The sequence below is a fragment of the Cupressus sempervirens genome, chromosome 1, assembly GCF_028749045.1.
Source record: "Cupressus sempervirens isolate cs-2001-9-10 chromosome 1, ASM2874904v1, whole genome shotgun sequence".
Taxonomy (NCBI): Eukaryota; Viridiplantae; Streptophyta; class Pinopsida; order Cupressales; family Cupressaceae; genus Cupressus; species Cupressus sempervirens.
The window spans coordinates 52115031-52259209 of record NC_143118.1 but is presented as its reverse complement, the minus strand read 5'-3'; the positions used below and the strand labels follow the sequence as shown (position 1 = coordinate 52259209).

Here is a 144179-nt window from a genome sequence, read left to right as displayed (position 1 = left end):
CCAACATACCCTTAAAGCCTTTATTCCTCTCTTTTGTGCAAGTTGGAGACCTTAGATCATAGCTTCATACTCTGCTACATTATTGGTGCAGTTGAATTGGAGCCTATAAGAGAAATAGTATTTCCCCAATTCAGGTAAAATGAGCATGACACCAGCCCCTAAACCATCAAAAAACATGCTACACAATCCATCAATATTCTCTTCCTTCTTTATGAGGTTAGGAATAGGAGCATCCTTCTCTAATATGCAATATGTGGGAAGGCCTATCTCTAGGGCTTCTTGTACTAGATCAAATTGATATGCAATGGCCTACTCATCCAAGAGATAATTAGGCACCTTTACTAAAGAATTAGAAGTCTCCTTTGCAATGTATCCATCTTCCTCTTCAAAAATAGTGCAATTCATGTTTATGGGACTAGGGGTGTAGGTTTCTATATGATTAAGGGCTAGAGGCTCTGCCCTTATGGAAGCTTTTGTTTCATATCTTGTTCTAAAAAACATGTAAGACCAGTCAGAAGAAGTATAGCCACCTATTTGTGTAGTAAAATCCAATGATAGGCAGATGGAAAATTGGGGTTTGACCTCAGCTACTGATATATCTTGTGTAACTATGCAATCAGGGAAAGCATGCAATGCCATCTCGACATTTTTAAGGATCCCTATAGTCTTGATAGAACTACCATCCAACTAAAGCACATCCCTAACCATTGGTTCATACTTAATACCCATGAGGTCAACCATACACCTAGGCATTACAAAACTACTGGCCCCTGAATCTATCATACAATTATGGACAAGATTGTCTCCTATGATCAAGGAAACATAAAAGGGAGGAGGCTTGATTTTACTAATTGTTTCTCCCCCTTTTATTGGCTACATCAAGCTTGTTACATTCTCTTCTCTAAGTGGTTGATCTTTCACTTCCATGCTCTCTAACTCTTGTGACTACTAAATTTGGGCCTAAATTATGACAACATGATGTTGGAATGGTGATGGCCACTCATCACCCAAGTGACTCTGATAGGAATTGGCTCCCATCAAATAGGTGTTAGACTTTTTCCATTGGAAGTTGTGATGAAAAGGTCTCCCATCACAATTATGATGCCTCAAGCTATTGTAAATTGAATCCATAGGGGGAAATACACCGTCAAAGGCCTGTCTCATGTGCGATATCCAGGAAATGAAAATTTTGTGGATTTGATGACTATTTGTAGTACCTGTCCATCGTAATAGTGACATATATGTGGTAGCAACACCATGGAACTGATAGCTAGCCATCGAAGTTATGAAAACTATGTGGTAAGAAAAAAATATAGAATGTGTGATGTTGGAGAGTGTGCTTTCCTAATAAATCTATTTCTAAAATTAATATTTGGTTATGAATATTATCAAGACACTACAATGCTCTTACCCCTATAACTAGTTTTCCTATTATTTTTATCTTTTAGGAGAGACAAAATGATTCTTGTATTTGATAGTCACAAGAATCATCTAGTCTCTCCCAGAAGATAACAGTAACAGTAAAACTAGTTATAGGGGTAAGAGCATTGTAGTGTCTTGAAAATGTTCATAACCAAAGTTGAATTTTAGAAATAGATTTTTTAGAAAAGAACTCTCTCCAATGTCACACATTCTATATTTTTTTTCTATTACAATTGCAAAATAGGTTAATATTGAGCTTCACTTGTTTTCAAGAATAATTTAATATTCTCTACTAATTAGGGCCAACCATGTGAAGGTGGAAGCTCATTTGCCCCCCCCCCCCCCCCCCCAACCGTCCCCCCCCCCCCCCCCCCCCCCCAACATGATGAAGGGTTCTCCCATTTATACCATAAACCATAATAGAAACAAAGAAACAACAACAAATGTAGGAACAAAATATGGACTTCTTATTTGTACCACAAATGCAAAATTACAGAATTCACAAGTACAATATGCTAACCCACATGAGCGTCTTCATTATAGTAACATGCAAGACTAAGCTGTGAACTAACACCCAGAGTTGTTCTAGACAATGTTTGGGTCTTTATTAAATTTAGGCAATTTTATGCCACCCAGGAAGGTTCTAGATGCTGAAATTTAATACCTAGAGCTGACAGACCCTAACAATACATATAGAGTCTTCTAAATACATCTTTGACAACTTATTTTAGAAATCTCAGGTAGCCCAACTTTGGAAGGCCATAACTCTTGAATTGTTCCTCTGATTGGCTATTATAACCACTTTTCAATAATGTTAGCTCATGATCTACAAGCTTGAATATACACAAGCGCCCTTTCATAGGCCTCCACTAGTGAGCCTAAAGATTTTTCCACTGAAAATATGCAATAAATTCTCTGATACTTAAGTTGGAGCAATGAGATTTTTATAGCAGGCTTATAATTCTAAAATGAACCTTCATATAGAAAATGAGAATATTCTGTCCTTGTATGAAAAACTTACTAAAAATAGCAAGTTCCCATAAATAGTAACCACCCTATCTACTAGTCCATATTAAAATAGAAAAGACTGAAAAGAAAATATGTTTGGGTGATGCAAGATTTCTCTTACACCTAGGATGTTCTTACATTAGACATTTTGGGTAATTTGAGAAGTGACCCTATCATGTCTCAGGTGTTTAGAGGAAAACTAAGATGGTGAACCTCCTCCCTCACTAGCCATGATGAATCCTCTACTAGTCTCTCTTTCCGTTTCACCAGGTGTTCCCCATAAGTTTTTTTCCTTGTACTTTTTCCAACATGACTGTCCAATATCTCCTCAATCTCCTTTGTGTCGAACTAGCTGCTAGAATGTTCCATTGCGCTTCTACAACTTCATCTTCATCACCTCCTTCATAATACTCTATCAAATCTAAAATGTTAAATACTAGTGAAATATTAAATTTAGTAGGCAACTCCACTACATAAGCATTTCTAGAATCATGCCTTTTCATTATCTTGCACGGTCCAAACTTCTTCATCTTCAACTTATTATATGTACCCACTAGAAAATGATCCTTTCTCAAATGAACCATGACTTCATCTCTAATATGTAATTTCTTATACCTCCTTTTTACATATACCTTAGCCTTGTAGTGAGTATTCATCTTTATGGTGTGCTTCCTCACCTCCTCATGGATGTTCTTCAAACGTTTAGCAAAATCATCCAATTCAGCACTACTTATCTCTCCTTTATCCAACTGCCTCAATTCAGAAGCATTTTTAGGACTACTCCCATATACAATTTGGAATGGTGATTTACCAATACTTCTATTTAAAAAATTATTATATGAAAATTCTACCTGTGGAAAAATCAGATCCCATCCTTTTGACTTATCTCCAACCAAACATCTCAAAGAGTTTTCCAAACTGCAATTCACAACTTTTGTCTATCCATTAGTCTATAGATGATATGATGAACTAAACTTCAAATCTATCTTCAACTTCTTCCATAATGTGCACCAAAAATACCCAACAAATTTGGTATCTCGATTTGAAGCTATACTCTTTGGCAGACCATGTAGTCTTACCACTTATCTGAAAAACAACTTTGCTACATGAACACCATCACTAGTCTTCTTACAAGGAATAAAATGTGTCATCTTTGAAAACCTGTCAACCACCACAAAATTAGAATCATGTCCTCATTGTGTCCTCAAAAATCCATATTACAATCATCCCACAACTTCTCTGGTATAGGTAATGGTTAATACAACCCTGTATTCTTCTTCATGCCTTTTTCCATCTGACATACTCTGCAACTCTGTACAAACTTCTTCACATCTTGCTGCAACTATAGCTAGTAATAATTCTCAGCAACCAAAGCTATAGTTTTATCTCTACTAAAATGTCCAGCCAATCCTCCACTATGCTTCTCCTTGAAAAGATTCTCTCTCATTGAAATTTTTGGAATGCACAATTGGCTTCCTTTGAACAACATACTGTCTTGGATCATGAAATCCAACCATTTTGTCCTATCAATTGTAACAAGTTCTGTACAAGTCTTCCATGCTTTACCAAAATTAGGATCATTTGGATACAAAGTATTGCGTTCCTCAAACCCAACCACCTCTATTTGAATTTTTGTCAACAAAATTTGTCTTCTACTAAGAGCATCTACAACTTTGTTAGAATTCCCACTCCAATATTTTTAAAAAAAATGTATAACTCTGCAAAAACTCAACCCACTTCAAATGCCTTTGGTTTAATTTTTCTTGGCTATTCAAATATTGCAAAACTTGATGATTAGTATACAAAATGAAGTCCTTAGGAAGAAGATAATGTCTCCATTTCTTCAATGCTTGAACTATACCATAAATTTCTTGATCATAAACAAAATAGTTTTTTTTTGCATCATTCAACTTCTCACTAAAATAAGCAACAGGTATACCTTCTTGGCTCAAAATAACTCCTATTGCAGTACTACTAGCATCACAGTCTACTTGAAACACCTTGTTAAAATTTGGAAGTGTTAAAACAAGTTGCTTAATAAATTTCTATTTCAACATATTAAAACTCTTATTTGCTCCTACAATCCACTTGAATTCTTTCCTATCCCCTCTTATTGTTTCAATCAGGAGTCCACAAATACTACTAAAACCTCTTGTGAACTTTCTGTAAAACTAACCATTCCATGAAAAGATCTTACTTTAGTTGCACTCTTTGGAGTAGGCCATTCAAGGATAGCCTTCACTTTTTCTGTGTCCATTTTTAGACCTTCTATTGAGACTACAAACCCTAGGTACATAAACTCCTTCTTTACAAAACTACACTTCTTCAGGTTTATCAACAACTTTTCTTCTCTCAACTTATCAAACACCTTATGAATATGAATCAAATGCTCCTACAATGTCTTACAAAAGATCAATATATCATCTAGGTAAACAATGACAAACTTACCCAGAAACTCCTTTAGTGCCCCATTCATGAGCTGCATGAAAGTTCTCAGTGCATTGGTTAGCCAAAAGGCATGACAAACCACTCATACAGTTGTTCTTTTGTCTTGAAAGAAGTCTTCCACACATCACCTTCTCTGATATGAATCTGATGGTACCCACTCTTCAGATCTATCTTAGTGAAATACTCAACCCCACTCAAACAATCCATAATATCATCCATCCTTGGCAATGGAAATCAATACATGTTTGTGATCTTGTTGATAGCATGAGAATCTATGAAAATCCTCCATTCTCCATTCTTCTTTAGTTCTAGTACAATAGGTATAACACATGGACTCAGACTCTCTTGAATCAACCCCTTCTGCAACAACCCATGAAATTGTCTGTTCAACTCTTCACTTTTTGTAGGTGTCATTCTATGTGCTTCCTTGTTTGAAAAACTAGTTCCAGGAATAAAATCTATCTAGTGACTAATTTTCCTCATTGGGGGAATCTATTAGGTACATTCTCTGATACAATATTAGAAAACTCTCCCAACATATCTGCAACTTTTGTAGGTACCTCCTCTACTTCTTCTTTACTATCTTTTAGAATTATAGCAAACACATATGCTCACACATCATACCTTTGAGAAACTCTTTTCCATTGACAAAACATATTCTAGAAGCACTACATATCATTTATTCTTTCTCTTTCAATGAATTCAACTTTTGTTTCACTCCATCCTTGGTCAGAGTGTAGGTATTTTCTCACCCATTGTGTATAGCATGCCTATAAAACTGTCATGGCCTACACAACAACATATGACATATATCCATGGGTATTATATCACAAAGTACCTCATCCTAGTAGCTTCCAATCTTGAACTTTATTGAGCACTACTCATTGGCCATGACCTTGTGGTCATCTTGAGCCCAAGCAATATATGGTATGGACGCAGGTGTTTCTATCTCTTCAACTTCAACTTGGTACCATCATTACAATAATCTACAAGACTAAGCTACAAACTACCACTCAGATTTGTTCTAGACAATGTTTAGGCCTTTCTTAAATAGGCAATTTTATGCCACCTGAAAAAGTTATAGATGCTCAAACTTAATACCTAGGGCTGATAGACCCTAATAATGCATATAGAGTTGGTTAAATACATCTTTGACAAATTATTTTAGAAATTTTGGGTAGCCAAACTTTGGAAGGCCATAACTCTCGAACCATTGCTCCAATTGGCTATCATAACCACTTTTTGGAAATTTCGGCTCCTAATCTACAAGCTCATGATCACACAACTGCCCTTTTTTCGATTTGTTAGACCTCATTCGGGCACTCTAAGGCCTCCAATAGTGAGCTTGAAGATTTTTCTTCAAATTTTTCCACCGAAAGTCTGCAATAACTTCTCTGATGTTTAAGTTGGAGCAATAAGATTTTTATGGTAGGCTTATAATTCTAAAATGAACCTTCATGTAGAAAATGAGAACATTTTGAGCTTGTATGTCAAACTTACTAAAAATAGCAAGTTTCCATAAATAGTAACCACCCCGTCTACTAGTCCTTATTAAAAGAGAAAAGACTAAAAGAAAATATTTTTGGGTGATGCAAGACTGCTCTTACACTTAGGATGCTCCTACATCATAACATCTAAATTCCCTGTTAATATCTAAATTCTTTAAGAAAGGATCAATGTTTAAAGTACAAAAAGAGTTCCATACTTACAAAAGTGACATCATTTTCCCATCTTCTGGTGCATGTCATTTTTCCATCACATCCAAAATTAGATTCTGTCACTCTGAATTGAGAAGGCATATTTCATTCAAATGCATGGACAACAAGCGAAGCTGATAAAACATAACACAATTACATTTATTTAATACCTAATTAAAATCTCAAACAAAAATGCAAACTTCTTGTGCTTTTTAGCTCCACCTATTGTCCATGCATTTAAACATCTTAATTGCTCACGAATAATTCATCACATGGGTACATCCAAGAATTTTCTCATCCCCTCTTACATAAAATGAATCCAATATTAGAAAATGCTCCCTAATAAATAATAGTTCAAGTGAAATACACACATGAAAAATGAGAGAGAAAAAGAGGAATCTAATTACCAATAGGTGTTGCCATCACATCTATGGCCATGCTACCTATTGAGTGAGTTTTATTATTTTCTCATTGTGCCAAGATATCTCTATTTATATACATACATACATACATATACACACATATCACAACAATGAAATGGGGCAATCACAAGGGCATAGAAATAAACTCCTAGATCTCCACATGATACATACATACATACATACATGCATGCATATATACATACATACATATATGTATGTATATACAAAGAGATATTTTTTAAGGTGGTAAGTGACTTACCTCAAGATTCTCCACAAAAATAATGTAGACCAGGAAAAATGGGAAAAATTTACAAGAAATTTTACAACACATATCATAGTAGATATTTTTAGAAAGAAACAAGCCATTCCAATAGTGGGAATAGCTGCTACAAATTCTTTGGAGGCAAGGGACCCTAAACCTATGCTACATTTTCTAGAGACATACTACTGGCTTTAGTACTTCATAACATTCTAGATCATATAGTGATGCCCAAATTAATAGCAACAATAGATACTTGGGATGCAAAGATCACAATGGCATGACAACAAATTCCTATAGAAATGTCACCATATTAGGTACAATAAAATGAACGAGATGTAGAGATCAAAAGGGCATGAAAATGAGATGCAGAGATCACAAGGGCATGACAATGAAATCCTAGATCTCCACATGATATATACCTACATACATAAATACACATACATACATATATATTCATACATATACATACATACATACATAAACATGCATGTATGTATGTATGTATATAAAGAGATATTTTTTTAAGTGCTTATTACATCTTAGCACAATAGAAAATTGATCTAGTTGCATACATATTCCTGAATCCAAATAATTAAACAATAAAACTCACTCAACCCATGCTAAGTGACTTAGCTCAAGATCCTGCACAAAAATAATGCAAAGTTAATGGGCTATATATATATATAGGGGAAATATAATGCCCATTAACAATGACATTAACTCTGCCAATACATGCATGGTTACATTCTTGGCTTCCATTGGTAGGCTAGTGTATGGAGCCTTTATATCCAACCATTCGTTATAAATTGGGGAATGTGCTTCATGCCCGACATTCAAGTGATGCATATGTATATGCAATTTTATCACCTTCAAAAATTGTATTTGATCTTGCTAGCTAGGAACAATTGATTATTCATTTTATTGTACCTAATCTGATGATAGTTTTGTACATGGTATATTTGCGTATTCATGAAACTTTAATGTAGAGTCTAGATAAAATGTCAATGAACTAGACTAAACCCAAGAAATCATTGTCAAAATAAAAACTCTATGAATGTCCCATGTTTCCCTAACTACAACCGCTAAGAATGCTCTCAGACAAACATCTCAATGATAGTTCTAGAATGAGAAGTATGGTTAAAATGCAGATCTACCAATATGTATGCAAGATCTAAGATGAAAATGCAGATTACATCCGATTAAAAACTTTTAGAATACTATCAAAATGAATGTGCAATGATCTAAATGTGTGTTAAGATGATACTAAATAACATGAAAACAAAGCTAAAATGCTATGAAAATGACATAAACTTGCTAGAATAACAATGCTAATATGCTCAATATGACAACTCTGAATATGCCTATAATGCAGATGCCTAAAACTTGGGTCCTTTTGCTCTTGAATTCTCCTTCTATTTATAAGATTTTACAAGGGTTGGGTAAGAATCTAGGTTTTACCTTTAATGGATGGATAAAGTGAAATTGAAAATGTCTCATAAGAGACAAGAGGAGGAGACCAAAAGTCTTGATTTTGAGGATAAATGTGGATTTTTCTTCAACTAAAATGTCTCATAAGAGACAAGAGGAGCAGTCCAAAAGTCTTGATTTTAAGGATAAATGTGGATTTTTTTTAATTCTTTGTAATATAAAAGGAGGATTTTCATTTTGTGAGGATAAATGGATTTATTGATTTAATAAAAGTTCCATTTATTTTCGAAAGTTTTTTTTTCCCCTCTCCCTTTTGAATTTCATTTTATGATTTTGAATTGTTTTTCTCCTCTTTTGAAGTTGGTTGAGGTCTTATTAATTTGATAGATGATTTAATTGATTAATGACTTGATGTAATCCTTAATTTGAAAGTTTGTTGTTTTCTTCTAATTTCCTCCTTAATTTGCATTGATTGGTTGAAGTTGTGGTGTTTTAAGTCTTTGCCAATTTTTGGGTGTCTACAAATGCTCCTTTTTGAACTGATATGGGAAGCATATCAATTCAAAGACTGTTTGATTTTCTACTTTTAGGTCCAATTTTCATAACTAAATGTCTAGTCAATAATATTTTGATGTTTCATAGGTTGATATGATGTCTGGTTGTCGTTGATGGCTTGTTATATGAATGTCATTTATTTGATTGATGTAGCAATTTTTTTTTTGCTTGGATGCTTTGGTTTTATTTGATGTTTGAAATTTTGGGCTGAGGTAGAAAGTTTTTTATTTTTCAAAAAATTTGATGCCTTGATTTGATATGGATATACTACCCCCTCAGAAATGAAATTGGAAAAAAATGAATGGACAAAAATTAGAGAGGTTCCAATTTTATTTCTGAAACATTCGATACATGGTGGATAAAGAGGATCAAGTTGGTTCAAATAAAATACCCAATTCATGAAAATGAGCAAAAAAGGTTCTAATGTTGGGTAAAATAGAGTGAAAAAGCAATATAAATGCCCCCAAGGAGGGCTAAATAGATCAAAAGGCCATATATCCTTGCCATTTTCACACTCTCCTTTGACAATTGGGCATTTTGGAGCTTTGAGTTTGCAAGGATGGTGGTTCCTCTATGAGATCATAGATTCAAGTGGGGTCACAGGTACGAGTGACCAATAGACTAGGTTGCCTCAGTAAGTCCTCAGATCCTCCATTATGAAGATTTGTGCATGTGTACTAATTATGTGTGAATTTCACACAAATTTTTGTGGTAAATGTGATAGTTTAGGTAGTGTAGCACATTTAGGGTTTCTTTTAGGACATATGCATTCTTTTAGTGCATTCGAACACTCTTTTAGCACATACGTATAGTGAAATAGTGCATTAAAACCCCAGGTTAGGAAAAAATAGCGCATTCATTAGGGAAATAGTGTATTTGTAGCTTTAAATAGAACATCTAAGTGTTTAGGTTCATTTGAATGATCTCATAGCGCATATGCATTGTGTGTTAGCACTTTTGGTTATAATAATGCTTATGAATGATCAAAGAGCACATATGAGCATTTTGATAGTGCTTACATATGTTATAGCGCATTCAATCTAGGAAATAGTGCACTCAAATGTTATAATAATGCATATGGATGTCCTAGCACATTTGATGGATTTTATAGTGCATATGTCCTAGGAAATAGTGCAAATGAACTTTGAAAGGGGGAAATAGATTGTAAAGTTGTAATTTGAGTGTAAGATAATGCAAAAGGCTAGATTCTAGGTTTGTCAACCAGGGATGCATCATAACGAATAAATAATAGAAATTAGGTAGTCATGAAGTGATGTCTTAGGATCAATTTGATGATAGATAGGGAAACAATGATGCCCCAGCTTAGGATACAGAGTAGGGAAAACAAACAAGTCTGGCTCAAGATAGAAAAGGACAGGTAATAGGTCCAAGATAGAACCAGTAGTGAATTAGCTAGATATAGACAGTAGACTGATATATGATGATCACTTGGGATGAAAATTGACTTTGTAATGTGTTTGTTTGATGCAAACAAGTACATGGGCACAAGCTCATGCTACAAGGATTGTATCCATGGCCTCTAGTTGCAATTGGTAGATTGTTGATCGTAGATCGCTAGGTGATAGACAAATGTGGGTTCACTTATTTACTAGAGATGCCCTAGTTCTGAGTGAATAGAGGGCTACTAATAGCTATGGCTGAGTAATAGCACTGGGACCACAACACCTTTCATTTTCCTATGGGTGAGATGACTATGATGCTAGAGGATGTATATAAATTATTGCAGATTCCAATAGTGGGAGATTTGGTGTACTATGGTTAGACTAAAAATGGTACTACATTTAGAGATTTATTTGGACATGACAGCATTGGGGATGATAGTGTATCATGGTTCCAGATGCTATAGTATGAGCCATTGTTGGTAGTGTTGGTGAGATTGATTGGAGGGATTGTGTTGCCAGACTGATGAGGGTGGGGATGTCCAATTGAATGGGGCCAGTTGATATAGGATATGATAGATCAGCCATAGAGATTTGTATGGGGCAACTATATTTTGGCCCACTTATATCATGAATTGCATCAGGTTGTATATTTTGGAGCTTCATCACTATCAATAGGTGTGATATTTTTATAGCTATGGACATGGGAGCATCTACCCACTACTTGGCCTATATGTGTGCGACAATGTCCACAGTTTATGCCTTACATATATACTTATTTTGGTGTGATCATGCAACCCCATTTGGGCAAGATGGAGTATTGGCGATAGATTTTGGATGACATTAATGAGGTTGTATGGAGACCATACAGGTTTACTAAGCCATGCGCCAAGGATGATGAGAAGATGATATATTTCTTTGGTTTGAGATATTTACTTGGTCAAGTGCCTATAGTGATAGAGAGATTTTGTTTCAGGCGGGTTGTGAGATAGTTTGGTCAGCAATAGGGCATTCCCCAAGGGTCAACATATTATGCATGGGTTTAGTCAGAGAGAGTAGTGTGGAGGTTGACATTGGAGTATGAGGCATACCTGCAGGCATTTCTATAGATGATAGATATGTCATAGCCATGGACATCGTGAGACAGAGAGGTAGATGCAAGGATGGAGGGGGATTATGCATGATGGTTTCATGAGAATCCATTCCCAAGGTACATAGATCCAGTAGAGCCTATTCTAGGCATTGATGAGTTGTTGAGTGGAGGAGAGGATGGAGATGATGAGGGTGGTCTGGGGAGAGGTAGAGGGAGATAGTGGGCCAGAGGGAGAGTGAGAGGTATAGAGAGAGTATGGGGGAGATATGGAGGGAGAGGCCAAGTAGCCATAGTACTACCACAGAGGGGTGTGGCATAAGGTCCAGTGTAGAGACTAGGAGATGTAGATGCTCAGATAGGTGGAGGGATCTAGGGTTGAAGAGGTGTGAGGGTGAGGGGTGGTGGTCAGCAGGAAATAGATGTTGGGCAGGGTATGGTGGAGTAGGTGAGGGCTAGGTTACCTAATGATGTATAGTTTATACAGTGATAGAGGCCATGGGTACATGCTCTGATCAAAGTTTCATAGGATTTACAGCCACAAGGGTAGTAGCTAGTGCCAATAGATGTGTAGCCACCATGAGAGAGGCCATGGGGATCAATAGATATGGAGACCTAGATGAGTGCTATGGAGGCTTGAATGGGTGAGTTAGCAAGTACACTATAGGCTTTTATGGCCGTGTTGACACCTAGGCCACCACCACCACCACTGAGGATAGATGGGGCATCAACTAGTCAAATGGTCATAGCCAGAGGTGTTACATTGATGAAAAATGTAACAAAGCAAGTGCCATGAGAGGATACGAGTGCTCCCATGGAGCAAGGACATTCGGGTCAACCACCTATGCATGGATGACCATATATTATATGTTATGGCATTACTCATCATTATGAATTATTATTCATGTGATGTTCAATTAATATTCATGTAGATGTACTTGTTGATCTTTGGATGTTTGTGTGGATAAACATTGTGATCTTTTGATGTGCATGTTATTTGATCATTTTGATGTTCTTGTTGATGCAATCCATCTTATATTCATGTTGATTTGATCCTTTTGATATATCATGCGATCTTTTGCTTTATGATATATCTAAGCTTATCGATGTGTAAACATATATGATTTTTATATCATGGACTCATGTATGCATGTGATGGTTTGATTTGATAGATACAATAGTAGTAGATAATGATATAAAAGGGAATGATTAATGTAGCATGAAATGCAAATAATGATTGAAATAATTAAATGGCAATAATGATGTAATGAATAAAAATGTGATGGGATGGTATGAATGTAATGTAATGAAATAAAATGTGGTAAAATGAAATGTGATATAATGCAATTAGATGTAATGGAATATAGTGAATTGTGAAATGTGATGTATTAAAATGTGATGAAATAAGAGTGAATGAAATGTAAATGTGGTAAGATAAAATTTAATGTAAGGTTATTGTAATAAGATGAAGTGTGATGTAATAATATGAAATATAATGAAATAAAATTGTAAATAAATGGAAATGTTAAGTAACGTGATGCATGAATGAATAAAAATGTAGTAAAGATGTGAATGTAATGAAATATGTGGATGTAATGAAATACATGTAGATGAAATGTAATGTGGTGAAATGAAATTGTTTGTGATTTGAAAGCCACATAATGCGAGATGATGTATTGTAATGAGGAATGAAATTTGATAAAAGGGAATAGTGACTAGAATTGTTTGAGATTCAAAAGCCACATAATGCAATAGGTGGAATAGATGATAGATGAGAATGGAGTGTGATGCAAGGTGGTAGTGTTGTGATGAGATTGAGTCCACAATAATAGTGTTAACCATGGAGTAGTATGTTGGGCGGTGACTTGTTGTTGAATAACCTTACTCGTTGTTTGTAGCCTTGTTGTTAAGCACTATTGATGAGATTTGTGTGTGTGTTATCCTGATTTATGTAGCAACTGTGTGTTTGCAAGAGACCCAAGATGAAAATGCAAACTAAATGAATGCAAGTAACTATCATTTTTATTGTAAAGAGATGCAAATTAACTATCATCATAGAGCATTTAATAAAAAGTGACCAAGTACAACCACCACTAGCTTAGCTATGGCGATATGAATACTATGTCACATCGAGAAGTACCACCAATCACAGATAATGTACATGAAAAGTATGACAATTTATTGAAAAAAAAATGTTATAGCCAAAATAAATAAAAATAGGCATGCAAACAATCAAATGTCTGATAAATTTCTCACCTAAGATATCATACAAAATCAGTCGAGGTACACATGGCTTTCCAAATGAGAGGAGGTGCTTACAAGTGAACACCAATAATGCATCAAATTAGAGGATCGCTAGAATTGAATAGTGAAAAATAAAAGGCAAATAAAGTATCATGACTTCATCCTGGTACCTCTAGTCAAGTACATCATCGAGCTACTAGAAGTGCATAACAATAGAAAAACTCGCAATTGCAGACCAATAGTGCTGACAGTTGTGTGTAGTAGAGTAAAATTTATTCAAAACATGGATAAAGTGGTTGTAATGGTTGGGAAACAAATCATGAGATGTGTCAGTAGAAATTGGTAGCAGAATGCATGGACTGTGTATTGGTAGAGATTTTTTATTGGTGGTATTTATGGTGTGGGAATGGCAGAAGTGTACCTAGTATGGGTGCGGTAGGAAGTGGAGGCGTTAGTAAAGAATGAGTTGAGGTGAGTGATGGCCATAAAAAGGTGGATAGCATGAGAATGAAATGAAGCAAGGTGAAGAGTAAAACATGGTTGTTAGATTGATTGAGAAGTTTGAGGTAGTGTGTAAGTGAAAGCATGTCAGACTCACTAGATCAATCATAGAAGGTTGGTGATGCTAGCCAAGGAAGGTGGATTATGCAAGGGGGAAGAGAAAAGCGCATTCGGTGAACCTCTGAGGAGCTAGTGTATCAACTCAAACTACAAGGTGAATCAATTCAAGTGGGACAGGGGTTGGCACAACTAGAAGATGCAAGGATCAAGGTAGAAAAAATGCTCTTGTCAATGTTAATGATGTTGTCAAGGATTGCAGTGCAACATACATTATAGGTGGTATTGGATGAAGATAAGTTGATGATGCACGTAGAGAATAGTCCACCTGATATGATGAAGAGTATGTCTAGAGTGGAGGAGGAGGTAGGGGAGATAAAATCTCTTGAAAAGTCTATGGAAAATGATCCAAGGGATGTAGGAGACGTTAGTGTGGGTGAAGGGATGAGTGGAGCATGTCAGTTCATTAGCCTTAGAATTCCAAGACAAGGATCAATGGAAGGGGAAGTGAGCGGTGTAAATTTGGAGGAGTCATGGCTAGAGGTCTGGGTGGAGATCAATCATCAAGTGACGTGGAAGAATTATGGAGAAAGTTGACTATAAAGAGAATCCAAGAAGAAAATGTTGAATAGGAAGTCAATTTTCTACTAGGGTTAATAGAAAAGGTCTGGGAAGATGGAGTGCAAGCATAGGCAAGATGGCTCCAAGCGTGGTGAATATAGAGCGGGCATGGGTGTAACCACTAGAAGTTGAACTATGTGTGGAGCAATTATGGTTGGAATGGAATGACACATGGATGTAGGCAGAGCAGTCATGAGCTTAGAGATTGCAAGAATCCCTAAAGATGGCACAAATGGGATTGGAAAGCATGCAAAATGAGTTGGTGTCGGTGCTGCTGCAGTCTAAGTCATTCAGGGAGGCAATTGCAAAATTAAACTCCCTGTCATTGAAACTATAGGAGCAATTAACATTGAGTGAGTTGAAGGTGAGATAGATGCAGCAATAGTTGGGTGAGACAAAAGCAGACATGGAGCATTGGTGAATGGTAACTAATCAAATGCAGCAGGAGTGGGATGTGGCCCAATGAGAAATCATTGTACAGGAATAAAAAAGCTAGTGGAGAATGTGTTCATGGACATGCAACGGATGATGAAGATACACTGGGAAGCTACCTATTATATGGGAATTTATCATCAGGTGTTCACAAATGAGAATCAGCGGAGATGCAATTTGTGGATAGGGAATTTGTACAATTGTTAAATGTGTATTTGCATGGTGGTAGGTTTTTGAATCCCATGGATGTGGTGTGGGTACGTAGAGGATAAATGCTAGGGACTTCTTCTTTAGGAGCAGGGTCTGAAGAAATGCCAATTATTGGACACCCTGCCTTGCCACCTCCCCTAGGGAGGCAAGAATAAGTGATCTGCCAAAGGATATTTGAATGTAATATTGTCGTTGTTGTCATAATAGAATAAAATTTGTGTTTGCTTTTGATAATTTTGGAATGTATTTGGATGTTTTTAGCATTTTTAGGAATTTGTAGATGTTTATGGAATTTTTAGGAATATTCAAATGTTTATGGAATTTTTGGGAATATTTAAATGTTTTTGGAATTTTTGGGAATATTCAAATGTTCTTGAATTTTTTAGAAAAAGTGCCAATCTTCGTAAAAGTGGAGAAAATATGACCTGGAAGACAAACCTTCACTTGTATGTGGGGAACTGAATGTCTGTGTGGGCTTCCAATGAAAGATGAGTACAAATTTCTGTGATGGTTGGAGAGTCGCGACATTTAACGGTGGAAAAAGTAGGAAGTGCTAAACCACAAATTGTGAGGCATAAGACTATATATATTGATAGCCTTTACAGACATGCATAAGGCCAAAGTTAGGATTTTCACTAGGTGTGCGCTAAGACAGATGTTCACGAGTCCTATAAAAAGGCGTTGGGACCTACGGGAGGCTTTGATGGCCAAAAGAGGCCAAGAAGGGCCTTGAAAAAGGCACTCAAGTGTCCACAAAGGATGTGTGGACTCTAAAAAAGGCATTTGGGGCCTAAAAAGGCACTTGAGGGCCTAAGAAGTTGCTCTAGGAGCTTGAAAAGCCAAAATAGGGTCTTGAAAAATGCATTTGGGCCTAAAGGGGCACTTTGGGGGCCTAAAAAATGTGTTTGGGCCTAAAAGGTGTCTTGAGGGCCTGAAAAGGTGTTTATGCCTAAAAAGGCATCTCGAGGACCTAAAAAGGTCAAAATAGGGCCTTGAAAAAAGCATTTGCGCCTAAAAAGGCACTTCGGGGGCTTGAAAAAAGGTCAAAACAAGGTCTTGAAAAAGGCATTTGGGCCTAAAAAGGCACTTCGATGGCCTAGAAAAGGCATTTAGACCTAAGGGCATCTTAGGGGCTTGAAAAGGCCAAAATAGGGCCTTGAAAAAGGCATTTGGGCCTAGAAAGGCAAGGAGACCCCTACAATCTCTCAAACTTACGCTTACTTATTCTATGCCCCCTATTAGGGGATGATGAAAGAATCTGATGGATATCTGGGCCTTTTGGGATAGAATTGATATATTTATTGGAGGGGTCTAGATCAATCATGGCCATTGCAACATAAATTAGACTAATAATCTATCGGGAATTGTTGTTCTTGGCCAGAGGAAAGATAAGGGACTCTACCAGATCCTCTTTCGTTATTCGCATTGTGCTAGATTTTCCAAAGCCTAGCAAGATCTTTTAGGACATAACTACACTACTTCTTAATGTCATTGATGAACTTCTTTTTGCTGGTTTTGCCTGAGGTAATGGAGCCATAAAATATTTTTAAAAATGTCAATGTAGTGGGCCTCACCATTGATTTCATATAAAATTGGTCGAGGTACGCAAACCTATCCTGAAGGAGCAACAATTATAGGACACCAATTCGACATGAAATCAATGGATCATTGGTTTGAAAAATACATCAATAATTTATGTATAGTTGAATAGCTTATTCGAGTTGCAATGAGCCATGCCTGACTAGAATTTTGGGGTGTTGTTAATTTTTTTTGGGTTTTTTAGCTATTTTTGGCAATTATTGCCCCTTTAGAATGTTTTCGGTAATTTTTGACAATTTTTTAATGTTTTTGATAATTTTTGAAAATTTTTGAATTTTTCTGATAATTTTTGACAATTTTTGAAATTTTTGATAATTTTTGATAGTTTTTGAATTTTTTTGATAATTTTTGACAATTTTTGACAATTTTTGAGTTTTTTAAATAATTTTTGACAAAATTTATATTTTTAAAATTACTTTATACAATTTTTGAGTTTTTTTTAATAATTTTTGACAATTTTTTGGATTTTTAAAAATAATTTTTGACAATTTTCGAACTGGTGGGGGTGAAGTGAGGATGTGAGTGAGATTTGTTGGACTATGGAGATAGCTAGGACCATGTGGATGCACCTAAAGAGTCAAGGAGACCAAACTGTTCGGAAAAGGGCTAAGAGTGGGATGAGGAGCTATATTGGAGACGATGAAGGCAAAATGGATCTTCAAAACTGCAAAAGGATCAAATAAAAAGCTAAAATGGATATTGGGAATTATTGGCCATGGCAAATAACTAAGAGGTGCACTAATTCTCCTACAATTCATGTCTATGGTATCTCGATACATAATCTGGCTCCATGTTTCTCCTAAATTATTGTGCTTCCCTTTGGTGTTGTTATATTAAATGTCTCTACTGTTGTGAACTGTGTCTAATGCCAAGAAACCACTAAACTGGAACCTACAAGTATTTCTCAATTAGGTATGTGTGAAATTAACTCAATTGTGCTAGGTAATCCACAAACAAGCAAAATTTGTCCAAAGGTGTTATCTCTCACTCTTTTTGAAACCAAAGGTAGTATTTCTAGCTAATTTTCTTTTCTTTTCTTTTTTTGGTATTTTCTGGCGGTTTAAGATTATTTTGGTATTTTTGGTGATGATATATTTCCTCAAAGTCTTAGACATAGAACCATTTGAGATGGATGTTATTGATGGGTTTTGCTAGATCTACACCATCACAATTCACAAGTTTGTAAGTACTAGTCCCAAAATACTCTATGATAATGTAAGGATCAATCTAATTGGCCTCCCATTTCCTTTCTTTTCCCTAGCAGCATGCTTTTTAGGGTTTTCTCAGAGCACTACGTCACCATCCTGAAAGATACGGGGTTTGACCTTTTTTTTGTAATGTCTTGATAATCTATTATGATACACTTTGAGGTGTTCATGTGTCATACACTAATGTTCTTCTAATAACTCCAGCTACTCTAGATGGGCCACTCTATAGTTGTCATCTGATAGGATATTACGAAGAGTAACTCTCAAGGATGGAATCTCAACCTCTAACTAAAGAATGGCTTCATAAACATAAACCAAAGAGAAGGGTGTTGTGCCTATAGGTGTCCTAATACTCATCCTATAGGCCCAGCGGGTGAGATTCAGCTATAAATGCCAATCTCTACAGCCAATATCATTGACAATTCTCTTGAGAATGTTGATAATGGTCTCGTTGGTGGCCTCTGCTTGGCCATTGCCTTGGGGGTAATAAATTGACAAAGAGTGGTGTATAATGTGAAATTTCTCACATAATTCATCAATTATTTGATTCTTAAAGTACAAGTCATTGTTAGTAAGAATGGCATGAGGTATTCCAAATTGAAAAATGATATGGTTTAGGATGAAGGAAGGGATTTGTTTTCCCATAGAGTCAACAAGTGGTGCCACTTCAACTGACCAACCCACTTGGTGAAGTATTCGATGGTAGTAATAATCCATTTATGTCCACTGGAAGAAGGCAGGTTGATGGTTCCAATTAAATCAAAACCCCACTAATAAAAAGGCCATGGTGTGGCCAAAGGGTTGAGTTCTTGGGCTTATGCATGAACAAGGCTACCATGGATTTGACATTTTTTGCAAGTCTTAACATAGTCAATAGAATCCTTTTCCATGGTTGGCCAAAAATAACCCATCCTAAGAATATTCTTTGCTAATGTAAAACCACTGGAGTGTGAACCACAAATCCTTGCATGGACTTCTTGCGAAGAAACTCTCGACTCATCCTTCTCAAGACATCTAAACAAAGTACCATCAAGACCCTTCCTATACAATGTATCAGCCAACAAAATGTAGCATGAGGTCTATCGAATGAAATTACATTTTTAGTTGCATGAAAGGTCAGAGGGGATGGTGTTATCACAAAGGTAAGTGATGATGGGTTTATACCAGAGAGAATTGGGAGCATCTAAATGACAAATGATAAGGGAATCAAGTTGAGTAAATGTAGGTTGAATCACTTCTTCTATTAAGAACTCATACCGCTCATGTTGCTTCAGTAACTAAAGTGAGGCCAAGGTGGCCATAGCATCTGCTACTTTATTCTTGTCTCTAGGAATTTGTTCAAAAGTAATATGAACAAAACTTGCCTTAAGTGTGTCAACCATATATTTGTAAGGCAATAAATTTTCATCCTTGGTCTGATATTTGTTGGTGACTTGATTGATGATCAACTAGGAATCTCTATAAACTTCTAGTGTTGTTAGTTTCCACTCTAAAGATAGTTTGAGGCCTAAGACCAAGGCTTCATATTCTGCCATGTTTTTGGTATAGGGGAAAATTAGTTTGTAGGATTTGGGGATGGTAACACCTAGTGGCGTAATGAACAAAATACTGACGCCTAAACCATGGTGTGTGCAAGAACCATCAAAATAGAACCTCCAAGTTACCGGCTCTATTTGAAGAATGTGCATCTCTATAAAATCAGCTAAGATAGGATTTGAGCTATCTATAGGCACATGTACCAATTGGTCAGTGATGGCCTATCCTTTTATTGCTTTCCTATTGACATACTTGATATCAAATTCACTTAGGATCATCACCACTTGGCCAATTTTCCTATTAATATTGTTTTTATAAGAAAATATTTGAGGGGATCAATCTTGGAAATGAGCTTGACCTTATGTGTCAAAAGATAATAGCTTAGCTTTTGGGAAGCAAAATCTACATCTAAACATACGTTTTCAATAAAGGAGTAATTTAGCTCATAGTTGACCAGGGTGTCACTGATGTAATAAATGGCCCTTTCCTTTCATTGGGCATTTTCTTTTCCTAAGAGGGATCCAATTGATCTGTTAGTTAGGGAAATATACAATAATAATGGTTTATGCGACATTGGTGGATTCATCAAGTAGGTTTTGAGTAAATCAAAAGCTTTCTGACACTGATCATCCCATTTGAAAATTATGTCTTTGTGTAATAAGTGGGTGAAAGGCACAAACTTCTTTGCTAACTGGGAAATGAAACAATAGACTAATTGGACCCTTCCTTGAAGAGAATGTAGCTGACTTAGATTCTGCAATGGTTGCATGGTAACTATGGCATGTACCTTTTAAGGATCAACTTCTATCCCTTTGGTCAAGATAATGTATCCGAGAAGCTCTCCAAATTTGATGCCAAAAGCACATTTCTTTGAATTTAGCCTAACTTTGAATGCTTTTAAGTGGGTAGATATCTTGTCCAAGCTGGGGAGATGTTCTTCTTGAGTATGGGATTTGACAAGGATATCATCTACATAGTCTTCCATAAAGATGTGCATCATGTCATGAAAGATAGTGGTCATGGCCTGCTAACAAGTAGCCCCTATGTTCTTCAACCCAAAGAGCATCACATTCCAACGGAATGTTCCCCATGCATAAGTAAAGGTTGTTTTCTCTTAGTCTTCAGAGCTACCCTAATTTGATTATACCCTAAAAATCCATCCATAAGTGAAAACATGGAATGGCCCACTGTCAAATTTATAATAGTGTCAATGTTGGGAAGGGGGAAATCATCTTTAGAACATGCTTTCTTTACATCTCAAAAATCAATGCAAATTCATATTTTTCCATCCTTATTTGATATAGGTACAATGTTTGATATCCATGATGCATACATTAGGGGTCGAATGAAGTTGGTACTGATCAATTTTTCAAATTCTACTTTGACTAGTAGAGCTATGTGGGGATGCATTTTCCTTACTTTTGGTTTGACTAGTTTGACCACTGGAGAAATGTTGAGGTGATGGAGGATTAAAGTTGGGTCTAATCCTAGCATATCTATGTAAGACCATGAAAAGTTTATTTGCTTCTCTTCAAAGAAGTGAATGAATGTGGTTCTTTCCTCTGTGCTTAAAGACTATGCCAAATAGATAATCCTTGGTTCCTATTTTGTATCAATGTTGAGTTTTTTGGTTGGTTCAATTATAATGGATGATCTTTCCTTTGAGTGCATAGGTAAGGTATCAAACATCTCATCCATGGGTGCCATAGTTGGGTTTTCACCATTTGATGTGTCACTTCTATTTTTTTCTATTTTTTTCTCAAGATCGACTGCAACTTGGTAGTGATCCTCAAGGCTATGAACAACTTGGCCTATAGTAGTATGATTGAGATAATTAATATCAAACCCGACTGTATGCATTTCTTAGGTTCTTTATGAATGAGATGGTTCAGCTACATTAAGATAGATGAAGACATCACGATCAATGTCAAAATGGGGAATATGGTGAGGCTCAGCTGAATCCCAGCTAATGAGTTTGAGATGGACTAGGGAGAGTGATTCATAATATGGAAAGGGTTTCATAGGGTTCAAATACATGATTTTGTTAGATGACTTATACATTGTATTAGTTAGGTCTATGGCATGTGTGTCCTCTAAAGTGTTAGGAAAAGTAGAGCTTGCGAGTGGCTCATAGTAGTCATTTTTGGCTTCTATTGGAAACAAGTTAGGAAATAGGGTTTGAAACTGGAACCCATCAATATGTTCATCATCCTCATATGATGCAATGTGATGTCATTGTTCTATAGTAGTGCCTAAGTTGTTCTGTTGCATTCTGACTCTTGGTGAAGTAAGATCCAGATGAGAGGTTGATCCTTGTCTAGTGAAATCATTGCATATAGGAATGTGAACAACATCACATTCTTAGTCATGGATGGACTCTTTAGATAATGATTCAAACTCCCACTTAGTGGAGTCATCATCATCTTCATTATTGGAGGTCTCCATGAGTGGTTCTCTTGTGTGGCATAAACTAGGGAGGGATAGATTTACATTTATTATATCAGTTGTCTTCTTGTTGTTATCACCTCTTTCTTTTGATACCATGCCAGAATGGAAGAGGCAAAATCATTGTGCTTGGAAAAAGACTTAGGGGTGCTCTATGTCTTTCCTTGTTTGCTATACCCTACCCCTATTTTGGGTTTGTTGGACTTGAACTGTGCTACAAGAGGTTCGATAATGCCTTTCCCTTTTCCTAAGGGACCTTCTCCCATATATCCCATCTTTTTCATTAGATCAAAACCTTTTTTGCATAGATGGGGGGAGATGTCAATATTTTTTTTACTAGTTTTGTCTACTGTGCTTAGGGGTACTCCACTTACCTTAACAAAATACTGGTGGATGATGTTTTGCCATGAGATCTTGGAGAAAGTGGGGGATCGAATAAGGAAATTGAGTACTTACCTACCCCTCTGTGTTGTAGCTTACACCTCCTATGAAACTCCTTCATCAACCTATCCATTTCTTCATAATTTTTCTATTTAGGGTCATTTGACGATGATGGTGAAGGAAGGTAAGAATTGGAACAACCAGTTTTCTCTTTACCCTTAGTCGATGTAGATGAGTGGTCGTTATTTTGGCTGGTAGAACATGAAGTATCTGTCGATGTGGATTGGTTGATGTCATCTGTCGGGGTGCCAGTGTCTTCCTTGTTATGAGGAACAAGGGAATTACAATATTGTTCAAAGTTTTGGTCCATAGGTATGATCACCTCTTGACCCATGTATAGAAATTTAAGACATTGATGGTAAGTGGAGGGAACAACTTGCATGTCATGAATCTGTGGTCTTCCTAACAAGATGTTATAAGTTAATTGCAAGTCTAAGACTTCACAAATAGTTTCTTTCACAAGTGGTCCTACCTTAATTGGAAAAATAACCATGCCTTTGGAGGATCTCTCCTCATCATCATAAGCTTTGATGGTGATTTTTTTCCTTAGATCAATAGCATCTTCCATATATCCTAGTGCTTTCACTAAATTTAGTGTGAAAATGTTGAGACCTATGCCACCATCAACCAATTCTCTCTTAACTTTGTTTTTGTGGATAAAGACTTTAATATGTAGAGGGGAATTTTGTGGCTGGATGATGAACATGTCATCCTGGGCTGAAAAGGAGACGCAATGAGGAGCCACTAGATTGCTGACCATTTTTTGGAACCTATTCACATCCAGGTCATTTGGCACTAAGACTTTGGTGAGGATTTCTTTATGCTTTGACAAGATTTGCAACAACTCAAAAATGGAGATATGAGCGAGAGTCTTATGTAACTGGTTGACCAGGTTGTATTTAGGAAAGGAGGAACTATAAGAATTTTCTTAAGGGAAAAATTCACCCAAGAACTAAGAACTCAAACACAAGCACACAGTAGACCAAAAATGGATATGATCAATTAATTAGAGTATGTCCAAATACATTGCTCTGTTCAGAATGTGATATCAACACACTAGGAGTGCCTGTATATAAAGGCCTCGGGAGAGCTTCTAGAATGCATAGAAGTTAGCATCATGATGTGTCATACAACCAAGCACATGTCCACCAGATATGGATTATCCTCCATTAAGCACGAAAGTAAGTGCGATGATGAGAGGATAAGCCTACAAGGGTGGGACACGCAAAACAATGTTGTAGACACCATGTGCTCAAATAAAGCTGCATACTCCTGTGTTGTCAACATGACAACTAACAAGGTGTGTAAACTCCTAAGTGTCTCACAAATAAAAATAATAAAATAATGAAAAATAATTAAATAATGCATTAACCTAAGTAAACTTAAGTAAGTGTAATAAGTGGATACTTATTTACACCAACACCCCCCTTAAGTGCAACTTGGGGGAATGCCCTTAAGCTTACGAACTAGGATGAAGATGCATAATGGGTCCCGACTACTAGGCCATGTTAGGTACCCATGTACATAATGAAAATGCAAATCTCCCATAAAGCAGGGAAAGAGGGAAAACCTCATGGGAAAAACCCTTCCCCAAAAAGAGAGATAGAGAAGGATGCATCGATGGATGGAGTAATCAAGACCCCCCCATTATGACATACATCCAATATATACAAAAGAGAATGGAGAAGGACAAAACTTCCTATGAGGAAAAAGTCCCCCCCAAAAAGGAGAAGAAAGAGATGAGGTAGTCCCCCCCCCCCTTAAAAGTAGTGTTTCGATTAGTGAGAAGTGCTCCGATGAAGAAGCCGATCCATGACCTCTTGATGACGTTCCTCCCCTTTGGAAGAAACAATGGCAAGGGTTCCTTTGAGAAGCGTCCCCTGGATGTAGAAGGAATCTCAATGATGACTGATATCTCTAAAACCTGTGTCAGAACACCAATAGTCTTCTCGAATGTGAGAGAGATCACCTGCAGATGTTGGACATAAGTATCCACAATCACACCAACCTGAAATGATTGATCATGTAGAGAATGTACAATAACTGTAGAAGAATCATTCTCAGCAAAGAGAAGCAAAAGTTCATCATAAAAGTCTCCCATATCAACTGTTTGTGACTCCAAGAACAGAGCTGAAATGTTTGGCAAGAAATCAGCACCTGGAAGACCATGTTTACCCTGCAATGTTGAAGTGCATGAATCTATCACTATGGAAAAAGATGAAGTGTCCGCCTCAAAAAGTAGACGGATGTCATCAAGAATGTCTCTGACATCTTCAATGTAAGACTCCACAAACAACTGTGCAATGTCTGAAAGGAAGTCTTCACATGAAGGTAGAGTAGGAAGACATAAAGTATCCTGCTACATTGATTTCGAAGCATCTATGGCTGAAATAGAATCAATAGGAGCAACAGGAGCTGGAGGTGTGATCTCATCTGAAGAGGTCTCAGCTACAACTAGAGGAATGAGTTCCTTTGGGAAGGGAGGAATAGCTGGATCTCCATATGTCTCCCAAAGAAACATCCAAACATCATAGGGATAAGTGGACTTAACTTCATCCGTGGTGAAGTCAATAACATCATAATCCATATGTAACCAAAGAGTATGCAAAAGGATGTCAATTGTATCAACTTGATACTCAAGATCGGGTGCATACGGTAGTAAATTTTGTTGACTAAGATATCTAATAGAAAGTTGACTCCATTCTTGATAGTTGTGTGTAGTCAATTGAATCAAATTGTCCTCTTCCATGATGGACCAATCAAAGAAACCTCCAAAAAATCAAATAACCCCCCCTAAAAAGATACTTTTGGCATGTGAAATGTGGTGTGTCCACTAGTCAAAAAAGAACAAAGTAGACTATTGATTTTGCTAGATGCAACTGCCGCTTGAGGCCAAAGACTCAAATGAAGCACTGTAGCTAAATGCTTGAAGCAAAATAATGCAAATATGGTCCTAATTCTGAAAGTGACAAATATGTCCACACAACTCTAGAATCTGAATGTAGATGAAAAAATATGCACTTTAAAAAAAAATAGAACCTGAAAAGGAGTCCAAATGTGCCCGTACAGAGCATTTCAAGTTGCAAAATGCAGGATGAAGCAGGTACAGTCACCAAAAGATGCGAATTTTGACCAATCCATGCACCAAAAATAGAGAATAATACCACCACTACAAAATTTAGGAAATACTACCTGATTTCAAAAAAAATTGCACTTGAATCGGAGTTCGGATGTCCAAGTTATGAGCTCGCACAGTCAGGCTGCCAAACTGAAAAGCAATCTGGAGAGGGGTATGGAAGAAGAACTACAAAGTTAAATTTGGTGGTCAAACGACTGTCAAAGCAGTTCTACAATGTCCTAGAATGACGTCCAGATGAGTATCAATTTTCACCCTGCGAAATGATGACATCAGCTACAATCAGTGCCCTGTGGGTCACACGGCACGCTGATGTGGAGAGTCCGTACTATACGGATCTTTTGGATGCTGACGTGGCACTTCGTTCAGTTCCACATGACACGTGGCAATTTGGGACTACATGGCAAGATGTGGTTGTCCACTGGTGCGCTTACTGCGATGATGACTCAGCAATCTGCTGACTGGGACGGGCAAGAGTTGCGGAGTTGATGAGTCAGCAATTTCCTCGTGGGCGCAGGCGAGAGAATGGAACTGCTAGAAACCTCCAAATGCGTTGTCGAGATTTTCAAATGCTAGCCGAAATCATGGAAATGCGTCACAAAACAGGCTGTGAGCGAGCGGGTTGGAGAAACAAAACACGCACCAAGACCTCAGATCACGGGAGTCAGATCGTTCTCAGAAAAGCAGTGCCGGTAAAACTGAAAGCACATGTCGCCAAAGTCTACAGCGATGTCGGAAGCTAAACGCTGCGTGGACGGGGTAAAAACCTTCGCCGAAACATGGGAACCCGTGACAAAAAAGGAAAGCAGCTGTCGGATCTGAGACAGCGTTGTCGGATGCAGTTTTAGGTCGCCGGAGACAATGACGCCACCGGATCGAAGCTAGGTCTGCCAGAGTTTTAGTCCCACATTTGATGGAAGTTTGCTAACTGCGCTGTTTATAAACAACCTTCCACACAGTGCATAGCAAATGAAGAGGTCTTGGTGCTTGAATCCACGCAAGCTAAACGCTGCGTGGAAATTGCAATGGAGATTTCACCGATTTAGCGTTTCAGACGCAATGGAGATATCAGATCTAATGTTGATCGCTCTCAATTTTTGTAGCATTCTAGATTCAAGCTGAGGTGATGAAGCATGCAAGAAGTCTCGAACGATTTGTGATGAGAAAGTTTCCAAGCTCTGATACCATGTAAGAATTTTCCTAAAGACAAAATTCACCCAAGAACTAAGAACTCAAACACAAGCACACAGTACACCAAAAATGGATATGATATGTCCGAATACATTGCTCTGTTCATAATGTGATATGAACACACTAGGAGTGCATGTATATAAAGGCCTCAGGAGAGCTTATAGAATGCATAGAAGATACGGATTTCGAAAAAAATAATTCCAAAAATAGGAGACAGAAAATAAATTCAATAGATCCGAAAAATCATACCCAAATTTGCAAATCGGTGCCTTTGGGTGTCGGTTTGCAAAAAAAAATTTTGCCTCACGATCGACTATGGGCCAAAGTAGGTGTACTTATAGTCAATTTTCACCGATTTAGCGTTTCAGACGCAATGGAGAGATCAGATCTGATGTTGAACGCTCCCAATTTTTGTAGCATTCTGGATTCAAGCTGAGGTGATGAAGCATGCAAGAGGTCTCGAACGATTTGTGATGAGAAAGTTTTCAAGCTCTGATACCATGTAAGAATTTTCCTAAAGACAAAATTCACCCAAGAACTAAGAACTCAAACACAAGCACACAGTAGACCAAAAATGGATATGATATGTCCGAATACATTGCTCTGTTCATAATGTGATATAAACACACTAGGAGTGCCTGTATATAAAGGCCTCAGGAGAGCTTATAGAATGCATAGAAGTTAGCATCATGATGTGTCATACAACCAAGCACATGTCCACCAGATATGGATTATCCTCCATTAAGCACGAAAATAAGTGTGATGATGAGAGGATAAGCCTACAAGGGTAGGACATGCAAAACAATGTTATAGACACCATGTGCTCAAATAAAGTTGCATACTCATGTGTTGTCAACATGAAAACTAATAAGGTGTGCAAACTCCTAAGTGTCTCACAAATAAAAATAATAAAATAATGCAAAATAATGAAATAATGCATTAACTTAAGTAAACTTAAGTAAGTGTAATAAGTGAATACTTATTTACACCAACAGGAACTCGTAGTTGCATGATCAGAATTTTTCACGAGTCCTAGTAAAATGACTTTAGAGGCCTGGCCTCAGGTAATAGCATCTGATGATTATTTCTTATTTTTATCTTTAATTATGATGACATTTATGGTGTCATCAAATTTGGAGATCATGCCAATGGTGTTATCGTAGTGATATGCGTAATTAACCTTATCATAAGGAGGTTCCATCTGATTAACTAAAGATGATTCACTCTTTAAATGAATCATGAAAGGATTCTTGAAGGTTGTATGGTCTTCATTGTTGCTAAGGTTATTCACTTCGATAAATCCATCATTGATTAATTTTTGTACGGCCCCCTTAAGGTTGAAACAATTGTTTGTTAAGTGTCCCCTATTTCGGTGATAGGCACAAATGTGCTTGTCATTCCACCACTTAGGTTTTACTTAGGGCTCATAGGGTTTGGCCTCGAGTAGTATAATGAGTTCATTGGCCAAGAGGGTTTGTAAAGCACTCTCATAAGACATCTTGATGGGTGTATACTCCTTGGGTATATCAGAAGACTAATATCTTTATGGAAGAGGAGCTTGATAATAAGAAACTTGTTGATTAGATGTCAAGGGAGTTGTCATATTACGTCAGTAAAATGGATGGGCATTATCTTGTCAAGGTGTGTTTGGATTGGTGTTATTGACAATAGGGCCCAATTGATTTAGAGGAGGTTGAGTTTGAGGTTTGACATGGTTGGCTTCAACCACCCCATCATTGGCAGTGTTTTTTTTATTGTTTCTCCACCATAATTTTTGTTTATTAGTGGACCAATAAGAGGAATTGTGATTCTTTGTGGAATTGTTGGAGAAACCCTTACCATCTTTAGATAATTTAATAATGTCACCATTTATCAAGGTTTCTACCTTAGCAATATTTTCTAAGGTAGTCTTAGAATCTTTAGGCCCTTGGAGTTGGAGCTAGTAATTCATGGGTTTTGAGAGACTATTGATGAAGATGTTTGTCTTCTCTTTGTTTGGCATGTCTTTATGATACTTGGCAGACATTCGTCTCCACTATTGTAGGAATACCTTGAATGATTTTCCAAGAAGTTGTTTTGTGTTACACAAATCAATCAGTATAACTTCCCTTTCAACGTTATAGGAATATTGGGTGATAAAAATAGAAGCTAATTGGTCAAAGGTTTTAATGTGGGAGGGTAGCTTGGAGAACCACTCCATGGCTTATCCCCCATGGCTTTTGAGAAACTGATGCATTAGGTAAGTTGTCTCATGGAAAAACTCCATAATTAGCACATAGAATTGTCTAAGATGATCTTGTGGATTTGATGTACCAAAATATTTATCATATTTTGGTATCTACACATTTTGAGGGAAAGGTGTGAAGGTAATGCTTTTATTGAATGGTAGAGAACACACCTTTTCAAGGCTAAACTCTACAAGTTGTATTTTCCCTTGCTTCATTTTTTCTATTTCCAATTGTATGTCTTGTAATTTTTGTGTGACAACATCTAAGGGTGACTCTTCTTTGTCTCATTTCAGATTGGTCACATCAAAGTTAGACGACAATTTCGCACCTTGCTGTGCTAATGCTAGTATGTAGCATTCTTTGTGTTTCTCAAGTATCTTGTCCATGATATTGACAAGTTTGGGATTTTTCTTAAAGTCTTCAATTTTAGTTTCAATGCTCTTTTCACCCCATATGTTAGATCACTAGTACATTTGAGGTCATTTTTCGACCATTATTGGTCAAAATTTTGACCCAAATTTTGAAATTTTTCTCATCAAAATTTTAACCAATCTATTGGTCAAAAACCTTCCAGAGCCATGGTGCAAGTTGTACTATGCATTGGTCAAAATTTTGACCAATGATGGCAGAAAACACCTAGGCATTGGTCAAAATTTTGACCAATGAAGGTAGAAATTTTGATCAATAAAGGTAGAAAATTTGACCAATGAAGGTAAAAATTTTGGCCAATATAGGTAGAAAATTTGACCAATGAAGGTAGAAAACTCGACCAATGAAGGTAGAAATCTTGACCAATGAAGGTAGAAAACACCCAGGCTAAATTCAACCAATGAAGGTAGAAATTTTGACCAATGAGGGAAAGGTGTGAAGGTAAGGCTTTTATCGAATGGTAGAGGACACACCTTTTCAAGGCTAAACTCTACAAGTTGTATTTTCCCTCGCTTCATTTTTCCATTTTCAATTGTAAGTTTTGTAATTTTTGTGTGACAACATCTAAGGGTGACTCTCTTCTTTGTCTCATTTTAGATTGGTCACATCAAAGTCAGACGGCAATTTCATGCCTTGTTGTGCTAATGCTAGTATTTAGCATTCTTTCTGTTTCTCAAGTATCTTGTCCATGATATCGACAAGTTTGGGATTTTGCTGAAAGTCTTCAATTTTAGTTTCAATGCTCTTTTCATCCAATATGTTAGATCACTAGTACATTTGAGGTCATTTTTTGACCATTATTGATTGAAATTTTGACCCAATTTTTTACCAACTTCGACCAACCCATTGGTCAATTTTTTTCTCATCAAATTTTTGACCAACCTATTGGTTGGTCAATTTTGACCAATCTATTGGTTGAAAACCTTCAAGAACCATGGTGCAAGTTCTACCAGGCAGTGGTCAAAATTTTGACCAATGATGGTAGAAAACACCCAAGTGTTGGTCAAAATTTTGACCAATGAATGTAGAAATTTCAACCAATAAAGGTAGAAAATTCAACCAATGAAGGTAGAAATTTTGACCAATAAAAGTAGAAAATTTGACCAATGAAGGTAGAAATTTTGACCAATGAAGGTAGAAATTTTGACGAACGCTTGAGTGTAAAATTTTTTTTAGGCATTTTATAAAATAGTTCACATGCCTTGTGTATGATATAACATTTTGCATGCATCCTGCACTCTCTCATCTGGCTGATGATGGATTACAGAGAGTGATCTAAAACCATGATGCTAAAAAACACACAATCAAATCCAAAATGAACTTGCATTACAAATGGATTGTGGAAATCTAATATTGTTAATTTTGCATGTGATTGTCCTAGTAGACATGCATGAAAAATTAACAATATTAGATTTCCACAATCCATTTGTAATGCAAGTTCATTTTGGATTTTATTTTGTGTTTTTTTAGCATCATGGTTTCAGATCGATCTCCATAATCCATCATCAGTCAGATGAGAGAGTGCAGGATGTATGCAAAATTTCAAATCATATGCAAGGCATGTGAACTATTTTATAGAATGCCTAAAAAACACTGACAATAACTAATCAAACTATCTTAAACACTGACAGTAACTAATATGCTTCTTCATTAATATGTCCAATACAATAAGCGAACTTGGCAACTATGCATAGCAAGTTATATGCTAAAAGGAAATAATTTAGGAGATACCGAATATGGGGAGAGTGGGACAATCCCTATCTAACACTTGCTTCAGAGTAGGAAGCTGCAAATATTGAAGTATTTGGGCAAATGTTTTTTTCAGAACCACATTTATAGAGGCTGGAAATTGATTCATTTGAGTCCCTCATTTGGCATGGCTTTGACTAAGGCTGAGTTGGAGTATCTAGAGGGACATATATCAAGAAGTGTTGTGGGTGGAGATTACATAATGACACAATCTAGAATAGGGCTGGTTCATATTGCTCTAGGCCATAGCCAAGAAGATTTTTTGACTAGCATGAAATATAAGCTTCCAATGTTGTCTCCTGTAGATGGTAATGGCAAGTTTACTAAAGAAACTGAGCATTTTTCTGGTTTGGATGTCTTGGCTGATGGAAATGTGACAATTTTCAAGAGCTTAGATTAGTCTTTGAAATAGATGACATCTTTTCCCCATGCTGATTCTCGATTTTGATACTAAACTGATCAATTGGGAATGAATCATTAGTATGTCTCTTGGTCATTGCATCTACTGCAACTCTATACAAAACATAAGATATATATGTTTTTCAAGCAAAGCAATGAGAAAAATTGAATCCTAAATAAACTTGTACAATCTAGCACTTACAAATCTAAGGTTTTGGCTTCATAAACTTTAAGACATTTGAACTCGAGGATGCTAAGGCTCCAACACAATTGCAATACCCCAATACAACACTCTCTCAAATTGTTCCAACAATCCAATTCTTTGCCCTTTAGGCCTATTGCATACTTGAAATGGGGATGACTTTAGCTATTCCCAAGATATGTGACAATGTAATGATGCCCTATTTGGTGTATTATAGTATATCATGGATTTCCTTATGTTTGTTTTTTATTAGCACAACTACCCTCGACTAGTACCCTATTTTTATGCATAAAAATGACTACTTTTTCAAAGGAAGTATCATAAAATGACATCCAATCAACCCCAACTCCTAGATAGTGATTTATTACCTCTTCAATTGCTTGATCCCAAAAGGAATTGCTCTCCAATACCTTGCAACATCAAAACCCTCAAATTAGCACTCTCAAACCCTTGAACTAGGGCTTCCTCAATCCCCCAATTACACACACTTCCAATCCCAATTAACAATGGGTTCACCTTCACATGAACATTGTTCAATGTCTCCAATCATCAAATAGACCCCTTGTTTAGGTAGAATGTCTACTGCTACACCCAATCATGCATTTTAATGTACTATCATGCTATTGTTTAACTAAGACCTTATAACCAAACAAATGGCTCTATTGGCTTTATTACATCAATCCAATGAACAAAATGGTCACTATTGGACCTTATTACATTTATGGGCATCATAAGATATCTTTTATCATTCTTAGGTGCCCTACACCACATGCTAATCCACTAAAACTATTTCTAGTCTTCTATGCTAGTATGAAGACAATGGACACATGACCTTTATAACAAGGCTTTCACTAGACCTCTAGAGTAGAAAACAAAAGTATGCAAGTAGAACTTAATCACAATGCTACATGTCTAAAAAGAGTATCTGGAATTATTATTTTTTGTATGCCTTAAGGTTATGTTCTTGGGCTTCATTATGTTTTATATATGCTTGGGTTGACTATGAATCTCTATGCATTTAGCCACCTGCAAATAACATTATAAAATGAATAGGAGACTTAATCTAACTTCAACATATGGAAGTGTTAACATAAATAAAATCATGAAATTCAACATGGTTTCTCAATATTGTCTTCTTGTTTGTAAGATTCAAATAAACTTAAAGAAATGGAGGATCATGAAGATCTCAAGAAAAACTCGATTTACTATCCATATATTTCCAAGTCTAGCCAATAGAAATAGTAAACATTTATCAACTTTCTATTTAAATGGAAAGTTACACAAGGTTCCCTAGAATGTAATCATTCCATCTCTAAACTTTGAGACAAATAAGAACATTCTGATAATCAGACATCTGAAACTTATGGTGTAAATATAGAAAAGAAATTTAGCACCTTAAATGAGTACTAAGCTAACCGAGTAAGTGTGTTCTCTTGTGGCACTCAATAGAATGGGTCGCTGAGTGGGGAACCTCTAAGACACACTATTATTCTCCATTCCATGCTACAAAATCTTCCCTTGATTTTGCTATGTTTTTGCTATAAATGCTCCCATCCCATATGTCAACTCATCCCATACATGCTCATTCATCAACAAGTGGAAATCCATAGAGAAATTTAAATTTATTACTATCACATTTGGAAAATAAATTGGAAATTAAACCTGTGAATATTTTGATGTGTGGGGCTCAATTGCCAAATATTATTGTAACTAATACTAGAACTTTTACACTATTTAAACATATCTCTATATAATTAATGTCCAGTGGGGCTCAATATTGAAAGAGCTCATTATAAGTAGCAATTATCCTATGAGTTATTTAATAATAACTGGCAAAGTAAAACAAGAAGAAATATATAATAAGAAACAACAATGATATATTAATGATTATGTATAAATCAGCAAACTTGTGTATAAATCAAATAGAAAACTAATGTTAACATGGGTAGTTAAGCATCAATTAAGATGAGGCACATAATAAACTAAACAACAAGCACAATTGTATCAATTGGAGGAATGTGATGGTACAAAAAACAACATACCATACACACAGTCCTCATATCCCTAAAAGTATTGGATTACATCTAATATCATATCATAACAAAATAGTTTCAGGTATCTTCATATATAAGAGGAATTATGTATGGACATTACCTATTCTTAATCAGAAATAGTCATCAGCTAGTTGTGATGCATTCCCATACAAGAATTTTATAACTTAATCATGCAATTAACACTGTCAGCCATGAAGAGTGTGATTACCATGTTATATCCCAAATGATGCATACCAATTAGTCTCCAAAGGGGTATGCTAACTAAGGAGGAGGAGATCTAACTTAATTGAAAGATTGTGACTACCCAAAAAGAGGTATCTCTAAGGGGATGTAAAAAAGTGAGCTCGAAACATCATGGAGGGGATGAATAAGAGATTATTAATTTAAAAGAAGAATTCAAATTGCATACATAGACCTGTGAGTGATTATTCATCAGCTGGAAGTAAAAGTGTAACAGCAAGAGTACACTTCAGTATTGCTTTACAAAATGTAGTAATTGAAAGCTAATAAGACTAAGAGCCAATACATGGTCTAGTTAATAAGATATACTATTGATCTTAGTTTATATTGATAAATCATAAATATATAAACATATACATAAATACACACATATATGGATGCATTCAGAATCTATTTGAAGTTGATATATTCATATCCTATTCCTTAGTGTCTTCTTATAGCCCCTTTTAATTAGGGGTAGGTTGTCGGGTATGGCTGGAGTAATTCCTTGCAAGGTGGGTCAATTCCAAGAGAGGCTAAGGCATGGATTTCGGAAACCCTAAGAGCGTAGTTTCAAGGTGGCTATGAATATGTGTCAAGTACTTTGTATCAATGTAGCTTGTGACAAGTACTTTGTATATCACGTTGTGGAATATATCTCCTACTTATCGACAAAAAATAGTTGGAAGGCGATGAAATCCAAACTAGTGACATGTACATCAATGAGTTAAATCCTGATAGCAATATAATGTTGTGGAAAATATCTCCTACTTATCAACAAAAGCTAGTTGGAAGGTGATGAAAGCTAAACTACATGCATGTACATCAATGTGTTTCAACGTGTTCATCCAAAGGTTTTTGTTGTTGTTCCTTTTTTTTTTTGTTAATTTAACTTGATGAATGAGTTAGTTTTAGTACTTGAAGTCTTGGATCAATGGCTCCTCATCAAGACACAATCACAGAATTGCAACAATCAACGGTTACATTGTTTTGCAACTTTAGCAAGTTTTGAAAAGCTATATTTTACAACTTTTTGGGTAGCTTTTATATTCTTGACACAATGGATTTAAATTGTTGTAAGAACCTTCAAAACACATTAAAAATGGACTATAAATGACTTTTAGAGTTACCCTTCTATGGCTCTTTTATACAAATATGGCCTTCTAATCAAAATCAAGACCTATTAGGAGAACTTTACAACTTTGACTTGTGTATCCTTACATTTGGATTTAAAAGGATTTATGACTAAAATAATCTTATCACATCATGAATAACCTCTTTGGACTTAAAATATCATAATGTTTCATATTGACTTCCTATAGCTTAGGTGCTCCAACACCATTAAGCGTTTTCAACAAGCTGTATAATACTACCAGTGATGAAAAAGCTAACAAAAAAGTGCATTGAATATTTGATGAAAGAAAAGATATGTACAAAATCAAAATCAAAAGAAACTCAAGTATGAAGTAGGTCAAATAAATACATTTTATATTTAATAAAAGATAGTTTGCAAACATAGATCAAATCAAAAGTAAGGCAAGTATGAAGCCCATCAACAGACACAATGTAGAAATCTAAAATACAAAAAATGGCATACTTGTATGAGTATCTTGGAATCCCAGAGGCTGAAGAAACAAAATCTTTCTCATGTTTTCCCCACCAAGTTGAATGGTCATTTTGTTTGGATGCTAGAGTTGCTCCATGATCAATTACAGACTCTAACAGTATTGTACTTGAATCAATGTTGTTAACATGGATGGGAAGTGATATACCACTTTAAATATTCCTGCTTAGTTGGTCTTTATAACACTTTCTATGCCATATAATACAACAAAGGAAATAGCCTACTAATATCACACCAATAGTCACACCAATGGAAATCCCCATAATCACCTACTTTGATTGGGTACTCATTTCCTTGATAAGATCTAGGCTGTAGGAGACATAGAACTTTGGCAAACCTTAAATCTTCTTTTGACCTGTAATAAGAAGAAAAACCAATAACATGACCACGATAAATATATAGCATTTCACAATATTTGAAATAATTAGGACTCAGTGCATGTACAATTACTTGACAATCAATAATTGCTAACTCAGATAGCTAAGAGGATGTCATGAAAGTGACTATTTCCTTTCCATCAAACAAGCTAAAACAAATTGAAACTATCTAAATAATATTAGATTTCTATAATCCATTGAAGATTATGAAGTTCCTTCTCAATTCAATTGTGTGTATTTTTTAGCATCATAACTATCTAAATATACACACAATTGAATCCAGAAGTGAACTTCATAACTATCTAAATAATTAAAGGTAACTTAATTGAGAATACTTAGTTCAATAATAGAAAAATGCCTTATAGAAGTAAGCCATTATACCTAGTGAGCTACAAAGGTACCTTGTTGACCAGGCCAAATGACTCTTCTACCAGACAACCTATTAACAAAAGTTTCCCCAATTATAGAAAAAAGTGACTTTCTCTAGGCAAAGAGCAAATAAGAAAACTTGCTTTGGTCTCAGTAACTTGGAAAAGTTGTAGTGACATCTATAGTTGATCTCAAAAATGCATGAAGCTGAAATGTTTGTGTATGCGCATATTAGCATATTATAAATTATACAAATATAAGCCTCACTTGTCAGTCTCCTTTATGACTAGTTGTGCATACAAGTTTGTATACTCCCTACCTAATATTTTGATTGGCATAAAATTTATTCTGAAGTGGGTTTCTAAGTTCTCACAATAAAATGCAACACCATTTTTATACTAATTCAAAGGATATTAATCTTAACATGTAATGCCAATTTGATAAAAAATTTCAAATCAGAAAATATCAAACTTGTAATCTTTTCAAATGGTTCAACCATATTGAAACATTTAACAAAACATTGCAAAACAGACATGTTTTCACCATGCAATCAATTTATTTGCATGAACCTTAAGCTTCAAAAAAGAAAATCAATTAGACACCATTTTGATTCATGTAAAAAATTTTGCAAAATAAAATTGAGAACCAAGCCAAATAAAAAAATGAATGTAATGGATAGGAAAAGCACCCTAAAAAAGAGCTATCCTCATCATCATACTCCTTTTAAAGACAAATCTATCATCATCATGATCCCTAATTCTTGCAAAGTCATCATCTTCATATTTATCTATACTTTTGTTGCGAAGAGCATCACCATCTTGACCATTGAGATTTTGGTCTCTGTACTTGTAAGCATAATCATCTTTTCTTTGACTAGGACTACCATCAGATTTGCCACCATTCTAACTTCCATAGCAATCATCATCACATCGATCACCATGGTATCCACCACCAAACCCTGAGTATGAAATAGGCTTGTATCCTATAGATGAAGATAGACCACCATACCTAATAGAATTATATATTATGTTTGCATTACATGTAAATAAATATAAGAATAAGCTCATCAAGCAATTATTTTATTCCACGGTCAATTATGAAAGAAGCCAATAACTACTTAGCACTTACTTGTCTCTATTGGCTACCACCTTTTGTCTCACTTCTCATATTTTATCTTTATCGTTGATAAGAGAGAGAATATTCTAAGCCTTCTTTCTCAAATTGATTATGTGATCCTAACCGTTTGGTTCAACAAACTCAAAATATGAAAGTGTCTAATCAATGAAAATTCCAACTATCAATCTCATAGCTAAAGCATCAATCTCAAATATTTTAATAGAAAAACCTAGAAATATTCAATATATACTAGAGAATAGAGCAAGAATCAAACATATAAGTAAATTAATTTTAGTTGGCCGATGTAAGTTTCCTAGCCAACAAAAATATAGTCTCGGGAGGTCTTATACTGAAATTTGGAAGGTGTGTTCCAATAGTTCGTCAACAACACATTCAGATCCATTTGCCACAAGATATTCTAGAATAGTCAATGCCTTAAAATGACAAAAGATGAGTTTCTTAATAGAATGTTTTACAACTCCAAAGGTGCCATAAGATGAGAACAAAATCAATTTTGTAGTTTTGACAGAAGATAAAAAAGGAACACTTCCATTGCAACAAAAAAATCATGTTTTTAAAAATTACAAATGTTAGCTTAGGCAAGTCATATACTATTGTACACTTTTGGCATGAACCAAGTATATGTAGCTTGAAATTACTAACTACCAAAGAAGGATCAGAACAATCTACCCTATAAACATGACACCAATTTCTATTGGTGTCACTAACCCTTTTCCAGAGAACACCCATAACCAACTGGCTTTTATTGCTGCATCAAACACAAATTGCTTTATCCATTATTTGGTGGATGACTGCCAAAAAGAAATGTAAATCTGTGTGAGAGCTTTGATGCAAAACTCTAAAGATTGTCTTACAAATTTCTTGTAGCCCAAGCAATCTCAACCATAACTATCCCATGTGGACCCCAAGGTTCATCACTTGTTGCATTGAGTACCTACAAAATAAAGAAAGTGATCTATGAGTCTTCACTTTGAAATGCCAGACAAAATCTATCATAAGAAATTTATCTAAAAATGCACAAGCTTCTCTCTAAACTAAAAAGTGTTCTTAAACCCATGTAGTCAAGATATCCCATTTCAACTTCAATTGTTGTAGACTATTCTTTTCCATTTAAAATTTCTGTTTCTTTCAAAATGGTACTAGATCATTTGTCATAGCCAACCCTCAGGCTGAAAAAGGAGTTGCACATAAGAGTGAACTCTATTTCTTTTTAGTTAAAACTTTATTTGTGTAGCTAAATTAGAAAAATCCATATAATGTTCTTAAGAATCCATATGACAGGTATTTATTATATCATTACTAGGAAAATTCTATTGATTAGGATTATGTTGTAATTAAATCAAAAAAAAAAATTATATGTATTTTGCATCTTTCGTCCTTAGTTTTAACCAATGATAGGGAAAAGTCATGAAAATGCTGTCAATAAATGATGGGGAAAAATCATAAATAAATTATAGAAAATAGTCATATTAAATGTAGTCCAGCTATTACTTCATTTCTTTATTAAAATTTGACAAATACAATTGATTATTAACTTTTCACTTAATCCAACAAAGTACATCAACAAGAAGTTTGTTGACTTGTGTGTTGAACTGAAATTGTACAAAACAATAAATAGAATAGACTATCTATGTTGACATCACAATATACATTAGATTTTTTTGTACAAAGAGAGAAAATGTCAATTCAACTTAACTTGTAATACATGCAATATGCCTAAAATCCAAGGTGCAACTCAAATCTGATCTAGTATTTATTTTGCAAGATTAACATCTATTGCTGGAACAATATTGATGAGAAACTGCGTAGGGTTGTCCAATTTTGTGAATACAAAATTCAGGACAATAATGGGTAAGCCTTTTTTATCCTTATGAAAGCAAAGGGAGATTGGAGAGATTAGAACCTTAACAATCTAGCCTTCCCTAGTGTAACTTGTGGGGCATGTATACACCTCCCATCTTATCAATCATTCATTCATGTTCCTTTTTTTTTCAATTTAATATAGACTAATTATGTTCTTAGGTTTTATTGGCACTCCTACATACAAGTGTCTACTCTTCAATGATTCACTATGTCCAAGGAAAACTTAATACTACCAATATCTGAGATATGTTCAAAAGAAGGTGCATAACACATTAGCATGCATATTTTGCAATACCCTACTTCTTGAAGTAATGACCTCAAAAATCGTAAGAGTCAAACACCTCTACCCATGATAATCAAAGAAGATGGATGGCACATAGTCTGATTCTTCATGCAAACAAGAGTACCTCCCATGGATCTCAAACAAGATGGTACTACTGAAAATAAAGATCTCATTTTCCACCTTGTTTTTAATAATATTATGTATATGTAATCATAAAAAGAAGCATTCAAACTAAAAACTAAGGCATATCCTACATAAATTAAAGCTTCGAAATAATTGAAATCTTGTGTGATTGTCAAAGTTGGAATGCATCTGCACTGAGCAGAAAAAGTCTTTGATCATATGAAAAGAAACATTAATTGCACACAAACAAAAAAGTTGCTAAGTTATAGCATACCAATTATCTTGTAATATGCTCTATATACTACATGTGTCCCATCTATTAGCATTAATTGAGCACTTGAAGTAGACCTTGCACCATTTGAGTGTACTTTTGAAGCATCCAGATTGTTATTGATCTTGCTTGTCTCAATAACTATAGGAATTGTGGATTTCTTATTTTTTGATAGTTCATAGGTCCATGGAGGATTTTCATTGTCTAGTAGCTTGAATCTTTCCTATTAAATATAAAAAGAATAAGTTGACATGTTTAATATATGTTTCATCTATATCATCACAATGAACTGCTAGCTATTCTAGATGATAAAGGTTAGAGTTCCAACCTTCTCAACTAAAAACATTATTGGTTACCTTGAGGTTCAAATAGCTAAGAAATATTACTCTTGAACATATACAGAAATATGATTTTGGGCATTGGAATCTTGCCTTCCATTGACTTGGGGGAAAATGCCTTCCAAATTTAACAATGGCTCCATAGTGTGTGGAAGTGCTGGTGTGAAACCTAGCAACATGCCATTCATCAATATTAGCAGTGAATGATGTTTTAGATTATCTGATGACCAAAATGCAACACTCACTAGAGAGAGACATATATATAGAACCAAAACACAAAACAAAAGCATTGGCAATTATTTGTAAAACACACTAAGAAATGGCATAAACTACTTTACCAAATGCCAAATTATAATGTTCCTCCTTTTAAACCTAAAAACAAAAAAGTCACTCGAATCAATTTTTTTACTAAGTTGTTTATTATATCAAAATATGAATAGGAAGGTTTTGTGTTGTACTGTCAGATATAATTATTATAAAAAAACACTATGCAATGGACACTAAATAGTTTTCATCTCAAGATAAAATAAATGAAATTGGTCATTCACTTTCTCCTCTGCAAATCCAGAATAATTAGCCAAGAGAAATTTAATTAACTTTTTTCCATTATCATTAATGAGGCTTGGATATCGAATAGCTTTCCAAGCTTATTAGGACAAGTTCAAGGCTTGTTTGCATAGAAATCCTTCAATGAGGGAAAGACTCATCACAGAGAAACCAATCCTGCAACTCTAGAATTAGACCTTCAACATCCTACTTCTAAAACCAATAATTGTTTCAACACCATATTCACTTCTTTTCTATTAGCATATACATTATATAATATTAACCAAAATGAAATTAAAAAATAATTGTTTATAGAAATAACTAAAAGAAGAAAAATCATATTGTCACAATCTTTCTAAGAGTCTAAAAGAGAACTCAAAATCAAAACAAGCTTTGTTTATTGTGATATTGCTATTAAGATACAACTATGTAGTTTTCTAGTCAAATTTATTGACCAATGTTTCACCCTTGTGAGTGTTACATATATATAATGAGTGTTGGTTGTTTCATTCATTTCATGAGAAATGGGTTCTTTTGAGCCACTACTCATGAAACAAAGATCAACAAGTTTTGACTCAAAAACACACAATTGAATCCTAATAGTAAGATCACAATTTGACTTCTTGTATAAAATATCTCCTACTTATCAAGCTTCAAATATCTTAATCTTTTTCTACTTCACCTCATCCAGTAATGCTTGAGAATTTAATGGGACTTAGATGTTTCAATTTGAAACAAGTATAAATTTCCTGATATCTAAGTGTCCAAGTCATTTACTACAATCTACACTAATGCAATGTCTTTGTTCCTCATATATTTTGCCTAAGAAATTAATTAAACTAACTAATTAAATATCAAATTTTCTTGATATTACTAATATTCTTTCATTCCATTACTGAGTTTCTTTCATTCCATCCATCCCATATGATGGTTATCAAGAGAAGTTTCCAATAGAATTTAAAGGTTTTCATTCAATTTTCAATGTCTATCCTTCTATAAGAGACTTAGTAAATTTGGACAAGGTCCTTTCTAGGTCCAATTATTTTCACAAAGAGGAACAAGAGAAAATTTTGGTCATTAAGGGTGGATTCCAGATACTTCTACGCTATGAAAATAGTATTAACTATTTAAGTTATTACAAGCTCAACACAGTAACCACAAGTACACTTAGCTAGTTTGCTAAAGTCTTGATTCCCAATTAATGGGTCACATTAAATGCAATCATGCCACAATTCATCATAATATTAGCATTAGTAATGATTTGTTTTATTGAAATCATAGATTGGTGAAACCAATGGCAAGAGTTGTTTATTAACAATTTTTGATTGAAATCATGTATCACTAAAACCCATGGTAAAAGCATTCAAGTTACTAGATGAAGCTTATTCTGTGAGCCCATATATTTGAGTTGCATATTTTTGCCACACAATCTTTTTCCATCATCATATATTGACCATATCAACTTCATGCAAAATTTGTATAGTTGTGGTGCTCAATAAATAACATTCATTCCTTTGCATTTTCTTCATCTTCTGCTTCATTCACATTGACTATGAAAGTGTACTCTTGATCACACCCAAGGTATGAATTGGACATGAAATACAATGTATATTTCTTCTCTCCAAGATCTAAAGGTGCAATAAACTCAAGCTTGACTTTAGTCTTCCTCTGGAGCGATACCCTCTTAATGGCCAGCAATTGATTACTTTTGAAATCCCCAATTACTAGCCACCATCCTTCTTCCTTTGCTTTGGGATACCTTGGTGCATCAACTGCACCCAACTCCTGTCTATCTTCAAGATCTCTTTCTAGAGTGACCTGCACTATTACATTCTCTCCAACCCTCACATCATCACTATCAACTATGTCATATGCCAGATCAATGTTTGGGAAGCGATTACAAAAATGAGCAATGTCTAATAGCTAAGAATCTAATAAGTAGGAGATAATTTCCATTGCAAGTCCAACTATGATATTGCTATCAGGATTTAACTGTGTGATTTTTGAGTCAAACTCATTGACCCATGTTTCGAGTGTAGTGATTAAACATGAATCCATCTATCATGAGAATAAATGGAACACTTAGCACTCATTGGATCTAGGTGATGCTCACAAGGTGAAAATGGGGTTGCAAGCTTTTGGTTTAACCATGGAGGAAATTTTTTAGTTAAGCGCACTCAAGCTAGAGTAGTACTAGGATGGGTGACCTCCTAGGAAGTCTCAGTGCTTCACCCCTATGAGCATCACCTAGATCCAATGAGCACTAAGTGTTCCATTTATTCTCATGAGAGATGGATTCATGTTGAATCACTACTCATGAAACATGGGTCAATGAGTTTGACTAAAAAATCACACAGTTAAATCTTGATAGCAATATCATAGCTGTGAATCTGTCAGTTGTAACAATTCATGCCTTTCATCATCCTCCATCTCAACTAAATAAAAAATAATTTCAATGCTTTTCCCTAGATTTTCATGGCACTTCTTAGCAAGTTCCTTGGTGAAATGTGGAAGCTATAATAGGAAAGAATCATGGTCCCAAAGACCTTGTGTAACCATTTGGCTCAATTTCATTGCTGCAAGAGCTAGATTCAACCAGCCATTACTAGAAATAACATCCACCATAGCCTAAAGAAGTTGGTTAGTAGAAAGAAGCACTTCTTTCTAATCTAGTGCTAGTTTGCCAACTATGGCATGCCTTGAAAAGTGACCTTGCAACAATGCATTTTCCTTTACATGTGGATCAGTATATTTTGGTTTGTCAATAGCAAACTTTTGATGATTTATCAATTTTTATTATTGTTTCTTCTTCACGTAGTCATATGGGAAGCTATTAATACTTTGAAGCAGAAGCAAGAATTTCATGAAGCCCTTTTAGCTTTGTCTTTGCAGACAAGGATGAGATGAAGAGTTCAATGGTCGTATAGCTAATATAGTAGTAAGATGCTATCATCCCCAAGTTCAAAGGAGAAAGATACATATCATCTTCTATGGCAACACATTTTCTTGATTCCAAATCACTCAATGTACTCTCTATAAGCTCAAAAAGGTGGCCTAACAAATGCCTATGGCTGACACCTTGAAGATTATCATAATTTGGATTTTGTGTGAGTCTTTGGTAGAAGAATGTCCAAGTAAGATAGTCTACAACATCCTACTTACTTTCAATAGTACCCACAACAAATTTAGCATTGATATGATCATGAAGAAAGTGATCTAGATGACTCTCCAAAGGAAATGGCTCATATAAGAATTTTTTATAATATTCTTTATGAGGTGCATGGCATAAAATTACACACTTTCCAACATTATCAAGTAGAGGTCTACTAGCACACCCCATCATTTGGAGAAGATCAGTTATAAGATAGTTTGTGTAAGCATTTTCTCATCTATCATAATACTGTGTACCCATGATAACAACCAAAGACAATCCCAAACTAATTGAACTACTTGCAATGTACACCTAAATTGCCCCTGCACTGAACAACTAGGCTACAAGTTCCTATTCTACCAAAGTGAGACCTTCATGTAAGTACCCAATTCTATTAGATAATGCATGGCTCAATGTAGGTTCTTTCACTTTGGTAATGAAAGGTTTCAAATCTTCTTCATTAAATTGAAGAAACTAGGATCTTTCCCCACCATCTACATTTGAATAAGTTAGTAAATCAGTGGTAGTAAGTTGGGCATGTTTTCTTTCTAGCACAAACACTAGAGCCGGTTTGCCTCCTTTTACATGTTGAATTATTGATGTGTAAGTTGGCTATATCAACATCCTAGATATGAATCTCTAATGGTATAGGATGGACACTAAGGGGGAAATTAAAAAGGCCATGTGCAATAAGTCCAATCCACTCACCAAGATCTTTAGCATTTGCAAGTGAAGTGGAAAGAGAAACAATTAAATATGATTTTCAATTTGACTTGAAATATACCTCATTCTAGAAAAACTTACTCCCAGTATTGGACCACCCTCTCCACCCATTAAATAAATTTCATCAACAATAAATAAGCTGATTTGTTGCACTTGCTTATGTTGTTTCCATCTTTGAGATAGACAATCCCATTTCTCAGGTGTACTTATAACAATCTAACCTTTCTCAAGTAGCTTCAAATTAGTCATAGTCTCACCTATCAGTTCAACTACTTTCCATCTCAAACCTTTCCCAAAAAATTTCTCTCATTCACAATATTTTTCCTTTGCAAGTCCAACTACAGGAGCAATGTAAACAGATCAAAATGTAGTGTCTCCACCTTTTTGATGCAATCATAGCAAATCAAACTCACCACAAATAGTCTTACCACTTCTAGTGGGTGTTGTAACCAAAACATTATCATCTGAGTTATATAGGACTATAAATACCTATTTTTGAATAGGATTGAAGTGCCTAAACTACTAATATAAAGCTTTGTATGAAGAATTTCTTAATGCAGATACAGGAAGTGGTTGCAAATCTAATAATTAAGTTGGAGGTAGATATTTCTCTAGAAAAATAAGATAGGATTAGCAAATCTAAAAATTACTAATATCTACACTCCATATGAATTTGATATTTTCACTAACTATACCTTACTATATTATGCATAGGCAAACTATACTATGATCATAAATAATAAATAGGATTGGTCTTATTTGTGCCCGTCATGCCCACTATTAAACATGTCATGCTCTCTTATCCTATGCTTTCCTCTATACTTTGGAGTTTATTGAACCTAGAATACATGAATTCTTCATGAATTGTAGCAGGCAATCCATATAATCCTTTATCAATATAGAGTTTATCACTCAAAAAGATGGAGATGGGAATGGGCAGGATGGGTAGCCTCTCACTGCTAGTACCTAACTAGATCTCCAACCAATCCTATAGTATGTGGTATGAGCCAACTAAGATATATAAGGTCATCCCTATCTATATAAGAAGGCAACACCAATGAGTGTTTTGTAGTTCCTAGCTGATTGTATCAAGGATTCAAAAAGTCAAATATGTAGAGGCCCCTATATTGAATGGGGGCATCTCCAACCATTTCTCTCCCCTATGATTCTCCTTCACCTCCAACTAGCAGAAATGGATTGACTCTCTATCTGCAATTGTTACAAGATGAGGAATAACTTTGAGTCTCTTTTTTTACTTGTTTTAGGACTTAAAATGAAACCCACTTCTCTAAATTAAATGATCATATAGAGAGTTTGCAAGAAACCTAGCAGTGAAAGGGCATTTACAGGAGCTGCCTTAATTATGAAAACACAAATGGGGGCTCAAAAATAACAAAATTGACATTTTGACAAATTTGACAACATTAAGAATAGTTTCTATTAACAAGGGCACATAAAATATATGCAACCTTAATGTAGATATGACATATAAAAAAATGGCAAGGTCAGAACCTAGAATACGAGTTTAGCATTTATCCCTTTTTTGAGCCTCTGAGATAAAACTTTCTTATCAATCATAATAGTACATATTCTCTTGTAAATGTGTAGAGAGGGTTCCTTTAAATTTATTGTCTATAGTCATGCATCTTGACAATAATCCAGTTGTCCTAAGTATGTTAAAAGTACAATTGAGAAGAATACAAACTAGTGCCATATTTGGACATGTGGGAAACAAAATTATAATGTAAGATGTCCATGAAGACTTTTAGAGGCCATAAGCTTATGTATTCAGCAAAATCAATAGAGGCTTGAGAGGGTAACACCTCACATTGTTTTGAAGTTTTTTTTTGAATTCCCTATATTATGTTCTTGTAGATAAAATTCTTGAGCAATGAGGAAATATCAATGAAGGATCCACAAAAAGCAAAACCACCAAAGAGATGAACAAAGAAACACTCACAAGAACTGAGATATAGACGAGAAATCATCATTAAAACCAATAGAAGAGCATTACTGCAACCAGACACAAAGCAACAGATCAGAAGCCAATATCAGTCAAGATGACTTGTAACTAAACTTCGTTAAAGGTGTCAACAAGGGGCAAGGTGGGAATAGAATTTCCTTCCATTTTTCAAAAGAGTTAACTTACTCAAAAGACTCTCAATCATGCATCAAGTTTTCCCTTAACATTGTAAGAATCACCACAACTGGAAATATCATTTCTTGGTTCTTCTAGTAGATTCCAGCACCTTCCAATTATAATGGGGTAGAGAATGAACTTTGACACAGTTTGTGCCTTGCATGAGTAACCTAAAGCCTTACCCATGAGGCTTCACCTAATATTTTCCATCACCATCTTAGACATCACAATATTATTGGAGTGTACATTCTCATGAATATATTGAAACAAAGAGAAAAGCACAATATTGTGGAACTGGTTCAACCTATAGGCCTCACAGTCAAGTTCTAATTCCAAACACCATGCTTGGATTACAGTTAAACACTTTTGGAAAATCTAAGACATCTTAAAACCATACACAATGGGAATTATTTGAAACTGAAGTAAAAGAAGGTGGGTTCCTGTCTTGTTATCTCTAGGAGGATTTCATTTAACTTGCTTAAGTAGATGAGTGTATCTAGATATAACAAAACCATGTAGTCTAGAGGAACATAATTTTTCAATAGAGATTATATTTTGAACATTGTGGACTTAATAGTGGGAAGAGTTACAATTTTCAATATAAGAACTTACATGATGTCTTCTCATGGAATGCAATGATTATAAGATATGTACGAAATGGATTAGTTGAAGGGATCTATAAACATTCAATAAAATGAAACTAAAATGTGTAGACACAAATTCTAAAAATTATGCTAACATCCTCGTTCTTGTAATAAAATAAGATCTTTGCAATAGTGCACAGGTATACATCAAAGTTTCAAACCAAGTTTCCTTTTATGCCAAAATAAGATCTTTTAGCAAGTTTCTAGTTGTTGCACTATGGATGATAGGCACAAAACATAAAGCTAGGGCCAAGTTAATCAATTTACTTAGTTAAATGATTGAATGGTGGCTATGGTTAATCACTATCCTAATGGATAATAGTTAGAAAACTTGTGAAACACAAAAAACTTTGTACAAACAAAAGAAGATTCAGTGTTATCCAACACATCATTCAATAACAGCTTACAACTGCTTAGTAATCCCAACTACTCTTTGAAATAGATAGGCTTCAACAAGGAGCCACTCTTATTAAGAAATCAAAGGGTTTAATTCAATTTTTTGAAGGGTAGAAGTACCTTTCATTCAATTAGTAGAGAACCTAGGGGATTGGGTATGAAAGGCTCTCTTAGTCTTGGAGATTGGGGCACAATTTTGGATAAGGTAAAAGTTTAGTACAAGATATAGGAAATGACTATTTCATATTTAAAAAATATATTAAAAAAACTCAAAATTTCTATTTTAAAATATAACTAAATGAAAAAATCTTGAACAATGTAAAAGAATATGAATGTTTTCAATGTAATACTAAACAATATATGAGATGCATAGTAATAATCCACTAGATCTATAATTCTTCTGATAGTTATAACATGCATTAGGATTTGTGTTGCATTAACTAAAGTTACATAACAAGTAGTCAAAAGCATGAGCCAAGAAATGCCAAAAAAGAAAAAGAAAAATGTTTGTACCTACTCCATGAATTTATTCAGTAACAAGATCCAATATTTTAGAATCATTCAATGGGTATCCAAGAAGCTTCTCTTGAACATTAGAACCATTTGACTTAATTGCACCCTACAAAAAAAAACCCAATCATTATTGATTGCACAACCTAGTCTTCCTAATAATGATGAAATAGGAAATCAATGATAGTTTGCTATCCATGTGCAATAAAAAATCTGAACCATGACTAGATACAGTTCATGAAATGAAAAGAACAATGGTTCACTCAAAGGTAAGAGTGCAACATGATTGAATGAAGTTCACAATAATAAACATAAAGATCATAGTATCTAATAAAAGACTCTAACAATGAAAGCTTATATAGCAAATGTAGAAGGCACAAAGGTTAAAAGTTACATAGAACAAAATATGTAAGAGACATAGAACTTCCAAAATGGAGAACTTAAGACGCTGAAAAAGTACAAGAGCATTCACTGTGTTATTTATGCCATTCCCTTTCATTTTTATTTATTCTTGATTCAATTATGTTGTTTCAATCCCCTTTGTGTTGTAGGTTGCTAAAGATCCATTTGATAAGGGCATCAATGTGCTTGAGTAGCACATAAAGAACTTGCTTTGCCCTTCAACACTATTTTTCTTCAATAACCTGTACAATCCATACAGGGAGGGTGCAAATTTTGTTCATGAATACCCTTTTAGTCTGCACCATGGAAGCAAAAATAACATCATTTATACTAATAGTCTAGATTCAAGACTTACAGTTGGGAAAGTGTTGCTTGTGTAGGAAACAAGCATACAAGTCTTTTTTCCATAACAATGAATTAGGGCACAAAATAGAAAACTTTTCATTTTAACATAATGAAGCCCATGTTGGTCAAAATTTTGACAAACATGGGCATCGATTTTTTTAAAATGACATTTTTCCTTGCCTTTTCCAACCAATTAGACCCCATTTTAATAGATGGCCAAAAAATTTGGTCTAAAAATGGGGTCAAATGTACTAGTGGATGAACCCATTTTGGCAAAGGGTTCTAAACTTTGGATGAACAGGGGTGACTTGTGAGTAACTGCGTTTGGTGAACAATCTATTGGGTGACAGGTTGGATGAGTTCCAGAGGTTTCATGCATTTGATGATTCTATTGGCTATTCTAACACTTACCTATAGAGGTGATCATTTTGGTTTTGCAATTAGACTGGTTTTGCATAGTGGCATGAGAAGTGAATAAGAACTTCTAACTCTTATTCATTTTCACAATATGAGAGATTTTGTTGACCAGGATTCATTAGGAGTAACAAGCTAGTTTGGACAGGGTGTTTGGAAATATTGATAGGATAAGTTCACTCTCATGAAGTCAGGTAGGGAACGAATGTGTTTTTTAGGACATTTCTAACTTGATATGCGAAATAAAGCAATGAGGACTATTGGATTAATAATAAAATTTGTAGATTTTCTTGTTTCAAAAATGGTTTTGGTCAATTTCAATATCTCTCAGTCTAGAAAATATCAATGGGAAAAAGGGTATCTAAGTCTGTTGTTCATTTGCAAGTGTCATGTGTGTAGGTAGCCTCTGTTTTGGAATTATTTCTCATATGAATCATAGGATTAATCAAATGCACTATTGTATTGATCATATGTGCTATTTCATTGAACATATGCACTATTTATATGTTCAAATGCACTATTTTATCTGTCATATGCATTGTTTTGCAGGGAAAATGTGTTATTTAAAGCTTTAGAGGCACTTTTTTACAGTTATATGCATTATAATAGAGTTCAAATGCATCACCAAATTATCCATATGCATTGTTTGGAGTGGTAGATGTGTTATTTCAGAGTCTTTCACTGATGTTCTAGTTTTGAACTTGGTTTCTCATTATCAGTTTATAGTCACATCTTTCAAAAGGACTGTGATTCGAACTAGAGTTTGTTATTAATTATTTAAAACACATCCAATCACAATAGTAGAGACCAAAATAAATTATAAAACCATTTTGACCTAGAAAATGGAAGAAAAGGGCTTCCTAACAAGGTTGTCTAGAGCTAGTGACTAGCAAGTTTTAGTTTTTAACCATCAATCTTCAGATTTACCTCTCTTGTAAAAGAGAGCTTCCCACCAATGCTAAGGAGGTTTTTCACATTCTCTTATGAGAAAAATAGAGGAAGGATATTTTTTGAACATAGGTGGCTTGCATTCGATTAGAAATGCAAGATTGGGAGGTATTCCCTCTCACCGGCCCTACTAAGGCAACTCAAGTGGTAGCCTTTCTACGGCTGAGTAATCCTACCTAGTAGAAAGTAGGAAAATGGAAATCATAAACAAGTCTAAGAATTTGATCACTATAGGAGAGTGAGAGAATATCCCTACTATACTGACCTCCCAAACACAACAAACAATTTTTGTTCAATTCCAAACCCTTAACTATAATAGACAAAGGGGCTCCTAGTTAAACTATGTGTTTGTTCTTTCCCTATTTGAGTGTTACTAACCTTCACAGAAGGTTTGGCATTCATATCAACACTCATTAGTTGAGAGCATAGGCCTACTTCTGATTAGATCAATGAGGTCAAACATACTACTTAGAGTAGGTTATGGATTTAAAAAAGAAAAAAAAAATGCAGCAACCTAATTCACGAGGGTTCTAATCTACTTAGTTGTTTCAGAGCCAACAAAAGCTAGGCACATTCTTGAGAGTCTTCATTCCTGTCACACATTTCTAGCAGCCTAAGAGTTCTTGTCAACTTAGATGAGTTCTATAAAAAATCAAAAATTAGATCTAAACATTAGACGTGAAAGTTAATATCTCAAATTAGGTGTATAACAAAAAATAGTATATGCATCATAGAAAGTGGTATATGCACTATAAGAATCTTCAAATGACCTATAAAAATGAGAAAATGCACTATAAATTTTTTGTAATGCATTATAAGAATGATATAATGAATTATAAGATGGATCAAATGCACTATAAGAATGATCAAATGTGTTATAAGAATGGGCTAATGCACAGTAGAATGATTCAAATTCATTAAAAGACTAAGTGAAAGTGTTAAAATTGTGTGTAAAAGCACTGCTACATCAAGGGAGTGGCAGATCCAATCTTTGTGAGCTTGGAAATGTCTTTGAAAGTTTTATGATTTCATTATGAAGCTTCTCGCACACTATAAATCCTACAAAAGATCAAATTTGCACCAAAACCAAAGAAAAAAAGCAAGTCTAAAAGAAAAATAATAATGGCTCTAAAAGAAAAATAATAGATTAGCAAGAAAACTTGAAGAACAGAGAGGCTTTAATATGAAGCCCCATGGTGGGCACCATTTTGTACATGGTATATTCACGTATTCATGAAACCTTAATGTAGAGTGCAGATAAAATGACAATGAACTAGACTAAACCCATGAAATCATTGTCAAAATGAAAACTCGAAAAACATCCAATGTTTCCATAACTACAACCACTAAGAATGCTCTCAAACCAGCATCTTAGTGACAGTTCTAGAATGAGAAGTATGCTTAAAATGCAGATCTACCAGTATGTATGCAAGATCGAAGATGAAAATGCAAATTACATGCAAGAAACAACTCTCAGAATACTATCAAAATAAATGTGCAATGAGATAAACATGTGTTAAGATGATACCAAATAACATGAAAAAAAAAGTAAAATGTTATCAAAATGACATAAACTTTCTAGAATAACAATGCTAATATGCTCATTATGACAACACTAAATATGCCTATAATGCAGATGCCTAAAACTTGGGTCCATTTGCTCTTGAATTCTCCTTCTATTTATAGGATTTTAGAAGGGTTTGGGGTAAGAATTTGGGTTTTACCTTTAACTAGTGGATAAGGGTGAAATTGAAAATATCTCATAAGAGACAAGAGGAGGAGTCCAAAAGTCTTGATTTTGAGGATAAATGTGGTTTTTTTTTAATTCTTTATTTTATAAAAGGAGGATTTTCATTTTGTGAGGATAAATGGATTTATTGATTTAATAAAGGTTCTATTTATTTTCAAAAGTTTGTCTTTTTCCCCCTCCCTTTTGAAGTTCATTTTATGATTTTGAATTGTTTTTCTCCTCTTTTGAAGTTGGTTTAGGTCTTATTAATTTGATAGATGATTTAATCGATTAATGACCTGATGTTATCCTTAATTTAAAATTTGTTGTTTTCCTCTGATTTCCTCCTTAATTTGTGTTGATTATTTGAAGTTTCAATGTTTTAAGTTTGCCAATTTTTGGGTGTCTACAAGTTTTATAAAAATTTATAATCAACCTAGCTAATCAGAAAATAGATCAATTTAACTAAGTTATGGCTTAGGCATGTGCTATTCCCATTTATCATATGGGTGCAATGTTGGAGGCAAAAAATTTTATTTCTACAACATATGGAGGAAGAGTAGTGGTGTTTGCAAACATGAAAAATTTAGTAATGTCAAGTCACCTTGAGGAACTTGTGTATGCTCTTGGAAAACATGTCATTGAAAATGTTCATCATAACCTTTTTTGCTTCTACATGTCTTTGCATGGAGCCTTCACACACCTAGTGCTCACAAATGTCTATTAAGAATGTATGTGAACTTGCATGATCTAGTTTGAAGCCATATTTTTTTAACTTGAATGTCATCCTTTCTTTCCACATCAATCACTTGTATAGTAATATCATAAGAAAGAAAATACTTAATTACTTAAGAAAGAACATACATAATATCAAGGAGCTAACACTCCACTACATATCATCCCAAAAGAACAAACTTGCCAAATTAATAAACTAGGTATCCAATCCCATTACTGACTGAAATCAACGTGGCAAAGACTTCAGCCAAGAAAAGATCATCATTTTCTTAGAAAATGTTTCAAACTTACTCAAATCATGTTCTTTTGCAACCCCAAATTTGAAAAGTGACCAAGCTTTCTTCATATTTTTCTTCTTTCCCTCAACTTTAAGAAAGAAAATACTCATAACACCCCCTCCATCCAAGTTTTTATCTATCAAATCCAAAGTATTCATCAGCTCCAAATAGAGATTTTTAGCAATCATCCTCCTAGCCATGCCATATGCAGAAATAGGATGGCCCAAAATTCGTAATATAGGCTAGAGGATGTCAAAGACCACCCTACCATTATGAATGTGACCATTGGACCAATAATTGACTCCCAATAGCATGATGATTGTATCCTTCTCTTGGTCATTGGCCTGCTTGAAGATCCTATCCACTTGAACTTCTGGCACCTCCTACATCACCACAACTTGCACGCATCTACACTAAATTCCCAAGAATTTCATTTGATTTGAGATGAAAAAATAAAGGCCCAAATAAATATAAAAGGAGCTCATTCAATACATTCCTAGCATAGAAGAAGAAGGAAGCATAGTCAATCTAGAAAAAAACATGACAATCTCCTATCAATCAGAGTAGTACTGACATAATACTGCAGAAGATCTGAGAGAAAAATAATTCAAATCTAAGGACACAATCAACAACACCAAAAATTCATGAGAACACCATTGACCATATACAAGGGAATTCTTTATATTTTAACCAATGCCTTTACTGACAAATGCCTGCATATCTTCTAACAGAGTATCTAGCAAACTTTGTGAAATGTGATCTCCACTCATCAAATCCATCTCATCATTTGATTCAATCCCCACATTTTCCAAGAAGTCAGTAGCCCTATTACCCTCTCAAAAAATATGTTAAAGCTGGAAATTGTCAAAAGACTAAAGGTGATTCGAGATAAAGTCTCTACTAATATTTATGAGGATTACTAACCAACGCTTGTCATGGGTAAAAGAAAGGAAAAGGAAGGATCAGAAAGTATATAAAGATAAGTTCCTCTTTTAAAATTTATCATAGTAATTTAAAATCTAGTCTTGTGATATTTAAATTTATATTTTTCAACTATCTAATCCCAAACTAAAATTGTTGTTGCAGGATTCTTGACCAATTCATAAGGAGCTAGTATTGAATTGCTTGAGGACAAGTAATTTTGGGAAGGGTGGATTGTAATGTCCCCATTTCTAATATAAATTTTAATAATAGAGTTACTATAAGGAATAAATAAATATCATTAGAAGTAACTAATTTTAACATTTTCAAATCCTATTAACTGATATAATCCACATGCATTTAATTCATCTAATAAACATGAAAATAAAATCATGCATGAAAATAGATAACACACAAATTTGGTAACCCAAAAACCCTCCAAAATGAGAAGGTAAAACTAGGATGGGGATGACACCCACAAAATATTGCTACAGTAATATGTAATTGTTCAAGGTTACAATGTTTGACCACTTCTAATGGTCTGCCCTGTGAAAGGCCTATCCTGTTAAAGACTTTACACCCTGTTAAAAGTGACCTAGTTAAAGGATTTAACTACCCTACTAAAAGTAGGCCTGGTTAAAGGACTTTTGTATATTCACTTGGAATGCCACCCTGTTAAAGGATTTACAAATGGCTGTTAAGCCAACCTAAGTCCATAGGATTTCCATATCTAATACAATTACTAGAGGGTACTAGAAGATTTTGACCTAATGACTTGCAATCCTCAATTGCTGATTATAGATCCTTGTTATGCTCTGTCTACTCTAATCCTTTCTTGATCTAATATGTCACTCTTCAAAGTTCTGATACTCTATTCTTGATCAACTAGATTCTACAATTCTGCTATGTTCTTCACTAAGTCTTTTCACCCTTCTGCACTTTTCTATAATTCACCCATACACTTCTCTCTTGTGCATCCTCTCTCTTCATAATGGGGTATCATCCTCCTTTTAAAGATTTTGAAGACTTAGGGTTAGGTATGAATATATGATCAATATTAAATCTTCTTTTCCCACTCATTACTTGCACATTTCCTATTGGTTGCATACCTTCTCCATTTTTCTTATTGGCTGCATGTTGATTACATAGGTAATGCAAACGATTTGATCTTATCTTCAATATCCTTCGAGATTCATCCCATGTTGGCTTCAAAAATGGTTTACATCTGAGTTTGTGAAGGCAAAAACTCATATGTTGATTCTATGTTACTTGACACTTACTAGTTGTTGATGCTCAGCACATACAGGAAAATTGGCTTACTTGGCTCCTATAGTAATTCTATTTCACTCGGCATCTATACTTTTCTTGGCACCTATAGTGACTCAACATCTATAGTGACTTGACACTTGAAATTTGCTCGACACATAAAGATTACTTGGCATCATCTTGAGAAATGATTAAGTGTGTTGACACTCAATTATAAAAACCAGTCTAAGATTAACAATATTGTAGATTGTGGAAGCTCAACTACCTAACTATGTCCAAGGTATCTACACACTAGAGGCATACTCCACCTACTAGTTTGTCTACATACCCATAGCCACAAGATCAAGACCTTTGAACTACTCACTCTAACAAATATGTAGTTTTGGTTTCTAATTGTTTTGATGTAGTTGTATTCCTATAACCAGTGGTGACTTTTATTCACCTAATACAACTCTTCACCATCATACACCCACTCGGGCAAATCAGGCAGTTTTCTATAATTACAATACTGTAATACCTTGGTGCAACCTTTGTGTTTAAGTTTATAGTTAATGTAACATTAACCTATATACATCCTAACTCACTCCTTATATATTTATGTTTAAAAGCTTCTAACAATAATCAATGGGTCTAAATAGACCAATCAAGTTAATGTTGAAACACAGAGTTTAGCCCTCTATTTTTAATAGTGAAGTACACTAGATAATGTCATGTTTAGAGATAATTTTCATGGTTTAGAGTGTTATGTAATTGTGGTAGTGACAATAAATTTAGTGAATAATTGAGTGTAAGGAGTTACTACCCTAAATCTATGCTACAAATTCTTGCGAGCCAAGAGACTTTACTCAAACCACTAGTAACAATACCGATGGCCATGCTACCTATTGAGTGAGTTGTATTATTTTTCTATTGTGCCAAGATCTCTCTATTTATGTACATACATACATACACATACACATATATACATATGTGTGTGTGTGTGTGTGTGTGTGTGTGTGTGTGTGTGTGTGTGTGTACATAGATCACAAGGGAATGACAATGAAATGAAGCAATCACAAGGGCACATCAACGAAATCCTAAATCTCCACTAATCTCCACAATCCACAAGATCTCTCTATATATACATACATAAATATATACATATACATACATACATATATACATGCATACATCTACATATGTAATTTTATCACCTTGGAAAATTATATTTGATCTTGCTAGTTGGGAACAACTGATTGTTCATTTTATTGTACCTAATCTGAGGATAGTTCTATAGGAATTTGTAATCAACCTAGATAATCAAAAGCTACACCAATTTAACTAGGTTATGGCTAGTTTCTTTCTAAAAATATCTACTATGATATGTTTTTCTAAAATTTCTTGCAAACTCTACCCATTTTTCTTGGTCTACATTATTCTTGTGCAGGATCTTGAGCTAAGTCACTTAGCACAGGTTGAGTGAGTTTTATTATTTTATTATTTGGATTTTGGAATATGGGCTTTTTTTTATTATTGGCTTTGTTCAAGTTCTGATTTTAATGAGGTAACAAAGTGGTTTTTAGGGTGGAAAGGACTATATAATAAAGAGGAAACTTGAAAACTTGAATGTTGAAATGTCGAAATGAAAGCTATTGAGTATCAAACACCTATGGTAGAGTTACAACACAATGTAAAGTTGATTTTAGATATATATATATATATATATATATATATATATATATATATATATATATATATAAACATGACATAAATCATTCCCTGTTTGTTTTGATTGTGGAGAGTTGTGTGTGAAAGAGATTGGAGAGCTCTGAACGTTGGTGGATATTTCATTACCATGCTCTTGTGATCACTATATTTGATTGTCATACCCTTATAATCTCTGTATTTCTTTTTCATTCCCTTGGTGGAGATCTAGGATTTCATTGCCATACCCTTGTGATCTCTGCATTTCATTTTCGTCCCCTTGTGATCTCTTTTCCCTTGCTCTACAATTTTGTTACTATGTCATTCCCTTGTGATCTTTGTGCCCTTTTAAGCTCACTACAACATTTAGGGTCAAATTGTGACAATAATTTGTGATGGCAGTATAATTTGTGGCGTTTGGGCCCAAATGTAGTAGTGCTTGCTCTGTGATTTTCTTCAAGAAGAGAAGAGGCACCTGTGTAAATGTTCTTTTACTTTCCTTCTAAACATGTATCTTTTTATATTTCCCCCAATAGCTGATCATAGGGGCACGACAATGAGATGCAAAGATATATACATATATTTGCATATACAATTTTATCACCTTGGAAAACTATATTTGAACTTTATTCAATCACCATGAGATAATATAATTTGTATGTATAGATTTTTACATACTTAGTTTGGTATGAATAGTTTTGATTGAATTCATCTATGGAGAGTGAGTCTACTCATGATGACAATGGCTCCATGTATTGGGTCTTTAGAAGAGAGAGACTTAGAGAAGATTAGATGGTGGGGTAGAAGGAAGATGGTTGTGTGAATGGCTGATCAGACAAGTTGCAAAAAATCACAATGTCAGTTGCAAGTAGTTTCATTAATTTCATAAGGGAATCAACTTTGAAAGTTGGATGATCAAAATTGGCATGTCCATCCTTGTGATAGATGTCTCTATCTCATAATAGAAAATTACCTCAAACAACAAGCAACAAACTATTAAATACATGGAAAATTAGAAGAACATTTACCTATAATATTTTTGAAGGATAAAAATAGAATTAAAATATAAGTTGGTGGAAAAAGCCATGAGTTATGTGGCTCCTCATTGTGGCTATTCCACTATCTAGAAGTGGAAACTCTTCATGTTATAGGTGAAAATCTTGAAATTAAAAAAGATAATTATCAGAGATCTATATTTGTGTTTTAGTGATAACAAATATGAAGTCTATTTTTAAGAAAAATAATAGTCTTAAATGTATATTATTAAATAAAATAAACAAGACTACTAGTTGTAGCTATATAATTCTAGTATTACTAAGTATGCTAAACAAAATGTTCAATAAAAAAGTATGAAGTAACATAAATAGATCATTTGCTCATTCCTATTATAACTTAATATTAATGCATCCAATCATTACTTGGATGATATTATTGTTGGATATAATTGATTAATTGTGTGTCTTTGATGTTACACAAATGTCATATCATTATCAGTCAGTATATGTCGAGCTCACTCAAGTAGTGAAGACAATTCTCAGTGTCTACCAAGCATTTCTCTATTTGCCTAGCTTAGAAGGCAGTGTCTATCAAGTTCACTCGGGTGTTAAAGAAAAAGTTGCGGAAAGAGAGTGTTAACCGAGATCACTTAGGTAATGAAGAAAAGTTGGATGGAACCAGTGTTAACCAAGCTCACTCGGTTGCCAAAGGAATTTTGTAAGTTTGCAGTGTTAACTGAGCTTCTATTGGTTAATAAAGAAAATCACTTCAAAGTTAGTTTCTACCGAGCAGGGTCAACTAGCAAAGATTTTTACTTTATTGTATTGAGTTTAATTAATCTATCTATTGATTCCAGTTGACTGAGGTAATGAATATTGATTATTGTAAGTTGTATTTGAGCTGACTTGACAAAGTGAAAGGTATAATTATAAGGTCAAGTTGTGATTTTAGTATGTGAAATAAAGTGTGCAAGTGAGTGCATGAGAATATGCAAATTATGGTGATGTGATTGAAGATCTATTAGTAGGGAAAAGAGGCAAATTTGAAGGATAAGTAGAATATCCTTGTGGTGCAACAAAGTCATATTTGATCAAGAAGGATAAAGTACAAGCTAGAATAAATATCTAAAATTAGAAATCAAGTTGCATTCGAATCAAGTCAACTCATTGTTACTCTTTAACCATTGTAGAGTGATCTAAATCTCTTAACAGAGTTGGCTTAACAAAAATTTGCAAATCCTCTAACAAGGTGACAATTCCATTGAATTGTTCTCAAAGACCTCTAACCAGACCACTCCTTACAAGGTGATTAAATACTTCAACAAGGTCACACCTAATAGTGTGTTTTGTAACCTTTAATAGGGTTGGCTCCTAACAAGGCTCACTTCAAAAGAGTGAAAATTAGTAATTAGTTGCTATTGGTGGTTTTTTCCAAATTGGGTTTACACATTAAATCCTAGTGTCAAATGTGTTTATGCTATTTTCTTTATGTGTTTGCAACTAAGTTAAATTAATGGTAATCTCAGATAACATCTAATGGTTCTTAAGTTAATCTTTTACCAAGCTAATCCAGTTACTAATGAGTTACATCATTATGTGTGTTTACCAAGCTTCAGTAGTATTTAGTTATTTGTTTGCATTTTGTACTGACATCAAAAGGCATCTAGGATTTATTTTTGTAGTAATTGATTCACCCCTCCCCTCTTAGTTACTCTTCTTATATTTCCAACAATTGGTATCAGAGCTTTTGGTCCTTTCAGAGAAGGTTTCAAGGACCTAAGCCAAAGATTAGGATGTCTTGCAAAAGAGAGATTCCCAAGCTGAATAGAGACAACTTTGTAGCATGGTAAGGATTGATGAGATTGCATCTAGCTACCATCAGTGATTCAAGTTGCAACTATCTTGATTCTAAATGTAAGACTCCCACTGGAACATTATCAGTTGAAGATATTTTCATAAAGAAGAATCATAATATCATGATGATTGATATTGCATCTGCTCTCAGCTATGCTTAATTTGATAAGGGAAAAGATTGCAAAATTGCTTTTAAAATGTAGAACAACTTAAAAGATATCTACGAAGGAGATGATAATGTGAGAAGAGCTAATGTAGAAATCCTTAGAGGACAATTTAATCAAATAAGAATGAGAGAAGATGAAAACATTGAAAAATATGTGGAAAGAATCAAGGCCAGTGTTAGTGCAATCAAACCATCTGGAGGAAACATCCAGAAGGAAACTATTGTAAGTAAAGTTCTCAAAACTCTTCTTCCTATTTATGCAATTAGAGTATCTACTATTCAAGAAATGATATGTGATCCAGCTAATAAGATAGAGTTGGATACTCTAGTTAGAAGATTAATAGTTTTTGAGTTAGACAATTATGATAACTCTGTTCCTACTTCAAAGAATATTGAAACTGTATTTAAAGCTAAACTCTCACTCAAAGAAAAGAGTAAAAAGTCAAAATTTAGTCAATTAGGAAGTGAAGAAGATGGATCATCAAAAGAAAGTTTAGACAGTGATCTTGAAGTAGTTGAAGCCCTACTTGCAAGAAAGTATTCCAAAGGAAGAGGAAAGTACAAAGGTAAAGTTCCTCTAATCTATTTTTCTTGTGAAGAAATTGGTCACATTTTTGCTAGGTGTCCAAACAAGGAAATGGAGGATGAAAAGAAAAGCAACAATCATAAAGGCAAGAAGGACTCCAAGAACTACAAGAACTTCAAGAAAAAACGTAATAAATTTTTCTTCGTAGCTAAAGATTAACAATGAAGATGAAATGGTTTATATTATTGTGAAAGATGAATCTAATGATGGAGTTAAGATGGAACTTATCTTTTATGTTAGAAAAAATGATATATGGATTATTGATAGTGGCTACTCACATCATATGATTAGTAACAAAAAAAAATGAGCATATGGAATATTATGATGGAGGTAGAGTAAGATTTGGAAACAATGAACCTTGTAATATAAAAGGTAAAGGATGTATCATGTTAACTAAAAAACTTGTGTGTGATAATGGTTATTGGGTTGACGGACTAACTACTAAGTGTGGAATAGTTGAATAACATTGGATTCAAGGTAGAATTCATGAATGGATAGGTTAAACTATGTCATGTAAACTTTGATAATCTAGTTAAGATAAGAAAATGTAAAAGAGTAAGAGGTATTCCTAGTTTGAAGAAGCCTGACATGGGTCTATGCAAGAATTGCCAAATTGGTAAGATGGGAAAGACGAGCTTCAAAAGTGAAGACTATCTATCAGAAGAAGTCTTGGAAATTGTTCATACAGACTTATGTGGACCTATTGGAATAAAGAGCTATAGTGGAGAAAAAAAATTATTCTCTTTGTTCATGATTACTCTAGGATGATGACAGTAATGTACCTAAAAGAAAAATCAGAAGCTTTTCAAAAATTCAAGTGTTATTTGGCAAGAGTAGAAAAAGAAACTAGAAAGAAGTTGAAATGCCTAAGATCAAATCGAGGTGGTGAATTCATTTCCCATGAATTCAACAATTTTTGCATTAAGAGAGGAATCAAAAGACAAGTATCTACTCCTGGTACACCACAATAGGATGGAAAAGCAGAAAGAAGAAATATATCTATCATGGATTGTGCAAGAACCTTGATGATTGGAAAGAATATTTCTCTCAAATACTATAAGGAAACTATTAGAACTGCAATTCATACCTTGAATAGAGTTTAGTTGAAGAAAGATTCAAACAACTCACTTTATGAGCTATGGTATGGCTACAAACCTAATGTAAGTTACTTGAAGGTATTTGGCAGCAAATGTTGCATATTGAAAGAATCTAGAAAAGGAAAATTTGATGTAAAAGGTGTTGAAGGAATATTTATAGGATACTCCTACAAAATAAAAGCATACAAATGTTTTAATTTATCTACTCACAAAATTATAGAAAGTGCACATGTCAGAATTGATGAATAAGCAAAAAAGAGTGAAGAAGAAAGTAGCAAGGAACCTAAAGATTAGAGAAGATTTGTTTACTATGAACTTGATACCCTTCCTAATCTATCTGAAAGAAAAGATGCTTCAACTCCCTAGTCTCTAGCAACTCCAATAGCTATCAAGTTACAGACAATGCAACCCGAGCTCCAAGGACCCAACTCACAAACAAAGGCTATTGAGCTAGTTCAAACTAAGCCTGATGTACCTAAGTCATAGATAGAAGGACCCAAGATTGAAAGTAAAATTGAAGAAGGTGATGATGGAACTCATTCAAAGACCAAGGAGCTTGTATTAGCAAGATATGTCAAAAGACATCATGTACCTAATCAGATCATTGGAGATAAATTAGATGGAACAATGACAAGAAGAAAATTAAAAGGTACATGTTTACATGTTGAATCTGAACCTAGGAGTGTTAAAAATGCTCTAGAAAAATGAAATTTGGATTGAAGCAATGAATAAAGAGATCAAACAAATAGAGAAGAACAAAACTTGGACTCTTGTTCCTAGACCCAAGGGTAAAAATGTAATTGGTAAAAAATGGTTATTTAAAAATAAGTTGAATGAAGATGGAAAGGTATCAAGAAAAAAAGCAAGACTAGTATGCAAAGGCTACTCTCAAGAAGAAGGTATTGACTATGGTGAAACCTTTGCTCCTATAGCAAGACTTGAAGGTGTTAGAACTTTACTAGCATACACAACACATAAAGGATTTAAAGTATATCAAATGGATGTTAAATCTACATTCTTGAATGGAATCCTTATTGAGGAAATTTACATTGAGAAACTAGAAGGTTTTGTAGATCCTAGCAAAGGAAACATGGTTTGCAAACTACACAAAACTTTATATGGTCTCAAGAAAGCTCCCACAACTGGGTATGAAAGACTCCATGATTACTTGGTATAGATTAGTTTTCAAAGGACTAATGATAGTAGTAGTCTATATATCAAGGAAGGACTAGATAAGAACATTGTGTTAGCAAAAATATTTTTTGATGATACTTTATTCATAGGAAATGATGATCTATGCAAAGCATTCTCAGAAGAAATGAGCAAAGAATTTGAGATGTCCATGTTTGGTGAAATAAAATTCTTTTTTGGATTACAAATGCAGTAGAACAAGAATGGTGTCTACATCACTCAATCTAAGTATATCATGGAGATACTAAAGAAATATAGAATGGAAGATTCAAAGCTAGTTGGAACACCTATGTCCACTACACATAAGCTTTCCAAAAATAATGATTCCAAAGAAGTGGTTAAGACTACTTATAGATCAATGATTGGAAAATTTCAATATGTATTTCACACAAGGCCTGATATTGCTCTAGTGGAATAGTGGCAAGATTCTCAGCAAATCCAAAAGAAAATCACATAATGGAAATCAAGAGAATCATCAGGTATCTAAATGGTACTAAAGACTATGGTTTATGGTACAAATTTGGAGGCAATATGGACTTAAAATTATTTACTAATGTTGATTGGGCAAGAAGTCTTGATGATAGAAAAAGCACTAGTGATGGAGCATTCTTTTTTGGTAAAAGACTAGTATCTTGGACAACCAAGAAGCAAAACTATACTTATCAATCCACAGCAGAGGCAAAATATGTAACAGCAGCAATCAATTTCTCTAACATTGTTTGGTTCAAACAACTGTTGGAAGGAATGAAAGTAGAAATCAAAAATCCAGTTGTTATATATTGTGATAACACTAGTGCAATCAACATACTAAAGAATCCAGTGATGCATTCCAAAACAAAGCATATTGCTATGAAACATCACTTCTTAAGAGAATTGGTGCAAGATAAAGAAGTTAGATTGGAATATGTGGATACAAAGGAATAGATTATAGACTTATTCACCAAGCCATTACCCAAGGATGCATTTTAGTATCTAAGAGGTAAGCTAGGGGTCATGCCTCTATCTGAAATTCACTAAATGAAGTTTAGTAAATGCATCAACCAAAACCTATTGAAGATCAATTAGTTGGTACAAAATTGGAAAGGGCATACTACAGATGAATTAGTACTTAAGGTACATTGGAATTTATAGAGTTATTGTCTTTGGTATGTGTTTTCAAAGAGGGAGAATTTTATTGTCATATCTCTAAGAAATATTTGGAACTAGAATAAAGTTAGAAACTAGAGAGGGAGAAGTTCTCTAAAAGATGAAGTGTGTTAAAAGAGGGATAATATTCTAAATAAACTTGGTAACAGCTATTGCAGATAGAATTCGGTGAAATAAAAAGCTCATACTAACAAAGGGAATTCTCTAATTCAAAATTTCATTGTACTATGACATGTTGTGTTGCCATCAATGCCAAAGAGGGAGATTATTGGATATAATTGATTACTTGTGTGTTGTCTTTGATGTTACACAAATTTCATAATCATTATCAGTCAGTATATTCTAAGCTCACTTAGGCAGTGAAGATAGTTCTCAGTGTCTATTGAGTGTTCCTATGTTCAATCCTCCCCTCTCAGTTACTCCTCTTATATTTCCAACAATTATGCATGAGATCTTTGCTCAATCACCAGGAGATAATATAATCTATAAGTACATATTTATGCATACTTAATTTGGTATAAATAAATTTTCTCAATCACATAGAGAACTAGTTTACATACATACAAGCACATATGCATACAATCATCATAATTATTTATCCTTGAATTTGACCAAAGCTATTATATATGAAGAATAGATACATGTTTAGAAGGAAAAGAAAAGGGAATTTTCATAGGTACCTCTTCTCCCCTTGAAGAAAATCATAGAGCAAGGCCATGAAGATCACATGGGGACTACAACAAATCCCTAGATCTCCACTGATCTCCACCAATGTTCAGAGCTCTCCACCCCTATTTAGAGCTTCCCACCCTCTTTCACATGTAGCTCTTGACAATCAATTAAAACAAATGGGGAATGATTAATTTCATCTTTTCTTTTCTTTTTTTTTTATAATCCATAATCCACAATCCATAAGATATCTTTGTATACACAAATACATGCATGCATACATACATACATACATGAAAACAACAATGTACTTTCTAAGAGTTTACAATTGTTCAACAAAATTAATGTTCTACAAGAAAATGCATCTAAAGGTACTATGAAATTGGAAACAATTAAATTGGTGTAGTTGTTGATTAACTAGGTTGATTACTTCATTATTATATGATCCAAGGGTAATCTTAGTTATTATTTTGACATACATGAAAACATTAGTATTATTCACTATTATATATACATACATACAGGAAAACAACAATGCACTTTCTAAGAGTTTACAATTGTTCAAAAAAATTAATGTTTTACAAGAAAATGCACCTGAAGAAATATTAGCTCAGAAGCAAGAACATGGTGTTGAAATAGTATAGAAAGTGCTTGACATGAGAGTTCCACAAGTGAGGGTATTGACAAATCTTCAAAACTTGAATGCTAAAATGAAAGCCATCAACAATCAAACACATATGCTAGAGTTACAACACAATGTGAAGTTGATTTTAGATAAGGTAGAGGCATATGTTCAAAAGTTTGATAATAAAAATTTAAGGCATGAGAGAAAAGGAGAAGGAGTGGCTTTAGAAAGAGATTGCATGGTAGAAACAATAGGTAGTCAACATAGAGTATATTATGGGAGCCATTGGATAGAATCCAAGAAAGTGTTGTAGTCAATACTATGACATTTGCAAATGTCTTTGAGAATTTATAGTCCAAATATCAAATTCTTATAAGAGTGTTTCAAGATTGGGAACCACTTCAAGATCCTTTGCATGGTTTAGATGTAATTTCATTATGCTAGAGGCTTCTGCAAGGGAATTTATATAGAAGCAGAACTTGCTTCTTCAACTCCTTACACTCAACTCTTTACTGAAGTTATTCTTCAATTCCTTGCATATGCAATTTTATCATCTTGGAAAACTATGTTTGATCCTACTAGCTACGAATAGTTGATTGTTCATTTTATTGTACCTAATCTGATGATAGCTTTATAGGAATTTGTAATCAACCTAGCAAATAAATAGCTAAATCTATTTAATTGGTTATGGCTAGTTTCTTTCTAAAAATATCTGCTATGATATGTTTTTGTAAAATTTCTTGTGAACTCTACCCATTTTTCCTGGTCTGCATTATTTTTATGGAGGATTTTGAGGTTAGCATGGGTTGAGTGAGGTTTATTGTTTTATTATTTGAATTCTGGAATATGTATGCAATTGGATCAATTTTTTGATTGTTCTAAGATGCAATAATAACCTAAAAAAAGATCTCTAAATATACATTTTCATAAGGAGATATAAAGAGATACCTATTGAGAAGGAATAGAAACCAACATTTACATAGCCCTTGAAGAAAATCGTAGAGCAAGGGCATGGAAACAAAATCACAGAGCAAGGGCACAACATGGAAATAAAATTGTAGAGCAAGGGCATGACATGATAGAAAAATCACAAAGCAAGGGCACAACACCAAAATTGTAGAGAAAGTGCATGGCACCAAAATGCAAAGCAAGGGCATGGCACCAAAATCATAAAGATGAAAAGGGCACGCAAACCAATTCGTAGAGCAAGGGCACAAAAATGAAATGCAAAGAAAAGGCATGAGAATGAAATGTAGGGATATCACAAGAAAAAAAAAGCACCAATCACAAGGGAACAATGACATTAAAATCTCTCCACCTTTTGTGTGCAACTCTCCACCTTCTTCCATTCAGAGCTCTCCACCTTCTTTCACGTGTAGCTCTCCACAATCAAAACAAATGGGGAATGATTTATGTCGTATTTTCTTTTCTTTTTTTATACTTACACGGATGTCACAATTATGACTCTAACATCGATATTGTGACAACATTGGGGAAATTGCAAAAAACATGAAAATCACCACAAACTAGACCATTGTCACAAAATGTCATCGCAATTTGACCCCAAATGTTGTAGTAAGTTGTAGAAACTTCTTCTATGATGGTATAGTAGCAAAAAAATCCCATATAGAGATATTGACATTAGTCTTTTTTATTTGATCAACCACATTGAAGGGAGTATTAGCTTCTTTGATTGAAGCCTTGGGAGCTGCATGGATAGGTGGCTAAATTTGAGAAGTCTGAGGTTCAATAGAATTTGTGTTTCTCATATATTTCCTCTATTGAGGAGAAACATTAGATTGTCTATTCATCACTGGCACATGAGGAGCAACATCTGGAGTTGAAGCTTGATTAAGCAAGGGAAATGTAGTATCTTCAACAACTCTCCTCCTACTTATGGTGTTATGGGCTATGGCATCCTATTTGTATGGCCATACTCCTCTAGATGATGGTTCGTAAAAGAACAATCACCCCGTTGGTGTAGATGAGAAGCATTAGTAGGTTGGTTAAGACTATGGTGTTTCCCTACTACTTGCTCATTTGTAGTCAATGCTAAGTAAGACTCTATCTTTTGACACATACAATAGCCATAGGAGTAGTTATAAGAAGGGCCAAAATCTTGATCTTGAGCTAGATTATTTTGAGGGACTAAAGCCCTATTTGAGTTTGTATTTGCAGCAATGGTATTGCCAATAGGTCTATTCTGATTATATGGGGCATAACCCTATTTTTGATTTGGAGGCCTACTATGCATGGGACCTTGATACTGAAGTTGGGGGAGCTTATTGTTTTGATCTTGTTGTCTTTCTAGGGTTACCACCTTATTACTCATATTTTGTATCACTGAGAAGCTATCCTCTAGCTTCTTCTCCTAACCCTACAGCTTCTTGTCTATATTTCACATCATGCACTACATCATATCTTTAATTCCATCTATTCTATTTGAAGATGTAGAGGCTGAAGGGAAAATAGGAAGGGGTTGACTTGTAGATGTGGTGGGGATAGGGGCTATAGTAGGCTGATGATTGGGTATGTTAGGAAAGAAAAGAATTGGAGGCCTTGGAGCTAACATCCCACATTGTATCAAGATATTTTCTACCATTATGAAAATTTCATAAGCATTAGGTATGGTCTCTCCCCCAATAGTTTGCACTATGGTAGCTATATCACTATTGAAGGCTCTGAGGTAATGTAAGAAAGCATTACTAGGGTAAGTCTTTACTACAATAGGTATTCTATCCCATGTATTCTGAAATTTATAATTAAAACATGTCATATATTCATGTTGTGCTCTCTTGATAGTTGTTAGCTGCTCTAAAAGTGATCAGTGATCACTTTTGTCTTCAAAATGCTTACAAAGCCCTACTCCTAACCTATACCAATCAATAATAGAGCTATGAGGCAAACCTCTATACCATTGTAAGGCTTTTCCTTTTAGTGATGAAGTTAGCAACCTAACAACAACGTCATCTTTTGTAATACCATGTATGTTACAAACATTTGAAATCTCTTGAATATGTTCTATAGGGGAGATGGAAGTTTCACTAGTGAAATCAGGTATACTTTTGAGAGTTGACACTAGTATATCATATCTTTGAACTAAAAGGAGAGGGCTTCCACCATTGAAGGTTGCAAAAGCATGCGCTCTAGGCTGTGCCATATGAAATAATGCTCTATTTAAATTAAAAGATGGCAACCTAGGCTATGGGCTATCAATAGGAGGAGTGGAGAGAGATCTTGCAGGTATATGTGCCATTGCCACACTCCTAATTGGTGATAGAGATAATCTATTCCTCTTTCTCCTAGGGTTTGAAAAAGAAAGCTCAGTGTATTGAAAATTACCTCTAGAAGATGCTCTTGTATGAGATTTGGGCATTAATCTCAGCAACTTTGGTCTAGAAACTAGACTGCCGAGTTGGAGTCACCAAGTACTTCAAAATGAACCTCTTGAAGGCCTACAAAATACTGAGAGCAACACTATCTTCTCAACATATATTTAAAGTTCCTTTCTTTGACACCAGTGAACTTAGAATGCTTTGATATGTTAGTCCCACTAGGCGTGCCAAAAACTATTGTCACAAAAATTTTCACCCTTGCGTAAAGTTTTTACCTAAAGACAACCTTGTGAAACATGGAAACAATCTCCAAGTTGTGGGACTTGAACTATGACTTTGGGTCTCTTGAGAAGGCTAGCTTCCTCACTATCAAGGTGCACCTAACTACTCTTTTAGAGGAAAAGGGAGAAGGAATGCATGAAATAAAACTACCTAATCTAATCTAAAGGGGGTGATGCACCAAAATAGCTTGCTAAGTCATATCTCTACCTAACAATGCACTATTCATCAATATAACCTAGACATACATTGATTCAACCTTTATCTTAATCCAACAATTGCATATACTTTATAAACCAAATGAAATGCCACAAGGAATTAAATTCACTCTATGACATTCAAAGGCAAGAGTGGATACTATTATGTAGATTAAAGAATGAAAACACAATGCCAACAAAGGCAATAAAATTTTGCACTATTATTGATGGGGGAATGAGGTAAAGCAAAAGATTACATTCACTTATAGACAAAAGGAAATTATAATAGTAGAGTATATAATACTACTATTATAGAATCATAGAAAAAATGACCAACCCTAAGAAGGGTTACAAAATTTTCTTCTATAGTGAAAGCATAAATCAGATAGCTTCTACCCTAAGGCAAAGCACAACCACTACATTTAAGGTTACAAAGAATAATCACTACAAATCTAGGAAAGATCTAACCTAGGTACACATCTAGATGTAGGAAAACTATCTATTCATCAAACAGAACCTTGAGAAGACATAAATGATGGACATTAATGTTTTAACTAAGGATATGGATAACCAAGTAGTGAAGAGAATATCCTTTACATTTACCATGCATGGAGAATGAAAAAAGGTGGTTATAGATGATCTGATTCCAATCAGTAATAGAGTTATGAGGTGAACCTCTATACCATTGTAAGGTTTTTCCTTTTAGTGATGAAGCTAGCAACCTCATAGCAACATCATCTTCTATAATATCATGTATATTAAAAATATTTGAAATCTCTTGAATATGTTTTGTAGTGGAGATGGAAGTTTCACCAATGAAATCAAGTATACTTTTGAGAGTTTACACTAGGATATCATATCTTTGAGCTAAAAGGAGAGGGCTTCCACCATTGAAGGTGGAGAAAGCATGGGCTCTAGGTTGTGCCATATGAAATAATGCTTTATTTAAATGAAACTATGGCAACCTAGAATGTGATCTATCAACAAGAGGAGTGGAGAGAGATCTTGTAGGTATATGTGCTACTACCACACTCCTAACTGGTGATAGAGATAATCTATTCCTCTTTCTCCAAGGATTTAGAAAAGAAAGCTCAGTGTATTGAAAATTACCTCTAGAAAATTCTCTTGTGTGAGCTTTGGGCATGAATCTCAACAACTTTGGTCTAGAAACTAGAATGTAGAGTTGGAGTCACCAAGTACTTGAAAATGAGCCTCATCAAGGCCTAGAAAATAGTAAGAGCAACACTATCTTATCAATATATATTTGAAGTTCCTTTCTTTGAAACTAGTGAACTTAGAATTCTTTGAAATGTTAGTCCCACTGGGCATGCCAAAAACTATTGGCACAAAATCTTGCACCCTTGCCTAAAGTTTTTACATAAAGGAAACCTTATCAAACATTGAAACAATCTCCAAGTTGTGGGACTTGAATTATGAGATTGAGTCTCTGGAGAAGGCCAACTTCCTCACTATCAAGGTGCACCTAACTACTCTTTGAGAGGAAAAGGGAGAAGAAATGCATGAAAGAAAACTACCTAATCTAATCTAAAGGGAGTGATGCACCAAGATAGCTTTTTCAATCATATCTCTGCCTAGCAATGCACTATTCATTAATATAACCTCAAAATAAATTAATTCAACCTTTTCTTAATCCAACAATTACATATAGATTACAAACCAAATGAAATGCCACAACAAAGGAAATTCACTCTATGACATTCAAAGGCAAGGGTAGAGATTGTTATGCAAATTGAAGATTGAAAAAAAAACCATCAACAAAGGCAATAAGATTTCACACTAATATTGATGGGAGAATGAGGTAAAGTAGAAGATTACATTCACTCATAGACAAAAGCAAATTACAATAGCAGAGTATAGAATACTGCTATTATAGAATTAGAGAAAAAATGGCCAACCTTAAGAAGGGTTACAAATTTTTCTTTTATAATGCAAGCATTACTCAAATAGCTTCTACCCTAAGGCAGAGCACAACCAGTATGTTTAAGGTTGTAGAGAAAAATTACTGCAAATCTAGGAAAGATCTAATCCTGGTACACATCCAAATGTAGGAAAAACATATCTATTCATCAAATAGAATCTTGAGAAGACAAAAATGATGCTCATTAATGTTTTAACCGAGTAGATGGATAACCAAGCGGTGAAGGGAATTTCCTTTACATTTACCATGCATGGAGAGTGAAAAAAGGTGGTTGCAAACAATAAAAAAGGATCAAATCCACCATTAAAGAGTTATCTTTCTTTGGTTGTCGGCTCAGGTTCTGCCATGTCGACTAGTCATATTTAAACATTTTTTCACCTCACTAGCATTCAAACTTATGTTGACCCACATCTTTACCCTAGTCATACTAACTATTATCGTTGCTTCATAGCTTGAAATCCATGTAGCATAAAATGTTCATGACCCTGTGAGAATGAGCTTAACTGCCACTTCTTACTTGCCACATGGGCCTGCGAAGACACATGCCAACACATTGTTATGTCGCTATGAATAAAGCTCTGACAATTTTTTATAAAGATATAATGACAACCCTTTATCTTGGAAGATTGGACAACCATGATAAAACCCTAGTTGACCATCCTTGTCAGTACCTTTGATCAATCAAGTACTACCACATCATTAGATTGCCTTGAATTCCTTCTTATTTTATGGCTTAAGCTTCAAACTAGGCCCACTTGTCCATGTGTCAGCCTATCGCTATCTTGCTATTAAAATTCTTCATATAATTTTCCATAGTGACAACTGTAGATCAATCTTTAATCTGTAGCTCCCGATGTTTCACTGACTATTATGCATAACTTGGAACAAAAGGCCCCACCTAGACATGTGTCACATTGTCACTATGTTGTTATGAGAATTTGTTGTGAAAATTATGATAGCGACAAAGCAACATTTGTCGATCTTAGAAGATCAGATGGCTCAAAAGATACAAGCCCACTGAGATATTTATACATGAAGCAACTTAAAGGCTTAGGGCATAAAATGTAACCTAAGGTTTAATATATCTTTTATAACATTAGATCATTTGAATATTTGAAAATATGACCATGGCCATGCTTAACAGAAAAAACTTGATTTTTTGGTGTGAGGGAAAAAATGGCTACTAAGTTTGACCTAAAAATACATAATTAAATCCAAATAGCAATATCATAATTTGACTTGTGGAAAAATGTCTCCTACTTATCAAATAAGGATGTATGAAAAATTATGAAGGATATATAAACACAAATAGGTCATTTTGAACCCTCGTCATTATCCCCAACAGAAAAAATTTGCATGTCCTCATGCAAAAGGGATAATGCAAACCAGGTAGAGGTGTAGCATAATAAGATTCAATCATCCCATGTTCCTCTCTTTGTTTAACACCTTGCTCCACTGCTTCCAACCTATCTCTCAACATATAGTTTTCTTGTTTTAGCTAGATCATCATCTATAGTAACTGATCAACAAGTAGAAGGGGTGGAGACTAATATTTCTGAGGACTTCCTCCTTATACACCACAATAGCTTTTGAAAAATATCTCTAGTAGGATATATTACAATCTTTGTATCCAACATTTGTGGAGGTGTATCCTTTTGAGGTTGCATAAATTGATGAAGGGAATCATCATGATGCTTTTTGCATTCTTCCATTCTTCCTAATTTTTCTTTCAGAGGACTATCAATTATAGAGATGTTCCCATCACTAGAATTAACACAATTCCTAGTATCTTCTAACAAGGATTTTTCTTGAAGAATAGTGTTAGTGTCTTCTCCATAGGCTTGAAAAATAAAAAGATCAACAATCTATGACTTTATATTTTCTAGAGATTTTTGTTCTTCAGGGAATTCTTGCACTTCAACATATTTTTTTTCTTTGGGTTGCTTTTGTTCTTCAAGGAATTCTACATTTTTAGACATCTTGTATTTCTAAGGAGACTCATGTTCAGCATGATTTTTTTTTTGACAACTCAGAGGATTTCATCGATGTACTTTGGTTAGCTTCCTAGGATAAGATTTATTTAGGATTCTTTTGTTTAGTCTTTTGTCAATTTTGGTTGCGAAGGACTCGATCAAAATTTTCCCTTCTTCCTGTAACAAAAAATATGGTGGCTAGCATATTCAGCAACACTTTGGGCTTCTTAGTTAGCAATTTCAACCTCATGAGCAACATTATCTAATCCATCAATATGGTTATGGTTTTTCTTGGTGATCAATAGGTAGAAATAGATGAGGATGAAGTGATACGACTAGATTTCTAATTTTTTGGTTGGTGTAATAACATGAGACTTTGTGTCTTTCTACTTATGGGTACTTGGTGGGATTTTAATGGATTCCTTAACAGAAAGGTTTACAATATTTTTAGGTGGGCTATCCTCTCTTCATCCATATTTTCTTCCTCGATAGCTATATCTTCAACAAAAGCATCCCAATTGAAGGCCATGAAGGACTAGGAGCTTGATCAAACCATAGCAAGTTAGGGATTGGACATGGCCCTTCCTAAAAGCCTAGCAAGGGCATTGTAAAGAACCATACAAATAATAGGGTACATTGTCTAAAATATTTTGTTAAAGATGCAATAATAAACAACAGCGATGGAAAAAATATAAGAATACCTCCCTTCATAGGTGACATATTGTATAATAAATTTTCTAATTCATCATAAGGAAGAGGGAATCATTTCAGAGTTTTCCCCTATCCTTCAACAGTGGTGACTTTTTCACCTCACTACAAGAATTGTGTTTTATATGCTTTGAGATTTGCAATGTGAGAATTGGTGAGGGGAAAGATAATGTCTCCAACTTGTGGAAGCCTAGTAACATGTAACACCATTTGTATGTTAATAGGAAATTCCATTCCTCCAATGTTCACCTTGTCTTTTCAAAACTCTTGAGAAAAATCTATTGTGATATGTTCATCAAACCCCTATAACCTCTTGAAATTTTTTTCCCATCTTGTGTGCTGAAATATTTTGTAAGCCTCTATACATGCATGCAACCTATCTATTTGTAGTGGTTCATGTCATTTATGAGTTCCTTCCATTTTGATGGAATGTAACAAACTCAAAAACCACTTATGTAGGTAAATAGGAATAGTGGTAAAGAATAAAGGAAAAATGACTTGTAAAGATAGTAAAAATGGATGTAAAAAATGACAAGGTGTAAATGATGACAAGGTAACCCATGACCAGAATGAACACAACCTAGGACTAGAATGAACACAATAGGAAAGGGGAAAATATTATTATCAGTGAAAATCTACTACTACATTTAGTAAAAAGAAAATAGACCCAAATACATGCCCTATGGGCTTACAATAGTATGATTTTGGAGGAAAATCCTCCTCACAGTACCTTCTCTCAAACTCCACTGAAAAACTACCTTTACAATGCAAGAAGTGTTCTTAAATAAGCCCCAATTGGTTTAGGGTTAGGAATACATTCTAGAATATGCCAGTTGGCATCCATCACCAAAAAAAAAGGTTCCAAAAGTCACGTTAGAACTCAGTGTAAAATTAGAAGAATCCAGAAACGGTAGTCCAACTTCTAGGAGGCATAACTTTTGAACTGGGACTCCAATTGATGAACCGTTTAGATTTCTAGAAAGCTCTTGAAGTGCTCTATATCCCTATGGACCAGCTTCACTTGTCTCCATTTTTTGGTCCTTTATGAGCCATTTAGTGCTTCAAATCTAACTTTGAAGCACTCTTAGGAGGCCTCCAAGAAAATTCAAACTACAATAACTTTTTAACCATAGAGCCTTTTGACCTGATTCTTTTTTTGGAGCACTTTAAATTACAAGTATAATCATCCCTCCAAATGACACCTTCTAACTCATCATAATTTTGGTTCAATTAGAAAATAACTTATTTTCTACATTTACACGTATACCAAGGTGCTTAAAAACTCTAACCTAGAAAACTAACAGTGGAACTATGAGAGTTGGAACCTTTATTTTACCCAAATGGGTATCCAAAAATGAAAACACATTAAATAGAAACTATCTCTAAGCATTTTTTTGGGTGATACAGGATTGCCCTTACACCACTGGATGCTCCTGCATCAGACACCTGGGGTGGATTGAAAAGTGACCCTATCACTTTATAGCTAGTAGAGGAAAACCGAAATGGGCAACCTCTGCTATTGATATCCAAGTTGAGTCCTCTATTGGTTGTCCTTTCCACTTCACTAGGTACTCTTCATACTACCTATTTCTAGTACTCCTACCCACACGACTATCTAGAATCTCTTCTATCTCCTCCTTCTTAGAAGTAGGAATTGGACATGGCTCTAGCATCAACCCCTCATCTACACCATCATCATGATATTCTATTAAGTCTGCAATGTTGAAGATAGGAGAAATGTGAATCCCATTTGGTAACTCCACCTCATATGCATTTCCTCACTCATGTTTCTTCAAGATTTTACAGGGGCCAAATTTCTTCATCTTCATCTTGTTGTAAGTACCCATTGAAACTCCTTATGTCTCCTCCTTTGATCAGCCATAGATTTATATTGTTGATTCATCTTGGTAATGTGTTCATGGACCTCCTCATGTAGGCTCTTGACATGTTCAGTAGATTCTTCTACCTCAACACTTGTCCTCTCCCCTTGCTCCATCTTCCTTAATTCTAGTGCAATCCTTGGGCTACTACCATACATAATTTGGAATGGTGATCTACCAATACTCCTATTTACAAAATTATTGTAAGAAAATTTTGCTTGCGGTAGAATCAAATCCCATCCCTTGGGCTTATCTCCCACTAAACACCTCAGCAAATTTCCCAGACTTCTATTTACCACTTTTGTCTATCCATCAATTTGTGGATGATGTGTAGAACTAAACTTCAATTATGTCCTCAACTTATTCCATGAAGTCCTCCATAAATACCCCACAAATTTTGCATCTTTGTCAGAAACAATACTCTTTGGGAGACCATGTAGTCTCACCACCTCTCTAAAAAACAAATTTGCAATATGTACAGCATCACAAGTCTTGTGGCATGGGATGAAATGTGCAATCTTGGAGAACCTATCAACCACCACAAACTCTAAGTCATTACCCCTTTGTGTCCTCAATAATCCAAGAACAAAATCCATACTTATGTCCTCCCAAGGCTTCGATGGAATAGGCAATGGTTGATAGAGTCTAGTATTGTGACTAAATCCTTTGGTTGCTTGACATACTTAACAACTCTATACAAACTTCTTCACATCCTATGACATTTGAGGCCAAAAAAAATGCTCTCTAAGAATGGAAATGGTCTTATCTCGACCAAAGTGTCCTACCATTCCCCCACTATGTTTCTCCTTAATCAAATTTTCCCTCATGGAACTCCTTGGAATGCACAATTGATTGCCCTTGAACAACATACCATCCTGAATAAAATAATCTAGCCACCTGGTTCTATCTATAGTAACAAGTTCTTTACAAGCCCTCCACGCTTCAGCAAAATCAAGATCCTTAGGATACAGATTCTTGAGTTCATCAAACCCAACCACTTCAACCTGCATTACTGTCAACAACAATTTTCTCTCACTCAATGCATATACAATCCTATTAGACCTTCCACTTCTATGTTTCAACACAAATGTATAGCTCTGCATGAACTCTACCCACTTCAAATGTCTCTAGTTCAATTTACCTTGGCTATTTAGGTATTACAATGCCTGGTGATCAGTATACAAAAAAAATTATTTTGGTAATAAATAATGCCTCCATTTTTTTAAGTCTTGAACAATTGCATAGAGCTCCTAATCATAAATAGAATACTTCTTCTTTGCATCATTCAATTTTTCACTAAAATATGCAATAGGCTTACCTTCTTGGCTCAATATAGCCCCAATAGCACTGCCACTAGCATCACAATCTACCTAGAATACTTTACTAAAATCAGGAAGTGCTGACACAGGTTTTTATGTCACCTTCTTCTTCAACAATTCAAAACTCCTTGTAGCTATTGTAGTCCACTTGAACTCTTTCCTATCCCTCCTTATTGTTTCAGTCAAGGGTGTACATATGTCACTTAAATTCTTAATGAACTTCTTGTAAAAACTAACCAAACCATGAAATGATCTCACCTCAATAGCATACCTTGGAGTAAGCCATTCCAAGATGGCCTTTACCTTCTCTAGATCCATTTTGAGACCTTCAGATGATGCAACAAAACCCAAGTAGACTAACTCTTTTTTTACAAAGCTACATTTCTTCAAATTAATCAACATTTTCTCTTCCCTCAACCTTTCAAAGACACTATGAATGTGAAATAAATGTTCATCCAAAGTCTTGCTGAAAATTAAAATATCATCCAAATAGACAATAACAAATTTTCCTAGGAATTTCTTTAGTACCTCAATCATAAGCCACGTGAAGGTGCTTGGCTCATTGGTCAGTCCAAAGGGCATGACTAACCACTCATATAGACCATCCTTAGTCTTGGATGTAGTCTTCCACTCATCTCCCTCTTGTATTTGTATCTGGTTATAGTCATTCTTGATATCTATCTTTGTGAAGTATTGAGCTCCACTCAAGCAGTCCATAAGATCATCCATTATTGGCAAAGGGAACTAATACTTGATGGTTATTATATTTATAGCTCAAGAGTCTATGCACATTCTCCACTCTCCATCCTTCTTTGGTGCCAGTACTATAGGTACTACACATGGATTAGGCTCTTTCAAATCAAACCCTTCCTCAATAGCTCCTAAACTTGTCTATTTAGCTCCTTAGTTTCAGTAGGAGTCATCCTATGAGTAGCCTTGTTAGGAAAGCTAGCCCCAGGGATTAAATCTATCTAATGAATAATTTTCCTTACTAGTGACAACCCTTCTAGAACATTATCAGATATGACATCTCCATACTCACTTAATAGGTCTAAAACTTCAGGTGGAATTTCACTACTACCTTCCTTATCTTTTCAAAGAATCAAAACATAACACATATGCTAATGTTTCATACCATTCCAAAAAAATTCTTCCATCAACAAGACATATCCTAGCACTATTGCATACCTTTTCACCTTCCTTTATCAAGGGCTTTAGTTTGTGGCAAACTCCACCCTTTGTTAAAGAGTATGTATTTGCATGACCATCATTTATAGCATGCCTATCAAATTGCCACAATCTTTCCAATAATAAATTGCAGACATCCATTGGAATAATGTCACAAAGAACCTCATTAATGTCACAAAGAACCTCATCATGGTAACTCTCAATCTTGAACTTCACCAAACATTGTTCATTGACTAGGACCTTATGATCATCCTTCACCCAAGCAATGCAATAGGGTTGGGGGTGTTTCTCCCTCTTGAGCTTTAGCTTAGACACCATCTCCTAAAACACCAAGTTGTCAGTGCTACCACCATCAACAATCACATCACAACACTTATCCTCACACTTGCACCTACTATGAAACAAAATCCTTCTTTGTCTAGGTTTAGTCTCATCAATTAGTAAGACCCTTTCATTTAAAAGAACCTCTCCTTTTTCTACATCCTTTGAATGTGATGAATATGCATCTTCATCCATGTGAGCAACCCTTGCTTGACCATCAGCTCTCCTATCTATCCTTCCTTGTCGTTGAGGGCATTCAAAGGCACGATGACCTTCTTCATTGCAATGAAAATAGGTACCATAAAAGCCTCCTCTTCCTAAACCTTGTTCACATCCTCTGCCTCTCCCTCTCTGATCTCCAAAGTTTTGATCATGAGAGTGGTTGAAACCCTCGTTCCTCTGGTTCCTTCTAGTACCCACATCTTCATTTTTCTTCTAGGTCTCATTTTGGCCTCTAAATGACCTACCACCACCTATTCCTCCTTGACCACACCCTCTTTTCCTTCCATCAAAACTTTTGTTTAGCTTATTTTCAAATCACAAGGCAAACTGGTATACCTCTTCAATGCTAGTCATTCTAACCAGACTTAACTCCTCCTGAATGCTAGATCGTAACCCACTAAGGTAATGAGCAACCTTCTCCTTATTAGCTTCTACATGCCCTGCCCTAATAAGAAGTTGATAAAATCCCTCTATACATTCCTGGACAAATTTTCTCACTTTCTTTAACCCTTGCATTTTCTTGAACAAATCAAGCTTGTAATCAACAGGAATGAACTACTTCTTTAATTTTTCCACCTTGTGATTTTCTCCTTTCCTCTTCTATTCCTTTCCAACTGAATCTCTTGCCACCAAATTTTAACATGGCTTTTCATTTTGGCCTTTGAGAACTTAACCCTCTCTGGGTCCTTGATATCCTCATACTCAAAATACTCCTCAAGTTCATTGATCCAATTGATCAACTCATCTAAGTTTAGAGTTTCCGAAAACATACCCACATCAATTTTAGGTCTTTTTCCAAGCTTTGAAATGGCACTAAAAAGCCTCTCCTCTGCCTAATTTAGGACTTCCCCTTCACCTTCCCCTTCTTGTCCAATATTTTCTTCTTCTTCATTTTCTTCCTTACTTTTGTTGCCTACAGAAACATTTAGTCCTTTGCGGATCTCCTCCTGCAATGCTTGAACTTCTCTCTAGAGGGCTCTAACCTTAGGAGTAACAACTCCAACCCTTCCACCTCATTCCCTCTATGGATACATCTTCTTGTCTCAAACCCACAACCACACAGTCCTAGTGCAAACTGCCTCATAGTTGGCACTCTGTCTACACACTCAGGAAAACTTGCTCTGATACCACTTGATGGAGACACAACCTAAGATCAGAGTGAACACAACAAGTAAAGGGAAAATATTATTATGAGTGAAAATTTTCTACTATATTTAGTACAAAGAAAATAAACCCATAGACATGCCCTATGGGCTTACAATAGTATGATTCTAGAGAAAAATCCTCCTCACAGTGCCTTCTCTCAAACTCCACTGAAAAACTGCCTTTACAATGCCAAAAGTGTTCTTAAATAAGCCCCAATTGGTTTAGGGTTAGGAATAAATTCTAGAATATGCTAGTTGGCATTCACCACCAAAACAAAAGGTTCTAGAAGTCACATTAGAAGTGGGTGTAAAATTAGAAGAATCTAGAAATGGTAATCCAACTTTTGAGAGGCATAACTTTTGAACTGGGACTCCGATTGATGAACCATTTACAATTCCAAAAAGCTCTTGAAGTACTCTATAGGCCTATGGATAGCTTCCCTCATCCCCCATTTTTTGGCCCTATACAAGGCCGTTTAGTGCCTCAAATCTGATTTTGAAGCACTCTTAAGAGGCCTCCAAGAAAATTAAAACTACAATAACATTCTAACCGTAAAGCCTTTTGACCCAATTCTTTTTTTGGAGCACTTTAAATTATAAGTATAATCATACCTCCAAATTACACCCTCTAACTCATCATAATTTTGGTTCAATTACAAAATAACTTATTTTCTACATTTACACATATCCCAAGGTGCTTAAAAACTCTAACCAAGAAAACTAATAGTGGAACTGTGAGAGTTGGAACTTTTATTTGACCCAAATGGGTATCCAGAAATAAAAACACATTAAACAAAAACTATATCTAAACATGTTTTTGGGTGATACAAGATTGCCCTTACACCACTGGATGCTCCTGCATCAGATTAATTATGGAGAATTTAGGCATGTTCCCCCCTCCCAATTGTACTCACGTCCTGGGTCACCAATTAAACTGAAAGAAAACAAAAATGATGCTCAAATAATTATTAAAGAAAAGAAGTGATCCCTGATATCCATACCATGAAATATGATTTAAGAATAAATACTATTAGTTATGAAGTTCATAATATTAAAATGGTCAATAATGTATATAAAATAATAATCTAGTTATGATTTACTATAATCATTCTAAATATTGCATAGTATATTACTTTTAAAATATGAGAATTAAATATATTATTAATAATGTATAAAGTAATTATCTTATTAATATTAATGAATAATCTAGGCTTCAAACAAGTACCTATAAAAAAATATATTAATAAGAAATATAATTTCTAATATTAATAATATAATATATGTTATTATATTAATTAATATATTTAAACTTATTAATATAAATATATAATTAATATAATTATATTATTAATAATATAATATAAACATTATTATGAAAGGACATTACTCTAAGAGTGAAAAGCTATATATATATATATAGTTACTAACAAATTGTAAAACCATCATTCGGATATAGAACAAATATGTATTAAATGAATTTACAAGTCTTAGGAGAAATTGGAATTATTAAATAAATGTCCTATAAATAAAACAAAATCTTCATTGAGAATATCTTGTACAAAAAGATTGATTTAGTTTGGTAAATTTCCTGAATAAAAGATATTACAGTTGTAAGCACACAAAAATGGTCACCTTGACTATGTGCATCGGTTTCATAATTTATTTCAAGCTTGAATCAATATTGATGATTTTTCTTATGGATTTGATTATGTATATTTTTTTATCATCAACATTTTGGATCGCACTCTATGATCCATCATCAGGATGAGAGAAGGATGTAAGATGTATGCAGACAAGCAAAGCTAGGAAAAATAAAAAGGGAGAGAAGGGAGAAGGGGCACGCACCTTGAAGAAGAAAAAGAAGGAGATGAGAATAAAAATTAATAAACCTCTAAACTAGTAAATAGAATAAGAGAAGCGTAAAATGTAAGAGAGAAAGAGAGAAAAGATACCACTAAGGCTGTTAAAAGAAACAGTTAGATATATATGAACCAAAACCAACAAAAAATAAAAAATATAAATAACTATAACCACACCTATATACCTAAGTGATAAATCTATGTAAAATAATACCTAACGAGAAAGAGCATAAGGGGATTACGCAATAATATCAACACAAAAACTAAATGACAAATATATGTGTGTGAATATGTTATATATTACTATATCACATATTATAACATATATTTGTGAAATTAAAAGATATAACAAGCGATACATGCATAAGAATGAAAGGGAAACAAAAGAGAAAAGGGAGGATGTAAAGAAAATCTATCAAGGGTAGGAATGAATATATATATATATATATATCCATGATTAATTTGTAGTCGGATCCTAATGTTTCAACCCCCACTCAGAATGCATTGGCAGTAACTCCTCAACCATTGGAACAGAATCATTGGGATTCAATTGGTGTGCCTAACTCTGATTTAGATTGGCTCATACATATCTCAATTTCATGATTTGGCTATGGAATTCTCTTTTTTGGTCTCTAGCTCTTCTATTTGTGTTCTTTTAGTTTGGGCAGAATTACAAAGCAATGGTTCATCTCAGCAATTAACTCTTTTCAATTGGAGATATCTCTAATGTTGAGGCTCTAAGTCTATTTTCTGCCAAACTTATTGTATATGTATTATGCAGAAGCTTAGAGTGAGTTATCTTAAGATGGGTGATAAACTTTTGTAATTATTTTCTTTTAATATATACATACATGTAAACTTTAGGGATGATGCTGGATTTTCTTCACTGATTCTTTCCCAGTTGACCTCGTTGAATTAGATTAATAAATATTATTGTGGCTTGCCACGTTTGCATTATATATATATATATATATATATATATATATATATATATATATATATATATATGAGAGTGGATATAATAAATAAGAAAAAACAAATGCCAAACCTAGAACGAGCAAAATTAAATGATAAGTAAAAATAATAAATAATAAATAAAACAAGTGAAAAATACACAAGTATGAAAGAGAGACTATAAAAGAAAAGGGGGGACACAATAAAAAGGAAAGGATATATATATAACATCATGAATAAGACACAAGATAAAGTATTATAAATAAATAGACCTCCCCCCTCTACATGCTTTCATTCCTTTTGTGGATGGCATCTCCCAAAAGATTGATAAAATCTTAATGAAAAGCGGCCTAGGTGTTGTCTTCAAATCCCTTTCCAAGTTAAGTAATATTGTGCCCCAGATCAAGGACTCCAAAGACTCCTTTCTTGACTTAGGAGTTTACAAAATTGAGTACTCATGTGGCACCCCCTACATTGGTGAAACTGGTCATTCTTTTCATACCATAATCTATGAGCATAGTGCAGACATTCGACATGATAGGGTCCTCAAATCCACTCTAGTTGAGCACTCCGCTACTACCAAACATCATATTTGTTTGGAGCAGGCTCAAATCCTTTGCAAGGAGGAAAATTATTTCAAGAGGAAACTCAAAGAAGTGATTGAAACTAACCACCATCCCATCAACCTCGACCAAGATGATGGGTGGTCCTTGAACCCCTCTTGGCAACCATTGCTTTGCTCGCTCAATTGCCGACAACATCGTTGATTATGCCCCTTCCCTATTTTTGGTTTGGTGTTCTTACTCTATTGTCTCTTCTTTATCTTGTGTATCCTTTGTCATTCCTTTTCAATGTCCCTTTTAGGACCATCCTTTTTCCCGCTCCCCTCCCGTTTCCCTTATTATTTTCTTTTTTTGTTTTCTCTCTCTTATTTTTTCTTCTTCTTGTTTTGCATCTCTAGCCTATAGCTTTTTGTGTGAGGTTTGTTTTTTTCTTTGTGTTTTTGTTCCTCTTATTCTTATTAGTCTTATTAATTTATTATTGCATTTATTTATTATTTATTTTAATTTATTTATTAGAGTGGAAGGATCAAATACCCCTGTAGCAATAAGACTTCCTGTTACACGATCCTAAATGAAGACTAAATCAGTAATGAACTCAACTATCTTCCCTGATCCACTACGTGTAATTTGAGAAATTAAGAGAAGGTTGGTAGACAAAGATGGAACATACAATACATCATTGAATATACCATTCTAGATGTGAACTGAACCTTTCCCGTAGACTGGTAGTGTAGTGTTATTCCCCATGAGAATATGAGGAATAGGAGAAGCCTCAAGAGTAGAGAAGACACCTTGAGAAGATGTCATATGGTGAGAAGCACCTGAATCTAGTATCCAAGGAACCTGTGAAGGAGATGCAATGGTAGCCTATAATGCATGACCCTTTCAAAGATCCGATGTAGATGGAAAATATGTGGAAGAAGACTAAAAGGAAAACCCTTGTGAGGTAGAAAATGATGGAGAAGAGACAATGTTCTTCTAAAGAAGAGCTTGCAAATCTACAATTTTTTTCTCATAGCCATCAAATCTCTTCTGAAAATAATGTGCCTCATCATGAGATCATTTCCCACAATAGGAATAGGTAAGAGTCTCAGTCTTCTTTTTCTCCTTCTTCTTAGAAGATATGAACCAGTAGAAGAGGGATTTGATATTCTACTTCAACTTTTTCTCCTGTGTATCCTTGGCAAGCAATGCCTGTGACTATGAACTTGAAAGTGAATCCATTTGAGTAATTTTGGATTGTTCACGGGTTAACTGATCACAAAATATCTCAAATGAAGGCATCTTGTGTCTATCACCCAAGGCATCCATAGTGGAGTAGAAAGTGGAAGAGAAGATCTAATATGTCAACTCAACTTTGAGAGTATCAAAAAGATACACTCATCATCTGTCTTGGTTTTCCCACATCCCTGCAAAAGTGTACGTAGAGATTTGAATTTCATCAAGAAGTCCTCAATGGTGGAAAAACTATCAAGTGTCAAAGAAGTCAACTCTGCATCTAGTTGAAGTGCCTAGAACTCATTTACTTGGCCAAACAAAGTCTAAAATTTGAGCCAATAAGCTGTGGAGTAGTCAAACCATCCAAGTGAAATAGTAGATTGTCTGAAATGTTTAGTGCAATCAATCCCATGGCCTCATCCATTTTTTTCCTATGCTGAAGAACCTCAAAAGCTCATGTAAGAATAGGTTGATTCTCATCCAGACATGACCATCAGCCCCTCAACATGAGAAGTCGTGTCATTTGTGCCTTCCAGGTGTGATAGTTGTGTGGTGTGAGACAGGTCATAGATGGATCTGCCATTGAGAGAAAGAAGAAGATAGAAGTAGAAGGGTCTTATTCTAAAGTAAATTATAGAAAAGAAAATGCTCCCCCCCATAATTTATAAATTGGGCACTCTTTACTTAGTGTGATTATAATAGCCAATTTACAGCCTATTTTTTAAAGTAATATTTCTATCCATAGAACCTATAATTTAATTGCAAATCTTGAAAGTAGACAAAAAAAATACACTTTCAAAAAAAATAGAACCTGATTATGTGTCCAGATGAGCTCGTACTAAGCATTTGAAGTGGCAAAAATTGAGAATTGTAAGTTGCAAAAAAATTCAAGAATAGAGATCTCAAACCACCTACACCAATGTGTAGATCACAAAATCCTACCCCAAAACCAAAAAAATTGCTTGAAAAAATGAGTCCGTATAAGGGAGATATCGTTGTTTGAAAATCACTGTTGTAGTTATTTTTTCTGAATCGCCACCGTCGTATCTCCAAAAAATAAAGAAAAAAGCCCAAAAAATATTAGATTTTTTATGTCAAATCCTCTTTCTCCTTTTTATCCAAATACTGAAAAAAATACTCTTCCTCCTTATTGAAAAAAAAATCAAAAACAAATTAGGGTTTGTGTCTCCGAATCACGGCTTCAAAAAAATCCTTCGAACAAGAAGCAGCAAGGAGGCTCTAATACCATGAAGGAGTTGATGAAATCCAACTCCGCAGTCGCCAAGATCACCTACATGCAAATACCTTACTAAAGAGAAACTGAAGAAGTAAGAGCTTGAAGCAAACAATGCAAGAGAAAATATTTCACAATTGGAAAATGAAATTGCTATGTGAATGGATGAATTTACAATGAGAGAGAGACCACTTATAAAGGCCTCAAGGAAGCTTGTAGAACAAGCTGGAAGGAGGTAGAAGATAAGGTTGACAACCAAGCATCCAAAAAAAAGTGAAACATGCTAGAAGGGAACAAACTCCCGTGTTGTCAACAACTCATCACTACATGCATTAACCTAAGTAAGCTTAAGTAAATAGAATAAATAATTAATAATTAATTAATTATTTACTCTAACACATTTTACTCTTCTCTTATTCTAATTACCAATTTAGAGGTTTTTTAATATTTATTCTCATCTCCTTCTTTTTCTTCTTCGAGGTGTGTGCCCCTTCTCCCTTCTCTCCCTTTTCTACTTGGCTTGGCTAGTATACATACATCTTACATCCTTCTCGCATCCTAATGATGGATCACAAAGTGTGATCTAAAACGTTGATGATAAAAAAATATACACAATTAAATCTAGAAGCAAAATCATCATTAGTAATGGATTGTGAAAATCTGGTATTATTAATTAAATCAATATTTGCATCATCATTTCCTTTGATCAAATTAAATTATTTGAATTATGCAATTTATTTAAATTATTTAATTAATTGTTATTATTTTACATCAATTTTCTTGATTAAATTAGAATTAATTTATTTAATTATTTTTAAATAAATTGTTTGATCATCTTGATTTTTGTATTATTTAATTAAAGGAAATCTCTCCCTTTTAATTAAATAAAATCTCTCCTCACTTAATTTTATATGCAACAATTATTATTTTACAAGAAATAATGAAATAATTGTCACACACTTTATTTTATAACAAAAGGAATTATTTTACATTTAAATTAAATAAAAACACCCCTCATCTTATAATTTTTATGAAGTTTTACACTCCACATCTCTTAATTAAATGTTAATTGCACATTCTCTTATGTGGCTATACTCTTTCATTTAATTTTCATTTTTGCTCCAATTTGGGAATGCCTCTTTGGATTGATATATAAAGGAGAGGTCCTTCTTCATTTTGACATCATGATTTCTCATGCTATGATTATTATAGACATTTTTGAAGCTTTCTTGGAGACTTGGAGATTTCTTGCATGTTCATGATCATTTGAATCTTCCATTCATTGGATGTACTTGCGAAGACCAAGACCAATGTTTATATGAGAGCCATCACTTCAAACTTTTGAACGTCTTTGCACATTGATGATAGGAAGCTATGAGTTGATTCTTGAGATCCTGTGTTTTCATGGTGTTATTTTGAAGGATTTCAAGTGTAAGGATTCATAGAAGTGTGTTTTCTATTTGTCCACATTTTTTACACACATTTTTTTGATGCTCACCATGGGACAACCCACTTTTACATGCTGCTTTTGGATTTTTTTGAGCTAACCCCTTGTGTAGATTTGCTTGGAGAAGCAAACCCTAGAGTTTCAAAGATTTGATCATATCTCTCAAGAGGCTTGGATTTTTTATCTCAATTTTAATTTATAGGATGACATATCAAATAAGCTTCGATAAAAATTCAGAGTTTTCTGAGGTAATTTATATTTTTATAAATTTTTCTTTATTTTTCACAAAAAATTATTTTCGGACACAGCCCAGCAAATTTTTAGAAAAGTCTATATTTTTGGAAATTTCTCTTAATTCTAAATAGGGTTGTTTCTTTGTATTTTGAGTTTAGTAATCATATGAGGTCTCAAACACTCAATTTACAAAAACTAGTCTATTTTGTCAAAATGGGTCCCTAGGGCACAAATGAAGACATTTTTCTAAAATTCTATAAGTTTTGGAAAGGTTTCTATTTTTTAACAAGGGTCTCTTTTCTTAATGTGGGGTTTTGGATTTGAATTCATGTCATATAGGTCCAGCCTTGTTGACTAGGTCAAAAATTAAAATTAAAAAAAGGGTATTTAATGATAAAATTGCATTTAATTTTCACATGGTTCAATGCATGATGTGATTTTTCATTTGCTTTATTTTTTGGTTATTATTACTCCTAACAATCAAATTTTGAGATCTAACCCTAGGGTTTCCATAATGTCATGCCCAAAATATCGATGCATAAACACACCAATTTTTTTTTTTAATTTAATTTTTTTAAAGCTATGACTATGTTGTATACACACAAGTTTTTAAAAAGGTACAAATATGTTAACGATAAAACAATATTTACAAGTTTTGAGGTTGTCTAACTAGTTTACAATGTGTTTAGGTTAAAGGTTTCTAGTTCACACATTTCAATCTAGGTGATAGTTTGATGGGGATGCTAATGCATGTTGGAAGGTTTCATTTTCAATATCTAGGTTTAAACATTTCATCAAATTCAATTTAACATTTCACTATAATTCACATGTCATTTTTGAAGACATTCTTTAGTAAGTTTAATAAGCCATGAATGTATCAAGTTAAAAAATGATTCATTGTTTAATGCTTTAACTAATCCAAGTAGTATGATTGTGATAAGATACACACATTATGAATTCACAATGTTCCTGATAACTATAATAAGTTGGAATATATAAAATGGTATATTGTATGTAATTCAAATTATATATTAAATAACATAAAGTATCTTATAAATCATAGAATACCTTATATTATGTTGGAAATAATCAAGACTAGCTAGGTTACTGAGAGGGGAGGGGTGAATCAGTAACCTCAAAAACTTTGAATCAATTCAACACTTGACCATATAAATCATTCATCTAATCTACTGCATGCATGAGAAAATATAAACATTCATAATAGATGAACACAGTATTTTGGTGACCCAGAAACCTTCCAAATAGAAAGTAAAACTAGGGTGGGAATGATACCCACAAAACTTCACTACTCCAGTAAAAAGTTGGCATGTTAGGGCTTACATTGACTACTTCTGATGATCTGCCCTATTAAGAGCAATTTGGACTGCTAGGTCCACCTTGTTAGAGGTTTTACAAACATACAATGAAGTATGGACTCTATTAGAAGATTTATACAAAGACTGTTAAGTCTACCCTGTTAAAGGATTTGGAAAACTGATTCACCTGTCAGGATGAAACAATAGATTTGATTTACAACTTAATTGCTAAATAGATCTTGAAGTATAGATCACCTCTTGTTATTGATATGTATTTGATGCTCCTTGTAGACCTTTTTGAATACTTTGCTCTAATGATGATTCACATTCTTTCTTCTCAAAACATTACAAGTCCATTCCTTAGTATTCCATGATGATGATATTTTCAAATGATACAATACATACATATATACCATTCCAATAATTACAATTGCAAGGTCGGCTAAAACATAAGTAAACAAAATATTACTGAGTTGACTAAATAGTAAAACAAACTCGGGTTCTTCGAGCCAATTTGGTGACCTTCTAATACTTAGCATCCACTGCATTACTCGGCATTGTCATGCACTTGGTAGAAGTAGAAGCTTGACCCATACTAATCACACAACGTAGCTTGGAACTTTGTAACCATTGGAGACTCGGTAGATATAGTGTCACTCGATGAATACTGAAACCTTTCTTTACCTTCCTATCACTTGATAAACACTAGACATCCATTACTCAGTAGAAATTGGTTGCATATCATGCAAACTGATGACTCAGTAGATACTGTGAGGCTTGGTGACCATTATCTATTTGGTAAACACTATTGAATTGCACATTCACTCAGTAGCCTTAGGAATGCTTGGTGTGAACTACTTAACTGTTGTGTTTATAAGGTAACCACTAAATGCTCAATATAAATTGTGGAATGAGTGACGAGTTCGATAAGCATTCAGAATCAAATAAGTGTTGTCACTAATGACAAATACAACATAATGCCAACAATCTCCCCCTTTGGAATTAGTGATAAAAAGACTTATGAGCCAAAACTTATGTACACTAACATTTTGATTTTGATTTTTCAAAATTGATCTTTGTAAAGCTATTGTATATACACATCTTACATATCTCCCCCATACATATGGCATAATATATACATAGCTTTTATCTGTACATATATCAATTCATTTTCTCCCTTATTTCTCTACTAGTCTCTTTACTCCCATGTGATCTACTATCTTCATCCTCCCCCTTTTTGATAGTAATGCCAAAGGGTATATGTAATATATTCAAATAGAGACATCAAAATGTGAGAGAAATTTGGAGTGTACCTTAAGAATAAGAGCCAAAGTCTTATCCCAATTATCTTATAAAATTGTGCAGGTGGAGAGGGTCTGCAAAAAGTTTGATCATATGATCTGCTACTAAAATTTTTTTATCTTGGACCAATGTTTTTGAATATGCAATATGTTTTTGCATTGGGTCCATAATTGGAAGCATAATATTCTAAATATCAATCAGTGTAGACTTGATCCCAACTTCCTCTCTGAGTAACTCTGCCTGCATTTTTGACAAAAAATTCACCTTCATGTGGTGTGCTGAGCTTGAACTAGGATCACGCTATAACCTTTGGGCACTAGCTTTCATGTCCACATCAATTTTATTCAATTTCTCCTTAATATCCTTTGTATACTCGGTAACATCACAAAGCTTGCCAAAAAATGATGTCACATTAGTGAAGGATTTTTCAAGGTTGCTCAAAATTGAGGATAACTCTACCTGATTTATTGCAATGTGCTCAAGCACCCTATTGTCAAATTTCTTCTCTACTTTGTCAATGAGCTTCTCTTGACTAGAAGTGTCCTTATTGAACTTATTTATAGCCTCTTCCAATTGTAACAAAATGTGTTGAGATGGATCAACATCAACACCTATAGCCTCAATAATTATGTTTTTGGCATTCTCAGTTATTGTATATTCTTTGTCTCTCTCTTCTCTAAGTTTCTTTTGCCTTGACTTTTGCTCTAAAAGCTGACTAACCAATCTTATTTCATTTGTTGTGGTAGTGTCCAAATCTATCTTAGGGATAACAATTTCTTTATCCAAGTCTATGTCTTCATCAATTGTCTTATCAGTAAGAAAAAGTTTTAAAGGAGTCTTTGGTTTTACTTTTGTGCTTACTTCCTTGGATTTAGAAATGGAAACAATAGTTGATATAGTTGGACTAGGAGTAAAAACTTGGATTGGTCCAACTAGAGGAAAACTGAGAGAAGTACCAACTATATCCAAAATTGATGTGCCTCCCAAAAATGATGTACCAATAGGTAATGTACAAGCTAGAATATTTACAATTGAAGAACTAAATGGAAAAAAAATTGGTGTAGTTAAAGTTGTAGTAGACAAAATTATAGAACAAACTAGCAAATTTACTGAACAAGCTGTAGTAGAAGTTGGTACAATTGTCAAACTGGTAACTATGCACACTACTGAGGTACATTGCTTAGATGTTGATGAAGAGGGTTGTAGCTCAGTAGATGAAGTAACTAATACTTCCATTGAAGATACATGGAGCTGTGAGGTGGTAGGAGTAGATGATATTGTTGATGTTGTTGCAATCAATCATGTTGAAGTTGACTCTAACCCTGATGATGTTGCAAGCTTACGTGGAGAGTGAGGAAGGGAAGCAATGACTTCTGCTGCAATTTTCATTGGGTCATCTTCTTCATTTTCTTCCTCCTTGTCTTCCTCTTCAACTTCTTCCTCTTTCTCTTCATCATCAACCCTTAGTGTCTAATAGTCTTCAACATCGACAATAGCACATGGAGTTTTATCATCTTCTTCATCATCACTATCACCATCATCATCCTTGAACTCAACTAGATCATCACTAGGCTTATGTAGATGATAGATATTCTTCCACATGTTTTTTGCATCTCTTACAACATGCTCAATGTCTTTGATTAAAATCAAACATGTGTGGAATATTATCATCATTTTACCTTCATTGTTCTTCATGGCTGATTTTACTTCTGCATCAGTAAGATTTGGCAATAGTTTCCTTAAATATTGTTCATAGATATCCTTGGCTATTTGTGCAGTTAATTCCCACCTTGGCTGCAATCTTACTAATAGTTCTTTTGAAATTTGGGGAGCAATCTGGTCTAAGGAATACTTCCACTTACCCATTTTGGTGAGTACCAGTTCCTCAATCTACATCTTCTTAGGATCAGTTATGATTTCAAACTTTAGAGCCTTGAAGTTTGTGATGTCGTCTCCTTCTTCTATCTGTTTCAGCCTTTCTTGGAAGGTAAGTGGAGGCTTACTAAACATAACTTCACCTTTTTCTTTTCCTTTGCCTCTTTTGTTGAAAACAACTGTGGAGGCCTTTGGTGGCCTGGTAATAATTACCCTGTCCTTCTTCTTTGTTGGCTCTACCTCCTTTTTAGCTTCTTGCTCTTCTCCTTCTTATTCTTCTTCTTCTTTATCCTCTTCTTTTCCCTTGGTAAGCATTAAGGGACCAGTGGCAGTTATCACCTTAGCTATTTTCCTCTTACCTTTGCTGATTGCTTGAGGTAGCTATATTTTTTGTTCAATTCTAGCTTTTTCCTCACCATATGTGTCATCTATTGATTTCTTAGGGTCTATAGGTTCATTTACCAATGCTTCAATGATGTCCCTAGTCTCATCAATATTGACCTCATAAAGAAGAGGTTTCACCCATGCAACTCGGGGCCTAACTGCTTGAATGTATACTCTATCACAGTCTACCATGAAACACACATCATCTTTATAATCCTCAACAAGTTTAGGAGGAATCATGAACTTTTTGTTCATCCTTTCTTTGAAATCTTCGAAATAATTCTCCATAATGTTATCAAAATTTACATCCATTTCTACAATAAACTCATTTATTTGATACAAAATGGGAACCTCCTTTCTCCACGTGACAGAACCTTTGGATGGAAAGAATTTTTGTACATAAAAGAAAAGGCACGTCAACAAAGAACCAAGCTTGCAAGGGTTGTTCTTTGATATTCGGATGCTATCCATATTCTAGTTTAATTGTTTGAGTAGTAACTCTGAAATATCAAATTCTATATTTTTCTTCACAACTTTAAATGCTAAGTCCACTACCTCACATGGAATGTTGTTTAAACAACTAGAACTATAGATCTTGTGGGCAATTACATGGATACCAAACCATAATTGACCATTGTGTATGCGGCTAAGAATATACCTAATCCATTTTATTTGAAAACTTCTTGGTAGGTGTGTGATATGTGTCAAGCATTTTGTTTCAAGATGCTTGTGCTTGGGTTTCAATAAGCCATCAACATGCATTTCCTCCAAAGAACTATCCATTTCTAGGGTTCCTATCTCCTAAATTGAACACTTAAAATGAGTGCAGATATCATTAATTAATAGTATATTTGGTGGAATTTGGGATTGCACACCATTAGGGTCAAGTCCCTCTGCCACTATTGGAACAAGTTTGAAATTTGGTGCTTTCCACTCTACACCCTTGACCAACATCTCTGAACCCCTTTTTCCTTGCTACTATTGGTGCTTCTGGATGCCATTGTTTCTTGGTAAGTGATGGAAATTTTTGAACAAATTCCTTGGTTACAAATTCGCTCAAAATCACTTGGAATTGCTTGAGTGCACCTGGAAATCTCTTTGCTTTGTGAATATTGAAGATGTGGTGAAAAATGGAGTCAAATTTTGCCCCTTTTGATGAAATTTTTCCATTAATGCTAGATACCATACTGACGTAGTGCATGACAGACTATCATCCACTCACTAGCTCAGTAGAAACTTGTGACTCAATGATCAAACAAACTTACATTGCTCCCAACCTAGCTCGGTTGAGTATATGACTAACCTTGCTCAGTATGAACTGAACTCAAGTGATCCCTTTGTATCTAAAATATTAATTTGGATCTTCTTCTTTCTTCCATTTGGAACTACTTGAGATATATCTTGAAGATGTGGTTCCAATCCTTCCTTCCAAGAATCTAGTTGGAAATGATGGAGTCACCCACTTCTTGAGTGACAATGCCATCATTTGAACTGTTCTGCTTGGTAGATTTAGGAATCCACTATTGTCTCATCTACTTCCTAATGTTATCAGCTTTAGCTTTCTTCTCATCTTCTACTCTTCATATATTCATGCAAATTTTAGCTATATGACCAATTTTAGTGTATGTGTAACATCTTACTATTGAATCTCTTTTTCTTAAGTGATGCCTTGTGCAGTCTATGCCAATATGTCCATATTCTCCACAATAGTGACATCTACACCAAGTGTTGTAATCCCAACCAAATATTGCTTTGACAATTTGTTCAACTAGATTGAATGGGTTGGATCTACATTTAGATGCCTTGTGACCTTATTTCTTGCATTTGTGACATTTACCTTCGAATTTTGGTTTCTCCTTGCATTCATTAGCTTTATGACCATGTTTACTACAATTGTAGCATTTTCCATTGAATTTTTCCTTTCCATTGCTCCAACACTTGTTTGATGTATGACCTAACTTACCATAGTGATTGCAAGTAGGTCTTTGATCCCTTTAGGCACCTTTTTTGGAAGATTCACCTTCTTCTTTGTAACCAAGTCCTGCTTTACCTTTTTTCCTATAGAGATTTTGCTCACTTTGTTGATTCAATTGATCCATATCTACTTGCGATTTCATCATCCTTTCATTGAGTTACTTTTCAAAAATTAGATCAGCTTTCAATCTTTCATTGATCTGTCTTTCAATGATTAGATCATTCCTTGAGCTTTCACTTTCAGATCTCAGATTCATGATTTCCTTATTTGCATTGGAGAGCTGATTTATAAGACTTTCTTGCTGAAGGGATTGATTTTGATTTGCACTATTCCTTGCATCCAAGTCTTCACTTGCCTAATTCCTTTGTTCCAAGATTTCACACATTCTTATTGACTGAACTTCTTGTTCTCTTTTCATTTTTCTTACCTCTTCTTGTAGAGAGCCATTCTTTGCTAGGAGTTCTTTGATTGCCTCATTTGCTTCATCTGAGCTACTTGATGGGAAAAAATATTCAATCTTTTCTTCAACATATTGATGGTCATTCATTTGTTTTGCAAGTTCCTTCCTTCTTTTCAGAGATTGGGAAAGATGCTCTTTTGCTTCCTTGAGTTGAGCTATGGCCATTTCCAGATCTATCTTTTCATTCTCAATAGCTTTGTCAAGTATGAATATCTCCATTGTCCTTGATCTTTACTCAAGCTGTCAAACTTTATTCTAAGAACCACAAAGCTCTAATGCCAATTGTTGGAAATACTCAAGACTAGCTAGGTTACTGAGAGGGGAGGGGTGAATCAGTAACCTCAAAAACTTTGAATCAATTCAGCACTTAACCATATAAATCATTCATCATTCATTCATCTAATCTACTACATGCATGAGAAAATATAAACATTCATAACAAATGAACATAGTATTTTGGTGACCCAGAAACCTTCCAAATAGAAAGTAAAAATGGGGTGGGGATGATACCCACAAAACTTCACTATTGTAGTAAAAATTTGGCCTATTAGGGCTTACATTGACCACTTCTGATGATCTACCCTATTAAGAGCAATTTGGATTACCAGATCCACCTTGTTAGTGGTTTTAAAAACATACAATGAAGTATGCACTCTGTTAGGAGATTTATACAGAGACTGTTAAGTCTACCTTGTTAAAGGATTTAAAAAATTGATAATTCACCTATTAGGATAAAATAATAGATATAATTTACAACTCAATTGCTAAACATATCTTGATGTATAGATCACCTCTTGTGATTGATATGTCTTTGTTGCTCCTTGTAGACCTTGCTGAATACTTTGCTCTGGTGCTGATTCGCATTCTTTCTTCTCAAAACATTACAAGTCCATTCCTTAATATTCTATGATGATGATATTTTCAAATGATACAATACATTACATATATAACATTCCAATAATTACAATTGCAAGGTCGGCTAAAACATAAGTAAATAAAATATTACTGAGTCAGCCAAACAGTAAAAAAAAACTCAGGTTCTTCAAGCTGACTTGGTGACCTTCTAATACTAGGCATCCACTGCATTACTCAGTATCGTCATGCACTTGGTAGAAGTAGAAGCTCGGTCCATACTAATCATACAACATAGCTTGGAACTCGGTAACCATTGGAGACTCAATAGGTATAGTGTCACTCGGTGAATACTGAAACCTTTGTTTACCTTGTTGTCACTTGGTAAACACTACACATCCATTACTCGGTAGAAATTGACTGCATATCACGCAAACTGATGACTCAGTAGATATTGTGAGGCTTGGTGACCATTATCTGTTCGGTAAACATTGTTGAATTGCACATTCACTTGGTAGCTTCAAGAATGCTCGGTGTGAACTACTTAACTACTGAGTTTACAAGGTAACCACTGAATACTCGGTATACGCTATGGACTGAGTGATGAGCTCAATAAGCATTCAAGATCAAATAAGTGTTGTCACTAATGAAAAATACAAAATAATGCCAACAATATTACTCAACATCCTCTTTAATTAATAAATATAAAATAATATATATTATCTAATATATATACTACTTTATATATTAATGATAGAAGCTAAATTAAAATAATCAATAATTACTAACCTACACTCCCAAAGAAAAACCAAATAATTTAACAATTAACTAACCCCACACTTACCAACTCAGTTCTCTAAGTCAATTAATTCACTTTGTTTACTAACTAGATAGTTATGCTTACTATCCAATAAAATAAATCTACTTATAAAATTAACTACATGCATTAACTTACTAATTTACTGACAAGTAAATACTAACTAAATCTCTTTACAATTTAAATAAACCAATTTACTAATCAACTATTATCTTATTTTATCTTTAAATTTATTTTCTTAAATCTAAATCTTAAATAATTTAAGTAATTTTTAAGTTAATCCACTTACTGTCTAATTATGTTTAATTACTACTAAAACAAAATGAATTAAATGAGACTAACCAAAAATAATAATTTATAAACTACTTTACATATTTCCTCCATATATATATATATATATATATATATATATATATATATATTTTAAATTTATTTATTTTTTTTTTTTTTTTTTTTCTTTTTTTTTCTTTTTTTTTCTTTTTTTCTTTTTTTTTTTTTAATTAATTTATTTATTTATTTATATTTATTAATTAATTAATTAATTTCCTACCACAATCCTAACTACCTATCCCTACTTCCTCTCTAACATCACTACCTCCCTATTTCCTGCATAACCCACATACCAAGTGGGGAATTAATAATTGAAAAAGGGAGTTGCCATAATTTATTATGCAAGCTACATTCATGAGAAAATTTGCATTGCTCCAAAAATGTAAAGGCAATGTTAAAGAGGTTGGGGGGTGCTAAATAAGGATAACTCCTCCAAAGGAAAACTTCTATTAAATTTTATTTCTATTAAAAACAAAAAAGCTATTGCATGTTGCCATAAAATGGCGTGAGAGAAGAGGAAGGAAGGGTGATGTGATGGGGAGTGGGTGTGACATCACCATGACTACGAATGCCTCACGTGGGGTTTGAGGAAGAATAAAGTCAATAAAGGAGGGAAAGAGATTTCAAAAGTTATGATTTAAAGCTTATTAGGTGACAAGGTAGGATAGGATATGTTTATTTTTAAGTGATTTTAATTTCAAATTTAATAATTATATATTCCTTATTTGCTAAGAAGTTAAATAGATTTAAAAAGGAATCTTGAAGAATATTTCCTGTCCAAAAGAGAATTAGAATTTTTGCAATACAAATTCTAGAGAGCATTTTGCTCTAAAAGATTTTTTAAAAATTGAAGGTTTATTTTCTCACTAAACACTAGTTTTTCATATAGAATTTTAACATGGCATATATTACTAATGATTTTTTTCATTTCCATGAATGAATTAAAGCATAGATTTTTTATGTTATATTTTTGCATTTGAGTAGGAGTATTTTTTTCAATAATTACTAAAATGCAAAATGAAGTAACATCCATATAAATCAATTTTCCTCTAACACGTAACCATATTCAAATTGCATAACTTCATGTAACGTCATGGTATCTAGTCACAATTGATCATATGAAATGAATTATAAAGAATGACATAAGAAAGGAATTGCTCTTTTTTTTCAACATACATGGGCTATCCACTTCATATTTATTTTATTTAAAAACCTTATTCAAGGACTCAATCGGGAAAGAATTAGGAAAGAAGACCTGATATTGTTGTCCTTATAAATATAAAGTTAAAAATAAATTTTACATCGGGATCATTATCCTAAGGAGAAGTCTCCATAACATTTAACTCAAGAATACCAAAACTTTGAATCCAATTTTACTCCCAATCAAGGTATCAACTAAGTAATCTGCACAATTACATCAAGACAACCATGGGGAACCAAAACTGATCTTGTGAAAATCTGATTCAACACATTGACAAATTCAACTAATTACTCCCATCCCAAGTTTGCACAATAGGTTCCTTATCGAACTAAGATTAGGAAGAAGGTAGATTTTTCCAGGGTAGGAGGTGTCAATCACAACACCAAAATTGATGCCTCTTCCAAGGCTAATAATCACACAAAGAACTTTCGTTCTTTCACTCCTTATCTCCCTAAACACAAAATAGTTTGTATTGACTAGTAAGGGCCCATAACGCCCTACTTTATCCCTCTTTTCATCATGAGGAGAGACTCTACACTGACTTGAAATCCAACTAAGGCCCTCCTCCCATACATGGCCACTTCTACCCTATCCGAGGGTGAGCCAACACAACCCTTACAGTTTCTCTCACAAAACAAAATGCAAAACATGAAAGGGAAAAAATTAAGAAACCCATAATAACCCATCCCTCACATGTTTCATCATACATATGAATACACACACATGAAATAGATCTACTTAAGAAAATAAAAAAACGGCATGAAGAACAAGGCCATGAAGGATCCTACCTTCACAAATGGTTATGGAAAATAGAATTTTTGAGAAGAGCTAATACTTCTTCATCCTTCAATCCTAGCTTGACTCTCTCTAAATGTAGAGAATGGGTGAACAACCTTCAACTCTCAAAATGACCACCAGATAGGCTTCTTAACTCACCCACCTAAAATGGCAATAACTCCAAACTTGACCCAGGCCTTCTAGGGCCTTCCAACTTGATTCTACCCTTAAGACAACCTTTTTAATGAAGTGTAAACTTAGTAAACTCAAAAATATGTTCAATTTTCATATTAAAGGGAAAATAAGATATTTAGGAGGTCATAAAAGTCAACAGAAGGATCTAGAAGGGTGGAAAATTTCTCCAACCCATACACATACCCCCTAGGCACTTGGACTGCATTAATTTTTGCCTCTATGATCATTTTTAGGACCTATAAATTGGCTTGAAATATTTGAACTTTCTAAAAACCTCAAGAATGTAAACTTTCCACTAAACCCTAATTAGGGTACTAGGTTACCAACTAATTAGTCTTAGGTTACTAACTTAATCAATCTCAAATTATCGAGTTACTCTTCTAACCCTAATAAACATGTTAATTTATATATACATATTATGAGTGTCAAGTGACACCATAAGATTCACTATTACATAATATTAAACACTCTACAATTAAAAAATGATACACACATTCAAGTTAAAATATAAATAAAATATGAAACAATGAGGTCTACATCTTTCATTAGACACAGTCTTGGGTTTCATATATTGTATATAGGGTTGATTTATGATTCTTCATTAGGTTCCATGGCTAATAATCCTACACACTCAATTTGTACATCAACAGTTCAAGAAAAATCACATGTATATATTTAAAACTCATCTAGATCCTCACATTAGTCAAAACATCAATCTTCATTTAAATAAGAATTTACTCATTTTTGCACACATATTTGATCATCATAATTTGCATAATCAAATAATTTAATATATTCATAATCCTAAATTCATTTATTGTAATACATCATCATTATGCATTCTTATAAAATATCAAATAACATGATTAAGCATTTTAAAGAAAAGCATTCACAGAACATAAACTAATATAATAATGTCCAATTCATCAAATAATGTCTCAACATATTGAGTCATAATGTATCAAGTAAAATGTATCAGATGTGCAATTATGGATTAGGGCAAGGCCTTAGACATATCTATCTTGTATTAGTTTGTTTGTTATTTAATTGAAGCACTTTCTTGGTTTGTTACATTAGTGGAGTGATATGTGTGCATTGTGTTGGATCTAAGGTATTCTTATACATCTCCATAAAATTTAGAATTTTTAATTAAAAGTGAACCTCTCGTGTATTTGGCTTGAGTGTTTTACATAATTTCATAATTCACATTTTGATTAGATCTCTAAAATTGGACCTAGATTTTCTTTCTTGCATACATGTTTCACATAATAATTAGGCCCTATGAACACTATTTGTGGTGATCTTGAGAGAGTGGGCTTCATTCTCTTGCTTTACATGTGAAGCTCTTCTTCAGGATAGATTCCCTTGTAGCTAGGGAAGGATTTGATATTATCTCATTGTCATGTTTGGTTTAGTGAGGTGATTTAAAATTAGTGTGTCAATTAATCTACTTGCTATGTTTGGGTGAGGTGAAGAGGCTAGAGGAGTATGTTTTTTTCCCTTTTGGGCACATCAAAAACTTGGAACCCTGGAATGAGCAAGTCTCCATATGGTTCATGTTGTGAGTCTTCCTTGTTAGAGAAGGTTAACCATAATGGACACTCCCTTTATTGGGTAAACTACGTGGATGAAACCTTAAATGGTATTAGCCACTTTTCTCATGAGCAAAAACCGCTATATAAATATTCTTGTGGAAGAAATATCCACAGGTGTGGTCTCTTGTTGGGTTGTTAGATTTCCTCAACATCCCCAATTGATTAAATTCTTAGAATGTGTCAAAACCCTAGTGTGTTGGGATTGGATTTCACCCACTTGAGATTGTATGAGTTGCAAAGTTGACCATTACTAAGAACCATAGTGCTACCAAATTTTATTTTCTAGGAATATGCATGTTATTGGAAAATATTTTGAGAACATACACAGTAGTGGTTCTAGGGATTAGATTCATACTAAGATATTTTTTTTTCATGCACAAGGTTGGTTTGTCCCTTGCCCATTGCTTGTAGACAATTGATTGGAATCCTTGATTTTTGTTTAATGTGCCTAATTATTATTTATAAATATGAAATTAATCTTAGTTAGTTTAAAATGACATCAAGACTGAGTTCCCCTAATCCAACTTTCCAATTTACTATCTAGCTGCCACCTTGCTTATTGTGAACTTATTTCCTAGTTAGCATTCATCATTTGGAGAGTTCAATTCATTAGTATGACTCTAGGGTAACCTTATTTTTGTCATTCTTGAGTTGATTTGACCATTTTGGACCTAATCTTGAGTGTCTAAACTTGTTTCACTTTGGATCCTTCCATCATAGCTATCTTTTAATCAATAAATCTTGTCTTATCTTGTTGCCAACATTAAAACTTGCAAAGTTAGAGATTTCCCTAGTGAAGAAGTTTTCTTTGGGATTCTTTGATCTCATCCTTGGATTGTGGTATTCACTTGTCTAAACATATCAATTTGTCTCATATTATTACATTTTTATTATAGAACATTACAACTCTTGGATAATTCCACATTCGTAAGACCAACAGTGGCATATTGTGTTAATCAATCATGAGACATATATTGGTTGATTGAGTTAATGAGACTGATAGACTGTTACATTATTACACCTTATTAATTGGACAAGTGATTACTTTACTACCTGAGAGTTATACAAATGCTTCTTGGAGTCTTCGTATTTACTAGTGTTTTCCCTCTCATGCCAGTTACGACAAGGTTTCAAGTGAATCATGGTAAACAACCTCAAGTTAAATTTGATCAACTACCCTTAGTTCCAACTCATCAAAAACATAAAGGAAAAGAACCTATCTTTGATTAGTCACCTGAGGGAGAAACAAAAATTGAGTTTACTCATCCTAGTCATCTTAGTGAATTTAGCATACCTAGGGCCTCTTCACTTTTGGAACAAGAAATGATATTCACTAGAAACAAAGTTAAAAGAATGGATTCAATATGATAAATGATATATTATTGAGGCAACATGGAGTTGAACCTTTGGGACCTCGTAGAACTCATTAAGATATCTATTGAAATACCTTACCAAATGATTTTGATAGAGATTTACATGGAGGAAATCAGCACTACTCTCCATTTCTTACTCCTCCTAGATTTTCACCAAAATATTTTCACCCAATGGATGATAAAATCAAACAAGATGAATTGGAAAAGATAACATACTTGGAGAAACAAGAGAAACAAGTAGCACAACAAATCAATGAAAATTTGGCTAAATTTCAAGAATTTCTCAACAAAACTCCAAGAACCCCTAATGGTCGATTTAGTAAAGTGAGTAAGATGTATATCGAAGCATGAGATAGAGAAATGGCTAAAAATATGGCTAAAGACATGGCCCAAAAAATATTATTAATGGAGAGTCAATTGGTTTTTTCCCCTCTTCTCAACAGATTCGTCAGGGTGATCCACTATCTCTAGTTTTATTTGTTCTTATGGCTGATGCTTTCAGCAGATTCATCAATAGATCTTCACAATTGGATTTATGGCAAGGAATTTTGATTCCTCATACATCTATCATAGTTACCATTGCCTATTTGCTGATGATACTCTTCTTTTTGGTACGTCAAATGTAAAGGAAGCTAACCATATTAAATATGCCTTGGACCTATATTCAAAAGTTTTTGGTCAGAGAATCAATGCCAAGAAATCCAAAATTTTCATTTTCAACACTAATGATGTAGTAGCTCAAAGGATTTCTTCAACTTGCATTTCCCAGTGGATCACCTCCCATCCGTTTATCTTGGAATTCCCTTTTTTTTGGGGAACAAACAAGACAACTTTTTGGCTTCCTATCATTGATAGAATTAGGGCTAGGATCTCTACTTGGAAAGCTAGATGGTTATCTTTGTCAGGCCGTATTTTGTTAGTTAAAGTTGTCCTAACAACTATCCCAAACTATTACTTGTAAATTCTTAATGCTATGTCTTCTATAATTTTGCAAATTCAAAAGATTATCAGAGATTTTATATGGAAAGGAAATTTTTCAGATAAAAAGAAGCTTCCTCTTGTTTCTTTGCTTGAAATGTCTCATGATAAGGCATCTGGGGGTGTGGGGTTGCATGACATTGCCACTAGAAATAAGGCTTTTGGGAGCAAGCTTGCGTGGAAAATGTATACAAAATCTCATGCAAAATGGTGTTCAATCATGCAAGAAAAATACTTAGATTCTCCAAGTCCTTCCAAAAATTTTACTGTGTGTAATCCTCCTTTAGGTTCAGCCATATGGAACTTTATGATGTCTTCAAAGGATATTGTTTGTAATTATGCTACTTGGGAAATCCATAGTGGAGAGAAAGTAAAGTTTTGGGAAGACTCATGGAATGGATTTCCCCCTCTATGTAGACAAGAAAATTTGGATGAAGCACGACGAGTCCTAAAAGCTGAGTGGGGCTCCTCTTTTTGGGACTATGTTTTGTCTATTAAAATTCATTCAAGAAAGGTTCTCTAGAAAGAACCTCCAACACATCTTCTTAGTCAGCCAAGTCTCCTTTCCTTGAGGGACTCTCTTGCTAAAAGAATTGTTTTTCTTTCTAATAGGGAAGATATAGTTATATGGGCCCCAACCAAAGGTGGTGATTATTCAATCAAGGAAGGTTATTATGGTCTATGAAAAACATATAATTGAAGCAGGAAGTATAGAGATTTTTCCTTTTGTTGGAACTCCACTGTGTTGCCCAAGGTTGGATGTTTTGCTTGGCTAGCCCTCAGAAAAAGAATACTCACCAGTGAACGGTTGTCTAGGCTAGGTATTGTTGAATCTTTTATTTGCAAATTATGCAACAAGGAGATAGAATCTACAGATCACCTCCTTCTCCAGTGTCCCTTTGCTTATCAGTGTTGGGTTTTTGTGTTGAACAGGCTTCAAATGTCTTTACCTCGGCCAAATAGTCTTTGGGACTATTTCAATCTTGGCCAATTTTATTCTCAAGATCTCTATTTGCTAGTATTTGGAAGTGCATCCTAGCTAGTGTGGTGTGGGCCATTTGGTGGGAATGTAACAAGATCATTTTTTGTAATGAAAATTCAAACCTAGAATCTATTCTAGATGGGATTGAGAATGCAATTTTAGAAAGATTAAATGCAAATATATTCAATTGCATGAATAATATTTTAGTATTTGCTTGGGATTATCTTCTTCTAAAACTCTGGAAACAAATTAAGTTACCTCTAGGTTTCTTTGCAAATTGGAATTCTAATCATCAATCTAATCGACTCCATGTAAAATGGTCTCCCCCCTCTTGAAATTTTCTAAAGTTAAATTTTGATGGTTGCTCTCGTGGGAACCCTGCCAAGTCAGGATTGGGTGCTTGTATTAGGAATTGGCAAGGTGAAGTAGTTTCAATCAAAGCAGATGTTTTACCAGTTGGTACTAGCAACCTTGTAGAAGCTCAAGCCCTATTGGTAGGTCTAATTTTGGCAAAGACATGTAATGTTTCCAACATCCATATTGAAGGTGATTCTTAGGTAATTATAAACTCTTGTCTCTCACGATCTTCTCATACCTAGAAACTAGCCTATATCCTTCAACAATGCAAGGATTTGATTGATTCTTTTCAAGCTACTAGTTTCTCTCATACTCTGAGGGAGGGCAATAAAATAGTTGATTGTCTAGCTAATCTTGGTTGTGAAGGCTGCATATTTGAATCTTGCCATTCAGAGGTTATTTTTTTGAAATTCCCATGCTTAGTAAAGTGCCATATTTGGGACACAAAGAAGATGAACGAAGCTTAATAGAAACTAGTACTATAATTGATTGACACATGGCTATTAGTTTACACATTCTTTGTGCATGTTCACAAATGCTCCAATTAGACAAGAGGTTCAAAGCTCTCTTGATTTTAGTTAAATCTTTCAGAAGGTGATGTTCAATTGCATAATTGGACCTTGATCATTGTTGAGTATTTATATATCATATTTTGGGTACTCTTGCTTAGTGCAGAGAAATTTTATTTTGTTGTAGGTATGCCTAGTATGAAAAATCAGCTTTTAACACTTTTGTACTTCAGCAATGATTCAGAGTTTTCTTGCTAGTTCTTTCTCTGATGAGCCCTTGAACTAGTTTATTAATAAATATATTATATAAGTTCCATGTCACTTTTTGATTTTAAAAAAAAAACAAATGATTAATGATATCCTTTCTCAGAGGGGTAATGTTTCTCTACCTCCTAGATCTCATAGATGTGATGAAGAGAGACATCTTCTTCAAGAAAAACAAGCTTACATGGATGCATTCATACAACGTGAGGTAGAAAAGAAAGCTCATGAAATAGCTTGTCAGAAACTTAATGATATACTTTTGTTTGGTGGTGGTAGTGGTTCTCCACCTCCTTCTCCTCCTCCAAGAGTTACTAGACATATGTTGCCTTCACATTCTCCTAAGGGAAATAGGAGACAACCATCTCCTCCTCCTAGATATTAGGAAAGGCAAATGTCTCCTCCAAGGAATTCTTAGCAACATCCTCAATTTACTATACATGGTTTTGGTGTGGATTATGATTTATTAGAGCAAGACCCAAAATTTTACAAGTACATGGATCAATATATTCAAATTAATCAGGATAATTAATTCATGGATTTAATCAACAAAGGTGTTCAATTACCTTATAATTTTGATGTGGATAAGAATATCAAGAGACAAGATCCTTCATTTCAAGAACAAACTAAGAAAAATATGAAGATGTTAGTGGATAAACTTACACCTAAGAATCTATTTTCTCTATAGAGTGTGTGTCCTCTACCTTTTGAGAGGAGTATTCTAGAGGTTTAATTCACTAAGAAAATAGAATTTCCACATTATGATAAGTATGATGGGAATGGAGACCCTAGTGATCATGTGAGAGAGTTTAATATCTTAAGCTTTGAATTTGGACATAAAGATGCTTATCTTATGAGATTGTTCCTTGGGAGTTTAAAGGGAGAAGCTATGGAATGGTTCACTAAGATTACTCCCCCACTTAAGAATTTTGAGAAATTTGTTCAAAAATTTATCCAACACTTCTCTTACAATGTTCAAAAACTAGTTTTAGTGTTGGATCTATGCAACCTCAAACAAGATCAAAGAGAACCTTTTGTTACCTTTTTACAAAGATGGAGAAAGTTATGTTCTCATTACTCAAGAAATTCTAGAAAAGGAGAAAATTGATATACTTGTGAGTAATTTGGTTTTTGAATTAAGAAATGAAATTTACAAATGGATGTTTGAGACTTTTCATAATATGGTAGAAGCAACTTTTTGTATTGAGGATGTTTTGAAGAATTAAGGAATTATCAAGCATAACAATAACAAGAGTAACCACAACAATGGAAATAAGAATAGGAGTATTTTTTATAAAGGGAATAAATACATGGTTTATGATGGTGTAGTTGATGCACCTAAGTCTAATGATCAAGCAATTTACAAGTTATCAGATAGTGTTCATGCTATGAAACTTTAATCACCTTCTCAGCAAAATAATAGAGATAATTCTAGATACAATTATATAAATCCTCAAGAGAGAAGACCTTTTATGAAGATTAGTAGACCTTATGAGGATGTTTTGAAAGAGTTCATTGATAGCAAGATATTAACTTTGTTTGAGAATTGGAAAGCGCCTCCTGTAAAGGGTCCACATTGGGATGATAATGCCTATTGTAAATACCATAAGAGAAAAAATGGTCATACTACAAAAAGTTTTCAAAGGTTAAAACATGAGATTCAGAATTTGATTAATAATAGAAAGTTAAAAATTGATTATTTTTAGTCATGCTACTAATAATGATCATCAAGCTTATAAGGATCCATTGCCTAAGTATGAAAAGGGTGAATCATCTGAGAAAGGGAAAGCTCAAGTGAATTATACTTATTCCAATCAAAATTATGGATATTCTAATGTAGAAAATGTTGTCAACATAGTTTCAATTAAGGAAAATGATAAGAATTTGAATCATCCACATAATCCTTCCTTACATATTGAAGCCATGATTTACAAAACTCTTGTTAGACTTGTGTTGATAGATGGGGGTGTCAGGTTGAATATTTGTCCTTTCAGCATACTTTAAAAGTTGGGATATTCAAACCAAGATATTGGCACTAGATAGAAGGTTACTATCACAACTTATGATGGCAGTGAAAGATAGTCTAAAGGATTGGTTGTTTTGCCTATTCAGATTGAGTCAGTTGAGAGAGATATTATGTTTCATGTGGTTTATACTAGTACCCTTGCTTATAACATTTTATTGGGTAGACCTTGGATACATGAAATGAAAGTTTTTCCTTCCGCATATCATCAATGTGTTACATTTCCATATAATTTTATTGAGATGTGTCTTTCAGGAGTTAATACTTTGGCTACCAATAATATTTCAGCAGAATCACATATACCTTTGGATAGAGTTTCAGGTGAGATAGTTGAAGAATCCATAGAATGTGTGACAGAATCCAAGACACTTAACAATGAAATAGAAGGATGTGAGGTTGTTTCTACAAAAAAATTAGATGAGATATATACTGATTTCAAACTTTGTGAAGATGAAATTAAAAATCTTGACACAAGAAATGGAGAATATAGGATGGATTCTATCAGTACTCTTCTAGTTTCACCTCATTCCTATGATTTACCTTCACATGAGATGAAACCTTTTTCTTCTACTAAGACTAAGTGTGATACTTTGGTTGAACCTTTATTTCCTATGGAAGAAGAGGAAGAAGAAATTGTTGTTAGAAATTGGATTTACAAAGAATAAAATTATGATGGACCCATCTTTTATGTTTATAATGATGATGATGAGGAAGTGAATATACTTGGTCAACATGGTATATGTGATGATTTGATCCCTTTTACTAATCTTCTTTGGGCAGATAGACATGGTTTGGTTAATGAAGCTTCTACTTGAAAAAATCAAATTGATTCAAATATAGAAAAAAATGATGAAAGAACATCTTCAAATAAGTATGAATTGGATTTATTTTTAGAACCTTCTAGAGTTAATTTGGGTATTGATGTGATTCACACTTATCATGCTCAACCTAGTACATTTAATGGGATTTTGAACACACATATTCCTCATGAGTCAGATTCTCTAGTTATTGGAAACCTTTATGATTCAAGAGAAATTGAGAGGAACTTGATAGACTCTAATTCTTCAATTGCCAGTGAGGATGTTATTCATATTTACAATCTTGAGTCTTTAGAGGTTGAGATTCCATCATTGAGGGTTACTCTTAACAAATTAGTGACAAACGAAGACTATAGAGTTATGAGATTACAAGAACTTGAATTACTTGATGAGAAGAGAAAAGCTTCTTTTGATCACATGAGAGTTTATCAGAAAAGATTGTCTAAGACTTATAACAAGAAAGTTTTAAGTGGGAGATCTTTTTTGTGTGAGAAGCCTAAGAATCAGAAAAATAGAGCTCAAAAAGGAAAATTTGAGCCTAATTGGTTGGGACCTTTTATTATTATAGCTCCTTTTGGATCAAGTGCCTATTTGTTGTCTACACTTGAGGGAGATCAGCTCCATGATCCTATCAATATGCTTCATTTGAAAAAGTTCTATCCCTGATGTCCATTCTTACTAGTGCATCTATACATATCTATGGATCCTGAAAAAAAAAATCAGAAGAAGTGATATATTCCAAAAATATGAAAAAATTTATAAAAGAAAAAAGAAAAAAAAATAGTATTTTTCAATATCAACAAAAATGTTCCTTAAATATCTTAAACACCAAAATAATGTTTTTAGCACTACCCTGGGAGCCTTGTCTTGTGATCCTTGCCTACTTGTGAGACATTGACCTTTTTCTCAGAACTCAGTGTTGACTATCAGACTTTAGTTTATAATTAATGTTGAGCTATGCTTTGATCACTCTTTATATGCTAACTATTCATTTTTGTATATACATGTTTATTGTACTATATCTGCATTTTTTTTATTCCCTCCTTATTCATTTTTACACTAGGGGCATGTGGTTTTTTTTTTATAAGTGATTTGATTAGTATTGATTTTCGATGAGTGTCTCTATGGTTCTCTCTAGATGCATATCAAGAGAACTATGGACCATGAGACACATTTTTTCTTGATTTCTTGCTTGTGTGGTTTTCATCTCAAGACTCATAATGTTTTTCAACACTACCGAATCCCATTCATATCATCATAGTTTCCTTGGTGACTAGTGATGATTATGCGAGGCTTCTGATCACATTCATATCTTCAAATTACTTTGGTGGTTAGTTATAATTGTGTGATCTTTTTGATAGAGTTAAATTCGTATCTTCATGATTCTGACCAGTGAAGGTTGTGTAGCTCAACTTGATGATTAAAACTAGGATCTTAATCTTGGCCAAAATGAGTAAGTACATAGAATGGATAGAAGCATCATATGGACATGAACATGCATCTTATCCCATTATCTTTTTGGAGGTTTTGATTTTTTTTTTTACCTTTTGGAGGTCTCCTTCATCTTTTCTTTACTATCATTTGTGATCATGATTATGCTTTTTTAGTACACATCACTTTTTCGTGATCTCAATCAAAATTTCATTTCTTGCACAGTTGATGGTTTTTGAGGCATTTTTTTCTTTTCTTCTTTCCATCTTCTTGTCTTTCATTCACCCTCCTTTCTTATGATTTGGGCATGCTTTTACCTTGGTTTCTTGACCTATATCTTGGTTATCTCTCATCATGAACCTTTTTCTGATTTGATCATATCTATCTTGTTTTTTCTTAGTCTCTCCATCATTTCAATTTTGATCCTAAGGGGGTAGGAACACTCTATTGACCTTCATTGTTTGAAAACCTAATTTGAAATCTACCCCTTTTCTGCCTAGCTTGGGGTAGATGATTATTGTACTTGGGGCAAAAAAATGTGTGATTTTTCATTTTTAGGGTGTTGATATTTATCTTTTGCCTTTATATATATTTCATGATTTTCATATTTTCTAAAAAACTCTTTAGGAAGACCTATAATTATAAGACAAGTAGGGGCATATTATGTTTCAAGCACTATAAGACCCCTAATGGCATGTTGAGGGAAACTTAATCTTTATATTTTTTTGACATAAATCAATCTTTATACACACTTTATCTTATGGTTCTTTTACTTAATGCACTTATCATGTATGTGGACACACATTAGTCAAAGAGGGGCAAATGTGAGCGCACAAAAATGGTCATCTTGACTATGTGCCCTAGTTTCATAATTTATGTCAAGCTTGAATCAATATTTGCACCATCATTCCCTTTGATCAAATTAAATTATTTGAATTATTTAATGAATCACCATTATTTTACATCAATTTTCTCGATTAAATTGTAATTAATTAATTTAATTATTTTAAATAAATGGTTTAATCATCTTGATTTTTTAATTATTTAATTAAAGGAATTTGCTCCCTTTTAATTAAATAAAACCCCTCCTCACTTAATTTTATGTGCAAAAATTATTATTTTAAAAGAAATAATTAAATAACTATCACACACTTTAGTTTATAAGAAAAGGGATTATGTTACATTTAAATTAAATAAAAACACCCCCCATCTTATAGTTTTAATGGAGTTTTACACTCCACATCTCTTAATTAAATGCTAATTGCACATTCTCTTATGTGGGTCATACCCTTTCATTTAATTTTCATTTTCCCTCTAATTTGGAAATGCCTCTTTAGATTGATATATAAAGGAGACACCCTCCTTCATTTTGACATCATGATTTCTTATGCTACGATTATTATAGACATTTTTGAAGCTTTCTTGGGAACTTGGAGATATCTTGCATGTTAATGATCATTTCGATCTTCCATTCATTGGATGTACTTGCAAAGACCAAGATCAATGTTCATATGAGAGCCACCACTTCAAACCTTTGAAGGTCTTTGCACATTGATGATAGGAATCTATGAGTCAATTCTTGAGATCGTGTGTTTTCATGGTATTTTTTTGAAGGATTTTGAGTGTAACTATTCATAGAAGTGTGTTTGCTATTTGTCCACATTTTTCACACACAACAATTAGTTGATTTCTTGAATGATTTGAGTCAGGAAGAGTGAAGATCTTAAAATTATGACTTTGATAGTAGCTATCGAATGGCTTAAAGTGTGACTTTATCCATGAACCTTGATCAAAATGGGTAGTAAATCTTCGCTAGCATTCCAAACTTTCTCTTGAATGAATGAAGGATTTTAATAATGTTCAGGAGGCCAAAGTAGCCTATGAGACCTACCTGATAATAATTACTAGCCTAATCCAATTATAATCCTATGACTAATTCTTCTCTTCTCCAGTGTATTTTGATGATCAAGTTTTATGGTCTTATTTAGCTAATTTTCTTTAAAGAGGTGGCCCATACTACTATTTTCTAACATCTGTGAGGCTCCATTCTTTACACAGCTTTCCAAAATTAGCGATGATTGGATCATTCAAAAGTTGGCTCAGATCTTGAGCATCAATTTTTTGTAATAATTCAAAGGGATATCAACACTAGCTTTAACACAAAATGTTAGCAAGAAAGACATTTTGTATAATTATAGGTTAGTTTGCTTTTCTAAATAGATTACTTTGAAGGATAAATAAATACATCTTAAAGCAATTACTTACAAAATCAAAAGATAAGTTGCATACTTCACGTCGTGAATATAATAAAGAATAATTTGGGCAATTAACATTCATTCATCAAATGGAAGGAAAAAGGATCTTAAAAAGAAGGTAGTCAAATTATAAATACCTTCAATGACTATCCATGGGATAGATAGATATGAGGTCAACACATTGGAATGGAAGAAAGAACAACATCCTCATAATATGGTTTTATGTTATATCAAGATAGCAAGATACACAAATTGACATTGTGACCATGTTAAGAGAGAACTCACCCATTAAATAATATGAGAGTATTATAAGGATTTCAATTATTACGCATTATATAGTGATGAGCTAAAAATTAACAATATAGTTGGACAACAAAAGATAAGATCCCGAAAATAGAAAAACCATATGCTTAGTCAAAGGTAAAATAGCTACGAAAAGTTGTTAACAATATCAAAGCCAATGTTTCAATAAAGATCATCGAGATGGTTATCTAGCATGATATTAGGCTGAGTTTGATCAGACGACTTAAACATCACACACTAAGGCTTAATTCCTAAGGTAAAAGTGTTAAATAGTTAAAGTTGACTTGTTTTTCTAGGCTTAATTTCTTCCTTAGTGTGTGATGTTTAATGGTGGCTAAGTTTGATTGAACATAAAGGAGAATAATTTGAGATATTGTTATAGAATCCTCAATAACATTTATAGTGCATAATATATATCAGTGGCATACTGATCATCCAAACAGGAACAAAGATAATTTGTCTACTAGCACCAAGAATCCTAGGGTAAAAAGGTACAACTCAATGATTCAATATATAAGTTGGTGGTTTACTAGAAGAAAGGAGAATCAAATATTAGGAATTCAAATAAGAAAAAAATATATATAAAACAAGAATTGGCATTATAGAATGACAAGTCAACATTAATTGACTATTTCGAACCAGCGATAGCAAAGAAGATTGAATATATGAATAGAATAGTAATTGTTATAATTCAAGGGGTATGTTTATCATTAATAAAGATGTAATAATGTTAAATCATAAGAAAATTACATACGAAAAATTTGTGGGAAATGGACTAATGCAAACTATGTGGCATTGAATGCAATTAACACCTATCATTTGTTTTAACCAATTTTTTCCAATATAGCATTAAATTCATTTTCAAAGACAAGAAATTAATAAAGGAAAGTGAGAGGAATATATTAAGAATAATAATATTTAACCCTAGCAGCATTTTCATGCAACAATGTATGGTGAAGGCTTTTGGTGATAGCCCACTCTTAGTTTGCAGATAACATAAAAAGGACAAATCCTAGCATGCAATCAACCAAGGTGACAATTAAAAGCCAATCCTCTTGCTTCGAATGAGCATGAATATGCCAATCAACCTTGTTAGGTTAGACCTAGAAAGTTTGGGGAAGTTGTTGATTATGTTGATTGGCAAACTTAAGTAGAAGGCTAAACAGTGAAGTGTTGAGGTGAAGAGTGACTACTTGAAGGGTTGCCAAGTGAATAAGTAATGGAGATGTTAATGGAGGTCCTTCAATAAGTCATCTATTGGACTAAATTGTGATTTATATTTTTTAAGTGAGTTGTATTTCTCAGATCAATCTATTGTTACTTTCTAACCATTGTACCAGTCAGATGTAAATCCTTTAATCAAGGTGACACTCTAATGGAGTACTCTTAAGCCCTCTAACAAGGCCACTCCTAATAGGGTGATTAAATTATTTTAAAATCTCAGATTTAATAGTTTTTTTTGTAACCTTTAATAAGGTTGGTTCCTAATAGAGCTCACTTCAAAAGAGTGAAAAAATGGTGACATGTTACTAGTAGTTTTTGAAAAAATGGATTTTCATGTTAAAACCTAGTGTCATACTTGTGTGGATGTTATCTAAGAGGATTTACTACTAATATTTTACATTTTGCAAGTTTGTCACTAATAGGATAGTAGACTACAAGTTTATGTTGTTGATTATTTTCTATAGAGACTAAGCTACTAAATGTTTAGATCTGAAGTATTTGAAGTGATTAAAAGTTCAATTGGTACATCTATACCCAAGGATAACTAATTCAATCCCCCTCTCAATTATTATAAATCATTCTAACAATTGGTATCAGAGCATCAGTGCTTGAAAATAAAATTTTGAAAGTACTTGAAGCTAAAGATCAAGATGTACAAAAAGGAGGTGCCAAGGTTGAACAAGGAGAACTTCCCTAGATGGAAGAGTTTGATGAAGTTACATCTAGGAAAAATTGAAAAAGGAGTAGTGTATTATGTGGAAAATGCATATGTACAAATATACATATGTACAGATGAAAGAAAAGAAAGAACATAATCAAGCTATGTTGGAGATTTCATCAACCCTAACCTATATCAAGTTTGATGACATAAAGGAGTGCACTACTAATAATAAAATGTGGGATGCATTATAGACTATTTATAGAGGAGACATAAATGTTTTAAGAGCAAAATCAAAAAGTTTGAGAGGCAAATTTGATGAAATGAGAATTATAGAAGGTGAGAACATTTCTCAATATTGTGGATGAGTCAAATAAGTAGTGAATGCTATAGGAGAATATAAGGGAAAGATTGATGATGAAACTATGATCAGAAAGGTATTGAGAACCACTTCCAATTTATGCTATTAGAGTCTCTGCAATACAAGAACTAAGATGTACACTTGGTAACAATTTGACTTTGAAAAGATCATTTTGTCGGCTTACTGCTTTTGAATTGTCAAACTTTGATAATTTTTCTCCTACTACTATTGAATCTACTTTCAAATATCAACTAGTTCTTAATAAGAAAGAAAAATGAAAATGTGTGAATAGTGATAGTGACATCTCTGATAATGATCTTGATGTGCTTGAAGCACTAATGGTTAGAAGACTTCTAATAGGCAAAGGAAAATTCAAAGGTAAACTTCATATAATATGTTTTTCATGTAAAAAAGTTGGTCATATTGTTGCAAGATGTCTTGAAAGAGAAGGCAAGGATGAAAGAAGGGAAAGAAAGTACAAAGGTGGAAGAGATGATAGAGACAATAGAAGAAACAAGGACTACAAAGAAAAAGGTAAGAAATCTTTATATATTGTTGAAGAAGAAACTAACAATAATTCTAATACTAATGATGAAGAATTTTTCTATGTTTCTATGAAAGAAGATGATGAAGGGTGCTTCCCTTAATATCGCAAAAACATAATAGAAATCAAGAAATAACAATAATTGGCAAGAACAAAACATTGGCTTCTTGTTATCACTATAAATGTAGAATCACATAATTTTGAAATATAATATGCAAACCCACATGGGTTCCTTCCTTACAATAATTTTCAATATAGATCTATGAACTATCACTCAAAGTTGTCATAGACAATGTACGCACATTCTTTAAATAGACATTTTTACACTGGCTGGGAAGTTTCTAAACATCAAACCCTAACCCTTGAGACCAACTACCTCTAAAATTACATATAGAATCACCATGATACACCTTTGAAACTTATTTTAAAAAATTTGGTCAGCCTAACTTTAGAAGGCCATAACTCTTGAACCATTTCTCTGATTTACAATTATAACCAATTTTTAGAATCCTCGGCTTTTGATCTATAGGGCTCAACTTACGTAAGCTCTACTTGACCCCATTTCAAAGCCCATCTAGGGCCTCTAAGGTCTTCTATAGTGAGCCTAAAGTTTTTATACCAAAATTACACAACAAAAATCCATAATAAATCCATGAATACTCATGATATGGCACTAAGCTTCAACTGGTAGGTTGATATATCCAAGATGAACATCCACCTCTGGAATTAGGACATTATGAGCTCAAATGACTAAATTATTAAGTGGAAAGCCTCCAAAGACAATAAATTTTCAATGAGAATACCCGTATTCAAGAAATAAAAAGGAAATAAATTTTTGGGTGATGCAAGATTTCTCTAACACCCAGCATGCTCCTACATCAAAAGTTTCTTATAAAGGTAAGAAAAATGCGTTAATTTCATATGTGTAAAGTTGATAGATGGATAATTGATAGTGGTTGCTCACATCACATGATTGGTGATAAAATTAAGTTTGAAGCCATGGAACAATACAAAGGTAGTTGTGTTAAGTTTGGTAATGATGCACCATGTCTTGTGAAAGGAAAAGCATCAATATAATTGATTGATAAGATCAAATGTGATCATGTTTATTGGGTTGAAGAACTTAATTATAATTTTTTGAGTATTTCATAATTGAACAAATCAAAGTATAGAGTTGAATTTCATTACAAAAAGGCCAAGATATTTTATCCTACTAGTGAACTAATTTGAAGTGCAGAAAAAACAAGAGGTAACTTCTTATATCTAGATTTATCTGATGATTCATGCTCATTTGCACAATATGATGATACATGGTTATGGCATAAGAGGTTATGTCATGTGAACTTTGATAATTTGGTAAGAATTAGAAAAATGAAAAAAGTAATAGGATTTCTAACATTGAAGAAACCTGATCATGCTATGTAAACAATGTCAATTGGGAAAAATGACAAATTCTAGTTTCAACAGTAAGACATATTCATCTAATGATATTTTGGAATTGGTTTATACTAATCTTTGTGGACCTATTTGAGTGCAAAGGTATTGTGGAGATAAATATTACATTCTATTTGTTGATGACTATTGTAGAATGATGATTGCGATGCTTCCAAAAGCAACTTTTCATGCTTTTTAGTTATTTTAGTGGTATTTTGAAAGAGTTGAAAAGGAAATTGGTAAAAGTCTAAAGTGGTTGAGATCTAATAGAGGGGGAGAGTTTATCTCTAATGAATTCAACATATTGTGCAATGATAGTGCAATCAAGAGGTAAATGTCAACATCTAGGACCCCTCCAAAAAATGGAATAGATGAAAGAAGAAAAATGCCAATCATGGATTGTGCTAGAACACTAATAATGGAGAAGAATGCATCACATAAATATTGGAGAGAAGTTGTAAGTGTAGTAATCTATACATTGAAATGATTACAAGTCAATAAAGGTACAAACATTATATCCTTTGAGTTATGGTATGGGTATGCACTTGGTGTGAAATATTTTAAAGTATTTGAAAGAAAAGGTTATATACTAAAGGAGAATAAACTGGAAAACTTGATGCTAAAAGTGATGAAGGAATATTCTTATAATATTCTACTACGAGAAAAGCTTATAAGTGTTTGAATTATAACACTAACAAAGTTGTTGAAAGTGCAAATGTGAAAGTTGATGAATATGCAGAAAGGAATGAAATTCAATGCAAGATAGAACTTGAAGACTATAACACATTCATAAATGTCAATGGAGGTGTTCCTTGCACGTTACTTGAACTAGAGAACAAGGCTACTAAGAAAAAAAAAGCTATAAATTTTGATCTGTAGCAATAGGCTGCCAAGCAACAAAACTGTTGCCAAGCAACTGACTATAGGTGTCAAGCATCAACAAAATGATGCTGAGATACAAGAAGTTTTCAAACACCAGGAAGCTAAGGTCAAACAAAAAAACCAAAATTAGAAATACAAAATGAACTTGAAACTAATTTTCAAGATGAACTTGAAGAAGAAGAAAGAAGAAAAGATCCTACACTATGTGAGAAGATACCATGCACCTAAATAATCATTGGAAACAAAGACTCTGAAGTTATGACAAGGAAATGACTAAGAATTGATACATGTTTACTTTGTGAGTTTGAGCACAAATTAGTCAAGGATTCTTTGGACAGTGAAGATTCGATTCAAGCAATGAATGGGGAAATTGAACAAATAGAGAGGAACAAAACCTAGTCACTGGTACCTAGACCAAAGGACAAGAATTTTATTGGAACCAAGTGGGTATTCAAGAACAAGCTAAATGAAAAAGGACAAGTCACAAGGGACAAGGCTAGATTGGTATGCAAAGGATATACACAAGAAGAAGTTATTGACTATGGAGAAATATTTCCCCAGTTGCAAGATTGGAAGGAATCAAAACATTACTTTCCTATTCTACTTATAAAGGATTTAAAGTTTATCTAATGGATGTCAAATATGCATTTTTGAATGGGATATTGGAAGAAGAGTTTTACATTGAACAACTAGAAGGGTTTTTTGATCCTAGCAAAAGGAAAATGGTATGTAAACTACACAAAGAACTTTATGGATTGAAATAATCTCCTCTAGCATGGTATGAAAGGTTGCACAACTATTTGATAAAGATTGATTTTGTAAAGACTAATGGTAACAATAATCTATACTTGAGAATTGAAGGTAGTAAAGAGATATTGTTAGTTGAAATATTTTGTGATGATATCATATTTGGAGGACAAGATGCATTATGCAAATCATTTGCAAATGAGATGCAAAATAAGTTTGAAATGATTATATTTGGGAAAATCAAATTCTTTGTTGGTTTACAATTATTTTAGGTGAAGCAAGGTATCTACATTACTTAATTAAAATACATCAAGGAGATACTAAAAACTTTTGGGATGGAAGATTCAAGACCAATCAGAACACCTATGGTAACTGTACATAAGCTATCTAATAATGATGATTCCACTGATGTGAACAAGACATTGTTGTTAGAGTAAATAATTAATTAATTGTTAATTATTTATTCTATTTACTTAAGCTTACTTAGGGTCATGCATTTATTTAATACTTTGTATTTAATGCATGTTGAGATTAGTTGTTGACAACATGGGAGTTTGTTCCCTTCAAGCATGTTCCACCTTTCTTGTGGATATGTGTTGAGTTGTCATCCTTATCTTCTACCTCCTTCCAGCTTGTTCTACAAGCTTCCATGAGGCCTTTATAAGCGGTCTCTCACTCATTGTAAATTCATTCCATTTTTCACATAGCAATTCTAATTTCCTATTGTGAAACACTCTTGTGTGATTTTTTTCTTCAAGCTCTTTGCTCCCTAGGTTTCTCTTCAACAAGTTATTTGCACTACAGGTGATCTTGGCACATTATCAAAGTCAGATTCTCAACTCCTACATGGTATCAGAGCCTCCCTGCTGCTTCTTGTTCGAAGGATTTTTCGAAGCCGTGATTTGAAGTCACAAACCCTAGTTTGTTTATGCAATTTTTCTTCAAATCAGGGGTAGAGAAATTTTTTGGAGCACATTGGGGCCAAATGGACATCACCATTGGATCTGGAACACCGTTTGCAGTCAGAATTCATATAAAACTTTTCAATTTTGGACACAAGGTATTTTTTGAGTTTTTTTGAAACCTCTAGGTCACTGTCGTACAGACTGTACGAACGAAAAAGGCAAAAAAAAAATTTAAAAAAAGAGGGCCGCCGTAGTAGCATCGAAGGGCCACCCAGCGACCACCCTGTTGTCGTCGTTCACCCACCGATTTGCCGCTATGCCGGTGGCTCACGCTGCAGCGCCACCGGATGTCCCCGCTGCCTGGGCGCCGCCCTCGATACACCGTGGACCAGCAGCGCCGCCTATTTTCTCCGCTCGTCAAAGCACACCACCCCAGCTCCTCCGCTCGACAGGTGTCTGCCACCCAGTCTTTGTTAGCAACAGGTGTCAGCGCCAATAGGGATTTTCTGCCACATTAGCACCTACGCAGCTGTCGCGTCAGCATTTTGACAGTACAGTTAGCGACGCATGGCTACTACCGAATTTTACCATGTGGATACCCTGCTGATGTCAAAATCTGACATTTCGATGTCACTTTTCGGTGACCTGAAATCACTTTTCCTACGACTGATTTTTTTCGGCGACGGTCTCGTGATGGGCATATGGCCGTCAAATTTAAGCCACTGTTTGTAATTTTCCAGTAAGGTGCCTTTTGTAGTAGCAGTTGGTTTTTTGTCTATAACTTGAGCATACAGAGGTTTTTTTTCGATTTGAAAGAAGCATCGAAAAGATGACTCAGAGATGGAGAAATTGGTGCTAGTTTCATTAGATTCCAAGTTCATCTGAGCTTCCATTTTTGGCATCAAAGTAGAGGCTTCTATTTCCTCCTATTTTGCATCAACAAATCTAGGTTCTTTTCCAATTTTTTGCTTTTCTTAGTTGTTTTTTGTGGTATTGGGAGATATTCTTGTACGTTTGTGAGGGGGGGGTGTCTTTCTTTTTTGTAATTTATTTCAGTTAAGACCCTTCTACTTTCGTCTTCTTCTTTCTCTCAATGGCAGATCCATCTATATCCCATCTCACACCACACAACTACCACACTTAGAAAGCACAAATGACTAGGCTTCTAATGTCAAGAGGTCTATGGTCTTGTATAGATGAGAATTAGCCTAATCTCACATGACCTTATGAGATTCTACAGCACAAGAACAAGATGGATGAAGCCATGGGGCTGATTGCACTCAACATATCAAACAGTCTATTGTTTCACCTAGATGGTTTGACTACTCCACGGGCTTATTGGCAAAGATTTCAGACTTTGTTTGGACAAGTGAATGAGTTTCGAGCACTTCAGTTGGATGCAAAATTGACTTCTTTGTCACCAAGCAACTTTCCCACCATTGAAGACTTTCTGATGAAGTTCAAATCCCTACGTGTAGTTTTACAGGGATGTGGGAAGAACAAAACAGATAATGAGTGCATATTTTTGATACTCTCAAAGCTGAAGGGGCAGTATCAAGTCTTTTCTTCTACTTTCTACTCCACCATGGATGCCCTTGGAGACTGACATAGGATGCCTACATTTGAGACATTCTATGACAGGTTGACTAGGGAACAGGCAAAGATCCAGTAGGTGGATGGCTCTAGCTCTTCCAGCCAAGCCTTGGTTGCTCAAAATTCTAAGGGGAAATCCAAGAAGAAAGGAAAATCAAAGAAAGACACATCCAAATCTGATCCTCCAGCTAATCCTCCAGCAAACCCTCCCAAGGGTAAAGATTCTTCAAAGTCGGGTGAGTCTACCTCCAAGACCAAGAAGAAATCCAGTGAGACCTGCAACTTTTGTGGGAAAGATGGACATTCGATTTCAAGATGTTGGAAATGATTAGAGGCTTTAGAGGAAGCCATGAAGGAGCATAACATTTCCACTCCTCAATCTTCATCTCCATCTGCAGGGAAAGGTCATGCTCTTTCTGCACGAGCTACGCCTTCAGTGCCTTTATGGATTCTTGATTCTGAGGCTTCTCACCACTTAACAAACACTCCTAAGTTTCTTACTTCACTTGCTCCTTGCGCCACTACACAGATTTCAGTTGGGAACTCTTCACAACTTTCAGTTTTGGGTTCTGGCACTATTGCTTTGGCTGGGGGTTCGCTGCAGGATGTACTTTGTGTTCTTGATATTTTGATGAACCTTCTATCTATCTATCAGATTTGCCACTCTAGCTCTAGGAAGACAGTCGAGTTCTCACCACATGATGTGGTTATTCGAGACTTGCATGATTCGGAGATGATTGTGGCCACTGGAAGTGTTGACTCTACATCACGCCTCTACAGATTTGATGGATTTGAGTCTTCTAATGACACAGGTTCATGTTTAGTTGCACATGCAGATTTAGTAAGTAGATTTTGGCATGAACGCTTTGGGCATGTCAATTATAGATATCTACAGCAGATGAGCACACAGGCTCTTGTTCTTGGGCTTCCCAAGAGTTCCTGTCCAAATGGTGTTTGTCAGGGATGTGCACTTGGCAAGCAACATAGGGATTCCTTTCCACATGGATGAGCCACTCGTGCTTTAGCACCTTTGGAGCTGATTCATAGTGACCTTATGTCATTTCCTACTCCTTCTTTTTCAGGTGCTAGATACGTGCTTACATTCATTGATGACTTCTCCAGATGCACATGGGTTTACTTTCTTAAGTACAAGTCTGATGCCTTTGACTCATTTTGACTTTTTAAGGCATTTGTCGAGAAGCAGTCTGGACTTTCTATTCGGCGCATATGCACGAATAATGGGGGGGGGTATGTGAACCAAGCTTTCAGAGATTTTTGTTCTGAGTGTGGTCTTCAGCATCAGCTTTCAGTGCCCTACACTCCTCAGTAGAATGGTGTGGCCGAGAGGAAGAACAGAACCCTTTGGGAGATGGCAAATTGTATGATCCAGTCTAGGTCCATGGATTCATGTTTTTGGGTAGAGGCAGTCAATTGTGCCAACTATATTCAGAATTGGATGCCTCACAAGGCACTTCGACATATGACTCCTGAGGAGGCTTGGTCCCGTGTCAAGCCTGATGCATCATCATTCAGAGTTTTTGGGAGTACAGTGTATGCATTTGTACCTACTGCTCAGAGGAAAGCAATGGAACTGAAGAGCCGACCCTTGCTTTTTTTTGGCTACTTCAAGGATGTTAAGGCTTACAGGTTATTTGATCCTAATTCCAAAGAGGTCCTATTTCGACGAGATGTCCAATTTGATGAGAGCCCTCCTACAGTTCATTCCTCACCTCCAGTGCCTCCTCCAACTCCCACTACTCCCTCTTCATCTCCACTTTGTTTTACAGATGATGAGGATGATGATCATGGTGATCCTAATATCCCTCCACCACAGGATCCTCCCCAGATGCCGAAATGGGCTCGAGCTACTGTTGATGCTGCAAGATCTCTAGCTGGTGACCCATCCACATCCTATCACACTCGTTCTCACACTATAGGCTCTAGTCTACTCAGTCATGCTGTTAGTAGTGATCCTCATACTTTTGCAGAAGTGACAGGACATTTAGAATGGGACAGTACAATGGAGGAGGAATATTCTTCTTTGATGAAGAACCACACATGGGATCTTTGTTCTCTTCCCAACGGGAGAAAGTTAGTGCATTGTAAGTGGATTTATCACACTAAGTATGTTGATGATGGTTCTATTGATAAGTATAAGGCTCGTCTTGTTGCGAAGGGTTTTTCGCAAGTCGAGGGTGTTGATTACTCCGATACATTTTCCCTTGTCGCCAAGATGAATTCTATTCGCCTTGTCTTATCCCTCGCAGCTTCACAGGGATGGTCAGTTTATCAGATGGATGTGAAGAGTGCCTTCCTGCACAGTGATATCACAGAAGAGATTTATATGGAGCAGCCTCCAAGTCTTGTACAGGATCCCACCTTGGTTTACAAGCTTCGATGTTCATTGTATGGTCTCAAACAAGCCCCTAGGGATTGGTATGAGAAGATGGACTCATTTCTACTGTCTACAGGCTTCCACACTACCATTCTGATCCAACAGTGTACATTCAGTGTCTTGGTGATGAGATTCTGATTCTTGTTTTGTATGTTGATGATCTTATCCTTACAGGTAGTTTGTCATCCATGCTCTAGGATGTTAAGTGGGCACTGATGGACCAGTTCAAGATGACTGATCTTGGTTTGCTACACTACTTTCTTGGTCTTCAAATTCATCAGTCTCTTACTGGCATTTTTGTGTATCAGCAGAAGTATGCTCTTGACATGCTTCGTAGCTTTCACATGATTGATTGTAAAGCTGCTCCTACACCATTTTAGTCAGGTTTCACTTTGTCTACCTCCTTCTCTTCACCTATAGTGGATGCTACTTTTTATCGACAGTTGGTTGGTAGCCTCTTGTACCTGACACACACCCACCCTGATCTATCTTTTGTGGTTGGCCTAGTCTCTCGATTTTCTCAAGATCCTCATGAGAGTCATTGGCAAGCTGCCAGGTGTATTCTTCACTACATTTAGGGCACCCTTATGTATGGCATTCACTACACTACAGGAACTCCACACATTGTTGGCTACACTGACTCAGATTGGGCTAGTGATGTTGATGATCGCAAGTCTACTTCTGGCTTTGTGTTTTTCCTTGGCTCCAGTCCCATTACATGGTCGTGCAAGAAGCAGCATGCTCGAGCACTTTCATCTACAGAGGCTAAGTACAGGGCCGTAGTTCTTGCTAGTCAGAAGACTTTATGGCTTCATCAGTTGATGACTAAGTTTGGATTTCCTCCTGATCACCCTACTCTTTTGTGGTGCGATAATCAAAGTGCCATCCACATTTCTTACAACCTGGTGGAACATCAGCGTACCAAGCACATTGAGTTTCATATGCATTTCATCCGTCAATTAATCCAGGAGGGTGTTATTGCATTGGAGTACATTCCTACCGCTGGTCAAGTTGCTGACATCTTCACTAAGCCTTTTGCATCCCCACGCTTTCTTTAGCTATGGTCAATGCTTGGGGTTGCAAAAGTTGTCCTTGGGGGGATTGGTTGAGGCCTTCCTTCATTCACTTCATGTTTTTTTTCAGCATGTTGTTTTTACCTCTTTTTTGGAGGAGGGTTTTTCTCATAGGGTTTTCCCTCTTTCTCTGTTTTACAGAGGTTGCATTGTACTTGGGTACCTAAAATGGCCTAGTTGCTGGGACCCATTTTGCATTTTTTTTCCTTTATTTTGTGAGCTTAAGGCATTCCCCTAAGTTGCACTTAAGGGGGGGTGTTAGAGTAAATAATTAATTAATTGTTAATTATTTATTCTATTTACTTAAGCTTACTTAGGGTCATGCATTTATTTAATACTTTGTATTTAATGCATGTTGAGGTTAGTTGTTGACAACACGGGAGTTTGTTCCCTTATAGCATGTTCCACCTTCTTTGTGGATATGTGTTGAGTTGTCATCCTTATCTTCTACCTCCTTCCAGCTTGTTCTACAAGCTTCCATGAGGCCTTTATAAGCAATCTCTCACTCATTGTAAATTCATTCCATATTTCACATAGCAATTCTAATTTCCTATTGTGAAACACTCTTGTGTGATTTTTTGCTTCAAGCTCTTTTCTCCCTAGGTTTCTCTTCAACAAGTTATTTGCACTGCAGGTGATCTTGGTGCATTATCGAAGTCAGATTCTCAACTCCTACAATTGTATAGATCAATGGTTGGGAAACTACAATATGTTGTTCACACTAGAGCAGATGTTGTATTAGTAGTTGGAATTATTGCAAGATTTTATGTAAACCCTAAAGAAAATTATATTATGGTAGTGAAAAGGATATTGAGATATCTGAAAGGAATAGAGGACTATGACCTATATTACAAGAAGAATGACAAGTTTGAAATACAAGTGTACACAAATGTTGATTGGGCAGACAATGTTGATGATAGAAAAAGCACAAGTGGTGGAGCTTTCTTTCTTGGAAAGAGGCTAGTTTCTTGGACAAGAAAGAAGCCAAATTCTATTTCACAATCAACAACAAAAGTTAATTATGTAGGAACAAGATTTAATTTTTCTAACATTGTGTGGATCAAGCGATTATTGAAAGAGATGAAGGAATAGATCACTGACCCTATTGTTATCTATTGTGATAACACAAGTTCTATAAATATATCAAAGAACCCTATGATGCATAGAAAGACCAAGTATATTTCTATCAAGTATCATTACTTTAGAGAGTTAATAGTTCAAGATAAAGAAGTGAGACTAGAATATGTGAATACTAAGGAGCAACTAGATGATATTTTCACTAAGGCTTTACCGAAGGATACACTGAGTATGTAAGAGATAAATTAGGGATGATTCCCCTAGATAAGGCTACTTAAGCTAAAATGGAGCTATACATAAAATGTGTTGATCATAATATCTTACAAGTTGATGCAAAATGTCATACTTTAGGAGCTATCTAAAGTAGTGAAGTGGGAAGAACATAATATTTGTATCACTGATAAGAATAGATGATAGTTGATGAATTAGATTTAGAAGTACTGACATGAAGATATCTACATGGTAAAGATGTATGAGAAAGATGAAGTATCTTTGGCATTGTTGTGAAAGTTACCATATGAAAAGGGGATATTCATGAAGAGTTATCATACAAAGATGAAAATAGTAAGAAATGTTACAAAGAAGGAGAATGCATTAACCATGATAGATCAATGTGTGTGCTAGAAAATGTGACCTATTAGTAGCATGAGTTAACAAACAAACATTAGCTAAAAACCTTGAAAGTGCATCAAAGATTCATCAAAATGAAAGGAACAAACACTAACTAATGCTTGCTTGGGTTTTGCAACCCTAAGCAGCTAACAAACTCAATCTTTTAGCCACCTCTATAGCTCAACAAAGGCACCCATAAGAGGCCTTTTGGTGTGTTAAGATGGGGGTATGTTTGGTGTGCTCTCCCAAACACAAAAATAAATGAATCTCTTGAGTGTGTGAGTGCAAGTGTGAATGCAAATAGGAATAAAAATGCACTAAAATCCTAAGCTATGTGAGATCAAGAACACTTCAAGAAATGGATATGGAGAAAGTCATTCTTGAAAGCATTCAATAATGAAGATGATATGAAATAAAGAAAACTAACTAAGAATGTAAACTATGGAATGGAAATGCAAATGCATGAAGAAAACTAAATGACCAATGCAAGATGCAAACTAAATCAGCTACCAAATGATTAGTATGAACTTACAAAATCACTATGAGAACTCTACTAATGCAAACTCAAACTACCATGAAAGCTCAAACTATGAATGCAAACTCAAATCTCAAACCAACATGATAACTTTGCAATAAAATGAGAGATGCAAATTCTTGAGACAATCCCTCTATTTATAGGCTTGAGGGAGGGCTTGGTGAGGTGGCATCCATGTAGATGCCACATAAGGTGACATGCAAGCCATGCAAATGGTCAAGAATTCAAAGTTTTCTCACACATGTGTGAGAAAACTTGAGAAGAAGAGTGGGAGACAAGAATGTGTAAGCATGCCATCTCACACATGTGTGAGCACACTGTTAGGCTAATGAGGGGGCTTAGGGAGATGATTAGGAATGATTAAGTGGGATTAGAGAAGAAATAGGCTTAAGAAGATGATTATGATGGTTATAGGCGAGGCTCTAGGTTAGGCTTAAAATTAAATTAAGTGAGATCTAATTTAATCATGGGTTTAGAGGAATTAATGGGATGTGAGGGTTTAAATAAATAAAATTTATTTTAAAAGGGGGAGACATGGAGGATCATGTGTTAAATTAATTTAACACATTAGAGTTAGGAGTATTTAAATTAAATTTAAATACTTAAGAGAATAAACTTATTTAATTAATTAATTTAATTAAATAAGTAGAAGAATGTGAGCTATATAATTAATTAATTAATAATTAATTACAATGTCATAGGCAATATTAATAAATTAATATAGTCTTTAGGAACGATTTTAAGCATCTACATTTTGCCCCTCTTTGATGTGATGTTGGAATGACATCATATCAAAGAAAAAAAAATATAGGTTACCCCAGAGAAGGTCAGAGTCCTATGGCAATGACAAAGGAGGAGGGTGCCCCCTCGCAAAAATTATGCAAGAAATAAATTTTGGGCAATTTTTGCGAAAAGGTCTTAAGAAAAGAAGAAATAGAAGAGAAACGGGAATAAATGACAACATTTGCATGACTTGCAAAAAAATAGGAGATGGACACGGCTCAAAGAAGTCATGGGCTCAAACGGGGTCCACAGAGGGGCCAATATAAGCCTTCGAGGGGCCCAAAGAAGGTCATTGTCACATCGCGAGTAGAGCATCTAGAGAAAACATGGACCCTATTGATCGATTGTAGCTTGGTGAGCACATTCGAGAGTATCAACGAGCAGCCAAGATGGGCCCACTGATAAGTCATCTGGTCCTCTTCATGTTTTGGCAGGCTAAGCTAGACTAGGTGCATTTATTATGTCATAAATGTGCTTAAAAAGAGGTCTGGGCAGAGACAATGATCTCTACCCTGTCATCTGCATAGATGATAAGACGGTGACCTCTCCGTCTGTAGAGACGACAGGATCCACCCTGTCGTCTGCTCAGATGCCAAAAGGGGAAAGGGGACTCGAAGACGATAGGGTTCATCTTGTCATCTTCACAGATGACAAAGGGCAGCGGAGATGATGAAGAACATTTTGTCATCTTTGAGGATGACAAAAGGCTATAATTTGAGGGGAACTAGCATCTACGTTGATCAGCGTCTCCACTGATTGGTGTCTATGCATATCGGTGTCTGGGCTGATTAGCAACTACGCCAATTGGGTTAGACTCGAAGGAGGCAAGGGAAGATGCCACACTCTAGGGACATCATAGGCTAGCAAAATTGATTCTCTGCATGTCTATGTTGTAGGAGGACACAGTGGTGTTTAGGTCAAGGGAGCACTATCCTCTGACCATAGCGATACAAGCGAGACTGATAGATGCGGACTGGGGACATGTACAATTGTGCAAGCTAGAGCATGTACATGAGTGGCCAGATCTAAGGGTGCATCTAGCATAGCTATCAGCTCTCATAGAGTAATGGCACATGCCTATAGGGAGCTTCCATCTATTGATGAGGGAGGCTATAGTCACAATCTTGGACGTGTGGCAGATCTTACGAGTACCAATTAGAGGTGCATACTCAAAGTATGTACTAAAAGGTTCTGATCCATTCCTTAGGGAGTGCTTTGGTAGACGACGACAGCGACTACCCGTTCAGAGGTCATGGTTGTCATGGCAGGGTGCACTAGAGCAGAGGCTACTGAGGCTGGCTATATACCTAGCCTCACTTATATGGAAGATGCTTCTAGATCATGCAAGACACGGGTGGCCGATCAGTTGGGCGCGAGTGTTGAGCACCCTACTACACAAGGAGGGAGCAGTCTACTGCTAGGGACAGATGATCCTGGCTGAGCTATACCATGATTTGCACATGTGTGCATATCAAACCCAGAACACTGTAGGACCAAGACTGATGCTACTAATGGTCTGGTCATGGGAGCACATTGGGGTCACATGACCCATCACTCAGCAAGAGACTAGGTAGCCTAGAGAGCCATTCGCCTACAGATATCAGCCTCCCATCCAATATACATCGATAGAATCTATGGGGTTATGGCGTCAGTGTATTGATGAGATCATCATGTTCAAGTGGACTCCCTATGACAGGGTAGAGCGGTAGGGGCAGACACTAGCAATAGGGGCAAGGATGACATGGAGGATTAGATGTACCTCCCGTAAACACAGACAGACTGCTGGATCAATGGTCGATCTATGCATGTGATCGTGCACTATATGCCTTTTCGAGTGTGATGACAATTTGGAAAGATATAGGATGCAGTGCCAGACATATTTGTATATCCTGTGGTGTCACGATAGTATGGCCTTCTATGGGGACATGGGACCACTGTACGATTAGCCTGAGCTTCTTGGATGGGGATGGTAGTGGTGCCATGGGTGCATGGTCAAGACAAAGGAGACGCAGGTATGACACCAACATACAGATAGTGGTGGGCAACCCACCAGCGGGTCAGGCTTACAGTGCTAGGGGCACTTCCACTGGCAGAGTAGGCACAAGGAGAGGGGGACGGAGCAGGGGATGGGGGGCAGGAAACTATGATGCCACCACTAGCACAAGGAGCATAGGAGGGACCACACGAGCATAGAGTCTAAGCGAGGAGAGGGCCAGGGTTAGCACCAGCACAGGGGCCACCACAGATAGCACACTAGGTATAGGCACAGGCACAGCCCTAGGCACCACCATAGGTACCTCTGCATAGGCACCTCCATAGGGATAGGTATAGGGAGAGGACCTAGACATGGTCAAGGTGGAGTGGGATAGCCTACAGACAGAGGTAGCCTGACTACAGGGGGTGGCACAGGTGCAACAGGTATGAGCAAACAACTTAGAGCAGGCCATGGGGGCCATACAGGGAAAGCTACAGGTGCAGATGGCTAGGGGGATAGTGCTTAGGAGGCCTTAGTGGTCGTACATGCATGGGTGGATGCAGGGGAGTTTGCAGGGATGGGTACCTACATAGGGGTAGGGGAGTAGGCAAAGCTGGAGAGGCTCTGAGGACAAGTAGCTAGATTATAGGCCGAGCAAGCTACCCATCAGGCACAACTAGACAAATACTACAGGCAGAGGGACATAGCCATATAGATGGTACAGCTTGGGGCAGCCATCTTAGTGATGCATGAGGCCCTCACAGCTAGCTAAACAGAGACATGGGCCATATAAGAGGTAGCCTATTATAGGTCACTTTATATTGAGGCTATGCTTGCTGAGCGATGACAACCAAATTTTGAGAGGGGAGCCAGCTCATGGATCTCAGGTGGCAGAACTAGATCAGAGCAGTCTGTAGGATAGTAGAGACCTCCTCGAGGGGGAGATACAGGGGGGGGTTGGGCCCTCACAGCCAGTGGCTTGATTGTATATAGTGAGCAATTTTTTGACATATATGTGCAAATGCAATGAGTTTTTGATAATGCATTTGTACTACATGATTTGATATGATGTGTATATGGACTGTACAGACACTATTTTTGAGATATATACATGACATGATTTGATGACTCTATATGTGTATGGATGTATGTGATGCATATGATGTTTATGATGTGGATACTAATGCTTGTGATGCAGGATGTGATGTTATATGATGTTTCTTATGATTTATGCATATGTAGGTGATGCCTAACATGTGTGTGATGCAGATTAGTGGGCAATTATGAGTTGTTTGTATGTTACATGGATGCACTATATATATATGTGAGATGTGATTATGATGTATATGCCCCTAGATGTGATGATTAAAATGACTGTATGCAACTAATGAAATGAACTAATGCAATCTAATAAAATGAACTAAAAATGCCTAATGAACCCTAAATGAGGTGAATCAAATGAACACTAATGCAATAGAAATAAATGAATGCAATAATGAGAAGTTAATGCAACCTAATGGAAATGAACTAATGAATGAATATCTATCATAACTGTCACTCATAGAAACCCAGTAGTGTAGCATAGGAGGGGGGAAATAAATAGAACCTTGTCTCAAGCATGACTTGAATGAAACCCTACACTACATGCATCCTAACAACATGATATTAAGAGATTTTGTTGTGTTCATATGGAGAGCACACCTTAAGTTAATGCTGCAAATGAGTTTATGCTATAGAAGCATAAATAACATGACTCTTTTGCGTGGACTAGACATACAAAACCATAGAGACTTTAGGACGATAGGTGTAGTTTGCATAGTTACGGTGGATCAAATGTCATATACACAACAGAGAGGTCTAGGCACACCCAAAGTCTTTTAGGGATCTTTGGTGAGACGTGTGCTAACCTGTTGCTTTCATTACGTAATGCATTAACATAACCTGAAACTAACACAAATAAAATAAAGCCTCAAAAACAAATCATACCACAAAAATGTGTGTAGTCAATGAAAGCCATTCAAGTACTACCAAAATATGGAAGATCAAGGTGCATCATAAAAAGGTTTTCGCTAACACACACAAAATAAAATCAATCAAAAAGAGACTTCATGACCAAGTAGTCATTCAGTCCACAGTTCCTACCAAAAACCTTAGGTCTAGAAGTGAATGTCACAATGTCGCCTATAGGAAGGATTCATCCTATAAAAGTGTGTCAAGTTGAAATGTCAAATGATCATAAAATTGTGTGTTTCCGACAAGGGCTGTGAAGTGAACAAGTTTCTTGAATCATTAAGTCTCAAATGGTGATTTTGCGTAATTCCAAGTGTGGTCACTGTTGTGAAAAATCTCAGTCTAATGGGAATGACAATCTCTCAAAGGAAAAAAAATGCCTCACAAACTAGAGGTCTTTCAAAAGATGGAAGTGAAACGAAGCCTCGCAGACAAGAGGTCTTTTATTGAATGCATGAAATTCAAAAGGTTAGATAAGACTTTGACAAGGGAAATGGAATGGTGGAATGGAGTGAAGAAAAACAAACCTTATAGACAATGGACCAAACCATACTTTTTTCAGGAACATTTTTTTGCTTTTTAGGGCTTTTTTCAGGAACAGCTTATGAATTTTTTTGGATTTTTTGATTTTCTAATTTTTTTTGGATTTTTGCAGGACTATAAACATTGTACAGGAACTACAAAGGCTCAAGCATAGAACCGCTTGAGATGCTGGATATTTATAGGCTTAGGGAGTGGATCTCCCTCTAAAGTAGCAATCTGATAAGCCTGAGAACCATATTTGGCTGTAATGATAAACGGACCTAGCCAATTTGTCTCAAATTTTCCTTTCTTTTCATGATTCTGGAGGTTCTTCATATTATGCTGCAAAACTAAGTCACCCACTTCAAATTCTTGTGGCTTGACTTTCTTATGATATTAAAGCTAAAGGCAATTTTGATACACACGGAGGTGTTTTAGGGCATGGAGTCATCTCTCATCGAGAAGTGACAGTTCTTGCAAGCGACCAACTCGGTATTCTTCTTTAGATATCAAATTCTTGAGAGAGATTCTGAGGGAAGGGAGCTCAATTTCGATGGGCAAGACAACTACGAAACCATAAACAAGGGAAAATGGGGTGGCTCCTGTGGGGGTGCAGATAGAGGTACGGTAGGCCCAAAGGGCGGGAGCAATTTGGATGTGCCAATCATGGCCAGCTGCATCAATAATTTTCTTTAGGATTTTCAAGATGGTTTTATTGGTAGCTTTAGCTTGGCCATTGCCTTGGGGGTAGTATCTAGTGGAAAAATGCTAGGTGATTTCGAATTTCCTACATAGTGTGGCAACTTCCTAATTTTTGAAAAGGGTTCCATTATCGGTCATGATATCTTGAGGTATGCTGAAATGACAAATAATGTAGTTCAAGATGAACTTCAAAATCTATTTTCTAGTGATGTAGGTTAAGGGATTAGCCTCGACCCACTTTTTGAAGTACTCAGTGGCGGCAATAATGTACTTGTGTCCATTTGAGGAATTTAGGTATACTTGACCAACAAGATCAAATCTCCAGTGGGAAAAGGGCCATGGAGTGATGGTGGGCTGGAGGTCTTGGGTGGGAGCATGTATCAAATCACCATGCTGCTAACATGGAACACATCTTTTCACAAACTGATATGCATCTACTTCCATAGTGGGCCAATAGTAACTTGTCCTAAGAAGCTTTTTTGCTAATGTAAGGCTGCTAGAGTGGGCACCACAAATCCCTTGGTGAACATCTTCTAACATCATTCATGCTTCATCTGAACTGAGACATTGGAGGAGGGTTCCATCAAAGTGTTTCCAGAAAAGTGTGTCACCTAGGATGGTATATCGAGCGGTTTGGCAGACAAAGGTTTTGCTTTGGTTTGGGGTGAGGGCTATGGGAATGGTTTTGTGACGTAAGTAGGCAAAAATGTCATCATACCATGGAGACTCAGGACCAACAATCTCACACACCAACTCTGAATCAATTTGCTCATAAGTAGGAGTAAAAAGATGCTCAATGATAAACTCACATTTAGGACTATATTCTAGCATGGAAATCATAGAGGCAATGGTATCCATGGCATCTGCTGCTTTATTATTAGCCCTTGGAATTTTTTGAAAAACAATCTCTATAAAATGTTGCTTAAGATCCTCAACTATTCTGTGGTAGGGCAACAATTTCTCATCCTTGGTGTGGTATTCATCTATGACTTGTTTAGTGACCAACTGTGAGTCTCCAAAGACAAGAAGGTTTTTAATATTCCATCTAATAGCTTGACGTAGTCCTATGACTAAACCTTCATACTCAGCTATATTTTTTGTGCAAGGGAATGAGATTTTATAAGACTTAGGAATGAGATCCCCTTGTGGTGTCACAAACAAAATTCCTACCCCCAATCCCTTTTGTATAAAGGATCCATCAAAAAATAATTACCATGGTATAGTAGGGGCTAGGGTCATAATTGTGTCATCTAGAAAATTAGCTACAATGGGATGGTCCCCTTGAAGAGGAGCTTCAACAAGCTGATTTGCAATTACTTGTCCTTTAATGGCCTTACAATCCTTATAAACAATGTCGAACTCACTTAAAATTAAAACCCATTTTGTTGCTCGGCTAGTGAGGGCGGCTTTTGATAACAAATACTTGAGTGGATCTATCTTGGCAATGAGATATGTAGTATGATTAAGCATATAATGACGTAGTTTTTGCGTATAAAAGACTATAGCCAAATATGCTCTCTCAATAGCAGTGTAGTTTAACTCATAGCCAACTAGTGTTCGACTGAGGTAATATATGGCTCGCTCATTCCCCTTATCATCTAATTGTGCCAAAAGTGCTCCTAAGGCAACTGAAGTAGCTAAAATGTATAGAATCAATGGTCATCCTACAACTGGAGGTACTAAAACTAGAGGATTAGCCAAATATGTCTTAGTTTGTTCAAATGCTTTTTGGCACAGGCAATCCCATTGAAACTTGTTTCTCTTGCGAAGCAAATGCTGAAGTGGATGAACTTTATCTGCTAGTTGTGATACAAATCTCCTAATAGATTGTAACTTTCCTTGAAAATTGCAGAGTTGTTTTAATGTGGTAGGTGGAGGCATATCCATAATGGTCTTCACTTTTGTTGGATCTACCTCAATACCTCTTCTTGACACAATGTAGCTTAACAATTTGCCTGATTTGACCCCAAATACACACTTCTTAGAATTAAGGCGCACTTTTTATTTCTCCAACCTATCAAAAATAGTGGTAAGGACATCAATATGGGATTCTCTTGTCTTGTATTTTCCTAGAATATCATCAACATAGTCCTCCATTATGACATGTAGAAGATCATAGAATATGGCAGTCATTGCGTGTTGATAAGTGGCACTGACATTTTTTAAGCCAAAAGGCATGTCTTGATAACAAAAGGTTCCCCATGGGGTGGTAAATGTCATTTTATGTTGATCTTCTTCTACAATTCTAATTTGGTTATAATCAAAAAATCCATCCATCAAAGGCAACATCTCATGTCTAGTAGTCAAATCCACTATGATATCTATATTAGGAAGTGGAAAATCATCCTTAGGACATGCGAGATTTAAATCTCAAAAATTTGAACAAACACGGATGCCCCCAGATGCTTTCCCTACAAGAACAATGTTGGAGACCCACTCATGATAGTCAATAGGATGGATGAACTTTGCCTCTAACATTTTTTGCAATTTTGCTTTGACTAGGAGTGCTACCTTAGGGTGCATTTTGCGCAACTTTTGCTTCACTGGTTTAATCTTGGGATCAACAGTCAAATGATGTACAACCAAATCTGTGTCTAAGCCAGGCATGTCTTTGTATGTCCATGCAAAATTGATTTTTCCCTTTTTCAAGAATTCAGTCATGGCTTTTTGTTCCTCAAGACTTAAGGTAGCAGCAATGTAGGTGATTCTTGGATTATCCTCTGTTCCCAAATTGACTAGAATTGTGTCTTCATTCAAAATAGGTGACTTTTCTGGTGGCAAAGATCTAAATGGAAAGTCAAGATCTCCCTCTTCTAGTGCCTCTAAGAGGTTTTCACCAGAAGATGCATCCTTTATTTTATCTTTTTCTTCATCCAAAAGTGCCCCAGAGGAGTTTTCACTAGAGGATGTTTCTTTTGTTTTTCCATTTTTACTTTCTTTTTCACTTTTGCGACTAAGAGAGTTGTCTTGGCTACCAAAGTAGGCTTCCTCATTGTATTGGATCTCATGTTCGTAATCTCAGAGATTCTTAAGGCCAAAAAGTGCCATCACCGCTTTATCAATCTTAAAAATTTCACAAGCTGGTGGTGTACCTTGAAGGGTTTCCAAGAGAATCAATGATGGAGATGTTAATGGAGGCCAGTCCATAAGTCAGCTATTGGACTAAATTGTGATATGTATTTGCAAAGTTATTTGTATTCGTTAGATCAATCTACTGTTACTTTCTAACCATTGTATTAGTTTTAAATCCTTTAATCAAGGTTAACCTAATAATCATATTTAAATCCTTTAATCAAGATGACATTATAATAGAATGTTATTAAGGCCTCTACCAAGGACACTCCTAATAGGGTGATTAAATCATTTAACAAGGTCACATTTAATAGTGTGTTTTGAAACCTTTAACATGGTTGGCTCATAACAAAGCTTTCTTCAAAAGAGTGAAAAATTAGTGAAATGTTCCTGGTGGTTTTTTCCAAATTGGGTTTCCACATTAAATCCCAGTATCATACTGGTGTGGATGTTATCTCAGATGTTTTTCTATTAATATTTTACAATCTACAAGTTTGTTACTATTAGGATAGTGGATTGCAAGTTTATGTTGTTGATTATTTTCTATAGAGACCAAGCTACTAAAAGTTTAGATCTAAAGTATTTGAAGTGATTAAAAGTTCAATTGGTAAAAATGGACTTAGGGATAACTGATTCCCCCCCCATCCCCCCCCGCCCGCCCCTCCCCCCCTCTCAGTTATTCTAAATCATTCTAAGAAATAATATTGTTAAAACCATCATTCAAATATGGAAGAAATATTTATTAAATGAACTTACAATAGTGTAGGGAGAAATTGGAATTATTAAATTAATGTCCTAATAAGGGACATTACAATGCAAATTTATATAATACAAATCAGATGCACTTAATGTGAAGAATATTATTGATGTTCCAATTTGATATAGAAGGTCAATTACATGCTCCCTTCATTAGGCTGAAATAATGGCTAGAGTCTATAATAATTAAAAGATAGTGAAAGTTGGTGTCAAAAAATCATCACCAATGAGCAAATATCCAAGCAAAGAAATTACGCCAGTCATACAAAATAAAAAGATTTGACATAGAGCACAATAAATGGGTCCTCATGAAAAAATGAATGAGAAGGTACAGAGCCAAAAATTACATCAGATAGAAGGAATGGGTTCTACCAAGGACAAAGAAACTATCAAGTGGTAAAGAAACATGGCTACATGTAAATAGAATGTCCAATTGCAAAGCACAAAACCTTGGTAAGTGACATGGTGTCAGAGAGGGAAAGGAGAAACAAGAAAGAGAGAACATCATGTCACAAATCATGAATCAAAATAGACACAAGGAATTTTTTTTATTAAAAAAATTGATAAGGACACTTGGATGCTAGAAATTTGATTTTCAACCAAATGTCATCAGGTTTGTTGGAAGCCTTGTCTTCACAACCACAGATTATTTCAACTACAAGTTGATGAAAACCAATTTTCAAAAGGTATTTGGCCAACAATGCCAAAAAGATGTTTTCATTGTTGGATATTTTATTGTAATTTTTTTTGCATAAGAATTTTGATTCAATATTAAAGAAGGCTAAAGGGAACCATGGTGAGTTCATGATCCACATCCAAAATAAAAGCTTTCTTTGATAGAGGCTTCTAGTACAACTTTAAGCAATGACCATTGACAAGGATCTTGTGATGTTCAAATTCCACAATGTAGAGTTGCACAACATCATTATCATATACATGGGTCCTAGCAATATCGTATAAAACTTGCCTTTAAAATCCTAGAATTGGGAGTCGTATATAATTGTTGAATCCCAAAGATGAAAGGATCATTGGAAAATATATTTTTCAATCCATAGTGCACATTACTTCTAGAAAATCTAATTATGGAGAAGTTCATCCTGACAAAGCTCATTTAGAGAATGTAATTAAGAAATATGCTCCCATTGAGCATAGAGGGACTCCAATCAAGTTTTAATGCAATTTCTAGATTCTTGATCTTGAACTCAATGGGAAGAAAAGCCTTCTTACCATAGAGAATCTCATAAGGAGTTAGAATAGTAGTAGTCTTCCATGTGGTTCAATAGGCCCACACAACTTCAAGAAGTCATGTGGCCCAATCACTCTTAGGTAGGGAAAAGGTCTTAGTAGGAATGTTCTCAATTTCTCTATTGGTTACCTCCACTTGTCCATTTCCCTAAGGATGATATAGAGTGAAATTTTGGTGGAAAATTTCATACTCTTTGACTAAACAAACTATGAGTTTTAAATTAAACTGATATCCTTGATCTATAGTAACTTCATGGGGTAGACCAAAATAAGTGAAAATCTCTAAATATAAAAAATTCAGCTACCTTGGTATCCCATGCATGTTTGAGTGTGATGAATTCAACCCACTTGGTGACATAGTCAATACAAATAAGAATGTACTCCTTGTTTTTAGAAGTTTGGTTGATGGGTCCCACAAAATGAAGAGGTTTCTTCTCGAAGGGTCTTATAGAGAGTTGAGGATATAGTGTCATCTCATCAGATCATTTAGGATGACCTATCTGTTGGCACTAATTAAAATAATGGACATACTGCTTACAATCCTTATGGTTTGTGGGCCAATAATATATGATAGTATGAATCTTTTTCATAGTTCATTGAACAAAAAAGTGTCCTCTGCATGGTTTAGTATTAGAGGCTCAAAGAATAATAAAGACATCCTGTTGTCAATGTCAATATAGAAGAGGAGATCATTGATCTAGGTGTATTTTCTACTACTGCCCACCAACTTACAACCTTCTCAAGGGGAAAAGTGTAGAGGGAATTTGCATGTAACTAGGTAGTTGGTAATACCAGCATAACATGGGCTCTTTGGGGAGATGGAAAAGAGATGTTCTTTAGGACGTGTATCATCAACATGAATAAGTTCATTGTTTGGTTGTTGTAACTAGGATAAGAAATTTGCAACCATATTTTCTTGACCAATGCTATCAAGTATAGTAACATCAAATTCTTGTAATAAAAGTAACCATCTAATGACTCAACCAGCTAATACATGTTTATTCATTTAAAAGTGAATTGTTGAATGATCTATATGAATAAACACTTTATAACTGGAAATAAAATGCCAAAATTTATTCATAGCATAAACAATACCCAAAAATGTTTTTTATTTACCATGTAATTTACCTCCGCTCATGTAAATTTCTTATCAATGTTTTAAATAAAGTAACAAAAGGTTTTCTTTATGTCCAAGCACTATGCCCATAGAAGAGGACATTAGTATGTATGTGGAAGGGAAATTCCCAATTTTGACTTCTAAGAACTAGGGTGGTCACAAGATTGGTCTTAATGGTCTCAAAGGTTTTTTGGCACTCGGGTGTCCAAGAGAAGACATCTTTTTCTAAGAGGGCAACCAAAGGACAGGCAATTTTATTAAAGTTTTTGAATAAATCTCTAGTAGTATCAAGTATGACCAAAGAAACTCCTAACATGATGCAAGGTAGGAAGATTAAAGTGAACCAAGAGAACACTCACCAACCACCTTGCTAGAGCATGTACATGGAAGCTAACACAAATATGCCAAAAATAATAGCTTATATTAATTCTAATCTATATATGGTGAGAAAATCCTCTTATAACGTGTTAGGCATATATAATTCCTACCTAGTTGTATCCATATAAAACATAATTAGAATCAGTGATCTTAGAAGCTTGGGCTCACAGAGCCAAAATTCTTCCATCTTCCTTCTTACTTACTTCAATCTACTTAACCTCATCCTAGATTTCAAATATATAGTCATTAAGACCACAAGTTGGCCTAATAGTTATATTTATTAAAAAATATAGGTCCTGCCCTAAAGGGAAAATTAGAGACTGGACAATGAATAAAACTAAAAATTGTGGCACCAAGATAGGTCCACACATGATCCAATAAGATGTCCCCAAGGTTGCAAAATGACTAGAATCACACAAACCTCATAGAAGCAAATCATTGTACATAACTTGACATGTTAAGAAATGAACATGCCACAAGAGAAGAGAAAGAAAACTCTTCAGTGAGAGGAAATTAAGTTATGAAAACATAGGATATGATTCCATGATAGGACCACATTGAGAAGTGAACTATGCAGAAAGGAAGAACTCAAACAACAAGGGTTGTTCCCAAAACAACAAAATGGTACATGAAAAATAAGAAATATTTTTTGTTAATGCAAGATTACCAAAGAACCCAAGATGCTCCAACATCAAAGAAACCTCAACATCATCAAGAATGTATCAAAATAATATTGTTCATGTACTAATCTATCCCCCATTGACATCAATGAAAAAGGTACCATTATGTCAATTTTCTAAGTTCAATCATTTCTAAAATAATTTGTTCAAGCTCAAGTGTCCAAATACATTGTTCAAATACTAGTACCAAGAGTCCTCAATGACTCAACTCAAAACATAGATACTCCCCCATAATAGAAGCATCAAGCATCCAATCTAGATAAAAGAAATAGTGTTCTGCTACATACTAGATTGATGCAATCTCTACACCAACTATTCTAAAGTAGGTTAGCGCATAAACCCAAGCATACCTCTCAAGTACTCAATTTTTTTCTTAGAAATAGGTTTTGTAAATATGTATGCTAGCTGATGCTTTGCGCTAAAAAATTCTAATATGATCTATTTCTTTGCAAGATTCTCTCTCAAAAAGTGATATTTAATAGATATATGTTTTGTCTTTGAGTGTAAAACTAGATTCTTTGACATACTCATTGTATTTTTGTTATCACAATATATGATAATAGGCTCAATAAACTCAATCTAAATATGTTTTAGTATCTTCTCCATACAAATAATATGATTACAATTATTTTCTTCTACTACATACTCTGTTTCTATTATACTCTGTGAAATGCAATCATATTTCTTGCTCATCCATGAAACCAATCTTCCTACAAAGAAGAATACTTCACCACTAGTGTTCTTCCTATCATCCACACTTCCTACCCGACTAGCATTAGTGTACACACACAATGTAAAATTATGTTATTTTTCATATCATAACCATAATACCATGTTCCTTTCAAATATTTGAAAAATTATTTTTACTATTGCAAAGTGTGTCTCTTTAGGATATGCTTGAAATCTCACCACAATTCCAACTACATTTGTTATATCAGGTCTAGTATGTGTTAGATACTATAATCCACTAATCATAGATATGTAATTCATTTTTCTATCCTAGGGGATTCATCTTTGCTAGATAAATTATATCTAGTTACCATAGGTGTTCCAATAGATTTACAATTCTCCAATCCAAATCTCTTCAATAATTATCTAAAATACTTTGCTTGTGATATAAAAATTCCATCTTTATGTTAGAATATTTAGAATAACTAAGAGGGAGGGTGAATCAGTTATCCAACGTCCAAATGTACCAATTGAATAAACAAACACTTGAACACTTTTAGATCCTATCATTCCATTACTCAACCTCTATGTAACATTAGCTAGTTTTCCATTTTTCTTAAAATAACAAACTTGTAGAATGTAAACTTAGAACAATAAATCATCACAATCACATTCACAAAAGTTTGACACTAGGATTTTATATGGAAACCCAATTTGGGAAAAATCACCAACAATAAGTCACCAATTTTCACTCTTCTGAAGTGAGCCCTATTAGGAGCTAACCTTATTAAAGGTTACAATACACACTATTAAATGTGACCTTGTTAACAAATTTAATCACCCTGTTAGGAGTAGCCTTATTAGAGGACTTTAGAATATTCTATTAGAATATCACCTAATTAAAGGATTTACACAGACTGTTAGGTCAATATTGATTAAAGGATTTCAAATACTATTCACAATGGTTAGAAAGAAACAACAAGTTTGATCTATTTAGTACAACTCACTTTTCTTGTTCACATCTATGTTTAGCTCCTCATATGTATTCACTTTCTAGCCTCCATTCTCATCTCAATTTCAAATTTGCTTGGCAACCCTTCAAACAATCACCTTTCACTTCTTCTCAACTCAATTAAGCCCTTTTCTCAAATTCACCAATCAACAACATCAATAATAGCTCCAACTCTATGGAACTTTTTTCAAATGTGAATAACTTCTCTACTCTCTCCTCTTCCATACCTCCTTAAATAGGTAGTTATGATCTTTTTCCTCTTAATCAACACCGTAGATCTTAGGGTTTATGATGTGATCCATTAGCTACAATGTATCTAATTGCCATTCTATTTATCTCAACTTTTATAGAAACCTCTCCTTGAATATATCTCTTAGATCATTTACCTAATCATCTCTTGGAATTAAATGATCCAATTTATTGATCCTTATCTTCAACACATTTTTTATATCCCGAGAAATCAACTTAGTTGGCTAGAAATCATGATTTCTCACAAATAATTAAGATGTTGTTCCTTGACTAACACTTAGTTCTGACACTTGGTCATCACTAAATTTCTTAGTCGCTATAGAACTTCTTAGTCAACATCAACACTGTCACTTGGTCAATACTCATGCTCAGTCAACATTGAATCTGCTCATCACTTATTGTGGCTCAGTTGACGCTAGCATCACTTGGCATGTACATTGAATTTTATTGGTCTTTTACTTTCTAGCTCATTCAAGCCTACATAAGTGATCTATATTTGTTTACATTTTTAAGACTTCAACATCATTTTCTTCTTCTCTCTCAACATGATTTAAACAATCACATTGTCTTGTCAAAGTCTAACTAATCAAATATCTAGTTGTAGTTTCCTCTTCATAACTCAACCTTTCCTCTAGATACTTTTATTATGAACAACTTCTCAAATCCTTTGCATCAATCAAATAAATATGATATTTAGATCAAATAGAAAATTGTCTTATCAATAGATTTGACATCATTGACAACACAATAATTGTTCCAAATATAATTTCCAACACTTTATTGTATGCAATTTGTAATCCCAGGAAGTATTTCATCCATCCAATCATACGCATCTCAAATTATTTCTTCATTTCTTTTGAAAATGTGTTGCTAGCCTCATCGTTACTTCCAAAAATAATGGTATCCACAAATACTACAACAATCAGCAAACCATTTTCATTCTTTCTCATGTACAAATTATTATCAACATTACCTTTCACAAATCCAAAAAATTTCAAATGTTTGTCCACTCTTGCATACCAAGCTTTAGGTGTTTTCTTCAATCCATACAATATCTTCTTTAATCTTCAAACCATATCTTCTTGATCTATCAAGGGAAAACCATCAGGTTGTTCAATGTCTACCTCTTTGTCAAGATCTCCATTCACAAAATCTAACTTGAGATCCATTTGATAAATTTTAAATTTCTTGTTAGTTGCATATACCAAAAAGATTCTTACTACCTCTAATCTAGCAACAAGTGCAATATTTTCCTCAAAATCAATTTCTTCATGATTTTTTTTTTCACAACTTCACCTTGTTCATTGCCTTGTTTCTAAATACCCATTTAGTTCCAATAAAATTCTTATCATTAGGTCTAGGAACCAATTCCCAACTCTCTTTTTTATCAAACTCCTCTAATTCCTCTTTCATGCCTTTTATCCAATAGTCATCTTTATAAGCTTCATCATCATTCTTAGTATCAAGTTGAGAAATTAAACACAATTCTTTACTAACCTTATTCCTTTTCATAACTCCTTTGTTCACACTTTCAATAATCTATTCAATAGGGTGATCCTTTCCATATTTATGTTAAGTTTCACTTGCTCAATTCTAGTTTTTGCTCTAGGTTTAGATCTAGGTTCTTCTCTCTATACTTATCCTTGTAGTTCAATTTACAAATCAATGTTAGTTTCATTAAATAATTTATGCTCAACATTCTAATTATTATTCTTTTGAATAGTCTCTTCATCATAATTTTAATCAAGTATCCTCACTTGAATTATAAACATTTCATCAACTCTCACATTAGCACTTTCAAAAATAGTTTTCAATCTCTGATTTAAACATCTATATGCTTTTCTATTCAATGAATATCCAAGAAACATTCCTTCATCACTTCTAGAATCAAACTTTCCAGTATCATCATCCTTCTGGATATAGAATTTACTTGCAAAGATTCTAAAGTATTTCACAGTACATGTATGTCCAAACCAAAGCTCATAGGGTGTCTTACCAGTACCATGTCTAATTTGTACTATGTTGATAGTTTTTTTTTTTTTCATTTCTTCTCTCCAAAATATATTTTATAAATTATTCTCAAACATCATTTCTCTAGATGCATCTTTATTCATATGTTTCTTCTTTCTGCTATCTCATTCAGCTATGGAGTTTCAGGGGCTAAAAGTTGTATCTTTATACCATTATCCTCAAAAAAGGTGTTAAATTCATTTGAAATAAATTATCCTCCTCTATTAGATCTCAATAATTTAATCTTCATGCCATATTCATTCTCAACTCTATTTGTAAATATCTTGAATTTCTTAAAAGCTTCATATTTCTCTCTAAGAAATGCAAACCATGCCATTCTATTGAAATTATCAATAAGAAGCATGAAATACATTTTCACCATAAAAGGATCTCTCTT

General features: G+C 34.7%; 1 pseudogene; it reads right to left on the bottom strand.

Moving 5' to 3' along the window:
* Window positions 1–43070: 43070 nt before the first annotated feature.
* Window positions 43071–120210, bottom strand: LOC149576125 (DExH-box ATP-dependent RNA helicase DExH12-like; annotated as a pseudogene).
* Between the last annotated feature and the right edge of the window lie 23969 nt (window positions 120211–144179).